This window comes from Electrona antarctica (genome assembly GCF_951216825.1).
Source record: "Electrona antarctica genome assembly, chromosome: 11".
NCBI lineage: Eukaryota > Metazoa > Chordata > Actinopteri > Myctophiformes > Myctophidae > Electrona > Electrona antarctica.
In genome coordinates this window covers 13389263-13533441 of record NC_136792.1, presented here as the reverse complement: position 1 = coordinate 13533441, position 144179 = coordinate 13389263, and the positions used below count along the sequence as shown (strand labels likewise).

Here is a 144179-nt window from a genome sequence, read left to right as displayed (position 1 = left end):
TGATTATTTGTGATGGATATGTCAATATCCTGGTGTCAGTATCCTGGTGTCAGTATCCTGGTGTCAGTATCCTGGTGTCAGTATTCTGGTGTCAGTATCCTGGTGTCAGTATCCTGGTGTCAGTATTCTGGTCGTATCCTACTAAAACAATCATTAAATACATGCATGAAACTCTAATCAACATTTTTATATGTGCTTAACATATTAGTGTTAAGCACTGCTTCTCCCCACGTGATTCTATTACCGGCAGTTGGCCTATCTGGTCCTTTTACCTGAGGACAAAGTACCGCTGGGGCAAGACCATGAAAACATTTAAAACTCAATTTGATGAAGGAGAATTTAATAATTAAAACTGTCAAAACTAAGCATATATTGAATTTTTTTAAGACGTATGCAATGGTGCCATTTCATAGGTGTTTTTGTCCATTATTTTCAGAGCTCGTTTATAAAGTGATGTAATTATTGGTTTGGTGATTGACTGTGAAGCCTGGCTCCTGGATATATGGGAAAATATCATGGCATGCATAAACATTTGGGCTGCGTGCAATGTATTGTCTGGCCAATCTAAAGCGCAGTTCAGGTTGGTTTTTAGAGTCTTGCTCAACTTTTTTATGTGCTTGTCGAATTTTAATTGAGAGTCAAGGATCACACCCAAGAATATGAATTCACTGATTTCGGCAATATCCTCATCATACATAATTTTTCCTCATCATACATAATTTAATTCCAGCCAATCAGATTTTGCGTCCTCACTTTTGTCTTCAATGTTTGTGTTACACAATGTTTGTGTTTACAGTACGAACACTCAAAATTGTCCATTCATTGTCAATGGCATTTAATGTTTGTGTTAGGACAAAGTTTGTGTTAGCACATACACCAAAAGCTGGACATAGGAGGGGCTATCACCCCTCAAGAATTAGAAATCCAACGTTTCAACCTTAGGTCTTCTTGAGGGAATGAGTTCCTGAATCAATTTCAGCGATCTCTATAGTGCCTCCTTCAGATCAAATTGTTGTCTTTCCACATAATATATCTGATCTCATGATCTAATAGGATGATTGCAATAGGATGATTGCACACTATACACTGTCTTTCTTTTATCATTAATTTTTTAAGAGCCTGCCCAGGGACTACAGATGGAAATTAGCTTTGGCTAACTCTGGCCCATTTACATTGAGGTGAAAACTGACATGTTGATTAATGAGCTTTGTCCCTGTCAAATAAATAAATAAATAAATAAATTGCAGGGTGTATTTGGTGACCCCTTTCTGCTAGAGCAGCACAACCTCTAGGCCTGCCAGCAGGGCTTTTAGACTCTTATGATCTTTGCACAATCCGATGCACTTTCTTTATTGGTCAATCAATTTTAGCACAGTTTCAATTGCAAAAACAAATAATGCACCATCGCAGCCACTCACCGGATGTCAATTCCGGAGTATGGCCTGACTCACACCTTTACAACAGATTGATGTATGCTGATGCACTTTGGTTTGTCTTCGGTCAATGTAAATGTGCTATACAAATAAACTTTGATTTGATTTGATTTGATTTGATTTGATTTGATTTGATTTGATTTGATTTGATTTGATTTGATGCATGAGACTTATTGACTGATGCAAGCTCACAATGCATTTCCAATGGGAAATGACTCCCATTGGAAATGCATTGCGAGCTTGCATCAGTAAACAAGTCTCATGCATCAGCTATACATCAATCTGTTGTGCACGTGTGAGTCAGGCCTATGTGTGCATGGGATGTGCTTATTTTAAATGTGTGTTTTTGTTTGTTCGTGCAAGGGCCTCTTTGCTACCAGGGATCAGAAATGATAATTTAGCATCTCATATAGCTGGTTTCCCTAATGGGGAAGACATTTCCCGGACCATTAAAAAAAAGATAATCTATCCATTAGTCTCTGTAATTCACTATAGCCACCACAGCAGGACTGTCCACAACATCAGGCAATGATGATCATCCTACATCATCCTCCGAATATAGCGATTCGTATATCATTTCCCTCAAACCAACTAGATGTGACGGAGGAGGTGGGATCCGGCTGACCACTGAAGGCAGGGACCACGAGGCATTCCGCTGTGCCACCACTGAAGGCAGGGACCACGAGGCATTCCGCTGTGCCACCACTGAAGGCAGGGACCACGAGGCATTCCGCTGTGCCACCACCGAAGGCAGGGACCACGAGGCATTCCGCTGTGCCACCACTGAAGGCAGGGACCCGGGTGCTGAATCACCAGTGTTCCTGCTGCAGAGCCACAGAGGAACTGTTAACACAAACAGGAAGCGTTTCCACGCAGTGCTACAGTACTGCAGGGTCATGTATTTGTGTGGATGACATGTTACTTTGGCCAATTCAGGATCTATTCTGTACATCAGTGGTTTTCGCACTGTATAATAGGCCTGTCGTCGAAACACAAGTGTTGAGTTCTTGTACATGAGTCGCTGGCCTATGAAATATTTTCATAGGGGCTCCACGACCAAATACATCCTTGACATGAGAAAGTTATGAAAGTTTATGTCATGATGGTCTCTCATGTACCAACTGATTGCAGTATCCACCAGCTGGGTCATTTCTCTTAGCAGATGGAGATGGATGATAGCTGTGCCTGTAGCATACCATTGCTACTATGACCACAATGGAAACAAGTTCCCAGGATGGTTTTGTGTAAGCCTTTTCTTGTACCATGTGTTGTTATTTACATTTCTGATTAAAGTATTCAATCAATCAATCAATCAATCATAATGCCAGCCAGTAGCGATAACAACACTCTGCCTTATTATCCTCTTTCAGTCTGCAGGCCGAAACGCGTTGGTCGTGTTTTTAAACCCTTGTTTTTAATATTTAAACTAATCAATGAAATAAAGGATTTTTCTACTTCTACTGGACAGAGCTGCCTTGGACCCTCTTTTAAGTTCGCCACCTTATACTTCCACAGTGACATTGACTCAAGGTATAGAACTTTTTAAGAACTCTTGTGCTTTGCTGAATGAATGAATGAATTGATTCCAAATTATTCCAAACTTACCGAATAATTTATTACGTGTTTCAAGCAAGCTTGTAGACACTTGCGAGCACGCACACACACACACACACACACACACACACACACACACACACACACACACACACACACACACACACACACACACACACACACACACACACACACACACACACACACTTATTTATACATAAATTATTGATGTATATTTCAAAGTCACATTGGTGACTCTGAAATATACCATAATCAACATGAAGTTTGGCTAATGTAAGAAACAGGCTAAAGTTGAAGTCGGGTACAGCAGGCACCAGGCCCAGAGCCAGGGACGTTATTCGTTATATTGAGCACATCTTCGGGATGTTGAAAAGGCACAGTCTGGGAGGTCCAGCAATTTACAATTTAGGCATTTAGCAGATGCTCTTAATCCAGAGCGATTTACAGTAAGCAAGAACAATATAGGTAATACATTAATACAGGCCAGTGACATCCATGCAGGATCGGTGACATGGATCACTGTTTCCCAAACAGTGGGTCGGGACCCATTTGTGGGTCATCGAAAAAAATGATTATTTTACATATTTAAAAATAAATCTATGAAATGTAATGAATATAATAATAATAATAATAATAATAATAATAATAATAATAATAATAATAATAAAGTAGTAGTGAAAATTGCCGATCTACAAGCTCACAATGTGGCATGAAGCAATGCGTTGTGAGCTTGTAGATCTACTATTTTCACTAGTTTGGGTACCGGGCAAACGCCTAATGTCTCTTTAGGGAACCACTGACATAGAGCATGAGACGGACAACACAGAGGTCGTTGGGAGTGACCTGTCAGGGAGCGGTGTCCCAGGAACTACCCCCTTCCCACAGAGGTCGTTGGGAGTGACCTGTCAGGGAGCGGTGTCCCAGGAACAACCCCCTTCCCACAGAGGTCGTTGGGAGTGACCTGTCAGGGAGCGGTGTCCCGGGAACAACCCCCTTCCCACAGAGGTCGTTGGGAGTGACCTGTCAGGGAGTGGTGTCCCAGGAACAACCCCCTTCCCACAGAGGTCGTTGGGAGTGACCTGTCAGGGAGCGGTGTCCCAGGAACTACCCCCTTCCCACAGAGGTCGTTGGTAGTGACCTGTCAGGGAGCGGTGTCCCAGGAACAACCCCCTTCCCACAGAGGTCGTTGGGAGTGACTTGTCAGGGAGCGGTGTCCCAGGAACAACCCCCTTCCCATACAGTTATATGGTGACGGTCCCCCCTGTGGTCGTTGGTAGTGACCTGTCAGGGAGCGGTGTCCCAGGAACAACCCCCTTCCCATACAGTTATATGGTGACGGTCCCCCCTGTGGTCGTTGGTAGTGACCTGTCAGGGAGCGGTGTCCCAGGAACAACCCCCTTCCCATACAGTTATATGGTGACGGTCCCCCCTGTGGTCGTTGGTAGTGACCTGTCAGGGAGCGGTGTCCCAGGAACTACCCCCTTCCCACAGAGGTCGTTGGTAGTGACCTGTCAGGGAGCGGTGTCCCAGGAACAACCCCCTTCCCATACAGTTATATGGTGACGGTCCCCCCTGTGGTCGTTGGGAGTGACCTGTCAGGGAGCGGTGTCCCAGGAACAACCCCCTTCCCATACAGTTATATGGTGACGGTCCCCCCTGTGGTCGTTGGGAGTGACCTGTCAGGGAGCGGTGTCCCAGGAACAACCCCCTTCCCATACAGTTATATGGTGACGGTCCCCCCTGTTTGTTTTTAGTCTCGCCAGTCGCTACGAGAGGGAAAAAACAAACTGTTCCAAGAAGTACTTGAAGAAACGTTTTACAGCACTTTGTTAACCTTGCGTTGTAAAATGTGCTATATAAATAAAGTAGATTGGATTGGATTGGAAACTTGTCAGATTCATTCGCCCCATCAAGGCTTTATTGGGTAGGCCCTAAAACCATGATGCAGGGAAGTCATTCTGATTCCGGTTTGGGGGTTCTGGCCTGATGACTACAAACTAGACCAGGGGTTCCCAAACTATTTAATGTCAAGGATTTTACAGCTCTATAGTGATTCTCAACCTGTTTAATTTCAAGGACCCCCAATTTGACATGCATCAGGCTACAGACCCCCATTTAATGGCATTTCTATCTCTGAGACCCCAATTTCTATTGTAAAATCAATGTTAATTTAACTCTGAGAGTGTACAAATGGACCATTTGTACACTCTCAGAGTTACAGACCCATAAGGGTCCATTTGGTTCCAAACTATCATTTAGCTGGGGACCCCCTGGAACTCCCTCAAGGACCCCTGGGGGTCCCCGGACCCCACTTTAGGAACCACTGAACTAGACTACAACATGACGTAAATTATTATCCGCTCCCGACCGGATTATAAACCCAAAAGGGTATATATGCCTCCCAGGCTAGTTAGCTACTATAAAACACTGCCCTGTACTCCAAACAGCTGATTCAGTGCAATCCAGTGCCAAGTCGTTAACACATCTGGAGAAAAAACATTGCCCTGTATTATTACGATAGCTGCTTCACTGGTACACTAATTTGCATATTGATAAGAAACTCGTACAAAATGTCTTTGGGGATTCCCAATGTATTTATTCATGTCAATGTGTGTTTTTGTTACTAAATCCTGTGGACACTATCTCATTTATTTACATTGCCTGATAAGTGTCTAACAAAGCTCTTTGGGGGGAATGTATGGAAAACAGATTACTCTCAACATTTGCCATTGTTTGTTTCCTGTCACAGGCGAGTTGTTTAGTCAACTATCCTTATCGTAGAATCAAGGTCCTTGGCAACAACGAAATGTACAATGAAATGCTATCCTTGTGCAGATCTGTGACAGACAGAGTGTGTGGAGGGCGGTCTACCAATGATGTTGTCTGTACTGGTGGTGGTGCAGGGACTGGTGGCAGAGCTGGAAGGCTAGTGAGGAACAATATAGGTATAGGCCTATTACAAACGCACGCAGGCACACACGCGCATGCACGCACGCACGCACACACGCACGCGCACACACACACACACACACACACACACACACACACACACACACACACACACACACACACACACACGCGCGCACGCACGCATGGGGGGGGGGGGTTGGTGCTTGGGCACCTGCAAAATAAAAATACTTTTTTATGGCTTGCTCAACATCTGTGGCGCATATAGTTTAATGTTTAAATGTAAAATGGTAAATGGTAAATGGTGCATTTATATAGCGCCTTTATCCAAGGCGCTTTACATAGATTGTGCATTACATTCACCCACACATTCATACACCGATTGCGGCAGAAGCCATGCAAGGTACCAACCAGCACATCGGGAGCAATTTGGGGTTCAGTGTCTTGCCCAAGGACACTTCGACATGTAGACAGGGGGAGCCGGGATTCGAACCGCCGACCCATGGATCATTGGACGACCTGCTCTACCTCTTGAGCCACAGTCACCCCCTAAATGTAATGAGCACCTGCCCCCTCCCTTAGTGCCCTCTGCACGGCACTGCACACACACGCAGGCACAAGCACACAGTCAGTGGTTCTCAACTATTTCCATGTCAATGACCCCAGAATTGATATGAAAAGATTTTGTGCCAGGTACCCCTGGTGAGAGGAAAAATTAGGTGACCCAAAGACATGCCATCTAATTATCTCCTTCAGAGGATAAAGCTCTTTTGAAAAATCCATTAGGCTGCCTTAGAAGAAAAAACAGTGATGTCATTGCAGGTTTTGAGGTGGGTCTTCATGACTCTGTATTAAGTGGTGAAAGTCTGCCCCCTACTGGTAAATGCCTAAAAGAAAATTACCTTTACATGACAGTGATTCATGCGCCACTCTAGGAATTAAAATTAAATTATTAAACAGCTTCAAAGCATGACATTGTTTGGGATGAATACCTTCGGCCTCAGTCTTTTGATACATTCTCTAATTTCCACTTTTCCCGCAGAATCTTGCTTTCAAGTGTTTTCATTTTATTAAGGGACCAAGAAGTCACGAAGTGACTTTGGTCACTTATTGTTTTTGTGGGGTTTTTTCTTCTCCTCCTTCTTCTTCTTCCGCCAAAATAGCAGTTCTGGCTGAACTATTTATATGGGCGAGTGGAAATTTGATGCAAATTAATTAATTATAGGCCCAGCAAGGTCAGGGGACCTTAGTATAATTGCCTTATTTGAATCTGAATCCAACATATAAAAAACATATTTGTGATTTTTGTTCGTTTCATTTGATTCCAGCAAACAGAAATTTGCTAGTTTTTCCTTTTTTTGTTCAGAATTGAAAAATGGGAAAACGTAACCGAAAAATCACAAAAATGGTGGTGCCTTAGTATAATTCTGTTTGAGTCCAGCAAATAGAAATTTTCAAATTTTTCCTTTTTTTATTCAGAATTGAAAAATGTTATCACACACACACACACACGCTGCTCATCCCCTCCCCTCCTCCCGAGGAGAGTTTGGGGGAAAAGGCAACGGGTCCGACACGAAAAACTTGAACTAAATTGTTTAGTTGTTTCTCTATCTATCTATAGAATTTATCAACCGTGTGTGTTTAGTCCACAACCAGCGTCAGCGACGGATAGCGTTCTGATCAGTCCATGCTTAGCTTCGGTGAGAACCGGGGGGGTCCGACTGTAGAGCACTTCACCCCAGCTACTGTGCCATTCCACTGGGAGAGAACTGGGTCGCAAGTGACGGAACACAACCAGTTTTCACCGCTTCGACAACTTGTTGCTCATATAAACTTTTATTTCTTTCCATAAATAGCTATGTTCTTGCCAAATGTTCATTCATATTACATATACAGCCCTTATTTAAAAAGTAAATCATTTAATTAGATCACGGTGCGGTCAGCTTTGGCGGAGGTTTTCTGCTCTTGTCAAATGAGCTAAACTCCGCCTCCTCAAACCACGCTGTGCTCTGATTGGCTAGAAGCAGCTTCTAGAAGCTCGAAGCCAAAACCCAGCTTTTAAAAGCTGCGTCAAAGTTGTATAAATGACCTTGACCAGTATGCCCTCCGAGACCATGGACTATAGCCTGCCGCTTTTCTGCGATTTTCACCTTTTTTTTAAATCCTCCGAAATCGTGAAAAATGGCACCCTATAGCATGCTAGTAAATGACCTTGACCAGTATAAATTACATTGACAAGTATAAATGACCTTGACCAGTAAAAATGACCTTGACCAGTATAAATGACCTTCATAAGACTAGTAAATGACCTTGACCAGTATAAATGACCTTGACCAGTATAAATCCTCCGATTATAGTATGCCCTCCGACACCATCATTTTTAAAAATCCTCAACAATGATGAAGAATCGCGCACTATAGCGCGCCGCTCAATGACCTTGACCAATATCAATGACCTTGAGCAGTATAAACGACCTTCATAAGACTAGTAAATGACCTTGACCAGTATGAATGACCTTGACCAGTATAAATTGCCTTGACCAGTATAAATGACCTTGAGCAGTATAAACGACCTTCATAAGACTATTAAATGACCTTCATAAGACTAGTAAATTACCTTGACCAGTATAAATGACCATGACAAGTATAAATGACCTTGACCAGTATAAATGACCTTGACCAGTATAAATGACCTTCATAAGACTAGTAAATGACCTTGACCAGTATAAATGACTTTGACCAGTATAAATGACCTTGACCAGTATGCGGTCCAAGACCATGGACTATAGCCTTTAGCTTTTCCGCGATTTTCACCTTTTTTTTCAAATCCTCAACATTGATGAAGAATCGCGCGCCGCTCAATGACCTTGACCAATATCAATGACCTTGACCAGTATAAATGACCTTAACAAGTATAAATGACCTTTGACCAGTATAAATTACCTTGACCAGTATAAATGACCTGCATAAGACTAGTAAATGACCTTGACCAGTATAAATGTCCTTGACCAGTATAAATGACCTTGACCAGTATGCGGTCAGTGACCATGGACCATGGACTTTCGCTTTTCCTTGATTTTCACCTTTTTTCAAATCCTCAATGATGAAGAATCGTGCAGAAATGTAAATACAACACATTGAGCAGGGCACTGCAGGGAGTTGAACCATGTAAATACAACACATTGAGCAGGGCACTGCAGGGAGTTGAACCATGTAAATACAACACAATGAGCAGGGCACTGCAGGGAGTTGAACCATGCCAATACAACACATTGAGCAGGGCACTGCAGGGAGTTGAACCCCGGTCCAGTAAACCAGAAGTACCACACCAGTGCCTTAGTTTTTGTGTTGTTGTCATTTACAGGTCCATTCGTTGAAATGTAAAATTTACATTTCAACAGTAAAGTAATATATAAAGAAGAAAAACATAGGACAAAACTAACATTTTCGAATTACCGGTATTTGCTATGATTTTTTTTTTTACTTTCTCTTGCCGACCTCACACATTTCATTCGATGATTAACTGTGAGTGTCCTGAGACATTGAGGTACGCCCTGTGCGATCGTGGTATTGGTACGATAACAAATGTTGTTATAAGAGCGAGGTAAGAATTGTGTTCCTGAAGAGAATATCAATGTTGCATTGAAAAGATAGGACAGGACGGTACTCTGGTATAAAGATAGGAGGACAGGACGGTACTCTGGTATAAAGATAGGACAGGACGGTACTCTGGTATAAAGATAGGACAGGACGGTACTCTGGTATAAAGATAGGAGGACAGGACGGTACTCTGGTATAAAGATAGGAGGACAGGACGGTACTCTGGTATAAAGATAGGACAGGACGGTACTCTGGTATAAAGATAGGAGGACAGGACGGTACTCTGGTATAAAGATAGGACAGGGCGGTACTCTGGTATAAAGATAGGACAGGACGGTACTCTGGTATAAAGATAGGAGGACAGGACGGTACTCTGGTATAAAGATAGGACAGGACGGTACTCTGGTATAAAGATAGGAGGACAGGACGGTACTCTGGTATAAAGATAGGACAGGACGGTACTCTGGTATAAAGATAGGAGGACAGGACGGTACTCTGGTATAAAGATAGGAGGACAGGACGGTACTCTGGTATAAAGATAGGACAGGACGGTACTCTGGTATAAAGATAGGACAGGACGGTACTCTGGTATAAAGATAGGACAGGACGGTACTCTGGTATAAAGATAGGACAGGACGGTACTCTGGTATAAAGATAGGACAGGATGGTACTCTGGTATAAAGATAGGACAGGACGGTACTCTGGTATAAAGATAGGACAGGATGGTACTCTGGTATAAAGATAGGACAGGACGGTACTCTGGTATAAAGATAGGAGGACAGGACGGTACTCTGGTATAAAGATAGGAGGACAGGACGGTACTCTGGTATAAAGATAGGACAGGACGGTACTCTGGTATAAAGATAGGACAGGACGGTACTCTGGTATAAAGATAGGACAGGACGGTACTCTGGTATAAAGATAGGAGGACAGGACGGTACTCTGGTATAAAGATAGGAGGACAGGACGGTACTCTGGTATAAAGATAGGACAGGACGGTACTCTGGTATAAAGATAGGACAGGACGGTACTCTGGTATAAAGATAGGAGGACAGGACGGTACTCTGGTATAAAGATAGGACAGGACGGTACTCTGGTATAAAGATAGGAGGACAGGACGGTACTCTGGTATAAAGATAGGACAGGATGGTACTCTGGTATAAAGATAGGAGGACAGGACGGTACTCTGGTATAAAGATAGGACAGGACGGTACTCTGGTATAAAGATAGGACAGGACGGTACTCTGGTATAAAGTTAGGACAGGACGGTACTCTGGTATAAAGATAGGACAGGACGGTACTCTGGTATAAAGATAGGACAGGACGGTACTCTGGTATAAAGATAGGACAGGACGGTACTCTGGTATAAAGATAGGACAGGACGGTACTCTGGTATAAAGATAGGACAGGACGGTACCCTGGTTTAAAGATAGGAGGACAGGACGGTACTCTGGTATAAAGATAGGAGGACAGGACGGTACTCTGGTATAAAGATAGGAGGACAGGACGGTACTCTGGTATAAAGATAGGAGGACAGGACGGTACTCTGGTATAAAGATAGGACAGGACGGTACTCTGGTATAAAGATATGACAGGACGGTACTCTGGTATAAAGATAGGACAGGACGGTACTCTGGTATAAAGATAGGACAGGACGGTACTCTGGTATAAAGATAGGACAGGACGGTACTCTGGTATAAAGATAGGAGGACAGGACGGTACTCTGGTATAAAGATAGGACAGGACGGTACTCTGGTATAAAGATAGGACAGGACGGTACTCTGGTATAAAGATAGGACAGGACGGTACTCTGGTATAAAGATAGGAGGACAGGACGGTACTCTGGTATAAAGATAGGACAGGACGGTACTCTGGTATAAAGATAGGACAGAGGTACTCTGGTATAAAGATAGGAGGACAGGACGGTACTCTGGTATAAAGATAGGGCAGGACGGTACTCTGGTATAAAGATAGGACAGAGGTACTCTGGTATAAAGATAGGACAGGACGGTACTCTGGTATAAAGATAGGACAGGACGGTACTCTGGTATAAAGATAGGACGGGACATTACTCTGGTATAAAGATAGGACAGGACGGTACTCTGGTATAAAGATAGGACAGGACGGTACTCTGCTATAAAGATAGGACAGGACGGTACTCTGGTATAAAGATAGGACAGGACGGTACTCTGGTATAAAGATAGGACAGGACGGTACTCTGGTATAAAGCTAGGAGGACAGGACGGTACTCTGGTATAAAGATAGGACAGGACGGTACTCTGGTATAAAGATAGGAGGACAGGACGGTACTCTGGTATAAAGATAGGACAGGACGGTACTCTGGTATAAAGATAGGACAGGATGGTACTCTGGTATAAAGATAGGACAGGACGGTACTCTGGTATAAAGATAGGACAGGACGGTACTCTGGTATAAAGATAGGACAGGACGGTACTCTGGTATAAAGATAGGACAGGATGGTACTCTGGTATAAAGATAGGAGGACAGGATGGTACTCTGGTATAAAGATAGGAGGACAGGACGGTACTCTGGTATAAAGATAGGAGGACAGGACGGTACTCTGGTATAAAGATAGGACAGGACGGTACTCTGGTATAAAGATAGGACTGGAGAACACAGGAGATAGACAGTGAAGTTGGGGATGAACGAAGAAAGTCTGGAATGAAATGATAGAGAACACCTCGCACACACATAGTTTCCTTTCGTGGCTGTTTACATTCGAGGGTCGCCGGTCCTCTCGAACGGAACAGTTTAACGTCATGCCCAGGACGAAAGGATATAGAGAACACCAACATGACAAATAACAGCAGGAAGGCATGGGCCACAATCCACCGTCTTGGCAAAGACCACACAACCCATGCCAGCGTTTCATCTACGCCGACGACCTCTGCATTACCACCCAACAAGCAGACTTCCAGAAGATTGAGTCTGTCCTTGAAAGTGCCCTCCAAGAAATGTCAAGCTACTACAATACAACCACCTGAAACCCAACCCATCAAAAACCCAACTATGCAGCTTCCACCTGAGGAACCGAGACACGAAAAAAGAACTGAGCGTCACTTGGGATGGTAACAAACTCTCCAACCATACCCACCCCATATAACTTGGAGTTACACTGGACAGGAAACTCTCCTTCAAAAAACACCTGGAGAACACAAAAGCCAAGGTCAACACCCACACCCGTGAAATACATGTTTACACACCTCATTCAAGTTGCAGGCAGGCAGGCAGGCAGGCAGGCAGGCAGGCAGGACGAGACAGGCAAGCATGCAGGCAAGCAAGCAAGCAGGCCGAGGCAGGCATGCAGGTAGGCCGGCCGAGGCAGCCATGGGTTAGGGTTAGTCAGCTCAGCCAGGCCTCTCTCGAGGCCTGGCTCTCTGTCTGCCTGGCCCGGTCTGCCCCGCCCTGCCTTGCAGCAACATAACCAGCTGGCCTGGCAAGCCAGCCAACTCAGAATGCGAGCTCAGCAAGCCAGCGCAGCGAACATTTTTACAAGCCCAGACTCAGAAAAAAACAGTTTCAGGCCAGGACAGGACAGACAGTTTGTGGCAGACCTTGGCAAGCAGGAAGGGTCGCAGGAAAGCATTGGCAGCTGGCAGGAGGCCCGGGCAGTCAAACCCTACCCTTTGGCTTGGATGACTAATCAAGGGCACTGCACTGGGCCCGGGCAGTCAAACCCTACCCTTTGGCTTGGATGACTAATCAAAGGCACTGCACTGTTAGGGCTGAGAGCCTGGCTTGCTGCAAATGCGGGTCTGGTCTGGCTGACTGTTGGCTGTCAGGTAGGAGACCCTGGCTGTCTGCTGGGCATCCTGAGTCTGGGCTTGTAAAGATTTTCGCTGCGCTGGCTTGCTGAGCTCGCATTCTGAGCTGGCTGGCTTGCCAGGCCGGCTGGTTCTGTTGCTGCAAGGCAGGGCGGGGCAGACCGGGCCAGGCAGACAGAGAGCCAGGCCTCGAGAGAGGCCTGGCTGAGCTGACTAACCCTAACCCTTGGCTGCAATGGCTGAAGTGCGCTGGCTTGGCAGCCTGACTTTCTACACTGGCTGGCTGCGTTGGCTGACTGAGCGGGCTTGCTGGCTAGAGCCTTCCAACTGCGTCTACCTTGATCTCCGTCCTAAGAAAGAAAGACAGAAAAAGAAACACAGAAATTCAGAACGACTTAAACCCTCTATATTTAATAAAACAATTCTGGACAGGAATCCTGTATTGCAGGGGTGCCCAAAAGGTACATCGTGATCTACCAGTAGATCACAAAGGCTGTGCAGGTAGACCACATGGCATGCCCCTGTATATAATCTATCACTTGAATTAAGGTGACTTTATTGATTGACATAAAAAAGGCCTGTCAGCTCAAATGTTGCACACAAACATCAGTAGCATTACAAAGTTATTGTGACAGTAATAATTGCTATAGTGTGTGTTCAGTAACAGTGTTAAATAGATATTGTGACAGTAATCATTGCTATAGAGTGTGTGTTCAGTAACAGTGTTAAATAGCTCTATATTGTGACAGTAATCATTGCTATAGAGTGTGTGTTCAGTAACTGGAATATTCCTGTCTCTCCAGCTCTTTAATAAATAGTAAAGGGTTAAAAAAAAAACAGGTAGGTGACAAAACTTCAGCCAATCAGGAGCAAGTAGCTATTTATGAGCGTAATGTTCCAGTTCTCATTTTGTCTGTTACATTACAATTCCACTTGTTTAATCTGTATCCTGACTGCGTTCCTGATGCAATGATTACGGTCACACTATAGAGCTATTTAACACTGTTACTGAACACACACTATAGCAATGATTACTGTCACAATACAGAGCAATTTAATTTAGGTAATCAAATGAACCCCAATAGTAGATGTTTACACTCTCAATAGTTTAATTGTCGTTAAGCATCTGCATTACTTAATCTCCAAAAAACTACACAATTAGAGAATGTAGAACTGCTACTTCTGGTCGTTTGTTTGTACTATGTTGATAGTATTTATTGTTTATATATCTTACAGTGGCCCAGTGATTAGTGACTTCGTTTTGCAAACATGAGTACCAGTGTTCGATTCCCACCAATTCCAAACATTTTTTCTTTGCTTCCCGCCAATTTCAAGGAATGTTTGTCCTTTTACCAACCACACAACAAACAATACTCTTTTCACATCTAGTCGATTATTTATTCAGCATTTGATCCAAGGACCACCATTTGATGGCATTTAGCCTCTCAGACCCATTTGAGCCACTGACTGACTGACCACAATTGTGAGAGGCTCAAATGCTGAATAAATAATCGACTAGATGTGAAAAGAGTATTGTTTGTTTGGACAAATTGCCGGGATCAAACAAACATTCTTTGGAATTGGCGGGAGGCGATACCGGGTCCTCATGTAAACAGACCGCCCACACTAACAAATCGGCTACAGTTAACATAAATAAACTAATTCGGCAGATTACACGTTCTTCTACATTCTCTAATCGTGATGTTACTTATCTTATTTATACTACTCCCCTGTTAAACTGTGTTCATATGGTCGAATGGTTAGACTCCCCGCCTTGCAAACATAGTGCCTGAGTTCAAGCCCCAGCCGATGCACAAGTCTTTTTCCTTTTTACCAACCAAACAAACAAACATCATACCCATTAGAGCCACTGACCACCATTGTGAGAGTCTATAAATGTATCATCAAATGGGTGGTCCGTGGCTAAAAGGCTGATTAAATTTGACCTTTTGACCAGATGAGAAATGTATTTCGTTTGTTTGGTTGGTAAAAAGGAAAAAGACTAATGTCTCGACCAGGATGAAATCTCGGGCCCTCGTGTTTCAAAGCGGGGACTTTAACCACTCCACTACAGGAACATGGTTTAACAGTGGTGTAGATACATAATATATAAACTACATAACAAGTAACAACAAGAAAAACAGCGTTGAGTGTTAAAGTAACATTATTTACCTGCAGACGACGAGCACGATGTGTGACGTGGCATTCTCAACAAACTGTGATCAAACACGCATCAACGCGCTTGCGCTGTATTTGAGGGGGGCGTCACTTCCTTCCGGTGTGACGTGGCACTCCCAACATGGCACTCCCATCAAATACGGGGGCGTCACTTCTTTCCGGTGTGAAGCTCCGCCCATGAGTTTTTCCCGCGAGTTTTTTGTAGTCACTTGTAGTCCTACGTTACGTCCGGGTCCTAGTAGACACCAGCTCCCGTCCGCTTCTCATTGTAAATAGCAATATATGAATGCGTGAATCTTTTTACAAAAACGTTATTTTTCAGAAAGGAAGCCATTGAGGGTTAAAATGGGTCTTAATGCTTCCAACTCGAGTAGAATTATTAATGTAACTGTAAAGTGTCCACGAGAAAGAAAATATATGACGTGGATGTTTCCTTGAGTAGAACCCAGAATTGGCTGACGTCACGGCTTAAATAGACAATACAGAACGTAATCTCCAACTTGCTAATGTTCCAGTGGTCTAGTGGGCTACTCATCCGTCTTTGAGTCCTGACATCGTAACTTTGCCAGTTCAAGCCCCGTTGGTAATTTTCAAACAACACGGACTACTTTTTTGTCAGGTTATGTTTAGGGCTAGTTTGACATGCATTTAGGCTATCCCCATTTAGTGGCATTTCTATCTCTGGGACCCCCAATGTATATAGTAAAAGCAGGGTTAATTTGTTCTCTGAGAGTGTAGAAATCATGGAACATTCTGTCGGCTATAATAAACAGCCCTAGTGCTGAACCACTACGGACGTAATGACATTTCTGGCCACAACGTGGGTGTCAATGCGCTGGGGTGTTCTGAATTTCAGTCAACTCCCGAGGTGGAAAGCCTGGGGCGGCGAGGTTACTGCCAACTGTTTTCAAATGTGGCAGCGGTGGCCGAACGGTTTGCGGAGCGGTCTTGATACCGGAAGGTCGCCAGTTCGTATCCCTGGACCGGCACGTTATAAATACCACCGCTGAAGTGCCCTTGAGCAAGGCATTGAACCACTACCATGAAATGTTCTATGAGCAGGGCCTGGCTGTAAACAAGCATCTGGTGCTTAGTCCAGTTACCCTGGGTAAATATAGTAACTTTGCTTTGCTTTGTTCTTCTTTGTTTATACTATGCTATAGTGTAGACTATATGGTGCTGAGTTACTACTTGGCGGGCTAAGGCTTTTTAGTCGAGTGGAAACGTACTGTGCCACTGGATCAGGGGGACCCGGTTCGCCTCCCCTCCATGGCTACACTAATATTGATTTTTTTCCTCTGCTGTTCTTCATCACCTTGTTGTTCCTTTTTCACAGCGAACAATCAAATCAAGGTCTGTGAAATACTTTTTAATTAATGACTAGCCTGACTATCGCGATTTCAGGCCTTTGTTTTATTTTATTCATCTTTGTATGTGGGGTGTAATTTGTGTGTGTGTGTGTGTGTTTTGTTGGTTGTTTAAAATAAAGACTTTTACCCTGAGGTTTTGATTGATTGATTGATTGATATGTTTATTGACGATGTTTACATGTACAGAAAAATGCACATAGTTATCATCACTATCAAAAGGATAAATGCAAGAAAGCCAACAGCTTATTTCCTTTGCAGTCCCTTAGTTGAAAATGAAACACAACAATGAATGTGTGTGAGTGTATGAGTGAGCGTGTCCATGTGAGTGTTTTAGGAATGTGTTATATAATAATTATGTTATTATTATTATTATTATTATATATCTGTGTGTGTGTGTGTGTGTGTGTGTGTGTGTGTGTGTGTGTGTGTGTGTGTGTGTGTGTGTGTGTGTGTGTGTGTGTGTGTGTGTGTGTGTGTGTGTGTGTGTGTGTGTGTGTGTTTTTCGTTGGAGTGTGTATGTGTGCGTGTGCCTATATGTATGTGTACACAAGAGACAATGGGTACATAACACACATCAGGGGGATATGCAATAGTAAAAGGATACAGAATTCAATGTACAATAATTTCAAGTAATAGTAGAGATAAAACAAAAAGGTTCTTTATTGCTACATCCTACATACCGGTACAGTCCGGTACTTGTGCACACTGCACAGCGTAAAATGATTGTGTTTTCCGAGCTCTATGTTCAACAGCAGCAGATAGGGAAGATGAAGAGAAGAGTTGTGTAATTTCACAGAGTTCAACAGAAATGTTTAAAAGTATTTTGTTGTGATTTTACATTGAAAGAAAAAGGGATGTAGTGATATGTGCTATAACAGCCACTAGATGGCAATGATGATGACTATATACTACTGCTATATCTAGACCAGTGGTAGTTCCCAAACTTTTTCATGTCAAGGACCCCCAAATTGACACTAATTATCCCGCGGACCCCCATTTGAAAACATATGCCAGTGACTTTTTTTCAGAGATTTTTTGTATGGCTCTAGCAGCCAGTGATTCTCAACCTGTTTAACCACCAGTTTGACATGCATTAGTCTACGGTCCACGGACCCCCATTTAATGGCATTTCTATCTCTGGGTCCCCCAATGTATTAATTTATTTATCTGAGAGTGTACAAATGGAACCAACGGGTCAATTTGGTTCCATTTGTATACTCTCTGAGGTACAGACCCATAAGGGTCCATTTGGTTACAAACTATCATTTAGCTGGGGACCCCCTGGAACTCCCTCAAGGACCCCTGGGGGTCCCCGGACACCACTTGGTCAAGATGGAAAGAATTTATCCAAATCAGAAAATAGCAGGCACAAGCAATAGTGGTTAAAATGATTTACTGCATTAACTACTTTTATTGGGGAACCCCTGGAAATCCCCCAAGGACCCCTGGGGGTCCCCGGATGGTCGGACCCCACTTTGAGGAGCACTGGTGGAAAACAATAATTTCCATGAATAAATCAATGAAAACGTTTAAGGAGTAGTGAAAATAGCGGACGAACAAGCTCACAACACGGCACAAAGCCAATGACATTTTAAACATTATGAAATCAAGTTACACCAGTTTCATGCACGGTGCACGTACCACGAACGGCCGCCATGGTACAGTGGAACACAGTGGAACAGCTATACTGCGATGTCATCAAAGTCTAGCTTCACTAAATCATGTGCTTTCTTTTTGTCATTCATGCTTTTATCTCCACTCGTTTGAACTATTGTAACGCACTGTATGTCGGCTTAAACCAGGCCTCCATGACATGTCTACATCTTAAACCAGGCCTCCATGACACGTCTACAGCTTAAACCAGGCCTCCATGACACGTCTACAGCTTAAACCAGACCTCCATGACACGTCTACAGCTTAAACCAGGCCTCCATGACACGTCTACAGCTTAAACCAGACCTCCATGACACGTCTACATCTTAAACCAGGCCTCCATGACACGTCTACAGCTTAAACCAGACCTCCATGACACGTCTACAGCTTAAACCAGGCCTCCATGACATGTCTACAGCTTAAACCAGACCTCCATGACACGTCTACAGCTTAAACCAGGCCTCCATAGCATGTCTACAGCTTAAACCAGACCTCCATGACACGTCTACACCTTAAACCAGGCCTCCATGACACGTCTACACCTTAAACAAGACCTCCATGACACGTCTACAGCTTAAACCAGGCCTCCATGACACGTCTACAGCTTAAACCAGACCTCCATGACACGTCTACACCTTAAACCAGGCCTCCATGACACGTCTACACCTTAAACAAGACCTCCATGACACGTCTACAGTTTAAACCAGGCCTCCATAGCATGTCTACAGCTTAAACCAGGCCTCCATAGCATGTCTACAGCTTAAACCAGGCCTCCATAGCATGTCTACATCTTAAACCAGACCTCCATAGCATGTCTACATCTTAAACCAGGGGCCTATTTCACGAAACTTGGATTAGCGATTAAACCTGGATTTAACAGATATCCTGGTTTATTATAGCCTGGATCAGCGATTAACCGGTTTCATGAAAACTGGTTAATCTTGCCAGATTAACTTGGCCAGTTAACCTGGATATGTTGAGGCTTGATTCGGTTTCATGAAAGCAATGCCACATTAGTTTCCATGGAAACTAATGCTTTGGACTTAACCTGCTCCGGACCAGGCTAACAGCCAGGTTTAACCTAATCCTGATGTCTTTACTGTTCATTAAGCAGTCAAACTGATCACAAACCAATGATGTTTTCCACACTTATTCAATTATTATGGGTTTATGTTGCCTTATTTTTATCGGTCTGCATTAAAGGACTAATTTAAGCTCTATATAAAATCAAAGAACCAAAATATATAGGCTGCACAACATCATGACAGCTTGTGAGCTTGTAGATCAGCTACTTTTGGTGAATGTTCCCCAGAATAGGTTTGCTGTCGTTCAAGTGGTTAAGAAGAATTATTATATTATATTTTTTTATTTTATTTTTGTAAAAGTGAAAACCACTAAATATTACCATTACGCATTGTTTTACAACATATTACCATTGTAACGTTTCACCCACTATTGAACCCATGACCCACAGTTCACCTGTCTGGACAACAACCCCCTTCCCCAAAGGTAATATGCTTACAATATTAAGAATTCTGTTTTAAGTTAATAGTAGTGGTAAAATGTAAACTATATTTTTGGGGTAGTTAATCATTCAGTCTATCCACTATTGAGAGTATGTTCTCTCTTTAATTACAGCAGCAGTATTTATTTTAGCAGCTTAAATCCTTGTCTAAGTCCTTGTATCAGTAAGTCTTGAATAGATTAGTAAGATACTGAGATATACAGAAGGGGGCAGTAATGCAACTATTAAGGATGCAAACTGCCATAATACCCCATGAAGAAGAAGGATCAGTAAATCTGTGTTCCACCATTCAGCCAGGCTTTATGATCCTGGCTCGCTAAATCCACCCATTCTAAACCTCGCTTGGCTTTAGTGGAACGGAATAAACTAGGCTGTACAGAACAGGATTTAACAAGCCTGGTTTTGGCTTAAATCCTGGATTAGTTAATCCAAGTTTCGTGAAATAGGCCCCAGGTGTGTTCTGGTCCTGTTGATTGAGCTGAGCAGGACCTAGAAACCTGGCTCCTGCTCAGCTCAATCAACAGGACCAGAACACACACTCGTTACTTTTCTTCCAGTTTATTATACTCGTCGTCAGATAGGGCATTCACTTCTAGTCATTTTTACTAGTTGACTAGTTGCCTAGTTTACTACCTATTATGTAAAAAAAAGAAAGAAAAGAAAATAAATATTTATTTCTTTTGGAAATAAATATTTGTACATTTAAAAACTGTGTACATTGGTGACTACCTGATCTTGAGGCCTACACATTTTTTTTCTTATCAACTAGTCAACTAGTACCAACAAGGTTGACTAGTGGATTTACTAGTCGACCAGTTGCTTAATGCCCTACCAACTATAGTGTAATATTTAGAGTTGATGCTTTGGACGGTTCATTATTTATTGCAACACAGGTTACTCCTCCCTATTTTAATATTTTCTGTATTGACATGAAGTACGGATGGTGATGTCAGAAAACAAGCAGTGGTAGTTGGTACATTCTGCATTGCTAGAATCAGGGTTCAAATCCCTGCGCTGCTGTCTGTCTCACCGTTGTCCACCGTTGTATGTTTACAAGGACATGTTATCACTCAATTCATTGTCACACTGTCCAGTAAACAAATTAACAATTTCACTGAAGCTGTTGACACCATGTCTTCACCTCCTCTTAGGACACTCTAGGACTAGACTAGAGGGTGATGTTTAAATGTCAGGAAATTGCAGTGGCTCAAACCCTGTACATACCTAACATGGTTCATATATTTTATATACAAATAATTGATTTGCCTCCTGTGTGAATAGGATGGGATAGGGTATGTGTATGCTACTGTATTTTAGTGTAAGTCATAATGGTGGTAGGCTACTTTAATTTGAATAAGTGATATTTGTTATGACTCAATAACAATTGGCACATTTAATAATGAGCTACAGAATGGCCTACAATACAGCATTTGATTGCCTGTTAAGAGTTTGCATTCATCCAATTACTCTGAAACAGATGCCAGTGACTGCCGTTCACCACTGTCAATGTCTACTGTCATTACCATTAGTTGTGGTATATCTCTGCCATAGAAAAACATATTCTTGGTGTGGAGGTACGGGCTTCTACACTTTACATCAAACTTGTCATTGTGTAAAATGATCGAAAACACAGCATGAGCACCTCTTATGGTCAGGTTACTTTTGGATGAAGCGGGGCTCGAACTGGCGGCCTTGGTCAAAGCGAGGCTTGAACTGGCGACCTTGTGGTCCATACTTCCCCTTCTCAGAAATGACAGTTTTAAACATTTCAGTGCTTTTTGAAACTATTTGGATAAATGATCGCTTCCAGCAGGATTTTACATGAAGCTGAATTAGAATTGCATCCATTCCCTTGATTTTTCTCAAGATTTCTCTCCTTTTCTCTTCCATCTTCTCTTTTTCTTCTTCCCCCTCCATTTTTCTTCTTCACCCCCTCTTACAATCTATTGTTCCCCAGCTTTAGCTCAGTCAGTAGAGCTCTTGCCTTCGGACCACAAGGTTGTGTGTTCAAATCCGGGTACTGTCAACTCAGCTCGTCAGTCGTATTTGTGCATATTGTTCTTATTGCGTATAGTCTTCTTTCTTGGTCCCGCCTTATCGCTGCTTGCAGCTATATTTGTTCTTATTTTTATGTAGTGTCGTAACAGGCCTATCTCACAGCCCGCTTTCCACGCCCACTTCCGGAGCATTTACACGTTTTTTTCTCTGGAGAATCTAAGTACATTTTCTAATGTAAAAATGTGACAGACCAATATTATTATGAAGCAAACAAGATGGTAAATCAGGTCGAACAGATAGAACAAACCTTACCTTGAGAAAACAAAAGTTGTAGACTTCTTAAATTACCTCTGTTAACATGGAGCGTTTATGGAGTGACGTCACGCTATAACCACTAACCCCGAAAGGGGGCGTATTTAGGGGGGCGGGGAAATTCTGTGATAGGCTTACTCGTAATTCAACATGTTGACATGGCACACCATCAAGAAAATATTAACGGCACTTCATGTCAAAAAGGTTGCCGACCCCTGTAGTACCCTCCGATCACACTATAGAAAATTACTTGTATTATCAATTCTAATTTAAAAGCATATTTTAGCACCTTTTTCTTAATAACACCATCAATGCGGATGAGAAATTGGGAAGTATTCCTCCATTTCACTACAGTCAATGTGTCAGCACATTCATGATTATTTAAGCCATTTAAATTTGTTTTGTAATGAAAGCTGAATCCAGATCACTCAACAAGACTACAATGTACAGTACTGTATTTAGGTGTTACTGGTGCAGACTAAACTACTTAAAGGACCACTTCACCACTTTTCAACTTCTCTTCCTATAATTGGTCCTAACTAATGTTCATGATAAAATACCATAATTTTTTTCTACTCAGTCTGTGTCTCATAGGAAGGCTGTGGGCAGTTCAGAAACCCGTCCACCAGTGACATCATCGATGGTGAATCCAAGCTAATAGAAACGGCAGGCTTTCTTTTCCTGAAAAGTTGCAATGCAAAGGTTGAAGCCATCGTTCTCACGATAATAAAAATCTAAATATATTTTAAAACAAATATTGTTTAAAAAAATCTGCCTAATGATGATGTCACAGGTGGACGGGTGTCCGAACTGCCCAAAGCCCTCCTATGAGACACAGACTGAGTAGGAAAAAATGGTGGTGTTTTATCATGAACATTAGTGAGGACCAATTATATGAAGAGATGTTGAAAAGTGGTCCTTTAAGCCTGATTTACATCATCCGTGTCACTTATTTAGGTCTTGTGCCACTTAATTGAAAAACACAAATTAGACTTTAGTTTCACAATACATGCTGGCAGAATGACATCATCGCATCACAGCGCAGACGGTGAAAGCAAAACATGAGAACACACGACTACACAGACGAGATTCGAATTCCCATTTTCCATTCAAGAAATGTATTTTGAACTGTGACGATTTAACTTGACATAATCACACAGACGCAATTTTTTTTAATCCCCGAGCTAGATTTGTTCATTTGTTTTTCACTTTAAATGAATGTCGAAGAGTTCAAGAGTATAAAAAACAGACATGCAAAAAGGTCCTTTTGAAATGTGTCATGGCACCATTTATTTATTTATTTATTAAAGTTTATGCATAGCCTTCCATGTTGATCATTGTACAGTATATGTTTTGACCTCTGTGACATTATTAGAAGATCAGTCAGTTCAGCGTTCCACGGCAGTAGCAGAAAGGGGGGGGGGAATGGGGAGACGATGGTCGCTCCGTCACGACGTGAGAGGGGGACAGCAGGCAACACACCCATGAGCAGTGGTGGAAAGTAACTAAGTACATTTACTTAAGTACAAATGATGAAGTATTTGTACTTTACTTGAATATTTCTAATTTCCAGTACTTCTACTTCTACTCCACTACATTTATTTGAAAGCTTTAGTTAATAGCTACTTCGTAGATTTTTGATTACCATTACAAAACATACACTAAGCACTTCAGCCGATATACATTTGGGCAATTTGAAAATAGCCGATCGAAAAGCTCACAATGCGTCGCAATGCGACCTGCCATTTTCAAAATATTATTAAACATTTGAAAACTTTAAATGGGACATTCTGCATAATGTCTACTTTTGACGACAATACTTTTTCTCAAGTTGGAGTAGTTCTATATTGCAGTATTGATACTTTTACTCAAACAAAACAATTGAGTACTTTTTCCACCACTGCCCATGAGCACATGGGTGGGGGGGGGGGGGGGGGGGGAGCAACACATACGGTGTGTGGACGAAGGGACAAGTAAAGCATTAAAACCACTAAGGGCTTATGGTGAGAATGACACCCATAAAGCCTGATTTACACTCGGTAGAACGACGGCGTCACTTGACGACTACAGCTGATATTCATGCAGCACGGCCTCTCGTCTCAAAGACTTGCGTTTGTCAGAACGACTTGGAGATGTCCGCCTTCGGTCGGATACGTCTCGCCACATCTAAATCCAATGGAGTTGATGGAACGAACAAACCTACGGCGAATCGCTTTGAAAACCAATCCCGATACCATCTCAATAAAGGACCTTAAGTCTTTGCATTGGCTGTTGTCATCGCACAAAGGGGTGGTGCACGGGGGGAAACAGACGATCAACGTACAAGCTCACAACGCACTGTGAGCTTGCATGTCGCCTTAAAATTGCATGCGCAAAATATGGACACCAGCTTGAAAGTTGTTAAATCGCCTAATTGTTTCCACCCAGTTTAAGCCCCTACATTGAATTTAGAGACCTAATTTCAACCAGAGATCTCCGATACAACCGGGTACGCCAGACTAGGAAAACACAAGGAGCAGCTGCTGTTAAAGGAGCAGTTCCACTTTAACATATACTGTCACACGCTGCACTAGAGCTGGTTAACAGATTAACAAATAATCAAAAAACAATGTTTAACTTGAAGATCAGTCGGCAAGCGACGCCCACCGTGTGACGGGAGGATACATTGAAGCTTCAGTGAGTTGAGAAGGAAACCAGATACACACATCGGAGCAAGGAAAGAAGAGCACAGGAGAGGATGACGAGAGCTGAAGAGGAAGCGAGACAAGAGAGGATGGCGCCGGTTTCTGTGAGACGGGCGGCAAAAATTCCCCCGATGCGTTGCCGGCTTGTAGATCTGCTATTTTTGCCACGCACCGCCGCCGTGACGAGGTTGGGGAGACGGCAGGAGAAAGCAGGTGAACGCCAGCAGCTAACGGAAATGCAACAGGACCAGATCAGAGCCTTCAGACTCTTCATTCTAGTTAACACACCATCCCAGAATTTATGTGAAATTCGAGACTTTTTCTTCCTTTTCTTAAAAAAAAACAAAAAAACACGTTTCTAAAGAGTTGTAACACTTCAGGTTCTATCTGTCCACCAGTGCAACTCTGGTCTCTCCCTCTCTCAGTCCGAATAATAGTCCTGCTAATTTGATCAGGGTAAGCTAGGCTAACGTGCTAGTATGCTAAGTGTGCAGTCACACTCACACACGCGCACGCACACACACACGCACACACTACCCCTGTGTGTTGTTTTTTTTATGTTTTGTTTTTTTACATTTTTAAGCAGGATATGCAGCCCGATAGGTCACAAGACCGATGGCCAAAAGCATGCAAGCAACGTGGGAAACACTTTTTTAAAAAAAGAAAAAGAAAACAAAAAGAAAAGAAAGAAAATAAATACATCTTGGGATAAAAAAAAATCTTAATACATTATCTTAAAAATTTTCCTTTTCTTCTTGTTTTGTGTTTCATATATATATATTCTAAACACACATCTTTGTACATTTTGGTATAAGTTCTCTTTCTTGCAGGGAGAAAGGGGACTTGGGGTGGGGGAGCTAGAGATGGAAGAGGGGGGGGGGGGGTTGGGGGCGGGGGGCAATCCCACTTCCCTGATTGCCTTGTGCTGATGGAGGGGGAGGGGCGTCCGGAGGACACCTCCACCCTCCAAAACCGTCTTTTTCATTTCTTTTTTTTTTTTGCTCATGCTCAGTTTCTCTCGTTTCTCTGTGGCGGTAACGACCGTGTGGGCGACGGTTGTGATGGAGGGAGGGGCTCAGCAGTGAGAGGACAAGCTTATCGAGAACGTCCAGGAAGTCCAGGACAACAGGAAGTACAAAAACAGACTGCTCGTCGTTTAACACTTCCTCTTTGGGACCAGAGCCGGAGGAGGAGACTTGGGCGTCGAAGTTCCCACTATCTCTTATCTGGGGAAAAATAATGAAAAAAGGCTCAGGTTAATGTTCCATCTAACGACGTTGACGATGTCGCTTATACTGCACATAACTGATTATCAAGCGTGAAGATCTATTCTTGTGTGAAGAACGTCACTCTTGAAAAGTAGTATAAATATTCCTTAACTACTTCAAAAGGTAACGGCATACTCCACCAGATTCCAGTTCAGGACGGCTTCCCAATCCAGTTTTGATTTTGTCAAAAAGAATGTTCTACCTTTTTTTCACGGAGGGAAAAAAAAAACCCTCACACTCGTTATCTATCATCTCCGATTCGCTGTGTGAAATCTATCACAGGAGGTACTGAGGTAGATTTTGCCATTCCTTGACATAGGATGCGTTTATGGTCTACAACTGCTAAAGTATGCTGTTTCTGTCCATCTCAAGTGGTGTTGAGCATAAACGCCTAGTAGTCCATGCCAACTTCAGAGCTGGCTTAAGGCTTATTCATAGTCCAGTTTTCGGTGAAGAGGTGACCGCCGGTTAGCATAAACAGTGTTGTGTGAGTGGAGACCACCACGGCGTGACATCATGTTGTAGTTTCCGGTGGTCACCTCTTCACCGAAAACTGCCCAATGAATAGGCCTTTACTGTTGGCCGCTGCTCTGTGTCAACCACACAGCTGCAGCCCTTTGCTGCTACTCTTTTTGGCAAAGTACTAAAATACATTGTGAGCTTGTAGATCAGCAATTTCTTTTTTAATAACACATTTGACATACCTTTATTTCCATCTGCATCTGATGGTGACCTCTCTGGCCTTTGGCTTATTATGTTATTATACTTGGCTTCCACCTCCTGCAAGAGTAGAAAATGACCCATTGTTAGATTACAAGAGCTTTTTGTCATGTTTCGCGTCAGTTCAGTTTCAGACTGCTTGTTTGAGTTTAGTTTCTGAAAGTCACCAACATTTAGTTTTAGTTTAGTTTTTATTAGTTGCAGAATTGATTTTAGCTGTTTACGGTGGCCTGTGTGTGTGTGTGTGTGTGTGTGCCCGCGTGCATGTGCATTAGTGTTTTTAATGTGTTACCTTCAGATAGCTGAGGTCGGACTGCAGGTTTCTGAGATGACACAGCACCTGTCTGCTGAACGAGGAGAGGCTGCCGCCCGCCGACACCGACGAGAATCTCAGGTTGATGCCGGAGTCCGCTACGCAGCCCCGCGACGCGCTGCTCAGCTGCTTCCCCGTGCTCGCCATCGCCATGATGTCGTCGTCCGTGGTGCTCTCCCCCGGACCCCCGTAGCCCTCCAGCACCAGGTACCCCGCTGGTGGTAGAATCAGAAACACACAATTTACAATTTAGCAGACGCTCTTAATCCAGAGCAATTCACAGTAAGCAAGAACACCACGTGGTAATAAATAGTCATCAAGAATCATAAGTAAGCTAAGAACCTAACATCTGTCTAACAGTAGAATACATGTACAATGAGACTATGCGTATACACAATGGAATGCTATGTCTACATAAAATGCTATCTACATTTTCAGACTATGGCGGAAGATTGGGAGTGAGTCTGCAGTTCTGATTGCAATGGGAAGTGCATTCCATAGTTTTGGAGCCAGAAGGGAGAAGAGTTTGGGACGTGTGGAGCGTTGTCCTGGCGTTTTTAGTGAATGTTCTGCCAGTGTCCCTGTGTTGTCTGATCTGACACGTGTGACATGTGTGCTGAGGATAAGTAGTACCGGGCTTATAGTTTTTAGTATAGTTTTTGAACAGTACATTTTGATTTGGTTTTTAGTCATAGTCTTTCGAGTAAAATTTCATTTTGTTTTAGTCATGTTTAAATCATCTGAAATACATTAGTGCAGACTTACCATAGTCCTCAGGGGAATCGAAGAAGCCCGTGTCCCCTGAGCCCAGGTCCTGAGCCGGGTCTTCGCCCTGCGTGCGGCTCTTCTCCGAGCCGTTGTGGACCGGCACCCGGGCTCGGCTGTCCACGGGGGTCCGCAGAGAGGTGGTCCTGAGGAGGCGGGCCCCGGAGGAGCGCTGGGCGCGCTCGCTGGCCTCCTGGGACATTAGCTGGGTCACCAACACTTGCTTCAATGACGCCACTGCGGGTATATAGGCAGGGTAGAAAGATTAATTCATCACTTTGACATGGCATTGTGCACTGTAGCATAATACACTCTGGACTGCCAAAGACGTGTAACAGGTCCAAACACGTCCAAACTGATTCCAAACCCGCAGGTTGGGAATCACTGACTACTCTAGTCTAGTCACTGAGCCGGATGTGAAATAGTGTGGACACCATCTCCACTCACATGTCTTCAGTGCCTCGTCTGCCCGCGAGGGGAACAGGTCGAAGGAGTCGCCCTCGCCAGTGTCTTCAGCTGCTCGGTACGGGATCTCCCGGTCCTCGAAGCCTTCCTCGTCCTCTTCCTCCATCTTCACTCCTTCAAAAGGGTTGTTGCCCGGCAGGGAGCTTTGCGCCACGCCACTGGGGGCGACGGGGCTGCTCTCTTTATCTGCGGGGGTAAGGGTTATGACGAGATCAACTTCATTATTAAGCAATTTATCCCTGGTGTCTCCATTTTGGACATTAACATTTATACAGTACATGTTTTATAAAAGCCTCTATGGCCCATGCAACTCCAAACACACCCTTGTGCTGAAGCATAATCCTGGCCTTAAGCTGGGTGCACACGAGAGGATTTGTTTTGTATCGATTTAAAACAATATCACACAACAACGGCGCATTAATGGATAAACGTGGCTCCAGTTACCAGTAGAACGGGTGCTACCAGTGGACGTGCGGTCTGCCTCTTTAGTGAGTCTGGAAACGCCCGTCGTGATGATCTCCACTCCGTCTCTGTCCCCACTGGAGGACGGAAAACAGAAACGGTTCAGTTCAGCACAAAGCTCTGTAAAATGTGGAAATCATTTTTGACTCAGCAGCTGGTTGAGCAGGATAAGGCAGCATACGTACTCTGTCTGAGGTAAGGGTATGACGCTGTGAGGCTTGACTTTCATGGCGTCGGCACTCTGGGTTATTAGGCGTTGCCACCTGGCGGAGCGAGGGAGAGAAGACGGGAATAATTAGACCAGTGGATCTCACAGTGTGGTCCGCAGACCCCCAGGGGTCCTTGCGGGGGTTCCAGGGGGTCAACAGCTAAATGATTGATAGTTAAGAACCAAATGGTCCCTGTTAACCCATTAAAATCAGGAAAGCATCATTTATTTTGCTAGCTTTAGTTATAATAATAATTTCTTCTTCTGTTTTCTACATGAATATAACCACATTATAACCATATAAAATGAAATGGGAGTTAAATGCTGCAATTTGTAAAAAATGGCAAAATATGACTCCTAACGTCGTTGAAGTGAGACTCATAAAATGTCCCTGGGACTCCTCTGAAAGACCATCCCTGCATCCCGGGACTCATTACATTGAAAACCTATTTACATCACTGCATCACTACACTAGATTAGAGCTCGAGGAGGCGGACTCACGTTCTCTGATCGGAGACGGTGGGCGCCATGAGTTCGTAGATCTGGGCTCCGTTCTCCGACATGGACAGGACGAAGAAAGACTTGTTGTCTGGCGGGACAGAGACATGAGCTATGAGTTGTACAGAAAGACTTGTCTGGCGGGACAGAGACATGAGCTATGAGTTGTACAGGCCATTTACAGGATTTGATTACAATGTGGTGTAAGTGATATATTCTCGTTAACAAAAAAGAATAAATGTTGGTTAATATTAAAGCTCTATATTCTAATAGTATTCATTGCTATATAGGCTATTTGTTCAGTAACAGGGTTCTCCCCATCTCTCCAGCTCTTTAGTAAAAAAGAAAATACATTTTGAGGTCATGCCAATTTTATCCAACCAGGAGCGAGAACTCAAAAGATTATTATCAGCTTCAATTTCATAGAGAATTTTGTTTGATCATATTTGTTTTCAGTTTCATCCCTTCTGATATCACTTGTTTAAACATTATGTATCTCCTGATAGGGTGAAATTGGTATGCCAACCCGAAAATGTATACTACTAGAATTCTCACAGCTACGTCCACAAAATGTGTGCTTCCGCCACAGAAGATTGTGGTCGTGGAATTCTCTCAATTGTATGTATAGATAATTATGTTTACTTAACAGCCGGAGGGATGGGGAGGACTGATTACTATATATCGGAATATAGAGCCTATTTAAAGGGCGATAGAACTCATTTTCAACATTAAACTATGTCATTAATATAGAGATGTTGTGTGGAAATAATGAAAAGTAGATGGCAGGAAAAGAATTAAGTCTTACTTTAACCCATTCTGAACGGGAACCCCTTTTGGTGTTTTAAGCATTACGTTATGCTTTAGCTATTGAAAAATAGCAGATCTACTAGCTCATAGCGCGGCACCGAGTGCCGCGCTACGAGCTTGTAGGTCTGCCATTTTTGAAAAATCGTAAAATGTGGCGCAAATCTTTGAATATAGATTCTTTCAGAGCAAATGTTTTTTAACTAAAATCTTTGCTTCTGGAGGGTCCCTGGAACACCATATTTTCAGATGGGGGTCGGCGGCCAAATCCAGATATTTTTGGGGGTCCTTCACATGAAAATGTTGAGCACCGCTGACATAGAAACATAGGTTTTTTCAGAAAACTGTGTAGGATTTAGAAGACATTTGTAGAATTAGGTCAAAATGGGTTAAAATAACTTGAACTATTTCTCAGGTTCAGCCTATGGATGTGTGTACTGCCGTGGGTCAGCCTACTGTCACTGACCTGTTGCGACGGAGCGCACCAGCACCGTGTTGAGCTTGATGATGGGGCTGAAGAGGTGCTTGGTGTCGGCGCTGCCCGCCAGGTTCTTGCTGTGGCACTTGAGGATCAGACGCTCGTCCTGCTTCTGGAGCAGCACCAGGATGTCTTCCAGGAGGAGCGTGTACAACTCTGTACAGTGGTGGTGAGGAAGGACAAAAAGGACTCGCATGTTTCACTTAGGTAAAGTATCAATGCCGCAATGTGGAAATGCGCTGTTACGAGTAAAAGTACGGAATTCAACATGTAAGTACAAAGGTATTGGCATCAAAAAGTACCAAAAGTAAACGTACTCATTATGCAGAACGTCCCATTCAAAAATTTAAAATGTATAATAATATTTTGAAAATAGCCGAAATGTATATGGGGCTGAAGTGGTTAATGTTTGTAAAAAATAACTAGTAACTAAAGTATAGAATAGTAGTGGAGTAGAAGTAGAAGTATTGGAAATACTCAAGTAAAGTACAAATACCTCAAAATTGTACTTAAGTACAGTACTTAGTGACTTTACACCAGTGCAACTCTGTGCGCAGACAGAGGGAGCAGTACTTCGACACCACGGACAAGCAGGTTTACGATAAAACGCTGCTAGATTAGGAATAGGTTGTTTGGGAGAAACACTTGTAAAGAGTGGTTAACGTACCGATATTCTTGTCTCTGTTGACCTTCCATGACAGTGGTCCCTCGTGTACCATCGTCCTCTTAGTGAGGTCCAGGTTCTGGTGGACATTAAAGTCAAGAATTAAGGAACAGAAATAATAACAATAAGATTCTTTAGCAATAAAATGAATGGATGCCGTTTACAAGTAGCATTACTTTCTTCGATAGTGAATGCTCAAAATAGAGAGTGGTGACAGGTGTCCCCACCTGACCACAAAATGGCATTTCGCAGAGAAATACAAAGAAGACTACTAGGGCACATTTTAGGTCAAAACTGGCAATGTTTCCGAAAAGAAAGGGGGGGGGGGGGGGGACTCAAAAAAAAGTCACCTTGAGCTCCAGGATCAGGGGGTTGTCAGTCTGCTTTAGAGTGGAGAGGTCCAACCTTCTCTGGTAGTCCTCCAACCTCTGGTGGGAGAGAGAGAGAGAGAGAAGAGGCGGGGGAGAGGAGAGGAGAGGGATTCAGATATTAATAAGGCTTTGTTCAGAGTTCAGACTGTAACAAATCCAATTTGTTTCTCAAAATATGATTTTTAGGACTGGCTGTCCACGCTGTTATATGCGAGTGATCGGATTTGTGCATTTAGACATCACTGACCCTTTCTGAATTGGTTACGACATAAGAGTGAGTAATGCTTAACCGCTAAAACCCTGTATGGTTGAGCGGAGTCCATCAGGGCTAAATGCTAGTGTATTTTCTGTTATTGTGAACATAGCAGAACGAGAAGCTCACAACACGTAGCGACATGCTGTAAGCTTGTCCGTCGGCCATTTTCTGCCAAAGCCTTCCCCACAGTACGGATGCTGGGGTTGAAGTTAATTTATACTCTGCCGTCACAATGCGTTGCGACGCTATTTTCGATTATTACTATAATGTGTTATAGTACGACGGAGTCACTCATCCACCATTTTGAATGTAAAATGTAAGACTTTTTAAGACCATTTTTAAGACCTTCAGAAATCAGATTTGTAATGCATTTCAAAGCATCGAGGAATATGGCACAAGAATGTGGCACAGGTCTGACTCAATCAATTATGACTGATTATGACTCAAAATAAGACCTGGCCTGCCAGTTTGAACATAGCTATATTCCAGGGGAATTCCTGTGAAAAATATAAGGCATGGTGAAAATGCATGGTGCAACAAGTAAGACAGCAGAGAGGGAGATCTAGTGGTTCTCTTCCTTTTCTGGAACAGGACCCACTAGAAAATCTCAAAAGCGTTCAAGTGAATACAAAAAGACTAGCACACCTGCTTGAAGGACATAAGCTCTACAGTAAGAGCTTTGCCCTGTACACGGCATCGTGAAAGATGTTGCAACAAGAGAGGGAGATCTATACGAACAAGTGAATAAAAAGAGACTTAGCACACCTGCTTGTCCTCTGACTCTTTGACTGCCTGGTTAACGTGATTGAGGATCTTTCTGCAGCATTCACCAGCTTGCTTCACCTTGTCCTTCTCCACTGCATTGTCTGAAAATACATTAGTACGTCACATGATGAATGAAGCCTCATGGCTTGTGCACGGGGGGGCGCTCATCTGGCAGACTTCCTCCATTCATTAACGCACCGTCCTGCTCACAAATTATGATACAGCAGAAGGGAGCATTATGATCTCATAATAACTGGTAATACTTTATTATCAGTGCATTCTCACGGCGTGAACCCAACACCGTGGCCAACATTAACACCCCGAACGCCCGGGGGTATTTAGGACATATAATCAGAACGCCCAGCGATTTATAGCAGCGGAGCACATTTAGCGACGCACCAGGCGCTATCCTGGATGTAGCTGAAGTAGCCAAAACACCCCCGAGGCGATCGACAACAACGGGAGGTATGATTAATTCTAACACGACTAGCGACGGGACCGCGATGGCCCGTCTAAAACATAATCTTTGATTAGAATTGGACGGAATGATTTAGATCAAGAGTTATTCACGTTTTAAGATTTTCGAATGACGTCCCAACCCGGAAATTACATACAATGTTGCCCAACAGACGCTCCCAGCGATGTGATCGGTTTTGATATCAATAAATCTCCGTCCTTTTATGAATCTCCGTTCTGAGCACTGGGCGTTACGATTTGATAGGACGGATAACTCCGTTTATGCTGCTCAGGGTGTTAAAATGATGGACCGTCGTCCACAGAAATAATGATACAGTAGAACAGTAGAAGGGAGCATTAACCCATTTTGACCCGAGATCAGATTCTAAAAATGTCTTCTACATCCTGACAGTTTTCTGAAAAAGCTATGTTTCTATGTCAGTCGTTCTTCGATTTTTCAAAAATAGCAGACCTACAAGCTCGTAGCGCGCCACTCGGTGGCGCGCTATGAGCTTGTAGATCTGCTATTTTTCAATAGCTAAAGCATAACATAATGCTAACACCAAAAGGGGTTCCCGCCCAAAATGGGTTAAGATCCCATAATAGCTGGTTATACTTTGGCATTCTCATGGTGTGAACCCAGAACTGCGAAAAAGGTTAAAATGATGGGAATAAATAAAGGAGAAGACATTTCCCAAAGCGTGCATTACCGCCCCCGGACCATTACAATGATAATCTGTCCATTTGTCTCTGTGATTCACAATGGTTGGCATGTCGCCCACACATATAAGACTTCATTTGGTTCTCCCCCGCCATCTCTCTTCTGTTGTTAGGTCAGAGTTAGATTCCAGTTCCTCAATTCACCCTTTGTCAGCCTTCTGATTGGTCCCTGGCTGACTAACCAGCAGGCTCTTTCTGCCTTGTTCCGCCCTGGTTCCACCTTTTTGTTTATGTTGAATTTGGAAAAACATCATAAAAACAAACTGGATAATGCCCAGTCACCATGGCATGCTGCACCTGTGATGTTCCTTTTTACTGACACCAAATTTAAAATAAGAATTGAGTGCGCAGAATATCAATATGAAGCAACTGAAAAACACGTTATTTCAATGGTAGTGGATGGAGAGAGAGGATTTTTGTCCAACCACGAAACGGCAACCAATGGGTGCGAAGAAGGGCACAGCTATGGGCGGGACTTGACAAAGGGTGAATTGTATCTCTTTGACTCAAATTTCATTCCGTGGCCAATATCACCAGAAGGCGCTCTTCGCCAACGTATGAATGATACTAGGCTGATACAGCGGGAAATAAATTACCAAAATAATTAATTAATTGCAAAATACTCATGTATGGGACCTGCCACCCCTCCTACATCCAGCTTTTAGTTACCGTCCACAAACTTTATCTTAAAGAACACTTTTTGGAAAAAAAAAAACATGTTAATGACGTTTAGAAGATTTAGAACACATTCCTGGGGTCTTTATGTTTGTAATATGTTACTACCTCCCCCTGGCCAGCCGGGGCGCCTGATGGAGGGGATAGGAACTGGTCGGAATAACCTGTTCCCTCCACATGCTACGTCCGGCCGGGGAAACTCTCCCCTGTCAGGTGAAGAGAGGCAGCTTGGACTCCTCATGCATAGAAGGAAGCATGAGGTCAGTCTGCTGCCCCCCACCAGGTTGGCAGAGGAGGTGTAAGTGTAAGCACCCAGGATTACATTAGATAATTGACACTGGGTGAAAAAAATGGGTTGCAAAATTAAAAGGAAAAAAAAAGAAGAAAAAAAGAAAGTTTGTAATATGTGATTTTAGATAATTTAGGTTTTAGCAGTGTCCATGATGTCATGGACACTGGGCTCACTTACTTTCTGGACTACATGTTGTCTTAGTAAGACAGCCCTCCCCCTATCCACAAGGAGGAGCAGTGCACCAAAGCATTATGGGAATTGTAGTCCGTGAGCATCATGGACATCATGGACTTTAGCAGTGTCCATGACACCGCCAAAATGTAAATTATCTAAAACCACATACAGTATAACACACATAAAGACCCCAGGAAAGTGTTCTAAATCTTCTAAACATCATTAACATATATGTTTTTGCAAAAAGGGTGAAGTGATCCTTTAAACAAATTCTCATTCACAATGAATGGAGAATTGCACATTAGTGTCTGAGCAAATAGGCATAGTGTGTCTATTTTACGTCATGATGATGTACGATAAGAGCGCCCCTCACTTCACACAGGTGGGAATTCTTTTAATAATTCATCTACATAAAAATGTGCTCAATATGACCTTTAAGTCACTGAGGCAGGAGCAGACCCTCAGTATAGTGGTACTATAAAGACACTGCCCATCAGTCCTGCTGCTATGAGTACATCAGTGATTGTCTGTGTGATGAGCTGTTCAGCTAGGAGCAGCACACCATCACCATTCATAATATCAATACAGTGGGAGTGGGTTAAGTGAGTTATAGGAGAATGAGGCTATCCTGCCTATTAAATAAATACTGTGATACATAAAATGAATAGAGAGTGGGTTGGATCTTGATCTATTGGTTAGACAGATCCTCTGCCTGGAGGGTAGTAAAAAAAATCTATTTCGATTTCCGCAGCAGCCCACTGTTCACAGTTGAGTTCTCAGTGGAAAAGGGACCGCGGAGATATGCAAGTGTATGTACTTGACATTGCTGTCCAGTAACGGCAGGTATTTGTACCTGTGTACTTGGCAATGCTGTCCAGTAACAGGGTATTTGTACCTGTGTACTTGGCAATGCTGCCTGTCTAGTAACAGAGGGTATTTGTACCGGTGTACTTGGCAATGCTGTCCAGTAGCAGAGGGTATTTGTACCTGTGTACTTGGCAATGCTGCCTGTCTAGTAACAGAGGGTATTTGTACCTGTGTACTTGGCAATGCTGTCCAGTAACAGAGGGTATTTGTACCTGTGTACTTGGCAATGCTGCCTGTCTAGTAACAGAGGGTATTTGTACCTGTGTATTTGGCAATGCTGTCCAGTAACAGAGGGTATTTGGTGAGTCTCTGCATCTCAACAGGAATCATATCCTTCAGCTGCAGCCTGCGACACTGTCGTTTACTCTCCGCCTCCTGTGGACGACACAAATACAGTCAATAGGTAGGTAATGACACAATTAAAACTTGACCTTCCTTTCCACCGACATCCGTACCTCTCCCCGAGTGGAATAGTAAGAGAGTGGCGACACGCTTTGATCTCGCCGCATGGCGGGGTGCCTATGGGCTATAGTTCCAAACATTGGAACTATCCCATTGAGATAGAATGAGCACTTCCGCATTCCATTGTTACAATGGGAGTCAACGCTAGTGTCGCCACTCTCTTACTATTCCACTCGGACGTCTCCCAAGTCCTAATGAGCTCATACCATATTCATTTTACATGTTGTCCTTTTGACGGAATTCTACAAGTTATTCAGTAAAGCTATGTTGACTTATTTTGAAATATGACCTTAAAACATTCTCAACACATTTCTGCCTGCCCCCAGATAGTCGACAACTCTGCTTTATACGATTGTTATCAAGCTACATGTCTATAGTATGTATATATTTTTCTTCTTTTTATTTCTTCTTTAAGTGACCAGTAGAGCTGAATTAATTCCTACCTGCATAAAGGAGGTGAAGCGTGAATCTTTCTTCTGCCGCGTCTTAATGATCTCCAGAGCGAAGGGCTGGTTTGAGCAGAACGTTCCCACAGCCTGCTTGATCTTCTCCTCCTGTCCACCGCCGAACTGGAAGCACACGACAGAGGCAACATGAGAGAGAGGCGGGGATTGCTACAGTCAGTCGATATGTGCGTCGGGTTCTTGTAACCATTAATTGGGGATATAGTGTGTGTGTGTGTGTGTGTGTGTGGGGTGGGGTGTAGCTCACAGAAGTGGGCAGGGCTTAAGTGCTCCAAATGCAGAGAGAGCTTAAGCTTAAATGTAGAGTAAAATCAATGCCTGCAGCCCCAGGGGGTTGTTTACCCTACTTATACCCACACATATAGAGACATGGTTGTCAGGCCCATATGGGGCTGCCCTCTGGTCTGATGTATGCTGCCTGGATGGATACCGAGACGTCAGCACCATCTAGGCTACTTGTGTGAGTGGTCCCATTTACAGTGGAGAGTGGCTGTTAAGGTTCCTGAGCTCAATTCCACTTAGATATGCCTATCACGTCATGCGTTGTTACGGGGAAGGCAACTCGAATGTTTTCTTTTCCAAGCAATGCTTTTATTCTTCGACATGTGAAGTGTTTGAGCTTTAGCCACTAGATGCTTTGTGCTACGACCGAAAATAGCCAATGAAAAGGTTTGCAATTGAAAAATGAATGGCTAGAATAATGGTTAGTTACAGCCCTACTTGTGATGTACAGACAGTCACACCGAAGCTTTTGAAAATGGAGTGAGCCTCCAGAGACTATTATGCACAGCAGACATTTCTCACTTGGAAGCCATTTCAAGTTTCCATTTACTTGTGTACCGTATAGTCTCTTAAATCACATCAGTCATCATCTTAATCGAATTTTTTATAAAAATGGAAAACCCAATTTCAACGTGAGAACTGTACTTACCCAGCAGAGCAAGTCATCTCCTATCTGATCAATTACAGAAGACTCGTTCCTTTTCTGAGTGGCTGCCATCTGATCTTGTATTGAAACTGAAATACAAAGAAAACGTCATGTCAATAAAAGAGATGCTGTGTGTGTGTGTGTGTGTGTGTGTGTGTGTGTGTGTGTGTGTGTGTGTGTGTGTGTGGGGGCGCGTGCACGTGCATGTGTGTGGGCGCGTGCACGTGCATGTGTGTGGGCGCGTGCACGTGCATGCTAACAAGGATTATTAATAAAGATTAAAGTAAAGATTAAACTCTTTACTTTATCCCACATATTCTTTCTTCTAGTGGCGTTTTGATGGAGTGTGTGTGTATGTGTGTGTGTGTGTGTGTGTGTGTGTGTGTGTGTGTGTGTGTGCGCGCGTGCGTGCGTGCATGCTGGCACGCGTATGCGTGCGTGGGTGTGTGCGTGTGTGTCACGTGTGCGTGCGTGTGTGTCTCACCATGGAGCTGCAGAATCTCGTCCAGGTTGGTGAAGATGTTCTTGATGTCAGCAGGAGGAAGGATGGCCTCTTTGGAGAGCTTCTGGAAGAACACCTGGTCTAGAACTCTCAGCATGCGTACGTGAGCACGCTCTGTGTAAAAGAGCTCTGGAGGGAGACACACACACACGTATAATGTCACTTTGCCCGGGTACAGGGACAAACAAGCTATGCCAGAACAGCTGGAAGCAGATGGGTGGAGAATTAAATAGCCTACTGAATAAAACAGTAGCACTAGTTTGTTGTCAGAAAGCATTTGTGTCGAAACTGCCCTCTAGTGGACAGTGGACACATTGCCTAAAAAGGAGGTATGAAATAGCCTGACACCTGCATTTTCATGTTGTTGAATTGCCAGAACATGGTTGGCAGGTTACGCACAGGGCCAGTTCTAATCAAAAGTTATGGGGAATATTCCTAGCCAATATAAAAATAAATCCACAAAGAATCTGTACAGTTTATCATTTCTGATCTTGTCTCAGGCCTTAATGGGAATAGAATAAACCACATCTCCTCACCGTTGATGACCTCCTGCCTCTTGATTTCGTGAGGCCTCAGACCAGCCAGAACGTCGCGGCCCACCAGCTGCTGCCAGTTGGGGGGGTCGAGCTCCGAGTCCGTTCCCTGGTCGTCCTCGCTCTGGACGTCAGTGGCGCCCAGCCCCTCAAGCCTAGCGGATTGCACAGCCAAAAGGTTCATGAGAAACATGTGCAGTCTCACCTCGGCCTCGCCGCTTCTTAGTGGAAGATTATACTGGACAAAAATAAAGCCTGACCCCATGTATCAATATCGGCAGTTAATTAAATGCTTATTTTCTTTAAAAGAATAGCACACCTACAAGCTCGCAACAAAGCTTGTATATCAGGAAACTGTTTGAATAAGGCTTTAGTTTAGGTTATGTGAGCATTTTATATTTACTTATGCTTGTCCAGTGTATAATTAAAGTTAAACATTCTTCATATATTATTCATATATCATTTAAACGATTGCATTCGTTTTTCAAATAGATTTCACAAAATATAGGTGAAAACATCAGTAATTGGGTCGAGGTCTAGACAAACGTTGATTGATGGAGGTAATTCTCACCTTCTAATGGCCTTCGGTGTTCCTTCAGGTATTCTGCAAATGAGGACAAATACTTCTGTTAGAAAAAGTTTGGCAAAGAAATGCCAAATGAGCATGTAGTTAATCAATTAGCCATCCCCCCAGGTGAGGATGATGTCACACCTGTCACTCTCTCTATCCTCCTCCTGCAATTGGTCCAAAGTGTCCGGCGAGCCATCCAGAAGATCTGATTGGATGCCGCCACTCAGCCTGGAGGGGCCAGAGGTTGGAGTCCCACCTGGGTGATGAGTCAAAAGTTTGGGGGAGCAAATGTTAATTGAACTTACAGATCTAATAGATCATTAAACAGATGATTAATAATTGATACAAAATGTCATAGGCAAAAAGCTTAAAACTTTTTTTTAAAACAAAATTCAGAAATAGTTAAAATAGCAGATCTACAAGCTCGAAGATCAGCTATTTGAACTATTTTTCCAACAACAGCGGTGTGATGAAGTAAATAACGCTAAAGTGGTGAATTGCTTCATCAATATATTAACTCATTCACCACAGACACCGACATCTGGTGGCTTAATTAAGGCCACTGTTTACTTCAATCTTAAAGGGATATTTCACTTTCCAAAAACCTTTTTCTATTTTATCGATATTTTCATCCTTGTTATGAGCCGCAAAATAAGCTTTTTTTTTTTTTTTCATTCAAGCTCGTTTTGATCACGGATTCTTTCATCGTACCACCGGAAGCCGGAGTGTTACAGGAACTAGGAGAACAGGGTTATATATATATATATATATATATATATATATATATATATATATATATATATCGATCTCTGCGACGAAAGTAGGTAAAGGCATCAAAAGACGAAGAGTTAAAAAATTATATAAAATATAAACACACACACACCCGCGCGCACGCAAAAGACTGCACTTCGAAAATGCAATCAATAGCCTAATTGCAAAGAAAATAATCAATAGTTGAATTGGTTCATTCCGGCTCCCCCATTCTGTTTTTTGTTTTACTTTGCTCACCTAAGTCGGCGTCTCTGCTGGCATCAGAGCTGTAGGTGGCGCTGATGGGTGAGGAGGTGGCGATGGACGCTGTGAGCTCAGAGCCTTCACTGGACTGGCTGCCTCTCAGACGTCCTCCTCCGTCCAGTTGCTCACTGGCTCCTAACGTAGGGTGAGACAACTGCTTCTGAGGTCTGGGCCGCTCCTGCAGGGCCTTGCCCACTGTTTAGAGACAAGAAACAAGAGTCAAACCCCCCTCCATGCTAGTGATTTATTTTAGCCTTTATTTAACCAGTAAAAACACATTGAGACTGTGTCTCTTTTACAAGTGGGAACTGGCCAAGAGGCAGAAATAAAATGACACTTTAATACTACATCGTAAATGTCACATTTTGGAACAGCAAATAAAACATCCATAATACACCTCAAAGTACCTATGAAATAAATACAACAAATCACCAAAGTCCTAATCTTTTAGTAGCAGGGCAAAATACACAATATACAAAATATAAACTGAAATAATAAATATATAGGCATGAACATAGGCTAGTACATATCCAAACATTTGCAGGTGTTGGACTGTACAATCTATGATACTTTTGAAACTTCTCAAGGGAACTTTCAAAGCCAATTTTAGTCTGGACTGTAGTAGGTCATTCCACAACCATGGGCCAAAGAAGGCCAGACATTTTTTTATGGGAACTATCGTTTCATTTCAGTGAACATGATCATCGTTCGGTCGTTCAGTGAAAAGACCCGTTCATTGTTTTGCATTGCACGTGTTGCAAGTAGTAATTGCAACCAGAGGGCTACAGTCAGTCAGTCATACAATATTAGACTCGGTCAGACCCAAGTCGGACATTCGTTCACAGTTAGTTTGGCTAGCAGACCGGTCGGTCACAGCACTTCGTTCAGTTAGTTTGGCTAGCAGACCGGTCGGTCACAGCACTTCGTTCAGAGTGAACGAAGAACGATATATCCATTTCGGTCTCGGCCATTCAGTCACCACCTTCCTCTCCTCTGCAACTCTAGTCTAGTAGCTGTTCTGCGTGCTATGGGGGCCCCGTCCTAAAGCTCGCGCTGGAGCAGTCGGAACAGTCTCACCAACGTCGCCGTTCATTTATTTGTTCGTTTATGACCGACACAACACACAACACAACTACTCCATGCACGCTAAAGGAATATCCCACTACAAATCGGCAGCTGCGCGGCAGCGCACCGCATACTGTTGGTGCTTATGGGTGGCACTTCACGCACGTCAACGCTATGCTTCGAAGCCTGTTCACAGCATGTGTGTGTTTCCCCTATTCTAAAGCACAAGACTCACCTGACGCGGATTCGACACGGCTGGGCCGCCGCTGAGGTATGATGCTGGGAAACCTGGCTTTCTTCTTCTCTTCTCCTCCCTCCTTCTCAGTTTTGATACTTTTCTGTTGAGCAAAACGAAGAGAGAGAGAGAGAGAGAGAGAGAGAGAGAGAGAGAGAGAGAGAGAGAGAGAGAGTGTGTGTGTTAAGCAGGTGAAGTGGAGTGAACTGGGATAGTTAAATGAAATGACAAACAGGGATATGGGGAGGAGGGAACAGTATAGAGCACCGAAGTCAGACGTCAATATCGGTAGATGTACTTTTTATTTGCATTGTAATCCCCAGGGGGGATTTTAGATGGCCTCATAATATACTTCCGTGAACCAGGGGAATCGAGGGGATGAGCGAGTGACGTCAGGACTTCGGCACTCTATACAACAGTACAAATAGGGATATGGGTGGGGTGTCGAGGTACCTTGATTTTGGGAAGGAAGTTGATGCGGACCCGTTTGGACTCAAGGCTACGTGGTTCTTTGACCCTCACACCAAGGTGCTTCATATATGTAAGGATGACGTACTGCATAGTAGTGCTACAAAACAAATCACACAGTCATGTCAATCATCGCATTAGTATTTATCTTTTTTGTATTAGTTAACACGATAAGAGTGATAAATCGGAAGAGAATGAATACAAGTTTCTACAATGTGACTAATGGGACCATATGCCGTACAAACCCCTTTTAAGGTCTTCTGTGCATGCATAGTTGCATACCATCTGGCAGTGGTGGAAAGTAACAGTACTTAAGTACTGTTCTTAATTATAATTGAGGTATTTGTACTTTACTTGAGTATTTCCACTACATCTCAGAGGCAAATACTGTACTTTTACTCTACTACAATTACTTAGATTTATTATTTTTACAAAACATATATTAACCATTTCGGCCATTTGAAAATAGCCAATCTACAAGCTCACAAGGCGTCACATATGAAACCTGTATTAAAAACTGAAAAACCCAGTACTTTTGTAATTTTTACATTACAGTACATTGAGTTTTTTCTTATAATTATAGTATTTCCAGTGATGTAAATAGGTTTTTAATGTAATGAGTCCCGGGATGCAGGGATGGTCTTTTAGATGAGTTCCAGGGACATTTTATGAGTCCCACTTCAACAACGTTAGGAGTCATATTTTGCAATTATTTACAAATTGCAGCATTTAACTCTCATTTAATTTGATATGGTTATAATGTGGTTATATTCATGTAGAAAAAAGAAGAAGAAATGATTATTATAACTAAAGCTAGCAAAATAAACTAGAATAAAAAAAACAGTACAGTAGTGCGTCCCGTGGATGCAAAGGTCGTTGTTTTATTGCGTCCCTTAGATATAAACTGCGTTTTGGGCTGCAAAATGCACCCTATTTTAATCTCTGTATTTCTATATTCAGTATTGATACTTTTACTTAAAACAATACAACTATTTGAGTACTTCTCCCACCACTGCCATCTGGTATATATGCTGCAACCATATGGCATTCAGTCTTGCATGCATATATATGAACACGGTGCAGACATGCCATCTTTAATTTAACCACATGAACCACAGTATCTGTAGTATCAGGCCATGTCAAAATAGGTGCACTTCCGGCATGAATAGGTGAACGTTTGGCAAAAATGACAGATCTAAAAGCTCTGCTATTTTCTGTACAACAAAGGGGATAGGGTTTAGGTGCTTAACCCATTTTGGGCGGGAACCCCTTTTGGTGTTTTAAACATTATGTTGTAATTTAGCTATTGAAAAATAGCAGATCTACAAGCTCATAGCGCGCCACCGAGTGGCGCGCTACGAGCTTGTAGGTCTGCTATTTTTTAAAAATCGTGAAAATATTTATTTCATAAAACTGGAGGATTTAGAAGATTTTTTTTTAATTTTGAGGTCAGGCCTAAATGGATTAAGAGACTGCCAAAGCACTCTGTAAAGTGATTGTGATGTGAAAAGGGGCTTGGATGACACCCGCGCAAAGTGTGTTTGCTCTCAAGTCATTAGACCCGTTCAAACTTCAAAAAGGGACCTGGAAACTGTAAGCTATAAGAAATACACATGTCACATAAAGATTTAATAGAACTGCATTGGCTTTTGCAATTAAATCAATCGTGCAATAGCTTTTTTTCAAAGAAACAACTCGACATGGCGTGCTAGGACACAAGAGCTTCAGCTCCACTTAGTGTGAGAATACTGTGAAGACAGACGACTTCATGTACACAGCGATGACAGATGGTTGGAGAGGCCATGTGACACCACGTGGTCATGAAGCATCCGTGCCACACAGAGCCCCTGAGCAGTTGTCTTCATCTCAGCCTTTCCAAAGCCTCCACAGCATGCTTACCATTTCTCTTCCTCTGTGGGCTGAGTTGTCAACCTAGAAACAAGACAAACAAACAATGACAATAAGGGGCAGCATTTTTTCACTTCATGGTGTAAGGTTCTGTGTGTGTGTGTGTGTGTGTGTGTGTGTGTACTTGTATTTGTGGTAGTATAATACCGGTATCAGCTATTTTCAGTGTGTGACATCGGCACACAGCTATGTATAACTCAGGCTTTAAAATGGAAAAAACGATGGTAAAATAAAATGCCTTGATAATTGATGTCCTAATATATTTTAAGTATAGTAATACAAACGTGTGTGTGTGTGTGTGTGTGTGTGTGTGTGTGTGTCGGTCTTCAGGCACACATTTGTGTGCATGCGTGTGAGATTGTGTATGTTGTTTAAAATAAAAACGAAAGTCTTCAGGGAGTTCCAGGGGGTCCCCAGCTAAATGATAGTTAGGAATCAAATGGACCCTTACGGGTCCATTTGATTCCATTTGTACAGTCTCAGAGTTAAATTAACTTTGATTTTACAACTGGGGGTCCCAGACCTAGAAATGCCATTAAATAGCCTAATTCAGGTCAAACCGGGGGCCCTAGAGCCCGTAAAAATCTTTCTCTTATGGGGGCCCTTGGCATATATTTTCAAATGGGGGGTCCACAGGCTAATGAGTATCATTTTGGGGGTCCTTGACATGAAAAACTTTGGGCGCTTCCACTCACAGGACGTCCTCTATCTTGGTGACGATGTTCTCGGCGTACGAGCGCTCCCTCTCCAGTGTGCCGCGGTCTCTGACTCCCTCTTGGTCCAGCCTGGCCAGCTCCACTTCAGCCAGCGTCAGGCCCATACTGCGCTTGTGCCTGCAAACAGTGTGCATTTTGACAGCACATTTAGATTTAAGTTTAATAGTTTTAGTCATAGTCTTTGGAATAAAAAATATACAATTAGTTTTAGTCATATTCTACTCGTCTGAGATGTTTTGGCTTTAGTCAACTAAATAAAACGTATGATTTTAGTTGACTAAATCTAGAGTTGATTTTGTTGACAAAAATATATATATATTTTGGCACGTATCCATGGCATTGTAATGCCTGATTTTATACTTGCTTGCATGCTGAAAAAAGCTAATCTACAAAGCTCACAAATCTTGTAGATCTGCTATTTTAGTTTAGTTAACTTACTACTTAAGTAAAACGAATTAATTTCATTAGTTTTAGTTCACTATAATAATGCTGAGAGTCAGCCCAAAGTGCCATTTGAAAACAAATTGACGACACCTTGGGGGAAAAAAACAACCAGCTAAACAGCAGTGGGTGGACGAGGCCCGGCCGGGCCGGCTGGCTGGGCGGGCACGCCTGAGCACGTCTGGGAGAGTTATGCGTGAGCCCTTGAGGAAGAGGCTGCAGGTCAGTGAAATGACAAGGATCACTGTCGCAACTCAAATGAAGAAGTTTACCTGAAGTCCTCCAGGTTCTTCTGGATGTCAACAAGGAGAGAATCCTGCAGCGTCTGAACATGCTGTCTGTTTATTTCCTCTGGGATCAACTCTGTCCGCCGGCGGTCTGTCATGAGGGATACAAAAATAAGAGCACGGCGGATGCAGACATTGCTTTCGCATCCATAATGGCATGCCCAAAACAGGGATGTCAGTTTGAAAGTGGTAGACGAGGCTTAGGGGTTAACCCAAGAGAATTGAAAGTGTGACCAAACATACTCACCAAGATCAGCAGAGATGCATTCGGGAACAGCAACTTTTAAATTCTGTACCACAGAAAGATCATTTAATTGGTTACAAATGTACTCTTTGAATGAACTCATAAAATTGATTAGGTCATGTAAAGAAAAACACAGATCTACAAATGGAAGTGTACTCACCGCTCCCCGGTCAATAAAGAAGGTGTGAAGGTCCATGAACACCCGTCTGGTCTCTTTGGAGTTGGTCTGTTTGTACAGGTCAGCGTAGAGGTAGCACAACTAAGGATGCAAATACTGGTCAGAAACATATAGCAACATTTCTACTTTGTTAAGACCGATAGGGGATGCACCAATTGGCTGATGCCGATACTGACATGAGTGAGTAACATTTTGGAATAAAATAAATCTTCGTGAAATAGCTGTGAAAAGAGGACAGTGCTTTTACCAGTGGAGCAGGGTCAAACTGTGTGATAACATGATGCAGGAAAGCTGCCAGGTGGGCAGGACGAGACTTGAGCAGCTCGATGGTTTGGAAGCTGCTACACTGGCCGTTAGTCTGCTGCAACACATGGAAAATACAACAGTTTACAGAACACTCACTTGCTGCTTGACCTTTCAGTCAATCAGGGCACTTTGCTCAAATCTGGTTTGGACCTCATTCACAAAGCAGAGAGCTCTAGATAAGGACACTGGACTAGAGTGCCTGCTAAATGCGTAAACTGTAAATTATAATTGTGGAGAGTAGAATTACTAATTGAACACTTAACCACTTGAGTCCTAGTGCCCTTATTCTGGGGACGAACGTTCGGCAGAAGTAGCTGATATACAAGCTATAAACGCACCACAACACATTGCGGTGTGAGCTTGGAGACCGGCTATTTTCACAGGCGATATTTGGTGCAGACTGAAAAAAGGAGGAGGCCTAGTATAGATCCCAGGGGGACTCAGCGAAGTATATGCTGTTTACATGGCTTTAAGCCACATATAATTCATCACACAGTGAATAATGAAGAGCTGATCTACAAGCACTCAAATTGAACAATATTGAAATGGTTTGCCTATAATGACATGCACAGAATGGGGATGCCAGCTTTCATGGGGTTAAAGAAATGAACTTTAATTTTGACTGATCTGATAGCAGCTTTAAATGATTGTATGAACATCATCAATTTCCCCGTGTTAAATTACCTGCTCGTGGTCCGAATCAAAATAATCGTCCTCGGCGCCGATTATCTGCGAGACGATTCGAGACGAGGAGGAGGGGCTGCTGACCGTGGTGGGGGACAGAGAGTCCTGGGGAAAAAATGGGCATGGATTAAAGCTAAATAAAATCTCAAATTTTGTTAGTCCTAATCTGTGATTTGTGAAACAGTGTGAAAGGAGCCATACTCCCACTAGTGCCGTCATGTGTAAATGTATACAGGGTATCTGCACATTTCCAAGTAATAATTTAATTACTTTTAAAGCTTTTAATTATTCCAAATTAGCCAAATTGTCAAATATTACGTAAGAAAGAGTGTGAAAATAGCCAATCTACAAGCTTGTAGTTTGGTTATTTTCACAGTATGTAACTACATCAAATGCCGCAGTTCAAATACGATTACTTCAGGGCGATCACGACCGGAAAACTCTGGGAACACTTTAACCCATTTTGACCCATTTTGACCTGAGATCAGATTCTAAAAATGTCTTTTACATCCTGACAGTTTTCTTTCTGTCAGTCGTTCTTCGATTTTTCAAAAATAGCAGACCTACAAGCTCGTAGCGCGCCACTCGGTGGCGCGCTATGAGCTTGTAGATCTGCTATTTTTCAATAGCTAAAGCATAACATGATGCTAACACCAAAAGGGGTTCCCGCCCAGAATGGGTTAATTATGACACGCATACAATAGAGACGCCAGGCTGCCACGTGGTTTCCGTTTACCAGGTCAGTGGCGTCCTCCGCCTCGGGGGAGTGACAGGAGTTGAAGCTGTCCCTGGGCGTGCCCTTTGGGCTGGGGCAGGACGACCCTCTTTGGTAAAGGCCCTCTGGAGACCCCAGGCCAAAACCACGAGAAAGCTGCAGGGGAGGAGGATTGAGACAACAAGAGTTTATGGCGGCAGTCAGCGAAATAATTAAGGAAGGAACTTGCGTGGGACGCGAGCGTCAAAAGGGAAACATCTGGAAGAGAAACCTAAGAATGGAGAGACAGTAATGATAGCTTTCAATGTAGCGACGGTGTTGTCAGGACCTGGTCTGTATTAAGAGCTATGATGACAGTAGATGCCAAGTGATTTAAGTATTCTGTAAATCGAATGATCTCATCTGTTTTTGTTTGCTTGTGTCGTTTTTGGACAAACAAGCAAGCAACTCCATGCCATTCCTTGCATGTGCGAATGTAACTTGGCCAGTATTTCTCATTCCGCTATAATCCAAAGAATCTGTTTCATTTCGTTCCCGGTTTTCCCCCCATACCTTGCTCACCAATCTATGTTTGAAATGGCCGTAGCATCGGCTATTCAGTGGCAACCAGGTGGACGAAGCAGGTCGTTCTCAAAGTCGATTTCATCGAGGCTAATGGTACAATTAACACTTTCCGCTTCAAAAGGATTTTCTTTTTCATCTTTGCACTCCGAATACAAATATTTGTCATACATAGTTCATGTTGGTTCTGGAATCAATGTATAGAAGAACTACAGGTTGACATAGGAAAACATGAAACCACTGAAGGGGGCTTTAAGGGTCAATTCCAATGTACCGTTGGTGAGCAGGGTGTCAGATAACAGAAAGTTAAATTGAGGACTTTAGGACATTAAAATAATTACAGTTATGACCAAACTTGCAATGAAAACATGGAAAGGGAAATGTGCATAAAACTTAACTTAGTGCATATTGCAGCCAAATGTGAATGTATTTCTTCGTCCACTCTCATAAACATTTATAGTCGCATATAAATCTCTTCCTGCATGTTTGTCGCTACTTCCTTATTTACAGAAAAGGGTATTTTGAACCAATAACAGATTGTTTACGTTGCTTGACTGGATCCGACTGAAGCAGAAAGAAACGAGTCATCTTGTCAGAATCTCTCCTACCGACAGTACTACTGTAGAACCTTTGGGTTGCCTTGTAACATAGCGAGTAACACCTGGGAACTCTTGCCGGTGCATATAAAAATACAGAAACTATGTTTCCATCGTTTGGTTTCTTTCTGTTTATCATTTGGCAAAACTCAGTTGTGCCACGTAGTCAAATTGAGAATGCATCGTGTCAAGTAATATTTAAGACCTTTTAAAAACAAATGAAATTGGGCCATTTTTAATATGAATTTAAGGCTATTTAACAGACACCCTGGGTGTGATGTTGGTGGTTTTAACGTACAGGAGAACTGTTCCAGGACGCGTCTGTGCTGTAGTCTCCTTTAGATGAAGGAGTGTGCTCTGTCTCAAACATGCTACCATCATCTCCATCTCCCACTGGAGCGGCATCCTGGGAAATCATACAGACAACCGCACAGTTACCACTTATGAGCAGAAACGTACACCCAGTCAATAATGTCAATGCTTTAGCAAAGACTGAATTGTCAAACAACACTGGCAAGCCAACGATTCTTCGTCCAACGTGTTTGTGTTTAGCTTTGTATGGAGTCGTACGCCGTTTCTAAACGCTGGGTCCAGGGACCACGAGGGATCCGTAATTTGGTTCCATTTGTATATACTTTGGAGGTAAATTAACACTGTGGATTTTATAGAGATATAGTGATATAGATTATTTTTAATCAAATGAGGGTCTGTGGCCTAATGCATATAAATGTGGGGGTGCTCAAAATAAAAAAAGGTTCAGAATCACTGATCACAGCTCGCATCGCAAGCAAAACCAGTGTCTATCTAGTGTGCCTGCCGCGTGCTTCTCTCTCCATCCACGAATCACGTTTTTCTAGCGTTTATGTGTATAAAAGTTACAATATTCTCAACTGTCAACATTGACAAATGCAGTCTGATATTAGTCTCAAGACTAATATCCCATTCCCATTTTGTCCCTCGTGATTCCTAATTTGTTCACTCATAATGCAGGTTCGGTCCACAAGCGCACCATGGCTGTTTATGGCCAGCGCCTTTTTGCGGGGCGTTCATCTGTCTCGGTGTGATCATCACCCGCTAATGGTTATAGATCCTGTGTGCATCTGACGCTTACGAAATAAACCCTCACACATAGGGGGAAAGCCTGATGGGATGGGATTAGGATTAATTTGTGTCAAGAGACACAGTATCAATCATAGCTAAAGACTGTTGCAAAGCCAAGTGGGGGATAGAATTTGTCATTTGGGAGACTAGATCTTTATGGACGTGACTACTGCACCGAACAGGGTCAACTGGTCCTCGGGAGTTACCTGTGCGGTTCCAGTGGCTTTAAAGAGCTGAGCGTGCAGCCCATGGGGAATGTGTTTCTTAGCTTCCTGGATGTCTTTCAGTAGTTTGGGGGAGGGGTTCCTGCTGTACTCTTCCTTCATGGCCTGCACGTCAAGTGAGAGGTTGGAATTGGTGACATGGACAAAAGACAATTTGAGAAAAGTTTTAAGTATTTTTAAGTCGTTTAAAATGTTTTCCAGTGGAAACCTGTAGTGCTATACATCGATCCAGAAACATCTTCAAAAAGGTGCCGTAGGTAACGTTTAGCCTATTTATAAATACTAGAGCGGTGCCCATTGAGCCTCTATAGCGGTGCCTGTTGGGCACTGGCCTACTTGGAACGATGCAAGTTGGAAATGAATGCCCAACCAAGCTATTATGTCCGTGTCCCTTTTATGCCCAAAAAAGGAGTTCTTTGTCAGGCATGTCCAAATATGGAGTCTATGCAGACGTCAGAATGATGTCAGAACAGGCCAGCTCCATATATGGACACTGGGCAGGGGCCCTGTCCAGAGCCCCGGCAGAGGCCTTTTTGTGGCGGTTCTGGACAACCGTGGGTCCGACCGACTCGACACCGGACGAAAAAGACACATCCCTCACATCCCTATTTTGGTTTTGTTCCACTGCTTATGTTGACATTTCCTCAGTTTATGTTGACATTCATCCTTTGCAGTGTTTTTCTGTGAGGCGAGGGGGAGAGCTCAGACAGATCTCTTTTGAACTTCAAAGTGGCTTCAAAGAGTTGATTGCTTGGGTATTAAAAGTGTCAAAACCCATTCTGTGCTCGTTAATGCTCTCTCTAATCAATTAAAGCATCAAAGATAGCTACCTATAGAGCGTCGCAGTCCCGCCCCCTACCATGGACCAGGAAATGAATCTCAATGCATTTTCCCCATAGACATTTCTTAAAGTATTTATTTAAAGACGGTTACGCCGCGGACAAAGCCAACTCGAGTCGTGACAACTCATGACAACACAAACAATATTTTGGACCAAACAAATAATTACAAAGAAGAAAAACAACAAAAAAAGTGTTGTAACCTGCCGTTTTTTTCTTCTTTCTAATTATTTGTTCGGCCCAAAAAATTGTGTTTGTTGTCATGATTTGTCACGACTCGAGTTGGCTTTGTCCGCGGCGTAAACGTCTTTAAATAAATACTTTCTGAAATGTCTATGAGGAAAATGAACGGAGAATCATTTCCTGGTCCAGGGTAGGGGGCGGGACTGCAACGCTCTATTGATGCCTGTCAGAGAAGGGAGGGGGAGTGTGTTTTGTAGACACACAGACTTGCCTAGCGTACCTTTAAGTCATGGTGATTTTACATTGCATGTACCGGACGGTGCAACTCCTCTCCACTCTACGTTTGCTTAGTTTTCCACTGCAGATAGAGGACCCCCTCAATGTAACAATGCTCAAGTTAAAGCTAATGGCAACGCTGTCTAGTGGAAACCATCCATATTTAACCTGTACAGTTCAACAAATGCAATTTGTAACATTTTGGGTGAGAAATAAGCCATGGCAGTTGTTCAATATTGATTCATATGACATTTACAACGGCTAGTTTAAAAGTGTGTTAACAATGTTCAGGAGCTTCCATGTAGTATATAGGAGACCGTCGTGGTGCAATGAAGACAGTGACGAATCAGACAAATCAGTATGAATCGGGTCCAAAAATCTGGCTTTTTGGATCCGAGCCCGAGATCAGAGTTCCTGCTGTACTCTTCCTTCATGGCCTGCACGTCAAGTGAGAGGTTGGAATTGGACCCTAGTTGGACCCTTGATTCCTGGAACAAGCAATGGTCCACTTCAACATCCATATGAAGGAAGTACGTTGACTCTCGGCTCAAGCAATTCTCCTGGATGGAACCTACAGTACACGCCTGGCTCAACCTCTACGGACTTCCCTCTTACGTTGCCAAACTCTACATTATGATATTACTGGAGTGTCTGCCACACTCACCGCATGCAGCCAATCAGCGGCCCCATTGACCTGGATGGCAATACAACTTCCTGGCTGCCTCTGTAGCTCTACACACCAACGAACCAGCTTAAGCTCAAACTATGCTCCATTGCACAACTGTGCCACTTGCTGAACACAATAGCTACGGACGGAGTATAAGATAGACTTTACAATTTACATTGTTAGTAGTAGTAGCCATAGCAGCCTGACATATGTTTTTTCAAACCACAACTCCATGCGGTTTGGTGAGACATTTGGAGGGAAAGAGGAAGCGAAGTTGCCTGGAGAGGCGGGGGGTGTTTAGTATTATGAGTGCCAGTGTATATTAGACAGAAAACCCCAGCTACTGTCTCTTCAGACCCACAGTGTATATTAGACAGAAAACCCCAGCTACTGTCGCTTCAGACCCACAGGAAAGACAGTTGTCTTATCAGTGGAAAACATTACTTGCCTCTCAATGTCAACCTTGTCTATTTAAAGACAAGTCCATTTTTTAACACAGATAACTCAATGTTCTCCAACAGAGAACAAGCAAGCATCGTCTCAGGAAAACCACATTTACAATACACTGATTATTTCCTTACCTGCAACTTCAAGATGTCACCTTTCTGGTTGTGGAAACTACTGAACTCATCCTGTGACGGAAAGAAAATGACCACATTAACCCTGGTGTCTGCATTTTGGGCACATTTTCTAAAATTATATGTTTATTGTATTTTTTTACAATTCCAAAAATATGTCAATTAACTGTTGTCTGTCGCTATTATTTGTCATATAACAAAATATATAGGACTTAAAGCGATATCAGAATGACACAATAATGATAATACTAATAATAATAATAATAAATATTGTCTATGTCCAAAACCGACTTTTCAGGATTAAAAAAGAAATTAGCAAAAGCAGCTCAAAACGCATTGCTTCGATGTGTTTCGCACTTCACGCGTCATACTTGCGGTTCTGCTACTTTTGATGATTTTGTGTGACAATATAGTATGATCCAAATAATAATAATAATAAATGGTCAGTACCCAAGGTGACAGTGAGGAGGAGCGGTCCAGCGGACTGTAGGGCCGCTCTGCTGCTGGCGAGCCGGGAGAGGAGATGCTGACTCCCAGCATCTCAGACTCTGCCTCTGACAGAGGGATCTGGGCCAGGCCGGGGGGGCGCCCCAGCACCGTGAGGGCCACATAAGAGCCCGCTGAATGAAGGAACCACAAAGAGACAGCATGAAGGCGCCTTAGTGCACGCCAAGAGGCAAAAACATGTATAATGTATATTCTCAAGCACGCATAATGGACTCTATGCACACACGCCATTTTGGAAATAACTTGGTCTAGGTGTTACCACTGAACTAATGAAGGCTCTGTTCCAACAACTCAAGTCAGGGTGATGTTATTGTGCAAGTTGGCTCACTGGAAACACTCTGCTACCCCAGTGGGTCTCAATTCAAAGTGTCCTTGTGTTAGGGTTCCAAATGGCCCCATACGGGTGTGTAACAAATGAGAGTGTACAAATGGATTTGGTTCCATTTGTACACTGTTATGGGGATTGTTGAAATGTTAAATGTTAAAACGTTTGAGAACCACTGCACACTAATACAGAGCCTAAATTAGTAGTAGAAGTAGGGAAGCGGCCTGGAAGTAGTAGTTATTCTGTGTGCATATAGCCCAACAGTGGTGGAAAGTAACTAAGTACATTTACTTAAGTACCATTTTGAGGTATTTGTACTTTACTTGAGTATTTCCAATTTCCAATACTTTTACTTCTACTACACAACAACACTCCATTACAACAACTACAACTACAACACTTTAGTTACTAGTTACTTTGTAGATTTCTATTATTATTACAAAACATACATTTAACATTAAACACTTCAGGAAAACTTTTGAAAATAGGAGATCTACAAGCTCACAATGCGTCGCTATGTGAAGCATTGTCAGCTTGTAGGTCGGCTATTTTCAAAAGATTTTTTTATACATTTGAAAACTTAAAATGGGACATTCTGTACAATGAGTACTTTTACTTTTGGTACTTTAGTATATTTTGATTTCAATACTTTTGTACTTTTACTCAAGTACATTTTGAATTCTGGACTTTTACTTGTAATTAGTAAGTAGTTTTATATTGCAGTATTTATACTTTTACTTAAATAAAACATTGGGAGTACTTTTTACACCACTGCGATTATTATTTCATTCAAACATAACAGTCAAGACAGAGTCGGCCTTACATTTGATGAGCTTCACCACTTCAACGTGGTTAGAATGCGTTACTAGGGTCCCGTTAACCTGGAAAGAAGACAACATTTTCACTTGCGGGTCCTCTCAGGTTATATCCGTTGCTTGCTTAGCAACCTAGAACCATTCATACGTGATCTATCATAAACAACTGAAAAGAGCACTCGGCGGAGAGCTCCGTCATCGGCTGTGAAGCGTTGGATTAGACTTGACGGAGATCTCCGCCAACGGCAGGGAATGCGTTTAAAAGGTCCCCAGTGCAGCTATATTCAAATTCTTAAAGATTATGCACATGCACGTTATTTTAGTTGAAGCTATTTTTCATCAATGTTTCATTAAAAACCCTAACCCACTAAATGTATAATCCTAACCCTGACCCCAAACTGAATCTTTTACTAATTGTAACCATAGCTCAAAAAAACTAAATAATCCTTAGCCATGGAAATTAGCATGGTACCCATGGATTAAAGCAGAAAAATAATCTCACGACTGAATTTCTTTTTTGCATGACCAAGTCCTAAATGTGCCAAGTCCCATATATACAGTTAATATGTGCGTGTGTGTTTGTGTGTGTGTTAGGTTGCGCACAGGTGGTGAAAAACAACCATGCTGTTTTCGTGCTCAGACGCACCCACCCAGCCACCCACCCACCCACCCAGCCAGCCAGCCACACACACACACATAGCTCCGTAAGGGAGTGGTTGCACCACTCAATTAAAATTATGTTTTAGTAATATTGTCTCTGCTGTCAACCAGGTGAAAGAAATCACAGATTGAGGTTTTAACCTTTGCTTTCATCTGGGATATCAGACTGAGACTATTACAGATTTTAAGGGAAGATGCTTCAGAACATATTGCTTGACCACATCAATATAATATAATAATAACCAAAAATAGACCTAGATCTACAAGCTCTCAATGCGCGACACATTGATAGCATGTTTCCGCTGTGCAACATGGCTCCAAAGAGAAGACATGATGATGGCTTCTATTGAATCAAAAAGACTGAAAGCAGTCGTGGCGACTGAGAACTTTAATCCATGGGCGACCAGAACAGGTTTGATTTGATTTATTTATAAGATAAATAAAAGGTACATTTTGGTAGGCCTTATGCTGCGTTCACACAGGCAGATGCAAAGTTTACCATTCATTGTCAATGGAAGCCAGTGACATGAAGATGCAAAGCTGCATTCAATGTTTGTAGCTGCTGCAAAAGCTACAACAGCTACAAATACACTGTGTAGCTTTGCATCTTTTACATCTGACCATGTGAACGCAGAGTGATTTTTGGTCCCCACGTACAAGTAACACGTGCGTGCGCACACACATACACACGCACGTTGTGTGTAGAGCTGTGACTAGAGTGTTCTATTGTTTACCACAAGGTGGCAGCATAGATACTAGCTGTCAGCCTTTGGACTAAAAAGCTGTGATGTTTGCACTTTTAGAATATGGAGGCAGATGAACACAGTACCTTGATAATCCTGTCGCCCGTCTGAACTCCTGCCCGCATTGCAGCCCCATCTGGCAAACACACAGAGGACAACATGAGCCAAAACCCAACAGGGAGGTGAAAAGGAGAGACTTTAGGGGAAACAAGTGTATTGGCCGGGGAAAAGGAAGGCTAATATGGTTCATATTATTCCACACCATATCGTCTGACCACATACAGTACGGAGACGCTGCCACGCAACTGTTTGACTACCATTTACGATAGACCATAACAGTGGTTATATTACGAGAAGGACCCATTTCCCAGCTCCACCCCAAACAAAGGGATTTAGGACCGAGACGGGTTATTATGAGATCTAAGAGCGTGGAGGAACTCCAGCGTCAGCACACCTGCGCCTGAACACATGAGGTGTGAACCTGACGCAATGTCACGCAATGTCCTGACCTGCCATCCTCCATACGTTGTCATTTAGGCCTTTATTTGGTTCATCATATGGAGGCAAATTGTGACTTTGTCACTTAACCACTTTTGCAGTGGTGTGCCTATCATGTCATCATAGTCAAGTCTTCAAAGATTTTCAAAAAACGTCAAAACGTTTAAACAAATAGTGAAATAGCTCCAAACGCCTCCAAATGCTCCAAACGCCTCCCACTCACCATTTGTTGTGCGTATATATGGTATATACGGTGTATATATATATATATATAAGTCTATATGGTTTAACCACTTAAACCATATACTTTTGTTGACCGGGGTCCCCCAGGGGTCTATACTTGGCCTCCTGCTTTCTCATCTCAACCAGATCTCTTTGTCGAAAATAGACAATCTAAAAGTTAGATGGGCTATTTCCGCCGCATTATGACATGCCCGCCCAGAACAGGCATGCTAGAGTTCATGTGGTTAAGTTGTTAAAAGACAAAATGACAAGGCAAAAAGCTAAAAGAACAAGTCCAACTGCTGAAGATGAAAAAAATGTAGTTGAGTCAAAGGCTTCAGTGTTGACTCCTTTAAATAAATACGACAAGCGTCTGACACGTGTTGTTTTCCTTCCCCCAACATGCATTGCAGCACAAAGGGCTCTATGCACACAGACTTAACTCTTCCTACTTCCGGGACACTTCCCTACTTTCTCTAGGTGTTACCGATAATACTAATTAAGGCTCTGTTCCATTTAGTGTGCAGTGGTTCTCAAACCTTTTCATTTCAAGGGCCGCCATAACTCGGAGAGTGTACAAATGGATTTGGTTCCATGTGTACACTCTCAGAGTTACACACCCGTACAGGGCCATTTGGAACCCACTCAAGGACACTGAGACCCACTGGGGCAGTAGAGTGTTTCCAGTGAGCCAACATGCACAATAACAGCACCGTGACTCTGTTTGACCAGAATGGAACAACTGAACCTTCATTAGCATCATCCGTAACACCTAGCCGAAATAGGGAAGGAGCCCAAGTTATTTCCAAAATGGCGTGTGTGCATAGAGCCCATTACTGTTACTTACATATGTGTGTGTGAATTCAGTGACACCGGACAGTTAGATATCAGTGTACGCTGCAAAAAGAGGACCCTGCTTCTCTATTATTATGTCTTCTCAGGCCAGAAGCAGTGGTAATGATCCCCTTGTGTGACACTACTGTCCCCTAGCAGCCAGACATGATCTGGATACAACCATCTGGTTATATTTGGAAGAGCAGGCGGGAAGGGGGGAGGGCGGGGGTAACTACATCATCTCCTCCTCCTCGTCATCATCATCATCTCTGGGACAGGATGTGGCTCCATCTTACCTTCTTTGACGAGCTGCACAAACACTGGGTTGTCACCGCTGACAGTGAGCCCAAAGCCATTTACATCTTTCTGGATGATAACACATCGCTGGACCAGACCTGAGAGAGAGGGGGGGGGGGGGGGGGGGGGGCAATGAGAGAGAGAGACATGACAACATCTTTAATGAGACCAAGATGAGCCTTTTAGAAAAACTAAACTCACTGAAGCCGTTTCACCAACTTGTAACTTCTTGGAGAACTAAACAATGACTTACTATTCTAATCTGGAGCACTGACTGGATCGTTGCACCGTTTCTAAATCGATAACAGCAGTGACTGGTGACTTCCAGATGCACACGTAGCACAGCTGTCTTAACTGCTGATTGTGTCATTACCGTTTGCAGCCTTTACTATACTAAACCTTACAGTTCTAAACTTCATATAATTTGCTCTACAGTCAACAGAAAAAAAATATATATATAACAAAGGCTTGCATTATGAAGAGATTTCCGATTAAGGGAAATCAATACCTATCCAGAATGCATAGCCATATTCCACTGAACGAGGGTGTTGCTTTTTGGAAGGAATGCGTTGTTAGCTTGAAAATCTGTTATCTTCAGCAAGCAACACTGTCATACTACAGAGTATAAATTAGGCTTAGGCAGGATCAGGTCTTGTTATTATGAGGCCATGCAGATGACATTTGTATTCATAGAAGAGAGGGATTAATCGATCAGGTCAGTGAGCATGACACAGCTCTCGTTGTCTGATGACAAAGGAATCATGTCTGCCATTATGCGGACTGACATATCTTCCATACGCAGTCTGTCATATTTTCCATTATGCAGACTGGCATATGTCTTCCATATGCAGACTGACCAACATGGAGTACTGGTTATGTTTATCAATGTCGTGTGTCACTGTTTACTTACTGTGCTGGGTAGATACGATAACACTTTTTTAATAGATTTATTTTAATCATCAATCTTCAATCATTTAAATCATTTAATCTATTTAGCCCGTGACCCAAAACAGAAATTACACATTCTTACTTACTTATTAAAGTTATTACACAAATTAGTGAAAATTGCAGATCTACAAGCTCACAGCGCGTTGCTTCACGCCACGTTGTGAGCTTGTAGATCGGATATTTACTTATTCTGATTCATGGAATTTCTTAGATTTGTCTTCATGAAATTACTGAGAAAAAAATCATTGAATTTTGATTGATTTCTTTAAATGTTTTGCTTTTTTGGGGAATGTTTTTTTAAAAGGTTCTGAAATAATATTAAAAACCAAATGTAGGAAACAGAAAGTAAGGGGACCCATGACAATGTGTCCGCGACCGACCCAGTGTTTGGGAAAACGGTGATTTAAATGATATTTGGTCAAGCATACATTTTCTGCCTGAAAATCGACATTGTGAATCTGTGTTCAGTGTGTGTTCAGTGTTCAAATCAGTGTTTTGACAGGGCCTGTGACTGTGACCGGAGGAGGAACGTTACTTTTCTAGTTCTTTGTGTCGTTTCATCATAATGACTAAAGAGATCTGGTTGAGATTAGGGTTTATCTGATGTCTGGTTCGACTAGACCGACAAGAACAGACCAGAGCCTGACCACAGTTATAGAGACAATAACCAAGGCAGAATCAAATAAAGCTTCAGTCAATGAATCACTTAAATAGTATATTTTTTCTTTTTTTTTTTTAATCAGACTCGTAAATACTGACTTATGTACTTCTTTAATTAGTGAGTCTCTGCACAGAGAAGTCCTCGGTGTCAATTTAACTCGGAGAAAGGGAATAATATTGCAACACCTCATCTACACTGCCAGCGATGCGAGCAAGCGAACAATGAAATCTCATTCGAATACATGTTTTTCAGTGACTGTCCTGTAGTGCGACAACGCGCCATGCAGCGACGGCGTCCACCCCTCCTATATTCGCTCGCAGAGTCTCTATTTGAGCTAGATTTCGCTCGCAGCCTCAAACACTTGTATTGGTTGAGATCTACACGCTACTATTTATTGGCTATTTGTTGATGTTGCAACGCAATGACCGACACTCCATATCAGGACAGTTTTTCGCGTGATATCGTGGTCGGAACGCTCGCTCCTTGACTGTGTAGATGAGGTGTAACGCTAAGTGGCTTTTAAACGATCAGCTCACATGATGTAAACAACATTGGGAAGTCATGTGATAAAACAATGGAGGACCAGCATCAGTTGATTATGCATTATTTTCATATTTGCATGGCGATTTCAGCTCCGACTTATATGTGATTGATAGATAAGTATTTAGAGGATTCATTTGCCGAAGGTTTTGTTTTGCTCTCCTGTAAACTGCAAAGTGTGTGGTGATCTGCTATCCGCTGGGAGGGGTCACAAATGAGCAACCTGGGATTTACAGAATATATAAAGTTTACAGTACATACATAGCACAAAAATATATAAAGATGCGTGCGCTCTATTGTGTGCAGAAGGAGGTTTACATCTGAGGATGCTTGACCTGGCATTTTGGTCATGTTCATTGGACGTCCCGGTTGGGAGCAGAATTGTCCCAGTTTCAAGCTGACAAAGATCTCTAAAACACTAAGATGTCCCGGTTTTTAACATGCACTATTAAATTGTCATACGTAGAGTTTTATCATATTCTATTCTGTTCAAAGTATTAAAAAAATGAAATCTGATTTAAATGTTCATCGGTCCCGGTTTGGGTTTTTGAGAATATGGTCTCCTACATATAGTGGTTGACACCTCTATACACGTTTTACATTTGTATACAATCGGGGGGTTAAATGGACACTGGGGACGTGTTGGTGACCCCATGAATCAAGCTGCTTCTAGCTGCATGTCCAAAGGTCTCCCCCGCAAGTGTGATGTCAAACAGAGGTGTTTGCGGGAGAAGCTAAAGCGGATTTGAGTTGTTGTTGGGGTTGGGGGTTGGAGCCTTTACATAACGGAACAGAGGCTAAATCTCTCCTAGGTGGGGTGAGGGGGGACAGGGGGAGGGGAACTGTAACGCTTGGGGCTGGGGGCAGGGCAAATGGAAAATGGAGAGAAAGTGGGAGGGAGGGAGGTCCAGCGGTCAAAGAATCAGTGTAGGCAGCAACTCTGAGACAAAAAATCTGTACCGTCTCAGTTACTGTTACATTATAACACTCAGGATGTTACCGTGGATATATAGGTTAATTTAAAGGTGTCCATTGTTATGGGTCCTTTTCGTTCCCGTGTCTCAGAGGAAAAATTAACATTCAGGACTTTGCAGTGTTATGCTAAACAGGTTGGAGCAGGTCGAGGTCAGCTATCTGTCATCACCATCTCCAGTGGGAGCTGATCGCTGATCAGGCATGTCTTATCTACACCAATGTATTATTTACAGGTTAGAACCGATCCCAGGTCAGCACTTGTGCAATGGAATAGAAGGATATGGACCCAAGGGGAGAAGTTGACCTATAATAAACAACATAGTGTACATAATACACTGTTACACTCTATGTTTATATGCTGTAGTACGACTGTGTTGCTTAAGAAAAAGTATAGTGTAAGGCTTATTGACTTAAAGACTCACCTAGAGGCACATACTGATAACTGGAACGAAAAAACGAAATCATATCACCCCTGCATTGGCAAAACTACACTGGCTACCTGTTAAATTCCGCATTCAATTCAAATCACTCCTCTTTGTATTTAAATCCCTAAACGGCCTTTCCCCTTCCTACATTTCTGAACTAATAACTGCTCCCCCTACCACCAGGACACTCAGATCCTCCACTCTCAAACTCATTGCAGTCCCCCCTTCAAACCTCAAAACCAAAGGTGATCAGGCTTTCTCTGTAGCTGGTCCCACCCTCTGGAATAATCTCCCAATCCACATCAAGGTTAGCCCCACCCTGGAGATTTTTAAATCTAACCTGAAAACACACCTTTTTAGTCTGGCTTTTAGTCTGGCTACAGTGTGAATTTTAGTGTTTATTGTTCATTGTTTTTGTTGTTATTTTGTTTGCTTGTATTACATGTTATTGCACTGTGATAGACGGTCTACCTATTCTGGAAAGCACTTTGGGTCAACTGCTGTTGTTTTTAAATGTGCTATATAAATAAAATTGACTTGACTTGACTTGACTTGACATAATGGAATAATTTGGCTTAGATCTGTGTAATGCAACCTACAGGGTTTAAGATAACCTCTAGAAATAATGTGTCCCTATCATTTAAACCCCAATATAAAGGATTGTTTACTGATCGAGGCCTTTCCATCGTTACTTTCCTGAAATATATTAAGGCTACTATGATCACAAGTAAATGCAAACATAAATACTCCTTAGTCAATTGTGACGAGCGCCGAAAATAGCAGTTGTACCAGCTCACAATACATCACAGCACAATGTGCCGTGAGCTTGTAAATCTACTATTTTCGGCACGCAAATAAGTATGAATCGGGCATAATCGGGCATCATTTTTAGCCTGTGACTCAAAAGAGAAATTAGACGTTTGTCCGGGACCAAAGCTAGTGAAAATAGCAAATCTAAAAGCTCACAACGCATCGCTTCGCGCTGCATTGTGAGCTTGTAGATCAGCCATTTTCACTACTACTTAAAACATTAGTTTTCTAATTTATGTAATGTCTTAGATATTTCTTTGATTTCTTCATGAAATTAATGAAATTTCTTTAAAATAAAAAATAGCTTTTTGAGGATTTTTTTTTAATGTTTTGAAATGATAATTAAAAACAAAATGTAGGAAACAAATTTAAGGAACCTGACCCACTGTTTTGGAAACAGTGCCTCAGGAATGGCTACTTGGAATCTGAAGATTCCTGCATCGATCACCAGCTCCTCCTTAATGTTAAGACTCTTTGAGCAGGGCACTTAACCCCGAACTGCTCCCGACGAGCAGTTTGGTGCCTCGCACGGTTTCCTCCACCGTCCGTCAGTGTGTGTGTGTGTGTGTGTGTGTGTGTGTGTGTGTGTGTGTGTGTGTGTGTGTGTGTGTGTGTGTGTGTGTGTGTGTGTGTGTGTGTGAATGCATGTGAAGAAGGCAATGCACACTTGTAAAGTGCTTTGGATGAAGGCACCACTTACCATTTCAGTTATTTATTAAATACTAAACAAGAACAGCATAAATCAATGGTTCTCAACGCCTGGTTCGGTCACCACCAGGGGGTACAAATGGACCCTTTACAGGTCTGTAACTTCATAGTCATGTACAAATGGAACCAAATGGGAGTTAAGGGTCCATTTGGACCCACCCATGGTGGTGGACCCCGAACTGGACGTTGAGAAACAGTGGGATAAACCACGACAATCCCTCGGGATTCTTGCTGCAAACCCCGAATGGTCTCATTCAGTGGTTCTCAACGAGTGGTCCTTGGGGAGGTTGCAGGTGGTCCCCAGCTAATTAATGAAGTTGGCAACCAAATGAACCCTTACAGATCTTTAACTCTTGCGGGTGTAAAATGAAACCAAATGGACCCATTGAACATCTGCAGTACATCATTTATATGAAGTCTACACATTTAGAGAATGTAGAAGAATTACTATTTTGATCGTTTGCCCGTTATCTCTCCTATGGTAGTTATACCACATCAATACAACATGGAATTCTGGACAAATCCGTATCCAACGATCCGAGAGACTAAATCTCATCATATCCGGTGGTACCGTAGCTCAAATGGCAATAAATAATGGACCTCGACATGAAAAGGGTTGAAAACCACCGTCTTATACGACTGCAGCCGGCACGCCGGGGCGTCGCTGGCCTATCAGGAGCATCTTCTTACCACAGGACTCTTGCTTCCCCTCCGCTAGCACACTGCCGCAGCTGCCACTCTTCTGCACCACCAGAGCTTCTGCACCCACCACAGCACCCAACCACCAGCAGCAGCAGCACAGAGCATGGCACAGAACCAAGCGGGCACACACAGCGACAGCACAGAGCACACACACCGCACCGCCGCCACGGAACAGAACACACCACCAGACCAGAGAGCACAGGAGAAGCACAACACAAACACAAAACAGGAAAAAGAGAAAATCATGAAGGGGGAGGAGGAGGAGAAAAAACTACAATGGGATAAGAGATATTAAAAATGAACAAATAAGGTCAACTAATTAAAATATATAGGCAAAACAGAAAAAGCAATGGGATGGATTGACAGGAGTGCAGCTATGGAAAGAGAACTATTTAGTTTTGTATGAAGACTCAACAGGGCTATGAATGTAAGGTCTTAAAGGGGAAAACCACCCATTTTCAACATTTTACTATGTCATTAATATACCTTAGAGCTGTTGTGTGGAAATAATAAAAAAGTCCCCCCATTTTGTGTTTCCTAGAACTGTAATTATGAAAAAAATCATTAACATGGTGAAACACATATTGATGACATCATCAAGATGTGTTTCACCATGTTAATGATTTTTTTCAGACCTCTAGTTCTAGGAAACACAGAATGGGGGAACTTTTTTATTATTTAACAGCTCTAAGGTACATTAATGACATAGTAAAACGTTGAAAATGAGTGGAATGCCCCTTTAACCACAGAGTCTGCAGTCTAGTCACTGAGGGAAATATAGGTTACATTTGTCAGAACATGTCAGACATCAAAATCAAGTACCATTCATAATATACTCTATGTCGGCTGGTCTCTGTTGCAAGGCTGGAAGCCGACATGACTACATGATTAATGCAAAAACACTACATAATACATACAATTACATATAAATTAATTGAGCAGTTGAGGCATATAACCATACGAATGATCCAGAATGTATAAATCATGGATAAGGGGATAGACCTTTTCCAGGGAGGGATCAGAAGAAATTATGGACTTCTATGGTTATTCGTCTCAACTGCTTGCATAACATAATATACATTTGATAACTGAATAGCTAATATAATGGAACATTGTTGCTCAATTGTGTTACCGTATTATCATCATCAAGTGTTTAGAAATGGCACTCTTCAAAATCATACCAGAATAAGCAGTTCTATAGGAGAGCAATGTGGGGGAAAGGTGGCTTGAAGATCATGCAACTGCTAGCAAGCAGCCGAATATGGACAGATAAAAAGATGTGAACTAATAAAAATGATGGCATGCAAGAGAGAGAGAGAGAGGATGAGATCGGAAGATGAGGCCCGTCTCATTCAATGAGGATGAATGAAGGAGGTCGATTTAAATCAAATAAAGAGTGGGACATGCTTCTTCTCGCTCTGTGGCTGATGCAGACATTACTGATTGACTGAATCTGACCGTAAACCCTTTCGCCTCAAAGCAACGCACTGATAAAAAGGATTGACTTCAGACAGACACAAACAATAATGGAGAGAGAATGTCTCTTGTGCAACTCGCTCAGAGGACAGGACACACATCTTGACCATGCTTTGTTGCATCGTCAAACCAAGATAAGCCCAAAAGGCAGGCAAGAGGACTTTCTGGGTCTCTTGTTTTGAATACAGCAGCCTCTCTTGGGGCATACCTCAAGTCATACCGCCCCGGCTACTGACAAAATACCAACACAAGGAGTGTCGCCGTATCAAGCATTTAAGCTAGTCTGAGCCCTTCCGATTTCACCCTGCGATACACTTCTGGCTTAAAAACGCTGAAGGCCTCTTTCGAGATTTCGAGTGCGCGCAGAGGCCACCTGGCAGCTTTGAATATGAAGTGGGGGGGGGGGCTCTATAACGAACCAATTTATGTGAAACGGCACATGGGGACATTAAAAACATTCACGGTTCCTATGGTCAATCCATCTGTATTTATTAACCGACAAGAGAAACTTAGAGACGTAGGCTTGATGCAAACCAAGTGTGCTGTCGCACTTATGTGCTTTAGACAATGAAGACACATTAGATAGTCCATTAGCAGTGACGTGTGAGGAAATGGAAAAGATGAGTGCTTGTGTGAGCTCCATTCACGCTGACGCTGTCGTCTCCCTGTGACCACCAGGGCAGACCGCAGGCCAAGGAGAAGGGTACGTACGCACGTGTGCAGATTTCAGAGAGAGAGAGAGTGAGTGCACAAAGCATAGAGCATAATACACACGTAACACCTTTCACCACCCCATCGTGCCTTGTTGTACAATCCATCATTATCACCATAATTGTGTGTGTGGTTATGAGAGAGAGAGAGAGAGAGAGAGAGAGAGAGAGAGAAACAGGGCAGTGAGTAGTAGTTTGAGAGTGAGACAGAGAGAGTGAAAGTGAGGCGTTACCTGTAGGGTCAAACTCATTAGAGGGAAGTGAAGATTTGTCACTTTTGGGCTTCTTGTCTGGAGGGTGGTCTTTACTGAGAATGCTGCTGGTTCTGGAGAAGAGGGAAAAACAAGTAGTCTCTCATCACAACTCCGTCCCGATACAAACTCTTGTTAACAGCATGATAACAGAACATTCTTGGATCTTGCCCAATATGCACCTTGAGACCGGTCATTAGCGGCCGGGATAATAGAAGAGAGGCCGGTCATTAGCGGCCGGGGTCATAGAAGAGCAGCACATTTATATTTATTGCATGCAACATGTATATTGCATATTGGGCAAAATCCAAGAATGTTCTGTTATTATGCTGTTATCTATTGAATGTATTATTGGTATTTTTAATGTGTGTACTTTTATGTCCGATTCTTCAAATTAGGGGAAGTTCTCGATAAGCCCCTTGGCTTCTAACTTCTCCTGCACAATATTAATATGTATGTATCTTCTTCTGTTTCTAACTTTGTGCTAACCGTGTGCGGTTGTTTGTTCCTTTTTCATCTTTGGGCACCGTACCCTCTCCTACGCACCTGTCGTCTGTAGGTGTGCAAAAGCCTTGCTTTTTATAACTTTGTACTACTAAATAAAACCTAAAAGAAAAGAAAAGAAAAAAATATATATACATCGCATCAGTGAAATTGGTTAAATTGACTTTCAAAATGATTATTTAATAGGCGTCAAACATGATCAGACATGTTTTGGTTAAATGACAGAGAGACACCCCATGTCCCCATCTCCAACTACCAACCAACCACTCAATGCACTGACTACTGTGTAGTATTGTGGTAATTGCATGTAGCTTTTCTATAGGCAATGTAAATCGCAATGCCAGTAAGCATCTTGCCACACCAACAGCCACCCTGTATGTATGCACGGTATGTACATACGTGCGTATGAATGCATGTATGTATACACATGTGTGTACTTACATAATATGTAAGTACACACACATACGTACTTAGACATATTATGTCTAAGTACGTATGTGTGTGTGTGTGTATCTGTATACCACATGCAGGAGTACATTGAAGGTTCTCTTCTAAAGCGAGGGGAATCACCGCTGACAAACAAACCCTGCAATTGTTCACTCGGAGCATGGAGGATAATGAGGCAAAGGGAAGGGGACCTCCTAGTTCATGAATCATGCCGAGTGTGTGTCTGTACTGTAGTCTGTATAATGTGACAAGTCAGAGGATGTGGAGGGCTGTTCAGCCGAGTGCCCCGAGACGAGAGCATGGCCAGCAAAGAGGAAGAGAAAGAGAAAAAAAAAAAGGGACGCTCCCAAGAGGAGGTGCCCACAAAGCCGGACCCCGGCTTGAACCTCGGCGGGGTAATGTATGGCTCGTCTCTGTCGATACCGTCCGCCACTGTGAAAGGCCTCTGTTCTGTTCACTGTGGAAGGCAGAGATGGCCGTGCATAGAAGAGGGAACCCTTTGTCCCGCACAGAGTGTGTGGGGGTGTGTGTGTGTGTGTGTGTGTCACTGTGTCTGTTATGTGTATGGAAGGTGGGCAGTCCAAACTCTTGAGACCACACCAGTGTTGCATTGCATTGCAGCAGCTGTGTATGCAATGCGTGCGTGCGTGCGTGTGTGTGTGTGTGTGTGTGTGCACACGCAAAACTGTGCATGCGTGCACTCAAACTATAGTAGTAGCCAACTGCTTATGCTTTGGATTAAAAACACAAAAAATATAAAAAAGGTCCATACCTGTTTGCTTTCTTGGGAAACCTGCAAGGAAAGACAGAAGAAATCATTACTGAGTGTCCGTCGCATAATATTACAGTACTGCAATAAGACTAAGTCAAACACAAGTTGGGGTCATCTGTGTCTTTCAACTGTACAGAAATAGTCTAATACCGAGAGTGTACAAATGGAATCAAACCAAACAAACAAATGGTATACACTCAGAGTTAAATGAACACAGTCATCTTACAGTGTAGAGCAGGGTCCCATAAATAGAAACTAAAGTGTATGAATTGAAATAGATGTATGTGGCCTAATGCATATCAAACCGGGCGATCAGTGAAATTAAAAAGCTTGAGGACCACTGTGCTACTCTATAGCAGCTCCTGACACTATAGAGCTGCTGAACATACTGTAGGAGTAATCCTGATCAAACATCAGCCTCCTGCAGCAGAAGATTAAAGGCTTTTCCAGGTCAAATGTCATCCACCCGAGATCCGAGTGTGTACGCGTGCGTGCACGAGTACATGCGTGTCATGTTCTTCACAGAGATCACGGCTTGCCTGTCACAATCATGTCCTAATCTCATCCATGGTCCGTTTCCTACAAGCCGGTCTGATTAGTGCTTGAGTGATGGCAGAGACGAAATGAGCGACAGAACCCCAGCGGTTGGAAGAAGGGAGGTTTTCCAGGACGTCATGGATTAGTGTGTGGTTTGACCGGCTACATGTAGGCACATTTAGAATGCATTCAAATGCAGGCGGTGAGAGCTACGGGTCGAGTATCCCATTACAGGTCAATAGACTATAGCCGAGCTCTACCTTTAAGCACAGAGAGAACGGAAAGGCTTTAGTCGATAAGTTAGATTCCTTTGCGTCTTGTAAAAAGCAGACAAAAGCACAGTAAGGAACGGAGGAACAGCATAAAACTTTCAGATGCACCCCTACTGGGTCACCGTTTCTCAATGTCGGGTCCGGGGCCCACCGCGGGTCCAAATGGACCCTGATGGGTCCGTAACTGAAATCAAACAATGATGCTTTTACAGTGTATAGATTATACATTTTAGTCCGTGCCCCAATGCATATAAACCGGCAGGGTCATTGAAATGAAAAAAGGTTGAGAATCACTGCCCTAGGTATCAAGAGACTCAGAATGATTCCTAAAGAAAGACATTCACTCTCTCACACACACACACACACACACACACACACACACACACACACACACACACACACACACACACACACACACACACACACACACACACACACACACACACACACACACACACACACACACACACACACACACACACACACACACACACACACACACACACACACACACACACACACACACACACACACACACACACACACACACACACGTTAAGAATGAGCGCAGACTTAAGTCCTCCGTAATGGGGAGCTCTCACGGCTAACTAGCCCACATTAACTCCCTTTCTCCTGGCGACAGTGTGCTCATTCAGAGCCGTGCAGCGGCCGGCCTGAATGGCCCGTTCATGAACATGCCCTGCTATAGTACGACACAGTAATAAGTTCCAGAGACGGCAGCAGAAAACCCTGCTAGCTTTAACTAGCTTACTCCCTGAAAAAAAAATGAAATGGAGAGATGGAAAAGTCAGCACATACACACATACTGAGACGACACGCGTATGACGGCCTAAGGGAGGCAAAACCGAGTAGGCAAGATGTTGTTCTTGGTTAATCATACAGGAACAAATGAAAGCATGACCAGCATAGGCAAGGAGACTTTCTGACACTGTGAGGTGTTACAGTGTCAAACTAACGTGACCTGTGTCACTCGTCTATAAATATGGTCGCTGTCGAGCAGAAACGAACGTAAAATATCTCTATATTTCCTCATTTTATGTTTTTCTTTTCATAAATTACTCTCCTATTTTATATTTTGCCGTACGACGGTGTATTCCTTTGCTACATTTGAAAACGTTTGCCTACAATGGCACGCCCGGTTGGAAGTGGTTAACCCATTTTGGGCGGGAACCCCTTTTGGTGTTAGCATTATGTTATGCTTTAGCTATTGAAAAATAGCAGATCTACAAGCTCGTAGCGCGCCGCTCGAGTTTGTAGTTCTGCTATTTTTGAAAAATTGAAGAACGACTGACATAGAAACATAGCTTTTTCAGAAAACTGTCAGGATGTAGAAGACATTTTTAGAATCTGATCTCAGGTCAAAATGGGTTTGGTTAAGGTTGTTTGTGTGTTTTATAAATATTTAATTTAACCAATTAAAAGTATTAAAAAGAGCTTGTGACTAAATAAATCTAACACTAACTACATTGGATCCATTGGAACACAGGTCATTGTCTTCCATTCCCCGCAAAGCAGCAGTTTTAACAAAGTTTCTGCCCAACAGGCTAGCGATGTCATTATGCTAAAATAAGACTTTTTTAAAATTTGAGATAAGGAGAGACGGCCCTAGTGAGCATATGCCTTTCATGCAGAAGGTTGTGGGTTCGAACCCTGCCTGAGGTTGACGTCAGCAAGGGCATGCGGTCGCAACGGGCATGCAGTCCTAACGCCAAATCAAATGGGTTCAGATCTGAGCCAAGTCTCCTGAGGAGGCGCGTCCTGGACGGGGTATCTGGATGTAAAAACAAATCCTTTTATTTGAGATAAGGCCTAAAAGGTCTTTGCAGCTCTCTCAACTCCAAAAACAGTCAACATGTGTTTATATCTCCATTTTAAAATTGAAGCTCAATTATGAAGTCCATTGTGTGATTGTTCCGCTTGCTGAGAAGAACAGATTTGGACAGCAAGCGACACCGTTGTTCGAGGGAGCCTAAGATAAGACTAAGATTAGAGCGTCGCCAACGGACAAGCTACATCCGCAGGCCCTTTGGTTTTTAAATGCTTGGTGACTAAAACAACAGGAGGGCAGAGGTGGCAGGAGATGGAGAGATCATGGGAAGGTGAGCAGTGAAGTAGTCTTTGGAAGAGATGCGTTCCATTCGTTCTCAACAGGCCTGAAAATTAAGGCCTGGCCGTAATTTAACTGGGCCGGCCGAGGCTCGGCCCAGCCTGACTAATTAGCATACTTTTAGGCCCACCGGACGCCGGCCCGAAAACGTCTGGTGCAGTACGACGGGTAGGGTCGGGTTCGGGCAGAATTTGAGAACTCTATTTCAGAGTTACAGACTTCCATTTGGACCACCTGGTGGTCCCCAAACCTGATATTGAGAACCAGTGGGCTACAAACAACATTACTCCTGAACTTGACACTCTCTCTCTCACACACACATACACAGCTTGTGAGAGATTAAAAGCTCCATTCTTAACCTGAAACTTAGTCGATACAAATCAGGGCAGCACTGCCACAGAGAGCATCGGATGTTAGAATCTGTTGCAAGCTTGTTGATCTGCTATTCAATTGCCTATAATGACATGCCCAAACACTATCATCATAGGCAAAAACATAGCATATCTACAAGCTTGCAACGCTTCTTGGTCCAATACGATGCAATACGTTTTGAGCTTGTAGATCGGCTATTTTTGCTATTCGTCATACAACAATAATAGGGCTTAACCCATTTAGGCCTGAGGCCGATTCTAGTTTTTTGAAAAACAAATATTTATATAGCAGCATCAAATTTTTGTAATTTTTGAATACTGTACCGCAAAATGGGTTCCCGGCCCAAATGGGTTTAAGTTAAAAGCCTGAAAGTAATATAGACATGGATTGATGGATGTGTCATCGTCATAACATTGGCATTACATAATGATATGAGTGATAACATAGATCCTTTCTTAATGTTTTATGCAAAGCACTTTGCATTGCCTCGTGGTTGAAATGTAATACAAATAAACAAGTTTGTGGACATTGTTTACCGTGCACGTTGTGCACCATAGCTGTATCTCAGTGTCTGTCTCTGCACTAAAGTGTTGAAAAGACAGCAGCAGGACAACAACTGTCAGTGCACAGTGCAGAGGAAAGGGAGAAGGCATATAAACTCTCTTCACAGCTATGTTAACCCATACTGACCTGAGATCAGATTCTAAAAATGTCTTCTACATCCTGACAGTTTTCTGAAAAAGCTATGTTTCTATGTCAGTCGATCTTTTATTTTTCAAAAATAGCAGACCTACAAGCTGGTAGCGCGCCACTCGGTGGCGCGCTATGAGCTTGTAGATCTGCTATTTTTCAATAGCTAAAGCATAACATAATGGCATACTGTAACTGCAGTACTGTACAAGCTTCATGTAGCCTTGTGTCCGTTAGCCTAGTTGGCTCCCGTTGTTCAACGTAAGCGTGTGTGTGTGTGTGTTATTACACGATCATTTAATTTGTATTTTCCACAACAAAAAATGCTCTCAATCTCAAATATCCATGTTAAGACCATTTCAATTCTCTCTGTGAAAGATGATGTTGTTGCCATCAAGTCATCCAAAAACCACTGTCTGAAGGCCATGTTGGATATGTTAGCTAAAAGTACATTTTTAAAACGTTGTGTTTGTGCAATGTTGTAGTAGAAAGGAAAAACAAAATGTGAAAACTATAAGACCTTAATGAATTTAGAGAGAACTAGAGGAGGATCCTCTCTATGATATTGTTTTCCCCTCCACTACCAGGCCTTTCAGAATCTAGTGTCTACGTCAGGCACACGCATACACAGAAAATGCAGCCAGAAGGCCATAAATCGTTCTCCTAAAAGGGACATAGCTAATCATAGCCGTACAATTTAGGGTAAAGTTATAGGCTGTTTGGGACAGTGGCTGATCACTAAATTGCTAGGAGCAACATTGCAAAACAAAACGTCCACCAGACGTCACCAATGCAGACTATCAAAACCAATGCAAACTGTGTCTTTATGAACATTTTCCTTGAGTCAGGCCTAGCTATAAAAGTCTTCCAGTATGAGCTGGGGCTCCCTTCTGGGCAAGACCATGAAGGGAGGAGGAGGGGGGGGGGGGGAGAGAGAGAGAGAGAGAGAGAGAGAGAGAGAGGCTGAGTCGGAACAGGGTGGGATGGGAGGGGCAGTGCTGAGGCGGGCCCAGGCTTGAATGCTCCATTGAGGTTTGGTGTTTTGATGGAAAACTGTGGCAGAGCTGAGCCAACTGCTGCAGCGAGAGAGAGAGAGAGAGTGAGAGTGAGAGAGAGAGAGAGAGAGAGAGAGAGAGAGAGAGAGCGAGAGCGAGAGCGAGAGAGAGAGAGAGAGCGAGAGAGAGAGAGAGAGAGAGGGGGGAGGCCTGGTCCCAGACCAGACAGAGAGAGCAGCACACCAAGGATGGAGAGAAGGAAGGAGTCACACAAACACCCTGATGGGAACACCCAGCACAGAGCCATGTCTGTGAAAAAGGGACTCTCAAAAACAGCACAGGAGTACGGAAAACGGTCGACTATATGAGGAACAAGACAGGATTCGAGATTCATATTTTTTGTTCCCCTATGATCCCAATAGCAACAACATGAATGAACAACGAAACTGAACATTTAGCATAGATGGTTAATATCACCCAACAAAAAAAGATGAAGGAGTTAAGTTTGAATGCCAGACCCAGAAACCCAGATGTCAAAAACCTATCCTACATAAACTACAGCAGAAGAGTTTTTCCCCCGCTGTGATGTTGCAACTTGCTGAACGAACGGAATATCTGCGACTATCTGAGCCCTTCCACCAACCAGTAACAGAGAACACAGCACCCAGGTGTTGTGGCTGAGGGGGGGGGGAGGAGCCAATCTCCCCGTGGAAGGTGATTGGATGTCCCTTTTTGGCCCTGAGGCCAGAGCTAACAGGCAGGGGTGTGTTACTTCCATGAGGTGAAATATTCACAACACAGTACTGGCACAGACTCCCACAATGCATCTTCTTTATAGGGCTGCAACTATCGTTTATTTTATTAGCAATTATTCTACCTATTGTGAGCTTGTAGATCTGCTATTTTGGCTATGTCCCCAACCCCCCCAAATCAAATATATATTTTTTAAATGTATTAAATCGATTTGTTGCACCATTCCATTGGCTACCTTTGTGAGTTGGGGACCTTGTGCTGAGTCATGGCAGTGGTGGTCTGTGCCAAACGGACCATGGATGGAAGAGGCAAGGTTCCCTATTCAGCAACCACCGGGCCAGCCATTCATAGCATCTTTCCACAAAGGCTGTTGATTCTATCTGAATGGTGTAATGATGCAGGGCTCTTCAACAGGGGCCTGACTCACGCCTGCAGCCTGCCAATGGGAGAGAGAGCACGCACTGTTTGTTATCTAATCTATATACCTGAGTCACTAGCTGCACTGTGTGTGCAGACACATGCTAACGCAGAGACAACATGACATCACTGCTTTCCACTCCCTGTTATTGAGAAAGGGGTAAGCCACACACACAGTGATACTTCTGTTTAGAGCCACCTCCTGGATTAAGAGTCTGCCCTGTCTGACAAACATTGCTTCTCACTAACTGGTGCCTACACTGGTGGTGTCCCAACTCGTGACCTCAGTTGCGTGCGTGCGTGCGCACTTGCACAGAGGAGAGAGAAAAGCTAAACTCACATAAAAGAGCTCAAGTATGCAAGAGAGAGAGAGACGCAGAGAGAGCCAGGGGAGGTGTGGTGTATGGAGATAGCTCCCTAGCTCTCACTACAGCCTCAGGGGGAAAACGGTGCCCTTTCTGCCCCAATAAACCTCATCAGGATTCCTGACATGAGGGCCGGGGGATAGACATTTCTTCACGCTACGCTGTCTGCTGTCTTGCAACAGAGGGAGGGGAAGGTGGAGGAGGTGGTGGCTCGGTCTACGCTGTCCACAGGTCCAGCTCTAAGGCAGGAGGAGACCAGAGTAAATCATTGAAGTCCTCACACATACATTATCCCCACCAACAACAACACTGTGCTGTGGCTGGTGGTGGTCGTGGCTGTGAAGTTGGTTGGGTGACCATGGGTAAAAGCAGTGGTTCTGGTTCCCAAACTTTTTAGCCTGTGACCCAAAACAGAAATTAGACATTCTCCCGGGACCCAACGTTTTGAGCTTGTAGATCTGCTATTTTTTATTTTCACTACTTCTTTTCTTCTGATCTATGGCATTTCCTAATTTTGCCTTTTTTGGGAATGTTTTTATTTTTTTAATGTTTTGAAATAATTAAAACAAATTTAGGAAACAAAAATTAAGGGGACCCATAACAATGTGTCCGCGACCCACAAATGGGTCCTGGCCCAGTGTTTGGGAACCAGTGAGTTAAAGCATTATATGACTTAACATCTGCACCGGCTTGCCAATCAGAAGATGGCACACAGACCACACCACTAATATGTTGAGTGTGGGAACATTCATCATGCGTATCAGTATCACAGCAGGAATCCCCGCTAAGTATTTGGTTTCTTAACCACTTAAGTCAATACTTGGTTGAGGTACGACAAAACAGGAAATAGACGATCATGGCGATCAATATCAAGCTCACAGCATGTCACGAAGCGACACATTGTGGGCTTGTAGATCAATCGGCTGTCATTTTTTGTATGAGTCAGTCAGGGACGCCAGGGTAAATTGACACTGACAGAAGGCAGGCAATGCAGATTACTGGTTATTCATTTTGCAACCTTCGCAAGACTATGTTTCGTAATGTTCCATATTGAGAATGTTCAGTCGGTCAGACCCATGCACGGTTGTCCAGAACCGCCACACAAGGCCTCTGCCCGGGCTCTGGACAGGGCCCCTGCCCAGGGTACATAACTCCATATATGGAGCTGACCTGTTCTGACATCACAACACTCCATATTTGGGCATGCCTGACACAGAACTCCATATATAGGGATAAAGGGACACAGAGTGACAGATCCAAAAATCTCCATATATGTGACCAGATTTGACTGAGAGCCTGCCATCGCGCAAATTCCAGCTTTCCACCAGAGGAGAAAAACTTTTTTTTTTTTTTTTTTTTCAAAAATGAGTTAATAGCACAGGCAGACTCTTCACATGCTAGAGCATGTCTGGAATAAGTGTCAGAGCTGAAATCGACATGTAAATATGAAATAAATGCTTAAACATGTAGCTAGGTGTAATGTTAGAGACCACAGAAGTGAACCTTTCAAGCCTGTTTTCTCAACTCGCTGTTTTCTGCAAGACATTACTCTATAAGCCATATCTCCAAAACTGGTGGGCCAAACTGAACAACCAATATGTCAATTTGAAGCTATGATTCCCTGCTTTCATATGACATGAAAAAACGAAAATTCAAAAAAATCCAATGGCAGTCCCTCAGTCAAATTTAGTCACATTATTGGCATAAAAGGGACACAGACAGATGGATGGATTGGAAAAGGTACTCTGACACAGGTAAAACCATAAGACGGTCGGGTATTGCATAGCCGGGTGGGGCATGGATCTCCAACTTCCATTGTTACCGACTCGGTACTCTACAGCCGGGCACCGGTCTAGTAGTGCATTTGAAATTAACAAAAATGTTTACTTTTCAGGATTCCAATTCAAAAAGAGCAAAAACTGATTCAAGATTGCAATTCAAATATAGCAAGAATAGCATATCTATCTAAGCTCTAAAAGCATCGCACTGCGATGCATTTTGAGCTTGTAGATCGGCTATTTTTGCTGCTTTTGTGTGACATAGAATGATGAAATAGGGCATTAATTTACGAAAATAAGTTAAAATATGGAGACAAGAGTACAAGCTTGAACGTTGAAGGGGTTTTGCCCAACAGTATATGTAATGTGGCCCTCTGGAGTGGGTGTGGAAATATAGTGGCCCTCTCCATCATCAAATGTTCCCACCCCTGGTCTATACAGCAGTGGTTCTCAAAGTGCGGTCCAGGGACTCTCTCAGGGTTCCTTGAGGGGGTTCCAAATGGACCCTGACCACTCCAACTCTGAAAGTGTACCAATGTTCCATGTGTACACTCTCCGAGTCATGGATGTTCTTGAAACAAACAAACAAAAAAGAAAAAAAGGAAACTTTGAGAACCAATGCTCTATGGCTCATTTCTTTTGGTTTGAGATTCTTGCATCATCACTACTCATTGTCGTTTCCCTTCCCTTTCTTCTCACTGACGTGGACATTCCACAGTCTAACATCTGGCAACATTTCTGTTGAAAGCTCAATCCCTCACTTGCAAATATTGCATCGACTAGATTGTTACGATTTTTTTTAAAGGCATTTCAGTTAGTACAGAAGCCAGTCCTTGTTGCATGCGGGAGACAGAGGCCGTTGGCAGAATCTGTATTCCGACACCGGTTCCTGTCTAGAGAGAATAGTGGTGTGTCTGCTTGTGTGCCCAGACACCATTGAATCTGCAGGGAAGATTCATTAGAAGATTAATTAATCTCTGTGCACCAGCAGGTTTCTGGTCCCTTCCCACACACACACACAACTACATTCAATTACTGTAAATTCTGAGATGCAGGGCGAGTGTGTGCGTGTGTGTGTGTGTGTGTGTGTGTGTGTGTGTGTGTGTGTGTGTGTGTGGTGCGTTTTTGACACAAATCTAATTCAGCCACTGCAGAGATGCTGCATCTCAACCTGCCTCCTGCATTTCCAGCTGGCTTGGTCAGAAGCAAACGGACACAACAAACATACGATGTGTGTGTTTACCGTTTACACCTAAAACAACGGCACATTAAACGAGCAGAAAGTGGGAAAAAAAAGTACTCCTTGTCGGTCTGTAGCACAATAAACACAGAGGCAGCTGCGATAAGCTGTCACCAACAAATCAATTAAGGCCACCGTGGTGCAGTGTTGCGGGGGTCTCGTGGCGTCACATGCACATTCAACTTGAAGGACCTAGCCTAGTTCACTGCTAAAAGACCCCTAGCGTAGACATGCGAGGACATGACACTTTGTGGCAAGACAGCAGCGCTCTTCACCCCGGTGCCCTTTCTCTTCCATTGAGGACGTCGCCTTTTGTGAAGTGAGAGTAATGGTTACGCCCTGCAGCTCTCTTGGCGGATGGGGACGGATTGAAGAGGGTGTCCACTAGCATCAGCATCACAAAGACGAGGTTGATAGACCCCTCAGTGTGGCCTGGCACGCCAGCCAGCAGCACCCCCCTGGATCGTACCCAATTCTCCACCAACACAGTACTACAACACAACCAGCCTTGAGGCACTGTCCCGTTTATCACCCCCCCCGCCCAATCCCCTCCCCTCCCCCTCCCCGTTTTCTCTTTCTCAATGCATTTCTCTTGTTCTAGCCAGGCCTAACAAGGCTACAGTACACTTATTGCACACATTTCCTCAAACAACATATGAGACGAGTGTCAAATACAAAAAGGCTGTTAGTGTTTTGATTAACAGCAAAGACCAGATACTACAAATTAAATTACAATGGTCACTCATGATCAAGATAGACCAAGAGTGAGAGACAAAGAGGGAGAGAGATATACCTGAGAGCTAGAAAGAGAGAACAGTAAACACTGTAACTGTTGTTGTGTGCCTGCCAAAGTGACATCCAGGTGCGAGTAGACTCTTCCTAAAGTCTTCATTTACACTGCAGTGACATTCTGATGACTTCTAGTTCAGTCCCGTGGGCCGCCGCCTACACAATTAAAGCCCTGAGGAATCAGACACTGCTTAATACAGACACGGTAGGAGGGCGGCGGAGAGCACGCATTGGGGGGGTTTGAAGGTGAGCTGAAGTGACGCAACAGAATTTATGTTTTCTGTGGCGGGGGAGAGGAAAACACACTCTGAGAAGGAGAAGGGTTAAATCAGAGAGAAAGGGTCCTGTGACCTAAACAGCAGCAGCCTAAACAACTATAATCTCGATGACAGATCACGGGTAGCCCGTGGGAAACAGACTAGGGCGAACCTTTAGGGGTGGGTGATATATGTAGCATACTTTAGGATTTGTTGTCATGACCTAGCCATGCTGTAAAGCGGGCCTGTTTTAATGACAAGCTTGGGTGTTTAGGCTACTATAATTATGTTTTCGAGTATGGTTAGAAATCACTCCAAGGGGTTTTTCTGACTGCAACGCTGCTCGGAATTGTGAGTGAAGGAAGGGAACATGATTTATTTGGGCACATTGTGTCACTGGTCGTGAGGAAAGTCAAAGCCCTCTATTACAATGAGCAAGAGTTAAAATACTGTTAAGAAACTCTAGACATAAAACAAAACCACAACAATATCACAATGCCTGAATGTCACTGCCCTATTTCAATTCCCAACAGGCTACATGGTGTAAGTCTGTTTGTTGCGCCCAATATTTACATATTAGATTGGTAATCAAACGATCCTTTCTTTCTTAAAGCTACAATTCGGGTCTTGTTTTATATTGAATACAATGTTGTTTATTTTAACCTATTTGCATGCCAGAGTATTATGTTCTCTTACAATATAACTAGTAAATCATGATCTGAAGAGGTTGGAGGTGGTCTCCCCCTACTCTTCCATTTGAGAAATGTAGGTACTAGCTAATCAATTCCCAGACATTGTCATTCCAAGAACACCCAAATTCATGTATATTTGGCCACAGCCTCCCATCTGAAAATTATTTTTTTCAGGCCAGCTTAGGTACCCACAGAAGACGTTTCTGTTAAAATATAGATATATGTTATTTAAATTTGTTTTTCAAAGATTTTTTTTAAATAGCGGAAAGCGGATGTACAAGCACGCAGCTTGAGCTTGTAGATATGCTATTTGAAGCTGACGGTGCAGATTGGGCACTAGACGCGCTGCCATCTTTGTTGTAGTTGGTGTGGTGCGTCGTAATTACTTCTGTCTGTCGTTATACTTACTGACCTCTTACTTTGGTTTATTGCTTTCACAAGTCAGTCATCTCTGACTTCTAATTATGTGGGACTGGTCAAACATAGGGGAAATATAACAAGCACATCCAATAATAGTGGTAAATCTGTTCCATTGCATGAAAACCAACCCTGCACCTGCTCTGATCAGAGCTCTCTGTGGTGATTCTGAATGTTGTCAATGTTCAGTCAGTGCACTGCAGCGGTCATCACATCACTCGCTCTTCATCATCAGTAGCACTGCAGCTGACATAACTCTATCGTCACCGTCAGCAGCACTGACTGGCTGGCTGCGGTAGAAGCACTGGATGACAGAAAGAAGCCTAAAGCCTCTAGAGAGACCTAGTTTACTTGTTGGTACATCAAATACACAGACAATCACTGGCAAAAGAATTCTACATGATTCAATAATATCATTTCAGAGCTCTATACTATATCCCCTTCTTTTTCCCACATGGCCACTTATTTTTTCCCTCTACTACGTCCTGATTTTTGTGCCTAGAACAGCTGATTTAAAAACTCACAACGCAACGGGTTGTGGCACATTATGATTTTGTAGATCTTCTATTTTCACAGAATGTTGGCCCTAGGGGACTCCAGCATTCATTAATAGCCAGACATCCTCCCGCCAGTCTATGAGAGAATACCTGGACTAGACTGGCGTGGCAGACCTGAGGGGGGGTGGGGGTGGGGATGGGGGGGGGGGGGGGTTCATACATACAGAGTGAAAGCCACTGAAAGCTATTGTTTACCATTAGTGATGTCACTAGTAGCACTTCCCGGGAGGGCCTCAGGGGGGGTGGGAAAAACGTGGAGATCAGCAGAACTCTATGACAAAGAGCTAGCAGCACACTAAACTGACCCACCGGCTGGATGTTAGTGGTGCATCACACGTCCCTAGCCAAGTCGAACAAAAACAAAATGCACACCACACACACACACACACACCACAGAGGGGTGAGGCGAGAGAGAAATGGAAGAGGGCATGGATCATGACTAATCAATAAGGTTGCACATCTATCATCTTGGATGAGAATCTTTTAAGCCGACCTATAACCTTGATAACAATTCAGACCATTGGCCAGCTTTCACCAAAATTGAGCACTTCTTCCAAGGATGATGTTGTACCATTTGTATTCTTGTTCTTCGGAACCACAATGGCTCCTACATGACTATGTTCATTCTACTGGACTAACAAGCAACAGTGGTGGAAATCAATCAAGTTCACTGCAAAAACTGCATTCAAAAACTGCATACAACTTGCTTTCCAAAACTGTAGTTATAGTTAATGGTGAAAGGAAACGTATTTGGTCTTTGTCTTGTCTCAGTTGTCTTGTCTTTATTTGTCTTGACGTTCCTTGACTTGACAAGTTCAATGTACTAAGAAAGACGTGCATGGTCAGGCATTACACACAAGCTGCAAACAAGACATTTGATTATACATAAATGTCCTAAACTGCACTAAGGGCTACATGTTTGATAGCATAGCAACCTTTTAGGCTTTCTCTGTGGGGTTCAATACCTCATATTCATATGCAACCAGAGAAAACCAGAAAAGAACCATCAATATATTACAAGCTCACGTCAAACGCTTCTAGTGACTTAAGTACAAAAGCTCCAACAACAGTGATATGGGGAACATAAGCAGTAAATGAATTGATTTCAGCTCCACACATGCAGTGTGTTGTGGTAAATAAATAATGCTATGATATACTACAATGGTGGTCCTGTAAAAGTGTGGTTGCCTAGAGTAGACTACGCCAAGGAAGCTTTCATTTATGCCGTCTAATTTATGTCCTGGACATAAGTTAAAATAACAATTCAATTGTCTATTAGAATGGATCGAAACTTTTCTTCTAGCATCTAGGCTACATTCCACTGTATTGGCCTAATCTCTTTGCAGGTATGTGGGATTCAAGAGGGATGGCTTGACACAACATCACAGCTTCGGTTCTCAGTGACAGTTAACATGCCAGACCGCAAGATAATAACCGCCTTTTCACTAAATAAATCTAAAAGGGGGAATTTGTCCTGGTACCTTCGGTGGACAGAGAAACTGACAACTTGAACTGTAATACAATAGTGGAAAAGGAAAAACTGTAATATACACATTGTAACTCTGTGCTCCACAATGAACTGGACACCAGTTAAATCCATTAGTATCAATAGCTCAAATCCAATCTGACCAGTAAGGTGATTAGCTGAGTTATTGGCTTTGGTGAAATCCACAGATACGTTTAATAGGTGCAGCAGCACGTTGGCTTGAAAAGCTTTTGGAAGGTGTACAAGGACCATTCTAGCTAGCTACAGGCCTAGCACAGTGGTTCTCAAAGTGAGGTCCAGGGGCCCTCTGCATTACTTGAGGGTGCTTCAAATCAACTTCACCCGGTCTGTACAGCAGAGTGTACAAATAGAAACCATTTGGTCCCATTTGTACACTCTCAGTTATAAAGGGACCTTGAAATTTAAAGTGTTTGAGAACCACTGTCCTACAACACAAGCAAACAGTGGCAGGTTTTCCCATCCCCTTGTACAAGTAGTACTTTACTGTCTGCAAAGGACTCCATTTATCCATGCTGAGATCAGCACAGTTTCCATCAACGCCCCGATGACCCTTCTTAGTAATTAGATTGTAGTCGCAGAGTTATTACCAGGCGCAGCAGCATCACCATCACCGCATAAAACTGTGACATTCACACAAAATGTTTCCATCAAGCACTGTGCGATCTGTCTTTTAGGCCAATGTCATGGCACAAAATTGATGTAACTATTTTAATTTGGCTTATAATGACATTGACTTTAGTCAGAGGGGCTCCCTAAAACTGTCTGATGAAGGACTTCAAATTCACATCATGGGCAGTGTGCATGCATGCTGATGCTACATTCTTCAATGGGTGTGTGTGTGTGTGTGTGTGTGTGTGTGTGTGTGTGTGTGTGTGTGTGTGTGTGTGTGTGTGTGTGTGTGTGTGGGGCAAGCATGTATTGGAGAAGAAGGTAATGTAATATTATACTGTACCTGTCAGTGAAACTGGACTGTGTGTCACTCATTGGGCTTCCGGTTTTAGATTTGCAGCAGATTATATCCCATTAACATTTTCCACAGCGTGATGGAGTGTCCTCTTGGTTTCTTCAGCAACGCCAGGCGAGTTGTGTGTGTGTGTGTGTGTGTGTAAACAATCAAATATAAGGAGGGTTTTTAGGCTGCTGCTGCTACGTACGTCCAAGCACAAGGGGAAAAATTATCAACAATCTGCTATTTGTCAGATAATGCTCCTCGTCTAAACGTAATAGTAGCAAGATATATTCAGTGCAAACCATTTAAAAGCTAAATCAAGGGCTTACTTGTTGTGCCCGGTTAGTCTATACTGCAAACACAAGATATCCCACACCCGGCTAGGCACAGGGTTTTGGTTTATGAATGAATAATGAAATCTCGACACGTTCCGCTCTGGTGCAAATGTTATCCTTCTTGTAACGATTCCTCTTTGATGTTATCTCACATATGTAACGTGAGCTATAGTATTCCTTTATGTAAACAAAAGCAACACATTGGCCTTGGTGGTGGATCCACCCCCGGTCTTGCTTGAATGGCCTTTGTGGGGGTTTAAATGAAGATCTTTGAAGATGTTGGGAATTCCTTCAGTCTCATTTGGTATTTATTATTCCCTGTCTGGTCTGTCTGGTGACCATGAAGACGAAGAATCTCGACAAACGAGTTAGTGAAAAAACCAAGAGCGGCCGCGGAGGTTTTTTTTCTTTTTTTTCCAAAAACAAACCCGAAAGAGTTGATGTTTTTAATAGCGTCACAATGATGTTAGTTTGTTAGATGGTGGAGTGTCTGGGTGGGTCGATGGTAGAAGAAAACACAGAATCCGTGGCTCTCGTGTTCCAACAAAACAGATGAGAGCTTCTCTTCTCTTCCAGCTACTAAAAAAACTTTGCTTCGCGTTGCTTGCTCCGGCGGTCGGTCCGAGGAGTGCATAAAAAAATCCCAATCAAACTTCACAACGACGATTCGAAGCTCCCACAACAACCACCGAAAAATACACAAATGTACACCAAGCACGACGCGTTAAAAATGTCTTTCTGCATGCGTGTGTGTGGACTCCGGGGTAGTCCTGGTGCCGTGGTAGTCTCCTGCGCTTGTAGATCAGAATGTAGCAACAGAATCATCAGATTGACTCCATGTTAAAACACTATTCACTTGGGCTTGTGTGTGGATGCAAGAAGAGGGCTAGCCGCGTTAGCTACGTGGCTGGCTGAGGCTAGCTAACGGGACACACAACAAAGTCACAAAAACAGCGACTCAAATACCACCCGAGCGCTTCGAAGCTTCAGCCGACGCGGTCCTTCTTCACCCCCGAGTACGCCAGGCGTTCGTCTTCGTGGTGATGTTAATAATGTAATAATGTTGGAGGTGAAGTTGTGGAAAAAAGGTCTCCCAGAAACACTTTTAGTTTGTGTGTGCCGCTAGCAACGCCCTGTAGCAGCTAGCCGTGTTCCCACTAGTCCAAAGCAAAGCAACAGCAGGCAGAGAGCAGAGCGGAGCAGAGCGCTGCACGCACTGACCACTTCCGCCGGGAATGATGGGAAAACCCTGCATTATTATTATTATTATTATTATTATTATTTATTATTATTATTTATGTTTTAAGATTATATTTAAATGGATTAGAAACACGTTTCTGAGAAACAACACATTAAAACTGATAATAACAACAATGATGTTGATAAACATAAGAATAAATAAGAGCAACAGCAACAACAACCATTATGTCTCTGACAACAACAACAACAATGTTATTTTGTTGCTGAAAATGTGGGTCCTGAAAATAAAAGTTTGAAACTCAATGATTTTCAGTATTGAACAAGTCAACAAAGCTGCAAGAGCAACAGTTAGTGCATCTCCTTTCCATCCTTGTGCATCATCAACATCAGAAAACAAGAGATATGTTTCTTTCTTACTTTATATTGCAATATCCTGATACATTTTTTACTTTATCTGTGTACTTTAACTTACATTATGTGTATTGTATTCATGCATTTTTTTTAATCAAAGAAAATAAAGAAATAACATCATAAATGTGCTATTTGTTTTATTTTTATTTATTTTTTCTAAGACTGATTTTACACACAGTAAAATATATTAGTACAGTGGGCCTATTAGCAAATGGAACCAACTCCGAACTGTCCGAAGAGTTGAGGGTTTCACTGAGCATGTTTTCAGGGAGTGCAAGAATCCTTGAATGGAAATAAACATGCAGATGTAAATTTACTAGAGCATTGGGCGTTGGGCACTGGCCTACTTGCAAGCTGGAAATGAATGCCCCAGTGTCCCTTTTATGCCCATATATGGAGTTCTTTGTCAGGCATGCCCAAATATGGAGTCAATGCAGATGTCAAACTTCATTGTGATGTCAGAACAGGCCAGCTCCATATATGGAGCTGATCAGGTGTGATCAATTGGCTAATTTGGGCCCTGGGCAGGGGCCCTATCCAGAGCCTCTAGAACGGTGCCCATTGGGCATTGACCTACTTGGAGAACGATGCAAGTTGGAAATGCATGCCCCACTGTAGTGCTACTTTTAGAAGTGGGGGGACGCCCCAAGACATGAGCATTGAGCACACATGCACGCACATTTGCGTGCACGTGTGCAACACTCGCAGTCGCAGACACGCACTAAAGAACATGCAGACGTGTATAGCCTATTTAGAAATAGGGTTTACAATGCTTAATCGTATCCATAAAAGTAATTTTAGGCGTGAGAGAAGTGGGAGGATGCAGCTCCCCCGCGTCCCCCCCCACTGAACCCCTGATTATGTCTGTGTCCCTTTTATGCCCATATATGGAATTCTTTGTCAGGCATGCCCAAATATGGAGTCTACAGATGCCAGAATGATGTCAGAACAGCACAGCTCCATATGGAGATCAGGTCCAGAGCCCGGGCAGAGGCCTTTTGTGACGGTTCTGGACAACCGTCGGTCCGAGCGACTCGACACCGGGCACTGCACTTCCTGTGGGGGTGTGGAACGCGTTTGTCGAATTTGAAGTCGGTGGGACGAGCGTTTCTCGAGTTACGTGGATTACAGACGTGCGTACTGTACACACACACACACAGAGAGAGACCTTTATAGATAGATGATGTCTCTTTGGAGGGCATACAGTATATGTTTACACCAAACCGCTTATAGGCCTTGATGCTAGTAGGTTAATGGCTTAAAAGCAGGGTAGCCTAAACGTTTTCAGTTTAGGTACACGGTTACTCATGACAATAGGTTGGCTGGCAGGATAATAGTGTTTTTGAAAATGTGGTTCCTTGGGTGAGACCTGAATGGAAAAACAATGATTACATTATTTTCTCTAAAGCAGCATAGGTTTCACAGCAGTGAAACAGTTACACCATATGGGACAAACAACATTGGACTTACAAATGTTTGAATTTAGAAATACCGGTAGGCCTACTTACTAGCACTCAAATACTTATTGATATGAATCTGATTACTATCCATTCCAAACAATCAATTTGTTTGATGCACATATGCATGTGTGATACAAATGTATTTTGGGAAATAGAAATAAATAATCATGGAATTTGCCATCTCAAGATTGCATGCGCATGTGCACATGCATGTGTTTGTGTGAGCATACCTGTGTGTACCTGTCTTTCTCCATGGGTGTGCCCTTTGTGCGTGTGTGTGTGTGTGTGTGTGTGTGTGTGTGTGTGTGCGTGCGTGCGTGCGTGCGTGCGTGCGTGCGTGCGTGCGTGCGTGCGTGCGTGCGTGCGTGCGTGCGTGTGTTTGTTTGTTTAATGTGGCACTGCTAGCACAGTATACTTTCTTCAGTCAGTCAGCCAATAAATACCAAATACATTCGTCAAACCTTTGATCCTCAAGTCAGCTGTGCCAGGCAACGGCCAAGAAGTGAGATCTTGAAGAAGAAGTGCAGGTCACTTGAAATTAACCACTTCTCAGCATCCAAGTGGGAACCTTTGGTAAAGATCTACAAGGACTACAAGCTCACAATGCGCTGTGTTGCGACAGGACGGATTGGACAGGACGGATTGGACAGTGCAGTCCTTGGGCCGGGTGAGATATCGCCGCCACTAAAAGGGACAGGGCATATGTGGTATCATTTTGTTCGTCATTCTGCACAACCAGATCCCATACAGAGTGGATGAACAACTGTTGATGGTGGACAGTTAGCAATTCAGTGGATGCACACAGCCCCTGCATGCACCAGATGTAGTCTTTGAGCTGGCTTTGGCCTGTAGCACGAGTATGCAAGCTTCCTAACTGCAGTTGTCTCAGCAATGGGTTAAGATGTACAGACCTCTACAGACCTCTACAAACAAAAATGTCATTTGGTGTTTTCAGTGGTTACGCTAGAGGGCGGGCACTCTTCCGCAACCTGTGAGTTAATCTATTGGTTCCGGATCAGAGGACAACAAGTGAATATAGTGATCAAAAGAAGTCCAAGACGGTTTAGTGTAGTATTATAGGACGTTTTGGATCCAAAATGACCTTGACATTGACCTTTGAGTGACACATGACACTGCACTTGAATGGTTTCAGTCACCTCATAAATCAACTCAGCGCTGAAAACCTATACTTTGATAGCAGCACTTGACAACCCCTGTGAAGTGTCTGTCCAGCTGTCTCGACATCACAGTGCTCAAGTCTTCGATCCTTAGGTATGCGGTCAAGTGCAAGCCTGGCTCAGGGAGTAGGACGCCCCTGCCTTGCAGAGTCCCTAGGCACTAGGACACCCTGCCTTGCGGAGTCCCTAGGCACTTTGGACTTAACATCATGTCCTGTGTTTTCTAAATCATCCAAGTCGGCCCATTATTTGCTGAGTTATGCCATTCACTATATACCAATTCTTTCATCAGGGCCGAAAACAAGTTAATCATCAGCTGCCATTTTGACATTGCTGTCACATCATTTCATAAACTACAGACATGTAGCAATACAAAAATCACATTGTTCCTTTGTCCCTTTTTATGGCAATGATATCCGATAACGAGGCATCTCAGCATCTGGCAATTCTGGCAAATGCCAGAAGGGCTGCATTGGCAGTCAATAATCATGGGGCCGGGGCTGAGGCTGAGCCAAAACAAAAAGAATAAAAAAGACCGTCTTTGAGCGGTGAAGACCACAAATGCCAGGGCCGATTCTCTGTGCCAGTCCGTGCCTGTGTTGCGAGCTTGTAGATTGGTTCAGGCGAAGAGATTCGGTGCAGGTAAAAAGGGGGTCCGTAAAAACAAAATGTGTTCACAATGTACAAGTAGGCCTAGCTATAGCTAGGGGAGGGGGGGGAGGGGGGGCATATACAGTATGCATATGACATATGCATATGACATCATGGGTTTGGGAATAATTAATCCCAGAGCTTTAATCATTGCTTACAATCATAATTGCTGAAAACTGTTCCACATGCATGGCTTGATCTTCACTCGCAACTATTGTGCATACCAAGACTATATGAAAGCATGCCAATTATGCTTAGATATGCAGTTAAAATGTATATCTGAGATGACAATGTAGATCTACCAAAAGTCCTAATTCTCCCTAATTCTAGGCTCTATTCAAACCAGGACCACTGTAAAGCACAGACCACCACCAGGAGGACTGAAATGGTATAATTTATTTATTATCCCAATCTGTACTGTACTGTACTGTACTGTATATTCATAAAAGTATATCTCTGCTGTCAAGCCTGTCAGGAAGAAACCACCTAACTCCAAAATGTAAATTATCAGGAAATGATGATTATTTTTTTTTTCTTCAGGAAATTAAGAAAACCAAAGCAATACTGCCTCATCAAAGTTGGGTTTGTGAAGAGTTTTTGTCCTTTTTCATTGATTCAATAGTTTCGAAACAACACACAGACGTAAAGGGTGTTCTATACCACTGATTTATGCAAAATAATCAAAAACTGAGTTATGGTGTCCTCCCGACAGCAATGATACAAGATACCGTAATGTCTCTCACCTAGTATGAACGCAAAATTCAAGAGTTGAAACGTGTGTGTGTGTGTGTATATATATATATATATATACACCCCCCCCCCCCCAAGTTATTCAAAGTTGGAAACAAATTCTTCTTAATGCATTCTTTTAGCAGTGTCAGATAACTGCCTGCCTGTTCTCCACTGGGAGAGGTCCAATACAATGCTAATATAATGCCACCATGTGGACAGGTTGGGTAACTTCAATCTCAGTGCCAGTGCACAGCCCATAAACTGTAGCACTCAATTAGCCTGACACTCAGTCTGAATTTTAATTTCGTTTCACCAGAACATATTTTCTTAATGGGTGTGGCTAGCGATTCAGGGCTGGCGCCAGGCTAGCACTCAATATAAAAGCAAGTCTTCCAATTTATCTTGGATGTTTGATTGATTGATTGATTGATTTATTAACAGTTTGCAGAATTACAGTACATTTCAAGTACAACTCAATACAAAAAACTGTCAACTGTGAGTGGACGACACCATAAAGCATTACACTTGTTTACAATAGGGTCCACCATTTTCAATTCATCAAAACATTGAGACGTACGAATATACACAACTATATAGTCAAAACAGGAAATCATCATAGAGGAGGTAAAAAGGGAAAAGAAACATACAGTGAGGGGGAAAAGGGGTGGATGGGGGATTCAGATTCAGATTTTACGGAGGCCAGTTTCGAATTGCAGCCGTCCGTAGGTGCCCTTTGAGAGCAGTTTTGAAGGAGTCAAGGGATTTGCATGTCTTAATGACTGTTGGTAGGGCGTTCCACATTTTGGTGGCATAGGAGCGGAATGAATTTAGACCCTTGTTTGTGCCGAATCTGGGTTGTACATGGTCTGTTGAACTCCCTCTGGTGTTGTGGGTGTGGACTTCGTTGACATTAAGGAAGTATTTAGACAGGTACATGGGTATCTTGGTGGTGTAGCGAATCTTGTGGACCAGACCCATTGCAAGATGCTGTACTCTGTCGTCAACCCTAAGCCATTCCAGCCTGTCAAAGTGGGCAGGGGTGAGGTGGGTTCGGGGAGTGAGGCCAAGTAGTAGCCTGACCAGTTTGTTTTGGGAAGTCTGGAGCCTTGTTTTAAGGGCCTTAGAGGTGCTGTGGTACCAGGAGGTGCATGCATAGTCAAAGAAACCTTGTACGAGGGCTCCTGTTAGGGTCTTCAAGGTGTTTTTGTTGACCAGTGAGGAGATCCTGTATAGGAATCTTGTTATTTGGTTGACTTTTTTGATTACGTTGGTCGCCATTTTATCACCGGAAAGATTTGCCTCCAGGATGGAACCTAGGTAGGTAATTTCATCTTTTTGTGTGATAATAGTCACCCACTCTAACCATGAAGCCATCTGCCTTGCTGAGATTACTATTTGATCCAAATAGAATGGATTCAGTTTTTCCCAGGTGTAAAGATAGTTTGTTATCAGCGAGCCAGGTGCAGATTCTACTGAGTTCAGAGCTGAGGGCCCTTTCAACCTGCAGTTTGTTCCTGTCCGAGACCAGCAGTGCTGAGTCATCTGCGAACATGCTGTATATTAGGAATGTCTGACTGTACATTTCTCACTGCAAGTATTCAATACAATCAATTTAGTTAATAGTTAATACATAAAATAACAAATACAAAATAAATCTACATATACCCTGCTCTGGTTAATTCACAAAGCAAATAAAAAAAAAACTGACTAAATGCATTAAAAATACAGCCTGGCTTGGCCATACTAATATCACACTCGTTTCGGGTTTTTTTGCCACCGCGACAATGCTATTAAAAACTCTCAAGGCACAAGCTACTGTAGTTAGCTTCTCCATAATTTCACAGCATTGATGCAGAATGCAGATTAAATGCTGCACCACACATCACCACAAAAGAAATAGACCTTGTGATTAAATTATTAAATAAAATTGTTTAATACACACTCAATGCTGTCATGGAACAATTTCACAGTAAAAACACTGCACCTTTACAGAGCCACTGTCACTGTAGATCATGTTTCCTTAATCTTGGTCCAGGCACTGTGACACTGCACTGACTGATTAATGATCTGGCAAGAACATTACAATACATTAAATGTGTTACGCAATCACATATCTCCAAACACAAGACGATTAAAATCCAAAGCAAACAATCAATGTGTTACATTAAATCTCAAAACTTTGAAATGCACGCAACATTTCCACAATAAGGAGAGGAGAGGTTTACAATACAAATGGAAAATATTTCTTTAAAAAAAAAGAAAAACAAGATACAAATTATGATACTGCTCTTAATTAATCATTATAAATAGCTCAAAGTTTCCATAGATCTATGATGCCTGCTAATAACACATACTGATCATCATGCTGATGACATCATATTGAGCGGGGACTGTGGATCCGAGATTCTGAATTCACAAAATGTGAAAATTATGAGAAACAAATGATCAATGATTCCGTGGCCTTCTGGCAGCATGCACTTTTTTTTTCTTTTTTTTGGCGCTGATCAATCAGTCCAGTGATTTGTGAGATTAGCCCCTTCTAGGCGGCTTGACCCCTAGGAGCCTCAGTGCTAACAAATGACGGAACATGAAGGTCCCTCTGGCATCCACTATGTGTACTTCATATGCCCTTATATCCCTGAGCATACCTCTAACCACTTACACCCTATATGCTTCATTGACAGGGGCCCCCAGGGGTCACTCCTTGGATTGGCTCCCTCCTTTTCCCCTCTAGACCAAATCACTACTTGTAGATCTTGTAGAAGTATTTTAAAGAATAAAACATACATCACAGGTGTAAATATGTAATTTCACAAAAATAGTGTATTACTGTACGTGTACCAATAAGGTTGTAACGAGGAACAACCTTGTTTGACACACAAATACACCACATACGCTGTGTCGGCAGGCAACTTCCTGGACCTTACTAAAAAAAAGCCTGGAACTGGACTTGAAAGACACACACAACCAGTGTTTTTAATGCCTCCAAGTCCAAGTACAGCTCTACGGTCACATTTACTTCTTTATTGTGAAAACTGAACAGCCAAACCGGATCCCAAATCAGCAGCCAGGGAATTTAGTAAATTCATGCATGTTGAAATTGTTGCACATTTGGGCACTTTTGGCACATGTACATCATACAGATGGTAAGGGTTAGGGTTCTGGCAACAGTGTTAAAATGGTTAACATATTACATGCTAAGTTGAAGTTCTAGGTATGCCCATTAGGCTAGTTTTGTGAAACTAAAGGTGGTGTCTCTCACATGGTCTGAGGGTATTCACTTGGGTAAAGACCAAAGCATATGATTGGGTCATCATTTTTTGCAAGAAAGTCTGTGGAAGAGACACTATCTGTTGATGTGTTGGCAGTATGTTCTTTGGTGTTCAAAGAGAGCAGCTATTGTCTCAATTGTTTTTAAATAACTGTCCATTTAGGACAAGGTTAGTACTGTATTACACCTTTTTCAAGTCTCCAATTTCATTTCCCCACTTGTCACATGTTGATGTCCGGTGCTGACGCAAAGGACGCCATTTCAAGTTCCATGTTGATGACTTCAGAACTATCATAACCTATACCCACCATACTGCAAGTAACTTGGAGTTGAGCATAGTCGAGTGCTTGTGCAGAGTGAAACAATGACAAAATTACCTTGTTCTCATTCAAGTCTGCGTTCCGTCATCAGTCACATGACATGCAGCATGTCTGAAATAGACATTGTGGGAGTTCTAAAGAAGTCTATCCAACTACCATGCATGTTGAAAAATTATGCAAAGGGGTCCTGACCAAGCATCCATCAGTGACAAGTTGGGAGTGAGAAGGTGTTGATGTTACAGACAAATATCAAAAGGTCTTAAACAATAACTTTGACCTCTCCTTTGCTTACAAAATGTATTCCCTTGATACATTTAAGTCTAGAGATGAGGTTAGCAGTTATAATGTGGGTATCTTCAGAAAAGCAAGACACATTTTCTTGTCTTTTCAGTCCATCTTCCCTTCATGACCATTGACCACTGCTGCTGCCTTCTCCTCACACTGGTTTCTCCACCGTTTGCTCTTGCGAACCGCGAAACGACCGATATCCACCACGAATACCCAAGAGAGGACGTACAAGGCCACGCCGCAACACTTCATAAAGAACTTGGGCCTGGGGGAGATCAACTCACAGTACAGCATCGCACCTCCCACAAAGACCCGCATGAACACGAAGAGCAGCACGAATGCAACATCGACTGCATCCCCCAGACGTGTCTCATAACGTCCCGTCTGCCTGAGGAACCAGCGAGTCTGCAGGAGGGGGTTTGTGATTTCAGTGCCAAAAAGGACAGCACAGCCCTCTATACCGGACTCGCCCAACGACAGGGTCAACATGATTCCAAGGATGCTCATGGTGTGGTGTGCCAACATCACGAAGCCCTCTGTGCGGAAGTACATACACCAGACCATGTCAAAGATAAAGTAGCCAAGACTGAGCACCAAGGCACTGATTTGCAGGTTTGAGTTCTTCATACCTGGAATAAAATAAACATGATTTTGTTTATAGTGTTAAAAAGAAATGTGAATGCATTGAAAGAGAACAGGGCTTTAGGTCTAGTAAAGCATAAATACTGAGGAGACACATGGCAAAGACTTTCGCAACTTCTACGACATAGTTTGTTTACACATAGCTGTTTGCTACAGCTATGAGGCAATGATTGTATTAATGATTTTAAAAACTTTGTTTTTCTTCCTTCAGCCGAGCAGTGCTTATTCTGATTCATGACACATCTGAACCAACAACTAATGTAATTACATTGTACATTACACTGAGTTAACTAAATCCTGGATCTGTTTAGCTCTAGGTTGGAAGCAGAGTAGAGGTTTCTATAGCATAACGTCTTCACCTACTTCCATGGGCATGGAGAACAGAAACAAGTCTAAAGTCTAAAGGCCAGTCCAGTCCACATCAATGCAACTCCTTGCAACTGCCGTTCGGAATAATGGTTGCAAATAGTTGCATGTTGCAATGTTACCTCATTGGTGTGGACTGGCCTTAAAAAGCAACCCAGTGTGCAGTAGTATAGTTTGACCATCTCTTTCATAGCCGTTTATCATGTGCTTTTGCATGCCAAATATTTACATAAATGACTTCATGCAAATTCTGAGTTAGGTCGACAGAGGATAAATGCATCCTACCTGGATATGTGAAAGGCCAAGGTCCGTCCACATAGCCGATGTATCCTGTAACGCAGACCACCAGGACACCGTGGAGCAGAGTGACAAGACGGCAGTTCCATTCATACCCCCGGGACCCGTTGAGGGCACAGAAGATAATGTAGATAAGGCTCCAGCCACACAGGCAGAGCAGAGAACCGACAACCAGCAGTGCCATCCCTTAGCTAAAGACACAAGTCACACAACAGAACAAATCAAGAACTGAACAAATCTTGTCTCTCTCAGACCAGACGCATGATTCATGATAACTACTTTTTATATATGTGATGTATGCCATGCTTTTGTTATTGCTTAATGTAAATCGCTCTGGATTAAGAGCGTCTGCTAAATGCCTAAATTGTAGACCAACAAGTTGTTCATCATGGAGCAAAATTAAGTTGACATTTAAAAAAAACAACAACAACTGAAAAATCTAAATATATTTTGTTCTGTGATAGAGCATAGCATTTACTGTAGCACACACAAGATCAAATAAATTACCATCTATAGGCACTCAGTTGAGATCCTTTGTAACCGAACAACAATTAGCCTTTGCTTGAACTATAATAGCACTACAGTTGCATGGCTGGCCTGAAGAATCTGGTGTGGGGTGAGGGGGATGTCTCTGTCCTGTGTGACGTTTGTTCCTAGGAGATGGGACCATAGAGACGGACAAGCATACCACACCCAACACTGCCAGCAGTACCAAGGATCATTCGTGAATCATGCCTACAAACAAACAAACTAATCTCAGGAACTTTGGGTATTCAGAGCAGAGGTTATTGTGTATTTGGCTGCAGACACTCAGTTCCCATGAGAGTAGTCTTGTCTGCACAGTGTGTCTTGTGTGCAACAGGCAGTAAAAAAGGCCCAATCCAGATCTGATCTGAACATAATAATATACATAGCCTACAGTATGTAGGTCTGTGTTACTCGAATGCCGGCAAACAAAACGAACATGAACAACAGCTTCAATTTAAATCTGTGTGTCTGTAATTGGCCTACCTACCACTAGAGCACCTTCTAGAGAATAAAAAGATCCCAAAAGCATTTTTAGATCACTGATTGTAACAATTATAGGAAAATTAAGTATTCAACTGGCAAGGAGGTCTGAATGTGGTTGTCATTGACCTGTCAATGTTGGCCTCCAGTTGGCCTGCACATGTCATACCCCGTACAAAAGGTGTCGCTTTTCGACAAAAACAGAGCTATATGAGCCAACATCTCGTCACATAGATGATAGATCTATTCTTGTCGTCAAGCGAGTAAGCGACAACACCGTACGACGGACTGGCCGGACTGAGTATTATAGGCCTACATGCATACTATACATAAATTAAGCTGTAGGGTGCCCTAGAACCGAACATCACACGTATTTGGTTACCATAGTGATAGTGTGGGACTGGGAACGGTTTAGGTGACATAATCGCAACCTGAACACGTTTCCCCATCGCACAAATACAACATTAAAAATAAAAAATATAAATAAAAAATACCACCTTGACGATGAACATTTGACCAGTTGCAATGTCTTCTCCCCCTCTCTCGTCATCAGCCCCTTCGTGTCCTGTAATACAAGCATGATGTTTGTGGGGTCTCTGCACCGAGCATCATGTTGTTGTCATCTTTATCCAACCACAGGAGTCAGTCAGTCAGCGGCAGCGACATGGATCTTAAAGCCACCAGGGTGGACCGGTCCGGGACGATGCTACTGACGTGTTAACAGTGGACTGATGTGAACTGAATGGAATAGCACACGACAACAGCCAACAATCATTAACAAAAGCCCGTTTGTTTCCATCCATCCCACAGGAAAAGCTTCCGTAGGCTATGGGAGGGTGTTGTGGTATCTTTTTGACAAGTAGCGACACCCCACGGCGAATCACTAAAATTACACCATTTTTTGGTGAGCATTGACTGAGCATTGTCTGTAGGCCTACCCATTAACTGAAATAACATTTCCAATCAATCAAACCAAAATAGACTAGATTTTATACTGTCCCTCATGTTTAATGTTTTTTCTATTATTATTATTTACAGCAAAATCACAATATTTCGATTTGTATTTTTATGTTTGTATGTTTATGTGGCTATGCGCCATACAATATGGTGCAATCTGTTTGAATTTATTGAGCATAGTAGGCCTAGGCCTATAATCCTTTTAATTGTAGGCTACATACATTTGTTTTATTTCACACTCGCTCGGGCCATGAATGTGTTTCCAATGCCAATGAAGCCCCTTTGAATTAAGGCCAAGGGCCATCCACACTGAGCACTATAACTATAACCAGGGCTGGGCAACTGGCGGCCCGGGGGCCACATGCGGCCCCCATCTTCACTTAATGTGGCCCTCAGGTTAATGTCAGAATACTGATATATTATTGGTTTCAGCTGTTTACAACTCTACGACATGCAAAACATGACTCACTGTAATTACTTCAGTCTAAATTAGTAGCTCAATGCTCAACACAAGTATAATTAAAGGCATTTGAAATGACATAAAAAAGTTAATTTTCAGGATTCCAATTCAAAAATAGCAAAAATTCAAGATTTCAATTTGAATATAGCAAAAATCGCCGATCTACAAGCTCAAAACGCGTCGCAGCGCGACGCGTTTTGAGCTTGTAGATCGGCTATTTTTGCTACGACAGTAATATATGGCCCTAGGGAGTGAGTGTGGAGATATAGTGGCCCTCTCCATCGTCAAAGTTGCCCACCCCTGACTATAACTGTATAAAAATAAAAATTCTAAGTCAAGTGGGTGGCAGAGTTCACACCAACTATTGAACAAATAATACAATGGTGAGTTACAAGTAGTGCTCAGTGTGAATGGCCCTTTGAATTGTATTGGCAGAGGGCAGCAGTGCAAAGTCCAACAACCGATAAAAAAAAAGAAATGACATGGAGGTAATCAAATAATATTAATAATTAATCAGGAATTATTGTTCGACAAACAACAAAATGACAGAATTCCAACTAGGCTACATAGCATATAGGCTATATTAAGCATCAAAAGCCAGCCACGACGTGATGCAGTGCAAAAAAGATACTTTATTCCAACAAATTAACAATTCATGTAAAACACAACTCGACCAGTACATACTGTAGGCTAATTGCTTCATTTACTCAAGAGAAGTATTTACAACACATACAAAACTTTTATAGAAAAATATGTCTGACAATGTATTCTAGAATTACATAGCAAAAAAAAGAAAGACAAACAATGGAAATGTTAAGGCACTTGAACACCAGTAAAAGGCCATACATTGAAATGTTTCACTCATTTGGCTTATCAGTTGGGAACACACACACACACACACACACACACACACACACACACACACACACACACACACACACACACACACACACACACACACACACACACACACACACACACACACACACACACACACACACTAAAGTGAACATTGATGTGGCAGTCAAGAGTGAAATTAATTAAATGTAACTATGTAAGACAAGTTAGTCCTGATCTGTGGAAAAAAGGGGGACACAACTCACACCATTGGCCATCGGCAGTGGCTCAGTAGAGGTGGAGCTGCCGCGTGGGAATTGGAAGGTTGCCGGTTCGATCCCCGGCTCATCCTGGCTTAAATGTCAACGTATTGAGCAAGACACTGAACCCCATAACTGCTCCCGGTGAGCAGGTTGGTGCCTTGCATAGTTTCCTCCACTACCGTTGTGTGTGAATGCAATGCACATTGTACAGCACTTCTGTAAATATATATACAAATATTTACTGCTCCTAGTATTGATGATTTCTTGTAGGCCTATAATATTGTATGTCTGTCTTGATGAATTGAATACACAGGACCACAATGGAAACAAGCCCTCATGGCTTTTTTGTGTTATCCTTTTAGCATTATTGTATAACTGTACAGTACCTCTGTACTTTTAGCAAACTGTTAATAACGTAATCAATCAATCATTAAACACAACATTTACCATTGACTCTACTGTCAATCAATATGGAATTTGGTCCCACAGATTCCCAGAGGCGCCCCTTGAATTAGACCATAAAAACACAGATAATTTTTTTCTGGATGCATGTTACACATGACATAACATTCAACTGTTGAAATGAACTGACACAAAACACCAAATTTGAACATATGAAGATAAACTTAACAAAAAAAATGAGAATGTACCGTCCAGAAGATGGCAGTATAGACTTTGAAGTGGACCACACTCTATAGGTATGTATGTACATAATGTTCCAACTTGACACAATCTACTGTAAAACCTTGTTTGAGGGATTGAAACGCTGGGCCAGTGGTTCCCAAACTGTGGTTCAGGACCCCCAGAGGGGTCCCCAATTATTATTATTTCTTCGGCTCTCATTATGAGCCGATTGATAGCGCAGTTATGGTTGCCGCTTGGAGGATTAGTCTATAAGGTATCTGCACATTTCTAAAGTGGAAATTTAAGGACTTTATAAAAAATGGTCAAATATTAATGAAGAAAATATTTTAGAAAACGGATGATCTACAAGCTGCCAACCAAAGTTATTGAGCTTGTAGATCTGCTATTTTCACAATATGCATCTGTGGAACCGAGTCAAACATAACCTAATGCCTCAACTCGTACAATTCCAAGTGCTTGTCTTAGTGGGGGTTAAAATATGATTATTTTGGTATGAGAACCGCTGCACTATAGGCCATTCTGTTGACAGCATTGCCTTTGAGAATACTCACTTTGGTCAACTTGAACCTGTAAAATAAAGACAATGTGAGCCAAGTCACAGGTACTCAACGCATGGTCCTAGGACCCCTGGGGGTCCTTTTTTGTGGATCCCATAACTCTGAGAATGTACAAATGGAACCAAATGGACCCTTTACAACAAACTCAGAAAACTGCAAGCCTGCTACAACTCAGAAGACTTGTTTTTTTATCATTTCTACTGCACTGTATGGTTTAATTGTACTTATGCATGTTACGTATGTTTTGTATGTCATGATGATTAATTGAGTACAATGGACCACAATGGAAACAATCCACACAGGGCTTTTTGAGTTACGCTTGTAAGTTTTAACATGGTTATTTTTTTCCCTTCCTTTTACTGTACTGCCCATACGGTTTTCAAACCTGTTAATGTATTCAATCAAAATTCAACCAAATATTGTTTTTTTATTGCACTCTGTCAATGCTCTGTGTCTTACTGTGTTGATGCTTAGAGCTTTATGTAAAACATTTTTGAATGGCCTCGTTGTTGAAAGGCATTTCTTGTTTGTACACTCTCAAGAGTTCAAGGATTTTACAGCGTAGCTTGGCGTCCATCCTATCAAACCGAGGGCACATCAAACTGAGGGGCCTTGAAATGAAAAGGGTTGAGAATCAGTGAGCTTCGTGCCATGGGAGAGGTGAGGGGGAGCTGAATTGGTCCCACTTCAAAGTGGATCAGACGTTTTAGTAAACCACACCCTCTTTAAAAACATACAACACTTGATAACAAGGTACGTAGCACGACATAGACATACACGGATGGGACTCAACACGACAGCATGGCTAAATCAAACACTCAACACATTTCAACATGTTTTTTGCTACGCAAACACACTTCTTGTTAATCGGGGGGAGCAGGTGGATGATGAGCTTTAAACACTTGAGCTTATAACTAGTGTCGTACGAGAGCCAAAAAAATGAAAATAAACATAAAAAAGGACAAAGAATTACATGAGGTTATAGTTGACAAAATGTACAAAAATAATCATCCATAATTTCAATTTGCAACTATAATAAATAAAGACAGCATCGGGGAATTCTTGTCCACGTTGTCAGCCAACCTGAGTCGTTAATAAACAAGACTTCAGCTGGCTAAAGCTGTGTCACTACTGACCGAGTCGTACTGTTACACGGATGAGACAGATCCTCCAAAACACAGAATGACCCACAATCCCTTCCTCTGCTGACATTAACTGGCCAGAAATGTCGAAAGACAACATTCTGTCCAGCTCTGTGCAAAAAGAAAGAAAGAAAAAAAAAGTTGTAAGAGAGGTTGTTGTTGACATCTTCCATTCACTCTGATGATTCCTGCCCAACACCAATAAAAGGCACAGAAGTGACAGTTTCTTGGCAAAGTCACATTACCCACTTAAATCCCATATACGTCCTTGACTGGGGTGCCCCAGGGGTCTGTACATGGTCCCCTTCCTTTTTACCCCCCTCTACAAAAAAACAATCGCTAGAAATAGCCGATATACAAGTTCACAAGCTTGTATTGTAGATTGGCTATTTTCACCTAATGTCTGCCTATTATGACAGAACAGGGACGCTAGGGTTCATGAAGTTGAAACGGAAATGATGTATTCATCCCCCCCCCACCTCCCCCTATACGGTATATGTTTCAAAGTCTTCGTCTCGACTTAAGAATGTACATGTTCGGTTTGTACAGCTGCTTCCCCAACAAAGTTTTGGTCTCATTTAGAACCTGAACTGATTTCCACTGAAGTACTGTGTATGGATTTCACAGCCGCCCCCATCCACCTGCACCTGAGTCAAGCTTGTGGAGTTTGTTCCGTGTTCCCAGACAAAACGCTAGGTCTCCTCGTCCCACAGACAGAGTTGTTTTTGTGGAACATAGTAGGTGAACTGGTAGCCCTTGCTGCAGCTCTTGATGCCGCACTTGTAGGGAGCGCCCTTCCCCGTGGCGTCGCGGCTGCGGCAGTACTTGAGCAGGCACGGGTACCACTCCAGGCGCAGGCTGTACGTGCACAGGCACGGCGTCCACAGGTCGTTGGTGGCGCGGCAGGCAGGCAGGCCGGGAAGCTCGGCGGTCTGCTGGGGCAGGATCTCGAACATGGAGCCATCCACACCTAGAGAGGGCACGGCAGCACAGAACAGCTAGGTCAACGCCGGAGCTTTGAGGTGTCAAGAGATGGGACTCCCTCTTTCTTTGGTGTTATATGCTTAAACCATAACCTTTAGCAATTATTATCCCCCAAAAAACTATGCCTAAACCTATCCTTAATCCTAACCCCACAAACACTATGCCTAACCATGACCTCACAGAAACAATGCCTAAACCTGACCTCAAAACCATGCCCGCCTGGGCGAAACACAGGGAAAACGGACAGTCTGGTCAAAAGATGTGCAAATTTGGGCTATTTATTTATTTATTTTTAGTGAAATTAGCGATCTAACATAATCAATACAAAAACCCAAAAGTCATCAAAATCGTCCTTGGCAGTAAATGAGAAAGAAAGAAAGAAAGAAAGAAAGACACATAATCCCCCCTCCATTTAATTACAAATTATTCTTTTTCATAATCAACCAAATTGATTAGTTTGATTAACTGTTGCACCCCGGGTGCAAATCAAACAGCAGACTGTTCACTCATTGGATTTCGATCGACAATGACACACTGTAGAAGCGGTAAGAGGGGTCAACCAAACGGCCAGTTGGGGAAGGCGATACGGTTAAAAAGGGGACTTTGTTATGCAAAGGAGATGCAAGTTGTGTGATTCACAGTGAAGATAGCGGAGCAGCGTGCTCGCTGAACCGTGACCATCAACATTGTTTCCCAGATAATAGTGCTGTCACAGTACTATAAAGCTGTCATATAGATTCTCCTCGCACCCCATAATTTGCCAATCTGTTGGTGTAACGATGCAGTGCCTTGTTGCAAATAATAGCAATTTTATCAACAGAAAATGTTTCTATTTTTTTTATTTTTTTTTTATTAAAATTATCAGGCTAAGCAGAACAGGGTCACATCAAGTGCTCGGATCATAAAAGGAATAAGGAGGGGGAAAAAGGGCTTTATCTTTGCTTGAGGATGAAACATGTTTTTCAAAAAGAGAAACGTGGAAACTGTGAGGAAGCCTTTTGTATGTGCACAGATAAGGGGGAGGGGCAGGGATAAGAGAGTCTAATCTTATCCACAAAGAGCCGGAGTGAGTCTACCCGGTCTGCACTTCACAGAGGAACGGAGCAACCGAAGTAAACACTTGAAGTCGTATCATTAAACTACAATGAGAAGATACTGTCTCAAGAGGTGTTGAGGAGATTTGGACAGGAAGGAGACAGAGGGGAGACCACGAAGAGGGATTGCAGCACGCGTGTGCGTGTGTGTGTGTGTGTGTGTGTGTGTGTGTGTGTGTGTGTGCGTGTGTGTGACTGAGGGAAGAGACAGAACTTGCAACAACATCCTGAAACACTTTTACACCCCCAGCACACATTAATATGTCATATATGCCTGATTTATACTTAGTCGTATGTATGATGGTGTCACATGCAGAAAATAGCCGATCTACAAGCTCCCAACTACTTGTAGAGCTGCCACTTCCGTACGACGGAGCATAGTGAAAGTGACACTGATGGCCACTGACCTTTCTCCATCTGTGGTGTAAATTGTCTCATGGGCCTCGCTGGTTCAGACATTATTACACATTTATAAATAACTTCCTACATTACACAATTATGCAGCTTTTGTGTCTTGATCTTTAACCACTTTACATAAAACCATCTACAATCTCACAATGCATTGCCATTTCTCCCCCAAAAAAATCTGAATAAGGCTTAAGGCTTTAAGTGGTAAAATCAAGTTAAAGGAGCATTCAGTGATTTGGGTGATTTGGAAAACCACCCAGTCCGCCCCGGTAACAAAATGTGCACATGCACGCACTACAGTGGGGGGAAGTGCAACAGGCCAACAGCATGTGCACCAAGGCCCACCCCCAGTCGATCATGATTGGAGGAAGGCCCCTCTCATCCTGATTGGATGAAGGCTTTGCCACCCGCCACCAAAACTGAAACTAGGGTTTTTTGACCCCAGGGGCTCACTGGGAACAGGGAGGAACTCCTTATATGGTCAGCACACTCTATAGTAGGGAGGATTATCCAGAAAAAAAGAAAAAACTAGTGATATTTGAATTAAGTCAAACCACTGAATATACCTTTAAGTTCAGTGTCTGGGTTTATTTAGTTTGCTTGCTCCTTGTAATGTTCATGTTCTCAAATAGAAACTTTAATGAACTCTAAGTTTTTCTAATTGATTTAAAGACTTTGCACTATTTTCCTGTTTTATTTTATTTTTATTTTACTAAATATTGGTCAAAACAGTGGTAAATCAGTGGTCTAGGATACTCCAAAACTCGGGTTCAAACCCAACAATCTATCCTCTGACGGGCTTCTACTTGCAACGACATCTGATATGAATCTCCACAAACGGAAGCAGCTTTTACAAGCCCGGCATCCAGCCAGCCAGCACACACTGTTATGTAATAGATGGTTCATAATGAAAAAGTGACACCAAGATGCCCCCCCACTGCTGACCTTTCTCCAGCCAGTGCTTGACGTCCGTCTCGCGGGTGTACACGGCCTCGCGGGCCTCGCTGCACATGTTGTGGAGGTGGGAGCTGAGCTGCGAAGCCCGGCTCAGGTTGACGGCCACGCTCATGGTCAGCTGCTCCAGTCCTCTCCGCTCCTCTGCCAAGCGGATGGCTTGAGGGTTTTTCTGCCAGAGCACAATAATAAAATAAAAACAATCCATCCACCCAAGGTTAATCAATAATTATCGTCGCTGTCGAGGCAGAAACCTCTTATCTCCATAATTAAACAGTTTTTTCGTAGTAAATGAACGCCTTACTTGATTTCATTATACACTACGGCGTCACACAAAAGCATCAAAAGTATCATATCGACAAGCTCGAAGCGCGGTGGGAAGCGACAACGTTTGAGTTTGTAGATCTCCTGCTTTTGCAATTTATTTAATTTGAATCCTGAAAAGTAACAGTTTTGGACATATGAGGTTTCCACCCGACAGAGACGTAACTTTCCCCATTGTGGCGACTTTTAGCTAAAATGTCTCATCTCTCCAATCCCAATAATAATTAGGGGTGCACGATTATGAAATTATGACCGATATCCGATCTCCGATTATTTGCAGGGTCATATCTGCCGATACCGATTCTGACCGATTCCGATATTATACAGAGAACCACAATGGAAACAAGCCTAGGCCCTATAGGGGCTTGGCCCAAAGCCTATTAATAAAGTATTCAATCAATCAATCAATAAATATACTGTTTTTCCAAGTGTCTGTTTTCAGTACTGAACGAGATGAGTACACAAATTAAATGTAGAATTTAGCCATTGACGGTCACATTATTATTGCGTCATCGATATCGGTGAAAATAATCTGGATTACTTTGAGACCGATCCGATACCGATATGGTATTTGTATGGCCAATATGGCCGATTCCGATAGGCTACCGATTATATCGTGCATCTCTAATAATAATGTTCTCTATTGGGGGCTTGCAACTAAACTACATCTTCTATCGTTCTACTCGCTCATACACGCGTGTTTGATACCTGCTGCTAAATGATGTCTCACTTGCACAAAAGACTATACACTCAAAGGACTGTTTGAGTGTATGCACTTTATTTAACATTGCTCATGTTATATCGGGATATTTGTCATCTCGAATCTGTTTTTCATTGTTTCTTTCATTCGCTATTCTTTCTCCATTCTTTACAACACCTTCTTGAAACTGGAAATGCTTGCATAAGAATTTCACCCACGTTGTTAAACCTGGGATGTGACAAGAAATTGGAATCTGACTTGGTAAATAAATTCTGGTGTCGAGCCAGGCTACACACCAGAGATGTAGCCACTTGTAGCCACCGAAGCAGAGACAATCTATTCTATTAATAGAGTATACCCAGCCAGCTGTCTGCGATCCCATTTAGCGTTCTTCAAATGCACAGATTCAAGAGTGTTCATTTGTCTCTCATACAGGTACAAGCAGTGATCTGTCTGTGTTGAATACTCGCAATGTCGGCCTTAACAATACAATGTCGGCATCGAACAAATATCAAAATGACATATCGGTTTAGACAATATATTATTTATGTTTGAATGTGAATCTGAAAAAGCCTTTTTGAGATGAAGGCTGCAGATTTAATCAAGTGTTTTCTGGGGAAGCTTTCCAACAAGCTGGAAAAATGTAGCATAAATACCACATTTAAGTGCATCGGTAGGCCTGATGAGGTTTTTAGAGGTCTGGACCCAGACATAAATGATGTTGCTCTGGTCACTCTGGATTAAGAGCGTCTGCTAAATGCCTAAATTGTAAATTGTAAAGTAAACCCTACTACTGGAAACATGTATTGCAGCCAACATCGGTATCGGCCGATTTGACCACGCTATTAATCAGTAATTGGATATCGGCCAAAGTTCAATATTGCATATCCCTAATGAATATGCATTTCAACAGATCCTGCTTTCCTTGGCCTACTAGAAAGAGACTAATTGAAGCACTTTTCATCTCCGCTTTGGACTACGGGGACATTATATACAGAAACGCATCAGCTACCACACTTAAAATCTTGGACCCAGTTTATCATTCTGCCCTCAGATTTATAACAGGCGACAGCTATAACACCCATCATTGCATACTGTACAATAAGGTTGGTTGGCCCTCCCTTGTGACAAGAAGAGACCAACACTGTTTTTTATTTGTCTATAAATCTCTAATTGGGAACTCACCTTCTTATTTAAACTCTCTTTTACAATGGAAAACTATTTCTTATCATACACACTCAAGACTATTTGATGCTTGAGACCATACACACCTCCACTACATCTGGAAAATCTGCTTTCAAGTGCGCTTCCCCACACACTTGGAACACCTTACAGACTTCACTAAAGTACAGCTCTCTTCCTTCTCTATATCGCTTTCAACTTGATATATCAACGTTGGTAAATATCAACTGTACCTGTTTTAATTGAGTTGATCACTATGTAATGTTCCTTTATTATTACCAGTAATTTACTTTATTCATCTATGTTTTGTTTTCTTTGTCCCCCCTCCCCCCCATTGTACATTGTTGATGTGTTGTAATCTCGGCACCACTGAAAAAGAGGGTCTCAGCCCTCAGTGTGTTCCCCGAGAACTAAATAAAGGTTGAAATGAAATGAACAAATATGTGGTATAACTAACTGAAATTATCTTTGCCAGAATATTAAACAGTTCAAGCACTGCAATAAGCACTCATTCACAATTATGTACAGATGGACAGTTGACTATGGTGCTTTATTTTATAGGATGTACATTTTAAATATCACCTTTATTATGATTATGATTTATGCGTACCTGTCTGAGGCGAGCCATGGACTCACTGGGGATGATCTCGTTGTGGTTGAGACGTGAGATGAAGCAGAGGGCCTGGTACTGGTTCTGCCCTCTCTCCAGCTCCCCCAGGATCAGCGCGCGGAATATCTTCACATCCTGAAGACAAGACAGGAGGAGGAGGATGAGTGCATAAATAAAATTACTTTCAACAAGGCAGCAATGGAGCCGTGATTAATCGTGGTTTGTGCTAGGCAGCAATTTATGTGGATATGCCCCCTGACTGATTATAGCGGCTACGCTTTCCATTTGTATACTTAAATGTCTCACTTTTCCAGACGTGCAAAGTAATTCAATATGTGGAGTTTATATGGATGTTCAAACAACTGTCTACTAAAAGGCAGAGAGTACTTTATGTTCGCTCTTAATAACAGTGCTTCATTCGACAGTTTGAGGATGGGTTTTTATTCATCTGCAGGCCTGCTCTGACAGCATTGTTCCATTCTGGCTCTTCTCATTTGTGCTGTCAATGTAGTGCTTTAAAGCTGCAATCTGGAACTTGTTCCAATGACTGAAACATAGTGCGTTAATACAATATAAGTGGTTGGAGAGTTGGTCTCCTCACTCTTCCATTGAGACATTTAGACCCTGGTGTCAGGTAGGCCACCCACCTACTGGCTGTTGCTAATGTAGTACGGCCTGAAGCTCATAAGAACTATTTGTCTCCGTGGCAGAAATTTGGTCCGTTTGAATCCCACGGTACGTAAGACATAAGAGTTACGGATTGCAGCTTTAAGACAGGGCCGTTTTGAGGACAATGACATCATCGTCACAACATCATCTCTAGGGTGTCCCCAGTCAGTGTCTGAATCGTTTGAGACGCTGGTTCAAAAGCGGTTTGTGGAACAAACACAGAACGCAAAAGGCAATAAATGAAAATGATTTTGAGAATTCCCCAGAAAATGTTGGAAGGAGTTAGCATGAGAAGAGTCTGCTGACGGCCTCTGGGAAATTAACCGCTTGAACCTCAGCCCCCCCCCCCTTTTGTTTAGTGGGGGGGCTTTGACGACACGCAACACAACGTGTCATGTTCACGAGTACCAGGTACCAAGGAGTAGGACAAGTACAGTTGTAACTCAGATCCGTTTCACTAACAAGTTAACAACAGAGGCTTTAGGACTCGTTAGGAGTTCTGAGAGGACATGCAAAGCATCATGGGAAGGCTCTGACAGTGCAGAGAGGACGACCACACACACACACACACACACACACACACACACACACACACACACACACACACACACACACACACACACACACACACACACACACACACACACACACACACACACACACACACACACACACACACACACACACACACACACACACACACACACACACACACACGGCTGTATGAAGCAGACAGAGTAGGAGAGGCTTCAAGTCTTCCACTCACCGCCTCTGCCCGGAGCTACACACACACACACACAACTCAGATAAAGAAAAGGCCAAAGAGAAACTCTTTTGTTTTCCGCTACCACTCTACGTTCTTCTTACTTCCTCTACGCGCATCTGTAAACACTGGCGAGGAAGCGAACACAACGTGAATACAACGTGCCCCGGAGCATCTGTAAACACTGGTGAGGAAGCGAACACAACGTGAAGCGAACACAACGTGCCCCGGAGCTCCTTTACATTCATTTCCTTTGTTGTCGTTTCTAGTGTACCTGGCACGAACCCTCCGTTTTCTGAACAACTGCTTTTAATTCTGCCAACAAACAGCGCTAACTAGTTATGATGAGGAACACGCCATGCCGTGTATTCCAAAAACACAATTCGCTCAAAACCACTCGACCTTTGGAAAAAGCTAACCGGAGCAAATATTGACATAGTTGTCGGAGGCAACGTTAGCTTCAAAGGATTCCTTCACACCTCCTCGTCAACAGGCTCAGCAGACACAGGCTGAGAGACAGACGGAAATAAAGGGAAAAATAGACGGATCAAAGTGCATCGCCTTGGGCCTCAAAAACAACCGATGTACAAGATCACGACACGTTGCAACGCGCCGTATCGCAAGCTTGTATATTGGCTATTTTTGCAGCGCAACAGAGTATTAAGTGTTGTCAGACGTAACTGAATAGTCTACTCCACTGATCTTCATACAACTGAAACACTACACAGTGATGATTAAAGAGTGGCATGCCACGAGTGAGAAGACGCGGACGCGTCACAGTGAAGACCGACAGACCTCCAGAGAGGAGAGACACACACGGGGAGGCCATGGCGTCACAGTGAAGACCGACAGACCTCCAGAGAGGAGAGACACACACGGGGAGGCCATGGCCTGTGGACCTCCCAGACAGAACACACACACATGGCATTCTGCTGCGGCACTGTGTGTGTGCGTGCGCATGTGTGTAAGAGCGCAGGGGCAGAGGCAAAACAGGAGGGGGAGGGCATTCCTGACACACACACACACACACACACACACACACACACACACACACACACACACACACACACACACACACACACACACACACACACACACACACACACACACACACACACACACACACACACACACACACACACACACACACACACACACACACACACACACACACACACACACACACACACACACACACACACACACACACACACACACACCTTGCCCCAGGGCTTTCTGGGTAATTACAGAGGAGGCGAGCAGTGTTCCAATGCGGTAGCACACGCTGAAGACACCAATAACTCTTCCAACACTCAACCACCGCCAACCACCACCACTGTATTGTGATGTGATATGTGATATGTGTGCGCGTGCGTGCGTGCGTGCGTGCGTGCGTGCGTGCGTGCGTGCGTGCGTTTCCGTGCGACTTCTGATCACCTGGTGTCTTATGAGCACACTAGACTTCAGTTGTGTAAAGTAACTAAGTGCATTTACTTAAGTGCTGCATGTACTTAAGTCCAATTTTGAGGTATTTGTACTTTACTTGAGTATTTCCAATTGCCAGTACTTTTACTTCTACTCCACTACATTGCAGAGGCAGATGTGGTACTTTTACTCCACTACATTTATTTGAAAACCTTAGTTACTAGTTACTTTGTAGACTTTGATTATAAATACAAAACATACATTAACGCAGTGGTTCCAAAAGTGGGGTCCGGGGACCCCTAGGGGTCCTTGAGGGAGTTCCAGGCGGTCCCCAGCTAAATGATAGTTAGGAACCAAATGGACCCTTATATGGGTCTGTAACTCAGACCCAAATGGACACGTTAGGGTCAGTTGGTTCCATTTGTACACTCGCGTACAAGTTAAATTAACTTTGATTTTACAATATAAATTGGGGTCCCAGAGATAGAAATGCCATTAAATGGGGGTCCGTAGCCTAATTCATGTCAAACCGGGGGCCCTTGAAATGAAAATGGCTGAAAATCACTGCTAGAGGCGTAAAAATCTTCTCTTATGGGGGGTCCTATTTTCAAATGGGGGGTCCGCGGGCTAACGAGTATCATTTTGGGGGTCCTTGACATGAAAAGGTCTGGGAACCCCTGCATTAACCACTTCAGCCGAGCCCTATACATGTTGACCATTTGAAAATAGCCGATCTACAAGCTTGTAGATTGGCTATTTTCAAAAGATTTTTATACATTTGAAAACTTGAAATGAGACATTTCTGTATAAGGTCGGAGTACTTTCACTTTTGGTACTTTAAGTAAATTTTTATGCCAATACATTAGTACCACAGACGAAAAACAGTCTAAGTCCAAATTTCAGACTGACCCCTCCACGAAAAGGCCTCGTTGTCCTGAACCCTCATCTATCATTTATACATTATGGATCAATAGTGTGGAGTTAGACTGTTATTCGTCTGTGGTACTTTTAACTTCTACTCAAGTACATTTTGAATTCCGGACCTTTACTTGTGACAGAGTATTTCTATATTGCAGTATTGATACATTTACTTAAGTAAAAGTACTTTTTCTACCACTGCTAGACTAGGTGGTATCTATTTTTTACATACTTCCCCGGGGTAGATAATGGTATATATACACGTATACTGTATATGACACCGGTATGGTTAAAAATCACACCTGTGTGAAGTGAGGGGCGCATCATCATCATCATACATCTCATTCCAGCCAATCACAATTTGCGTCCTCACTTTTGTCTTCAATGTTTGTGTTAGGACAATGTTAGTGTTTGCACAAACCCACAATGCTGGACATAGGAGGGTCATGTTTAGAGTCGTTTTTACGGTCGCTACAAGCCCCAATAGTGATTGTAAGCCAGATTAGCACCTGGCAAAAAAACAAAAGTTGAGCTGCTGGTGACAGAGGATAGATACTGTGGCATGTCTAGCATACAGAGTGTGTGTCTAAAACAATATTGTTCTCAAACCATTACATTTCAAAGTCTTCCCTTAACTCTGACAGTATACAAATGGAACTAACTAACAAACTATTTAGTTGTATACTGTCAGAGTTACAGACATGGTTTTAAATGGATATAGTGAAGGAAATAAGAGCCCTTCTTCCATAGGTTCAGCAGCATACCATGTCCTTGCTGGAGGATACAAAGACACTGCCATGGTGATACATCAGTGGGCTGAACAGAGATGGTGTGTGGGTGGTGGTGACAGACTGGTAATAAACTGCTTTTGTAGTTGGAAGAAGAATTCGTCTTAAAGTTCTATGTGGCTCAAGGTTTCCATTCCATAGCTAGGAGTCTGTATTTAGTTTAAAGTTACGGAAAATCATACCGTGTCTGTCAGGTGGAAAGCTCATATGTCCAAAATTGTTAATTTTCAAATTCAAAAATATCAAAAGTAGCAGAGTGATTTTTATTTTTATCCCACGATTTTTCTCCCCAGTGTTTTCTACCGGTGCCAATTGCGTAAACTGTAATCCTGGGCACTACTCTCCCTCTGCCAACCTGGGGAGATCCCCAAACTGAGCTCATGCTTCCTTCAATGCATGAGGGATGAGCAGGCCACTACTTTTCACACTTCTCTTGGCAGTATAGAGACCATGATTACTGCAGCTGTGAGGCAACAGCGCTACCGACTGTGCCCCCAGAGCGACACACTTTGACCTTGTAGACCTTCTACGTTTAATGCTTTTGTGTGACACTGTGGTGGTGGCTCAGGGGTAGAGTGGCTGGATGGTAACCGCAAGGTTGCCTGTTCGAACCCCGGCTCCCCCAGAGTTACTGTCGAAGTGTCCTTGAGCAAGACACTGAACCCCTAATTGCTCCCGATGTGCTGGCTAGTGCCTTGCATGGTTTCTGCCGCCATCGGTGTATGTGTGAATGGGTGAATTGATGCACAATCTATGTAAAGCGCCTTGGATAAAGGCGCTATATAAATGCACCAATAAACCATTAAACATTAAACACTGTAGTGTAGTCAAGTAGGGCATGACTTAATTCATGAAAAAAACGCAAAAAGTTAAAATATGGAGATAAGAGGTTTCTGCCCGACAGCAACGACACATTCAGGATTTGGCGTATACCGAGCCCCACATGGGGATGGCTTCACAAGACATGGGATCTGTGGCCAGCCTGTGTGACGGCACGTCAGGCAAAGTTTCATTCCAATCCGAGCCCCGTTGACTTCCATTCTGAAATGGAAAGCTAAATACAATTTCACAAAAATATATGAAGACATGCTTCTGTGGCCTACTGGCAATGTGCACATGAAATATGGCACAGATCGGTCTAGTGGTTTGTGAGATTCACAGACAAACACACACGATGGGTAAACATAAACACAAAGTCAGATGTCGGTGGTGCTCCTTGTTGAAAGGGGATTCACGCTCACGGTCATATCATTAAACAAACACTGCTGCGTGCTACCACACATTCAGGTCACGCACCTGCATTGATTTCCTCTTGACCTTTGTGACACATGAACATTGCACACTTCAGTCAGCAACACTCATGTCATGTATATTAGATTTAACCAGTTATCGCAACGTAGTAAATACGAGAGCTGGCCTGAAGCAAGACGGTGAATTCAGTTTAACTTGAGCTATGCAAACAGGCCTGTTCAATATCACCGTTGAGCCATGAGCCATACTCTATTCAAACCGAGAAAGCATCTTTGTCATTTTTTATTTCTTTGGCAATTCAATAATAGTGAAAATATGTACAAATCATATTTTCAGATGGGGGTCAGTACGTGCCTCTGTTGCATTGTAGCCTCCAATAAAAGGTCCTAGAGACCTATTTTCTATACACATTAAAACTCCCGACTGATTCGACTAGAGTCTGGGACAGCCCTAAGCACCACTGAATTAGACAAATACGTTTTTTCGAAAACTGTTATGATTTAGAACATACATGGGAAACTGGCGGACCGGCGGCCACATACGGCCCTCACCTTCACTTAATGTGGCCCTCAGGTTAATATCAGAATACTGATATATTATTGATTTGCAAACATGACCCGCTTTAATTACTTAAATGAATAGCTTAATGAGTAGTTATTGTCTTTTTTTATGTCCAATGTATTTGTAACATGGCATTTGAAAGGCATTTGTAATTAAATATTTTTTTTAACTTTTCAGGAGAAAAATAGCTCAAAACGTGTCGCAGTGCGACGCATTTTGAGATTGTAGATCGGCAATTCTTTGCCTCGACAGTAATATGCAATGTGGCCCTGGATTGAGTGTGGAAATATAGTGGCCCTCTCCATCGTCAAAGTTGCCCACCCCTGATTTAGAAGACATTGTAGAATTCGGCCTCTTAATGAGTTCAGTAGAATGGTTGAGGCTGGGGTGGTCAAGGCAAAGCTTTGTAGTAGCAGTGTGTGCAGACAGAATGACCATACGTGTTGGTTTTGGCCGGGATTGTCCACAGTTTCAAGCTGGGTGTCCCGAGATCCGACAAATATCGCCCAACACACTAAAATGTCCACCATTCAGTGCAAAATTATCTTTTACAACAAATTAAAATAACTGTTCTGTTGAAAGGTGCAGTCACTAAGTGTGCTAAGTGCAAAAAATAATTGCCCTCCCTGGTGAAAACACCACGCTAAAATAAAAGTAAAGCATTAAAAAGAAGATCTCAAAGAGGTTGTCAAAATTAGCGATATTAACTGCGACCAAGGGTCCCGGTTTGGGGTTTTGAAAATAAAGCATTGAGAAGCAGTTGGATGATTAGAAACACTTATTCAGTCAGCAGACTAATAGGACAGCTGATTACAGCTAGGAGGAAAGCATATGACTCCTCCTGCGTCCTGCATGAGCCAACTAAATGCTTCATTTATAATGTACCTGAAATCAGACTACAGTATACCAGTGTCAACGTGGCTGAATTGAAAGAGGATCAGTCTCACACATTGTGAGTCTTGTGACATCATGACACTTTTCAGGAGGTGGATTACTGCCCTGCATGTGAGCAGCCATGAGTTCCCATGGCTCCTTCAAAAGGACAGTGGGAGGAAGGCGTCCAAGTCGGCTTCATAAATCAACACTGTGTACACAATGCGGCAACGCACTGACTGCATGTACTCTACACACATACGCAACACTGCAGTGCATACACGACTATACAAAACGCTGCAGTGCACAGACATTCTAGTTACGTACAGTCGTACACATTATTGCATTAAACATCCATCAGTGGTTCTCAGCAGAATCCTCGTATCGCCATATTCAACGTTTTTTGTGATTTTTCGTAAAATTAACGCCCTAATTTGATCATACTACAGCATCATACAAAAGCATCAAAAGTTGTAGATCCACAACTTCGAAACAACACCTTTTGAGCTTGTAGATCTGCAAATTTTGCTTACAAAATAAATAAAAATGAATCCTGAAAAGTTTTACTTTTGGACATGTGAGGTTTCCACCCACCAACGATATGCATTAGGTAGGATCTCTGACTCGGACCACAATTTACACTGTAAAATCCTCAGTGTTATCTCGACTCTGAGAGAGAGAGAGAGAGAGAGAGAGAGAGAGAGAGAGAGAGAGAGAGAGAAAGAGAGAGAGAGAGAGAGAGAGACCCCCTTATGGGTTAATTCTGTTCCTCATTCTATTCTTTTACCTGGGGACGCACAGGAACCCCCTCAAGGAACCCTGTGGGGTGCCCCGGAAAGCTATGGAGAACCACCGACGTCCATACATGCATAACTGTGAGCTAAACGAACAGTTCCCAGGCTCCAGCCGTCGATGGAATGGGAGAGGTAAGTGGCTAAAAACAATAAAAATGACGATTATGATAATAACGTGAATATCCGGAGGGTTTGAGAGCTGTTCAAATAATGAGCGTGAGCTCTTCAAAAACAAACAGAGCAATAACAATGACATCATCTGCACTAAAAGCAGTCACATCCAGCTCTGTTTGTTTGGACAAGACCAGACACCCATCTGTCTGCCTGTCACCTCTAGTGTGCCAACTTACACTTCAATTCAATGGAGCTTTATTGGCATGAGAAAACATACGTTTACATTGCCAAAGCAAGTGTAATTAAAAATATAATAAAAACTGTTCGGGAAAGTATATAGTTGGAGGGATTTGGAGCATTTTGTAAACACAAATGTTGTGGTATAAAGCTTTTTTGGAACAAATAGCAATGTTTTGCAGTCACTTTGGGACTAATAGCGGCACATCACTGGCTGGCTGTCGCACGCGCACGCGCACACACACACTGTGTACACACACACACACACACACACACACACACACACACACACACACACACACACACACACACACACACACACACACACACACACACACACACACACACACACACACACACACACACACACACACACACACACACACACACACACACACACACACACACACACACACACACACACACACACCTTTCTAACATGCGTCAGGCTCAGACACATAGGGCTGATCAATGCACAGCCTCAATTTGCCCAGTGTGATCGTCTCACTTGCGGGTCGAAGTTGTCATTGTGGGGTGTTAGGGTATCACCCCTGGTGTTAGGTGATCATTTTATGGATCTTAATATCTTAGCAACAGCAGGATGCATCAGGATGCATCTACCACATTGTTCCATCCACCGTCCATCCACGGTTTCATGTACAGTATTAATTTGCGACAGTTTCCTTACATATATTAACTTTTGGCTGATGAAATTTTTATGTGGAAAAGGGAGGGGTATATCTCCTTGTGCTGCAGGGAGCGCTGAGCCTCTGTGAATGGTCCGTCTCCGTCTGTTTTTCTCTCGTTTAATTTGATCTATTTATTGTTTTATAAAATCTTTCTCCTCTTCAAACGCAGCATTTTTCTGACTGCTACATGAGGGTACAGACTGCGGCGCCTGTTTTGCGGGTTTCTCTCTGCAGTAACAGTTTGTGGCTGATGTGTTGCCGGTGCCGCTGCAACATTTATGCGGTACTGCTAGTCTCATGCTGCCCGTAGGTGCGCACGATATGCACACTTTCAGTGCAAAAACTCCTCTAGTCCCGAAACCGTCCCGGCTGAGATCAATTTAAGTCACAAATAGATCTTTTATAGTCCCTAGGACGTAGGGACCCCCTTAGTCTGGAGTCCTGACCGTCACACACACACATTCTTCAGCTCTAAAATAAGTCAGATCACTGAATAACTATTTGCTCTTTTTATAGGACAGTAATTTTATGAATGCAAATGTACCTGTCAATTTCTTACAGAAAATAGCCGATCTACAACGCATTGTACCGTGATGTGTTGTGGCCTTGTAGATCTGCCATTTTCGGTGAGTGACACCAGCCTGTAACCAAGTAAAATAACCAAGAATAACTCGTAACACTAACGCAAACCTCTAAGTCTAAAGGTCCTTTCAAATTGGCAGCAATTAACGCGCCTAGTAATTCATTTTCAATGAGACCTGGATTTTGTTTAGCTTTTTTGGAGACCTAGCCGTCATTGATTAACGTCTGCGTTAATCGATGCCCGTCTGAAAGGACCTTTAGGCCTACTCAAAAAAAGAAATCGTATTTCTAAACCATTTATCTTGTTAAGAACCACAAACAATCCTGAAATTGTATATTTCTCAAATTCTACTAAACTTCCTGGATCTTTGGTGCTCCCAAGTACAACTCTCTCTCACACACACACAACTCTCTCTCTCACACTCACACACACACACACACACACACACACACACACACACACACACACACACACACACACACACACACACACACACACACACACACACACACACACACACACACAGTGTGGAGAAAGCCACCCGGGTGAATTAAATGCTTGCTATGCACTGGGCGTGTTGTCCTCAACTGATGATGAAACATGAATAATCAAAGGAAGGCATCCGTTCACCTGCTGCAGTAATATCCAGACAGCGAGAGAAAGTGCTGAACTTCACTGATCAAACAGAACACATTCTCTTTTGAAATGAGCTGCCAAGGCAGGTTGGTAATGTTTTGATGGGGGAGAGATACCAGGTGAATGCCTCCCGACAGCCCATGAGAAGTGCAATCCTGCTGGGCGGTAACTCAGAGAGACCCTACCATAGAGTTATAAATAATAGAGACGGCACCGGTTCCCATCCCATTGCATGGAGTTGCTCACCCAGCGCATGAGGCGTTTTCACCACTTCTTCCGGGTTGGGAAAGTGGTTGGCTACGCCAGGGGTTCTCAACGTTTTTGGCTGGGGACCCCCCCCGGAAATGCTTTTGGCCAGGTCTCGCATGTCTGCATTCAAATCAACGGAGCTTTCATGAACGCGCTGGCTGGGCCATAAACATGAACGAGCACCGCGAGTCATTCGTGCGCCACATTCGCATTGGCCCAATGCCGCTCAAGCTGCAGTACCTACTTTCGGCCTCCATGTCCATTTCGCGTCAGTGTTTCCTCTCGGTGGTCGGTCCGTTTGTAACCAACCACTTTTACTTTACTATACTTGATATATGTGAGAATACCCGATTCACAAGCTCATCACTTCTTGCAATGCATTTTGAGCTTGTATATTGTTGCTTTTTTGGGGGGGGGGCTTTTTTATGGATGGGACATAGTGAAGATAGACAGGAAACGGAGAGAGAGAGAGACTGGGAATGACACGTAGCAAAGGTCATCAGGATCGGGACTCGAACCCGCAACACACTGTCAGGCATGCGGCTATATGTGGTATGGACCTGGACCGCTAGGCCTGCGGGCGCCTCTTGTATATTGCTGTGGGGCAGAAACCTCAGACTGGGAACAGTGGAACAGCTTGCCGAACTGCTATATATTTTTTTATTTGAATCCTGAAAAGTAACTAAATAAATATGCCTTTTTTTTTAAGTTGAGAGAATTTGAGATTTTTGGAAAATGTATTACATGCCTAAAATAGTTGACTGTGTTATGCCAAGTGGATACCTTAACTAATGCCCATGCCAGGACTGTGTGTGTGTGTGTGTGTGTGTGTGTGTGTGTGTGTGTGTGTGTGTGTGTGTGTGTGTGTGTGTGTGTGTGTGTGTGTGTGTGTGCGGCATGCAAGTGGTGTGCTTGCAAACCATCTCCTGCTGGCAGTCCTCGTTGCCCCTGTCCGGTGGGGACAAAACACAGATTCTGTCAAGAGCGGACAGCGGAGCTCCCAAACGACCCGCATTATAAATCACAAGACAAAGAGAACACACGCCGACAACTCTGAATATAAAACACATGACAGCGTCCTGATACTGCAATTTTAATGCTGTATGCAAGTTTAGTTCACCTCACATGCACCCCAAGTAACCACCGTTAAAAAATGATGACTACTTCACCGAGAAGTTGAAAGTGATTTATTTTCGCCCCCAGGGTCATTTTCAGTCACGTTTATTTCCTCAAGTAGTAATATAAGGCCTATATCAGCAAAGTGAGTCACCCCCAGTAAAAGACCTTTCCACATAATTACATGAAATTAAGGCTTTGAACAGGCCAACATTCAAGAGGAAATCGGCATGTAGCAGCGGACATTCAAAATTAAAAAAGGGAGGATATTTTTTTCCTTCTCAAAAAAGGTTAGATGATTTCATGCAGAGAAAGAAACGGTGGGTCCTTGAGTCTGCCACCGGGGATTGTGTAAATGTCAGCTCAGCAAGGAATACAAGCGCCGGAGCAGAGATTCCTCAGCGCTGCTCCTTGACACCAGGGAGTAAGACTTGGTAGACAAACCACTGCTGCTTAGTGCTGGCCAACAGCCAGACACAGTGTGCTCTGTATTCATGCGACCTGAGTAATGGGTCAAACCCAGAGTTACCCGGGTTGGATTCTCACTATTTGTTGCACAACTTATTATACACGGCTATTAAAAGCCTGATTTATACTCAAGTTACACAACGCGTTGGCAGCTTGTAGATCTTGTTATCAACACTGGCACGCAACCAAGTATAACTGAGGCTTTAAGTCACTGGGGTCTCAACGTCGTTTCCGGGGCCCACCAGGGTCCGAGATCCGAATGGCCCCTTACGGGTCTGTAACTCTGACAGTACGTTTTAACAGCGGGCGAGCATCGGCCGACACATCGCCCAATTGCCCGAAAAGATGAATTATTTGTATATTTTCGGGTGACGATGCTCCGCCCACTTTCCGACCATCGCCTGTTCGCCTATTCGCCGGTAGTCACCGGGTCCCATAGACAAATAATTCATTCCGGAAAATTCGTCTGGCTGTCGCCCGCTGTTAAAACGTACTGTGAGAGAGTACGTGTGGAACCAAACGGACCCGTTAATTTACCACTGAGAATATTACATTGAAATTAAAGAGATTAAAAACATGGTATCAGATGGGGGTCCGTGGTCTAATCAATGCATGTCAAATTTGGAGTACTAAAAATTCAAAGGATTCAGAGCCACTGGCTTTAGTTTGCACGTGCGTGCATGCGTGCGTGTCTGTGTGTTGTTTTGTTTTACAAATTGAACCCTGCCCACTACACAGGCCTAGGACTAGCGGACCATTTCATGGGTGGTTACCTTTGGTGGGAGAGATTATTTAAAGAGGTGCACAAAAGCCTATTCAGATGGTCAAAAGGTGCCATTTACAGTGAGCATTCTCCGTCCTGGTAGCTGTAACCAGGCTAGCCAAACACCCTGTGTGTAGAGAGAATATACTTGTTGGTTTATTGGCTGTGAAAATAAGAGCTGCGTGTGTGCGTGCGTGCGTGCGTGCGGAGCCAAAACATTGGGCTCTCATTGAAAAGAGAGCAGGTTGTTTTCGCCGAAGGTTCAGCAGCTACTCCACTGAAGTGAATGTTCCCAGACACTAAAGTCTCACTTTGGACACCATGTTAACCATGCCAACTCACGCTTGCTTGCTCTCGCACGCACGCACGCACGCACGCACGCACACACGCACGCACGCACGCACACGCACGCACACACACACACACACACACACACAAACACAGCCAGAGGCGGTCCCCGGGGTAAGAGGCCCTTCCTGTTTTCCAATCCCCTCTAAGACCCTGTCTGTTGATAAGGCTGACGGACTGACTGCGGAGGCCTGTTGGTCATCCACGCTCTGATGACTAATTAAAAAGGATTACAGCGTGCCTATAAATCTATGTGACAGACTTTGTGTGGCTAATTAAACTGTACAAGGTGCATATACAATCTTTTCAAGGATTGATATGTGATCTATGTGGGTGGGGGCTGGGGGGAGAGACGGCCTCATTTGTGAAGCCATGTGTTATTCAGACAGATGGCACACTGGTGTACAGGTTCTGAAAGTGTGTGTGGGAGGGAAGGGCGAATGGAAAGGAAATTCTCTATTAAATTTAATTAAAACTCAGATTTTAATAGAAGATTATTGAGCCTCTCCACCTGGTGTCCCTATTTTAGGGCATGACATCATTGTCTAAATCCTTCTAGAATTGGCAAAACCGTTCAAAAGTAGCATATCAAAAAGCACATTTCACAATAGAGGGCCAGAAACTATGGCTATTTGGGGGGTCTTTGGCATGGAAAACCTTTTTTGGAACCCCTGGCCCTGCTTTAGTGGAGCACAATCGAACAACCTTCCACTCCAGTCCTTCAACCATTTATTTGTTCAACGAAACAGGAACAAAATTGTCCATTCTCGGCATCCCTCCTCCACACACATTCCTAATGTCTCAGATTCCCCCTTAAAAACAACACAAGGGGGGAGGGATTACCATGCGTTTGGTGATGGTGAGAGTGTGTGTGTGTGTGTGTGTGTGTGTGTGTGTGTGTGTGTGTGTGTGTGTGTGTGTGTGTGTGTGTGTGTGTGTGTGTGTGTGTGTGTGTGTGTGTGTGTGTGTGTGTGTGTGTGTGTTCGCGTGTGGGGGGGTATTTACCTTGGTGCATGAGGGGGGACCCCAGTGAAAAGGCACAGGTGTAGCTTGGGATTAAAGATCAGGTTGGGAGGAGACTGAGGGAGAAAAGGGTGAAACCGGGGGGAGCAGACAAAAGGAGTGAGAGAAAAGCTCCTCCTGTCCTGTGGCTGAGAAGAAATGCTTGAGTTGAGGCTAATTACAGAGGCTCCGACGCCAGGAATGTGGAGTCAGCTTTGAGGGACTGGTCACACCTGGCCTTCCCGAGGAGCCGGCAAACGAGTAAACAGTGGGAGTGGACAGACGATAACATGGCTCTGAATGGAAGACATTCCCTTCCGCTGCTCTCCTCACCACAATGGAAGCTCTGATGTCACACAGCAGGTGACACTTCCAACCTGGCGGCAACATTTTAGAAATGTTGTTTGTTATGGATGGAAAGTGTCCAGAAGATTGTCCCAAAAGAGATGTCAATCGTCTTTGTTTAACCCACCTCTAACCAGTACCACTGCAGATCCACAAAAAGGTTTGGAAACTTAACTAATAATACCAAATGGTATTGTATATTATATTGTATATACATATTATATATTTTATTTCTATCTATGATTAGTCACGTTTAAAACGAGGCACAGCTTCGGGTGTTTGTGGAATGAGCAACACAGCTAAAAGTGTGGGTAGCGCTTTGCAAAACCTTTTTTTTTGTCAGAATCCCCTGAAATATTTTTCCGTTGGTATTCACCCTTGTTTTCAGTTGCTTGGTGGATTGGAGGATTGTACTCTCTCACAGTAATAAGGAAAAAACAGTGCATATATAGTGTCAGGGGCATCAGTAGTGTGTGGAAGAGCTGTGTTGCTCATTCCACAAATGCCCAATCCTTACAACCGTCCTGTACATCGTTGTAAAGGTGACTAACAACAACATGTATCTAAAATATGATACCAATTGGTATTATTAAATGGGAGAAATAATCGACCGAAGTTACGTTTCCGAACTTTTTTGTGCAACGCAGATTGGTGAAAATAGCATTTTATTCACAAAAACAATTTCCGGATTGCAGCTGTAAAGTAACCAATGCTCAGGATTTTATGGTGCATTTCTTATGCCCTTAGGAGTTGGCTGCCTTGCTACATAGCCGGCATACAAGGTGGAAACCTTGACTCCAGACCTTTAAGTACTTATTGTGTGTTTGTGGGAGTTATGGGCAAGCCAGTGTGAGGGATCCATTCACTTGCACAGAATGTGTAAGCAATTATCAAGACAGCCCAAACTGTTTTGGGACACTTTGTATGCAGGAAATGAGGGGGAGAAAGACAAACCGGTGTGTGCTAACCGGCAAGGAAATGAGGCTTGATAGATGAGGCATAAACAGTAATGATAGTAAGGGCATTTTATCAGGTATTTGACCAATCTGGGAACTAAATCGTTACCAAGACATTTCTTCACCAATGTGTTTCTAAAGGTGTCTAATAACATGTACTAAAAGTTTGAAATTCAACTCCTGTGGGAAATTGAGTTATTAGCATAATATGCGACCATACCCTTAACATCCTATATAAGGCAAAAAAGTCCAAATTTCATCATTCTTTAAGTAGCATGTGACATATGAAACTAGGGGGTTTTCATGATTCTGAATCCATTCCAAGCATTAGTTTTGCACAAAAAACACTCCTTGGGCTAAATTAGGCCATATCCACTTGACCAAATGTGCTGACCTCATCACGTTTGAGAGGCCGTTTTCCTCCCAAGGAATGTTTTTTGTGCAAAACTAATGCTTGGAATGGATTCAGAATCATGAAAACCCTATAGTTTCATGTCACATGCTACTTAAAGAATGATGAAATTTTGACTTTTTTGCATTATATAGGATGTTAAGGGTATGGTCACATATTATGCTAATAACTCAATTTCCCACGGGAGTTGAATTTCAAACTTTTAGTACATGTTATTAGACACCTTTAGAAACACATTGGTGAAGAAATTTCTTGGTAACGATTTAGTTCCCAGATTTTCAGAGATTTCTCTTACTATGATGACTACTAACAGTCCAGTGGTGGACAAAGTACTATACACCATCTCTATAGTCATTTGATCAACATGGATCTCTCGGATTGTCCGGATCCTATCCCGCCCGATTGGCTATAAGATCGCCGTCCAAAGTTTGCAGGATTGGTCCGTTTGGAACAAAATGCCTCAAATCATGAACACAGCGTTCGATTTCCGTGGACAAATACTCACATTCCTAGTAGGCAGAGGCCATTAATGCCAGGCCATAAGGCTGATTTGGAAAAAAAAAGTGGCGCTATAACAGATTTGTGTTTTTGAGGGGCGCTAGCCCCTCCTATATAAAGCTTTTGTCTCCACAAAATGTCCGCAACAAACATTAAATGACAATGAAGGGAACATGTACGCCATCTTGTCACCACACGTCTCATATTTGCCATCGACAATGAACGGAGAAATTAGGTCAAATGTCCCCCAAATATGACGTCAATTTGTGGCAACAGGCATTCTGATTGGCCAGTATGAGATGATGCATGATGATGTACGATGATATAAGAGCGCCCCTCACTTCACGCGGGTGGTTTTACCTATAACTGCACCGATCTGTGTAAAACGTTGTATGCACGGCACACTCCACATTTTTGATATTATTTACTCCTTCGGATTCTATTAACACTTACGATGCTGCCAGAGTTCTTCAGAATAAAAGGCGCTAGAGTGCCAAGCAGATGGGCGGGTTTTACTCTGAAAAGCCCCACCTTCCATTTCCCCCCAAAACCGGGAGATATAATGTTCCATTACTAGCTCACACTGTCAAGTCTGATCTCTCTTTAGAAGAGTTAACCCATTTTGGGCGGGAACCCTTTTTGGTGTTTTAAGCATTATGTTATACTTTAGCTATAGAGGGTATGCGCGTGACATCATCGTACCTGGAAGTAATGCGGGAACGCCCACTGAGTGGCAAAAAACTACTTTCTGGCCTTGACAGCCCATTCATCCAAACAGAAAAGTCCTGTCTGATTGCATTAAACAATGTTAAAATCACCAACATTGCAGCTGTACGAAAAACATGAATTATCCTCTATCTGCAAAGTTTTTGTTTCATAAAAATCCACCATAGAAACGTTATGAGCTACTTTCTGTCAAGAAATGCCCTGCATTTGATTATTTTTCTAAGTGTCTGCCTGCTGCATTATGTGACATTTAGAAACAGGGGGTACGCAGGACGCTTGAGTGATTTCCAACGAGCGCTTCCAAACTCCAACCCTCCATGCTGCTCAATGTTTTGCCACTCAGTCTAGGTGAGGGGGGCGTGTCCTGATGGGAAAATCATGCATGTGCATACTCTCTATAGAAAAATAGCAGATCTACAAGCTTGTAGGTCTGCTATTTTTGAAAATAGCTATGTTAGGTATAGAGTAGGCCTACTAAAGTAAATGTACTTTATTACTGTCCACCACTGGTTACTGTCCACCACTCATATCCTGCTATGAATATGACTGTAGTAGCGTATGGCCAAGCTATTGAACACGGTGATAAATCTCATTCAAAGACTGGAATTAAAGAAGTTCTTATCAAAGCCTTGGAAACAAAATACCACAATTAAATCTAGCTTTGATTAAAAAGCTTTGGTATGATGAAATGGCACTTATTAGGCATCTCTTTTCTCCCGAGATTCAACTTGTTTATGTGTCAAATTCTTTTTCAAGTCTGTTTTGACATGTGAATGTTGTTTCTGGACGAAAACAGACATGAATAATAATTACACAGAGACAGATTACAATCAGAGTCAAATACATTTGGTGGGTTTTTACAGAGTATTCCTGCTCTTTTATTGCCAAGCATATGCTTTTTATCAGCTAAAGTTTATGTTCTCAACAGATAAATCACATAGCCTTGTGCGTGCTTCCACAATATCCTTGAGAACTTAAGATAATGAGCTCCCCAGGTCTCTTCCTTCCCCCTTTCCAGGGATTTAGCAATGGAGGTGATGTTGTACTACGTTAAAAAGATTGCCAGGTTTGTGGTTCAATAACCAGTGAGAAGGCCTGTTATTTAGAATCAATAAGCTCAGGACTGTCACTGGAGGATTAATCTCTTATTGAACAGTTTCAACCCAAATCTTTTTTGCCACCAAGTGCATTAAAAGCTATCTATTTTCTGCATAGAGGACAAAAAGTTCCCCTCGCTTGTTCTACTACTGTATTTAACAAAAAGTTTCAGTAAGGGATTTGAAAGGATTCCTGATGTATGTGCGAATATAAATCTATACCATTTTCTTTTCTTTTTTACAAACCCCTTAAGGTCCTTAGACACAATGGGCCCGATTCATCAAGCAAAATAACACAGATTTTTATCAGACCCTTATGATATCATCGTACATCATCACGACGTAACATGTCTATATGCTCAGACACTATGACGTAAAATTGTCCAGTTATTGTCAATGGGAATTTAATCTTAGACAAACATAGACAATAGGTTATGATGTAAAAGTCTCCACTCATTGTCAATGGGAATTTTGTGTATTCACCTACCTTATATGGAGCTAAAATGGGCGTGGATGTTCTATTACACCAGGCGACACCGGGTGAAACGCTTGGGAAAGAGGTGAAATGAGCTACAGCCGCGATACGCACAGAATTATGAATTCAGTTCACAACACGTTTGGTGAATGGTACGTGAGATTGGGCGTACCGAACATACATCCTCTTTTAGTCACTATTCACACTTGGGTGTAAATTGGTGAATCGGGCCCACGGGACTTTTATTTTGTGTGAGTAATTCACCCGGAAATATATTTTTTCTAACTTGTTTTTTCTAACTAAGTTGTTTTTGGCATGACACGAGTACACAGAACGCAATATAATGTATGGCGATAAAGCCACTTATTTGGATTTTGGAACAACGCTGATTTTTCAATAATTAAAGCCAGCATTAAGCTAGGAATGAGGCATCATCAACTAGATGATATAGTTTTTATATAGATCTTTTATTTTGTAAACACCTTAAAGGTCATAAGTGAAATGAAATGTGTAACACAACAGCTGCACCTCAGTTATGCACTTTTCTAAGTTTAGCGCCAGAAGAAGCAACTAAACTATCATTATAAAAGCCACAACAACAGGTCAAATCACATCTGACTTCCACGTAACCAACAGGAGATAGCCAACGAGATGACACACTCTGTTCTCATGACAAAGGAGAGACAGGATATTTAAGGACAAGATGAGCCTTCTTAAGCCCTGAGGCCGATTCTACAAATGTCTTCTAAGTCCTAACATCAGCGATTCTCAAACCTTTTCTTGTAAAGGACCCCACAAATTATATGTATTTGGCTGCCGACCCCCATCTCAAAATATTTAGTTCCTGGGACCCCCAAAGCAAAGATTTAAGAGTAAAAAAATAAAGTTCACTTTTAAAACTATATATATCAGGGATTTTCAACGTATGAACCAGGGACAACCACCCTGACTGAGAATCAACCTGGGGACCACTGTTGTGTTGGGAGGGCGGATATGGATATGGTCTTGGTGTGGGGGGAAATTAACCTTCCAGATTAAACTCATGATGCTGTTCATTGCAACATTGAATCATTATGGTGACTCAACCAGGCAATCCGGTACAGTTTCTCTTGAGATTCTGTGGAAGTTCTTCACGTCCGACTTCCCAGTAACCGACAACATTGATGCGTCATCATCATACGCCTACATAATGCTTCCCTATGTACTAAATGCATGGTCAGGGACCACATGCAACGGATCACCAGTGGTCCACAGACCACCAGTTGAAAACCCATGTATATATATATATATATATATATATATATATATATATATATATATATATTCAAAGATTTGCAAAATGTTCACGAATTTTGAAAAATAGCAGACCTACAAGCTCATAGATCACAAAAAGTGACATGCTATGAGACTGATCTGACTTCATAGAAACAAGCCACTTTAACTGCTTTAACCAACATGCATAATTTTTGGTTTGCAATTCAAATAAACTAACTAATCACCAATCAACTAACAGAGCTTAAGTGATTAACTTTCTCCATTGGCTGCTTATCTGTAACTGTAAGCCCTTGTTTGTAGTTACCAGTGGTGAGTGGTCATGCTATGAGACTGATCTGACTTCATAGAAACAAGCCACTTTAACCAACATGCGTCATTTTTGGTTTGCAATTCAAATAAACTAACTAATCACCAATCAACTAACAGAGCTTAAGTGATTAACTTTCTCCATTGGCTGCTTATCTGTAACTGTTTGTAGTTACCAGTGGTGAAGTGGTCCCAGTATAAGGTACAGCAGAAGCTACAGCCACTCTGCACTACTGTGAAGGACGGTGTCCCAAATCCTTTGACAGGGACGATTTTTTTTGGGGGGGTGGGGGTGGGGGGGGGGGGGGGGGGGGGGTAGCTGGGGCTAGGACTAAGACTAGGAGGGAGGCTCAGAAATAAGTCCTTCCAGTGTCTTTCCCCGGAGTGTCCTGGCCTCTCTCACCTCCCGCCTGGGACAGATTGTGGGAATGGGTCAATAGGAAGCCTTTTCATTATCAGCAGCAGAGAGGCCAACATCTGGCCTGCTGGTGGGATCAGGGATAAAGGATAAAGACATCAACCAGAGGGGCCACGGGAGGCCTGGGGGGGGGGGCCTCCAAGGGGCCACAGCGAACCCATAGAAGCCGACCGGCCCTCTGTGATACAGAGTCAGCAGAGAACAAAAGGTAGGAGAAAGGGCTCTTGTAGTAACTGTTCGGAAACCGTCTTTCGACAATGAACGATGTGGAAAAGACAGAAACAGATTAAGTGAATAACAAACCCACCCAGCGGTCTTCATCCTAAACAAATAGGCTATCATCATCCTATGTGCTATTTCAGGTATAATGTGTGTACATTGCACGCTGCCAAAAGCCAGTGATTATTATTCATACACTCACATTCTTTTAAATGAATACAAACTGGCCAAAAAAAAACAGGATATCTCACAGACCCTTATTGTTTCTAACAAAACAAAAACAACCTGTTTAACTCCATAGACCCCCAATGGTCTATAGTAGGCCCCTTCCTTTTTTTTGTATTCCACACCATTTCGCTGAAAACAGCCGATCTAGAAGCTCGACCACACAAAGTGCCAAATAGTTAAAGCTAATTTGGTCTCTCCATCACACAGGTGTCACGTACCAAAAATAACATAGAAATCACACCCGTGTGAAGTGAGGGGCACTCTTATCATCGTACATCATGTAATTCCGGCCAATCAGAATTTGCGTCCTCACCTTCGTCTCCAATGTTTGTGTTACGCAATTTTTTACACAAACACTCAACATTGTCGATTCATTGTCAATGCGCGCGCGCACGCACGCACGCACGCACGCACGCACGCACGCACGCACGCACACGCACACGCACACGCACACGCACACGCACACGCACACGCACACGCACACGCACACGCACACGCACACACACACACACACACACACACACACACACACACACACACACACCTTACCAAAAAAATCACACCCGTGTGAACTGAGTGGTGCAGTGACGTCACACACTAACCATAGCAACCATGCTCACCCCTACGTGGCCCCACGTACAGGTACACTGGTACATACAGACAAAGCTGGTTATTGGAGTGGTTTGCACCACTCAAAAATAACAGATTTACACGCTAAGAGGGTTCGTTTTGCCATGCCCCTTTCCCAACAGACAGTAGAAAAGGGAGAGTCGGTTCCCTCAACAGATTCCCATGAATTGCTTTCTGTGCTTCATTATGCAATAAGCTCAGTATCTGTGCAGCGCCCGCCTGCCTGCCTCTCTCCCCCACATGCAGCTGAGCCATAGCCAACACAAACCTGCGTAGGAGTCCAACTCTTTCAAGGACCATTGCCACTTAAAGGCCTAATAACAGAATGTCTTAAGGATCATGATGCTTGTTCAAATAAGAATGTTTTGAGGTTCACTTTTTATTCAATCACGCAGAGGAATGTGAAAATTATAACCGAGATAAGCTTTACTTATCAAGGGTTCAATGACTTTTAGTCACTCGAGGATGAGTCACGGCAGCAGGGGGTGGTAGGAAGATGTTTGTGCCTCTGCATTCTAATGTTTCCTCAATGGCATCTGAAACCACAGACATTTCTGGGAAAACGATGACACTTGCCCTTAAAAAAAAAGGACTTAACAAGTGTGTGCAAAAGGCAGTGGGGTGGGAGGGAGGGTTGGGAGGGAGGGAGTTGTGTCAAGGATGGAAGGCAAGGTGTGGCTGTGAAGAACAGCAGAAAACAAAGCATGCACGACATGGTGACTGCACTGATTTGAAACAGATTCACCCACGAGCAAGAAAACTCCACGCCGAGGGCTAGTTCCCACAAATTAAAAAAGGATATCATGAATTGCAAATAAGTCACCTACACAAAAGCACTACAGTATCACAGTCTATGGTGTGGTTCAAGTTTTCAGCCACTTAATTGTCCAGTTTTGTCGGGTGACACGCAAACGGCTTTGAAAGAACTAGGGATGGGCACCTGCCAAAGTGGGTCATGGATATATCCCAAAGGGAGGGCACACAGAAAGACCAACCAACCTAACCTCCCAACCCCACCCCTGACTCTGCTGCCTTTTTTCTTCTTTTACACAGACGCTCACACAATTGGTTGTGTAAAGAATCACCAATTCATTTTCAGGCTTAGCTTATACTGTATTCATAAAAAGCATCCAGCTCAGGATATGCAGTTATAGGATGAGCTGGCCTCGGGGGTTGAAACACTATCTGGTTTGTAAGGCAAAGATAAAAACAGGATTATTATTAAAAGAGCTGATGTGCTCATTCACGGCTCTGCGCCATTGTTTACAGTAAAAGCCCCAGACGTTCAACATGATAGTGTGAGATTGAGTGTCAAGTGGATTGAAAACATCTGTTGCTCACCTGACCCAACCAGCATCATTATAGGGTGGTGGCAGTGGTTTGTCAGTTTACTTTGTCTCATCTGCTTTTAACAACAACAAAAAAAAGGAGGAATATTTGGAGGGGAAAGAGATACATGAAAGGAACCACATAAAACTAAGATTTACTGTAACATGCCTCAGACATGGAAAATGTTTGAAGTTTCTTTTGTTGGTGAAGTCACCAACATTCCTGCATTGATCAAACACAGTATTTTGGGGTCTGAGTGACACAGCGTTATGACACGGCCAGCGCACCAACGCTCTGATGAATGATTAGAGCTCTCCGACTAAAGGTTGCTGCATCTGGAGAGGTATAGAGACCCAATAGCCATTTGTTAAACCTCTCAAATATGCGAGACATTTTCATTTGATTATCCTCCAAGAGAGACGTTTATGTTCTATTCAAGGTCTGAGAGCCGTGTGCGTTACCAATTCCTCCCACAGTGCCCAGTGAGGGAGAAAAAAAACAATCTCTACTTCAAATGGAAGGGAAGCACATTTTCGGATTTGTCTGCTGCCGTTACACATTTGCTCACGGACAATGAGCCGGCCGTACGGGAAGCCACAGAGCATTGAGCAACTCAGCAAACCTTGGATGATTCACACTCACTATATACACTGTGTACTAACTACCGTGAGCAACTCCATGCCAATCACATTATTTTCTTTACCATCAAGTACTTTTCAGGGTCAGGGATACATCCTGCTGTTAAGTGCTTTGAATGTGGCACAAAACAATCAAACACATGCACAAAGATTCCTGGAAAAACCAAATCTCACATTCAGCAGAAGTATTATTCTTGGGGAGGGCCATGTAATGCAACACACTGCTTTAACAACTCCAGCTCTAGTCGAATGTTTTCTAAAATAGCCAACCTACGAGCTCTCAGGTCTCAACATGTGAGCTTGTAGATCGGTTATTTTGTAAAGAAAACAAAATGGTTTTGAGTCATTTTGTGAGCTTTTATTTGATATAGTAGAAACACAGGAAAAACACAGAGAGAGAGAGAGAGTGAGTGACATGCAGCAAATGATCCACCCGGCCAGGAATCGAACTGGGGACTCACTGCCAGGCATTAGAGTTAGAGCCCATCACGTCGTACACTCGCTAACCATCGGATCGCCCCAGGGTGAAAGTGGTTTTAACCAATGCAGCTACAGTCAGACAGCGACTGATTTAGGGGGACGAAACACACATCGCACCTCAACAAGAACCTCGACCTGTGCAATAAGAGCACCTACCTACCCACCCCACCATCTGCCCTCCTCTGGCTGCTAACCCCCCCCCCCCCCCCCCCCCCCCCCCCCCCCATTGTTTGACGTCCCTGTTTAAACACTTTTCTTCCCACATGTGGCTCCTCTGGACCGTAAATTTCACATGGCAGCTGGAAGTCACAGTTCATCCAACTTTCCATAAATCTTGGAGATACTGTTGCGAGAGTCAGGATGAAAACCACATGGAGGAATGGAAAGAGAGCGAGAGAGAAAGAGAGAGAGACGCCTGCGAGTGGAACTGATAGGCTAAATCAGGAAGCAGAAAACCAAAGTGATCTAAGACGACTTGATTCAAATAACCCGAACCATCTGTATGAGCGTTTTTACACATGCGAGACGGTAAGCCGGACGCCCCTACGAGGCCTACTTCCCTAAAACCTTTGGGTCTTCAGAACCCCGTGGCTCCCTGCTGCTCCGGCGTGTCTTTGTCTTGGCGTGTCAACAATGATTGGCCCTGGCGGCCTCTTCTCTTTCAAGTCTAAATTAGCTGTTTTGGTTAGTGAAGCAGACGTCCAGATCAAAAAGGTCAGACATGCCCACTTAATCCTGGTAAATCTCCCCCCTTTACATCTCGCCAGCCTGTCAGCCCGCAGTGTGACGGTAACCATCACAGACACATGCCTTCAGCACCGTCAGTCGCAGAGTGCCACGACTACCACGGTGTGTGATTGGGTTATTGCATCCACCCAGGGAATGACATTTTCAAGTCCCGATTTATACTTTGTCGTATGACAGTGGTGGGGACCGGAAATAGCCGATCTATAAGCTCATAATGTATGGTGCGTAGTGAGCTTATTATAGATCTGCTATTTTCTGTTCTGCGACACTGACACAGGAGCATAACTTAGGCATGTAGGTGTCTCAGACGTGTGGTAGTGATTGTTGAAGACAGAAAACCCTCTCAGGTTTCAGACCATCACGAAGGAGATAGTAAAATGTTCCCCTAGTGAGTGATACTTGATCCACACACTACCACTTTTAGAAGAATGCTAAAGGTGGCCCACTCACGTCTCTGGGAGTACTTGGGTTGTGAGTTGTGACTGAGGCTACGGAGTCAGTGGTGGGGTGCATATCTGTGGGGGAGACGGTGACCATGTATGCACTCTGGACACTCACACTTATCACCTTTGGAGATGTAATAGTTACTACAGGACCCGATCTTGCGTGCCGGGTAGGGCAGCACGCAAGATCGGATCCTGTAGTAACTACAACTCACAACCCGGGGGCATGCGTTTAGTTAGACATACTAACAGTCAGACACACCTCACAGGAAGCCACGGGTGGATTTTAACCTGCAGCATGTGTGATTTTTAACCTGCAGCACGGGTGATTTCTAACCTGCAGCACGGGTTTGTCTGACTAATGACTGTAGGACTGTTGGTATGTCTAGGGCAGCAGTGCATGGCCAAACCTATTTGGCCATGCACCCCCTGTTATGTCCCGACCCAGCTGACGCACCCCCCTCATGGAAATATAAGCTATGTAGAGACATATATTTCTTATTTATCCACATATATGCACATATATGAACCTGAATATGGCATATATAAGAAGCATAGGCTGTATTCTGCATATACTTGGCAGAATATGTTAATATATTTAAAACTAGAAATGCACTCTGTCGAGCTGCAGGCCATGTATGTAGTAGGCCTATGTATGGCCTATATTGTGCGCAACCAGAGCGTGCAAGTACTGCTACTAACTAATGTCTACTCACTGTTCTAAATCCTTTAGACCCGTTATTGACCTTATACCAACCCTGAAACGTACCTTGCACGTAACTTTGGGAATGTGTCATAGTAGCTTGTTTACAACTGAAACGGACTTCCTGTGCATAACTTCCTCTTCAAAATAAGAGCCACATGTAATGATCAGTCAACACTAGATTTATTTCTAAGTCTACTTACAGGACATCAACATCACATTTGAGTTCCTTTTGAATGCCTGTCAGATTTCTCTACATAACTGTCTCAGCTGTTGGTGCGCAAATGCGCCTTGCATGCCTTTGATCTACGCGCAGAAAACATTTTGACAATGTATGCGCACTGGCGCATAGGTTGTGTGGTGTGCCCCCCTGATTATTAATAACATCTAAACATGTAACATGTAAATAACATGAACATAGTACTCTTATTATGCATATCGCATTCTCGCCAAGAAATATTTTCGAGTTAAAGGGAGAAAAAAAACGGGGAAAAAAACCGAATGGTTCAAGCCCATTAATTAAGATTCGAGTGCCAACCCTAACGAGCGAAGGTTCGAACCCCGAATGTTCGGGGACAGCCTTAACACACACACACGTCGGCCAACGCAGCCGATTACAGTACTTGCGCGCTCTGCTTGTGCAAGTAATAAAACTATAGCACCACCATTAGCCTTTTCATGTCGTGCACGCCCTAGAGGGCGCTCGCACGCACCACAGTTTGGGAACCACTGGTCTAGGGTAAGGCACGCAAGATAGGGTCCCGTGTGTGAGCTGCTATACTTGTTCATGTGGGAGTTACTGGTTCTGAGCTGCCCACAAACCTAACACATACGCTGAGTATGTGTCCTATAGGTTTGTGGGCAGCTTCTCTTTAGGCTTCAGGTCCGGAGGGGCTGTGTTGTGTGTGTGTGTGTGTGTGTGTGTGTGTGTGTGTGTGTGTGTGTGTGTGTGTGTGTGTGTGTGTGTGTGTGTGTGTGTGTGTGTGTGTGTGTGTGTGTCTTACATGTATTTTCAAATGTACTTGAATGCACCGTATGCTGTTAAAAACAAAGGCATGTTTAATACTGCACTATTAATTGTATGTATTTCCATGTGGCAGGGCCAGGCAGGGCCAGGCAGGCAGCTTGTGTGTGTCCAAGACACATATGGGACAAATGAGGTGTACCTTGAAGTTGAACCATACCATGCCCCCGCAGGTAACAATTATCCTTAACCCAAAAGGCTATCAAGCCTCATTGCCTCACAGACTTTAGAATTTGCTAAAGAAATGTAAGTCACAATATTAGTGCCAAGTCAGAGTCAGACTAATAAAAGAGAAAGCATTTACTCTTTTCATCCTGTAGTGTAGTGCCAACATGGCAACATTTCCTAGATTTGTTGAGGAAAGCTTATTGATATCCTGGTGCAGGCCAAATGGGCATGCAAAATACAGAGTGACGTCATTGCTGTAAGACAGTGGCTGTCAAATTTCAACCTTCTTTTTGAGGGGCGCAGGTTAATGTCCGTCTTTAGTTCAATGTTTGTTTTGTAAACGCCATTGACAATGAAGGGACAATTTACATCATAAAGTAACTCGTTACATCATATTGTCTCTTTATTGTTAAAGGTGTTTACATCACCATTACATCACCTAATCAACATGAGTTAGACTTTAATATATTAGCGCCCCTCACTTCACACAGGTGTGATTTTTGAGGGGCGCTAGCCCCTCCTATATATGGCTTTAATGTTTGTTTTTTAACAATGTTTGTTTAAGAAAACGCCATACACAATAAGAAAACGCCATAGACAATAAGAAAACACCACAGACAATAAAGAGAAATCTAATGTTTGTTTTGAGGACAAACATTATGTTGTAATTTATGTTGTAAGATGATGAGAGCGCCCCTCACTTCACACGGGTGTGATTTTTAATCTTAAGGGACCTAATTTAATACGATTATTTATATGACTTTTTACTCTGGGACCCAATTGAAGGACATTGTTATCGTGACTGAGACATGATTTGGTATGATCTGATGTAGTCTGTCCACAATCCCTTACTACTATCTAGTCTATTTAGGCCTATGTATGCCATTATTGTACTATCTTTAGTTGTACTTAATTGCACAGTAGCCTAATACTGGTTACGTTAAACTATTATTAACTAAAGCAGATTAACTATCAGTCAATTAAAGGAGGCACCCCTGGAACCGACTCAAGGACCCGCTGGGGGGGCACTGCAGTAAAAGCAGCTATATTGACTCCACTTTATTAGATAATAATGTAATTTACGTAAATATAGGTGGCAAAAACAACAGCCAAGGGTCATTACATTCTGATGTCATTTAAAAACAGGACCCCCCCCCCCCCCCCCCACAAACACACACACACACTCACCTGTTTGAAGTCTGCTATAAAAGTGATCAGTGTCCCATCTCCCTGTTTGAACTCTACTGATATGATGTCTTTGTCGCTGTCCGCTTCCAGCACCTCTTCTGTGATCAGACCGTCGGTGAGTCGAACCCGAACCCTGAGTTCAGAACCCCTGAGTCCCGTAGCGAGCAGCAGAGCGCACAGCACTAGTATACCGAATGAAACCGGAGGGACGCAACTCGCAAACATTCCAAAAGACGGCTTAAAAAAAAGCAAAACTGAACCGAAGAACAATGCAGGAAAAGAAGAATCTAAATAAGAGAGACAACGAGTTCAGTTCATAGTAATATCAATAACGTCCTCTTTATTATTTTCGCTGGATTTCGATGAGCCATTTGCGACCGTTCAGTTTGTGAATGTGAATAAAACCCGTGCGTTCGTCTCCCATACTTTGTTACGGTCCTTTTTAAAGTGGCTCTCTGTCCGCTTTCTTGGGCCACTTCGCAGATTCGCGAGGAAAAGCTCATCGAAATGACACCGAACCGAGTCGTTCATGCCTCCTTAAAAAAAATCTCTGCTTTTCACCAGCGCTGCCAACCAAAGTTCCCTTCCATTGAGAAATGTTAAAGCCTCTCTCTCAGAGTCAAGCTGCACTTAGTGCAGGCTCATGCGCAACTCCGGTCCTCGAGTCGCTACTACAAGCAAAACTCTCTCTGTCTGTTGATCATGGCACGTTGCTGCTTCGCATTCTGTTGATATCCCCGTGTTCTCTCCCTCTCTCTCTCTCTCCCTCTCTCTCTCTCTCTCGCTCTCTTCTATTCATCCAGTCCATCGGTCGGTGTCCCACCACTTCTCGCTTGTGGCCTCCCAAAGTTACCAAACTTTCAGTTGTGTGAGTGAATGTGGTGGTGGTGGTAGTAAACTCTTAAAGACACACATACACACTGCACACACACCACCCTCACAAACTCTGTGCCCATCCCCCTTAGGGCTCATGTGACCCGTCACTCCAACAAGTAGGCTGAACTAATACCCCCCAACAACCGTTGTAGGTGTTATTAGCTTATTTAATCATAGCTGTGTGGCTGTTGTTGGATATACCCTTGCATGTTTATGAAGAGGGCACCTGTTCTGAAGAGTATTGCTTATGTTTAGAATAGATGAATCAAACACCTTGGTTTATTATCAACTTGTTGTTGTGCGCCAGGGCTGGCCCTAGGATTAAGCATTAAAGCATTAAATTAATATTTTATATTAATATTTTAAGGGGCGATAGCCCCTCCTATGTCCAGCTTTTTGGTGTGTGTATTAAAAACAAAATTTGTCCTAACACAAACATTAAATCCCATTGACAATGAATGGACAATTTTGAGTGTTTGTGTAAACACAAACATTGCGTAACACAAACATTGAAGACAAAGGTGAGGATGCAAATTCTGATTGGCCGGAATGAGATGATGCATGATGATGTACGATGATTTTAATATAGGCCCATAATAATACAATAACAGGGTTGAAAATAAACAGGGTTACATTCACATATTTAACATTCACATAATCACACTAATACATAGCCTATGGGGCCTGCCCAAATTCAAACAAAACAGGTGCACAAATGTCACTCATGAATTATTTTAGTTCATCATCAATAAGTTGCTTATTAAAAGCCTATAGCACCATTTGCACAATGGTGCTATATAGCCCCTGTCGTTAAAGGTGCTATACAGCACCCTTTGACAAAGGTATGAATAGTTTATTTCGATCTTTTTTCAGAGAGACATTACAATGAAACATTTTCTTTTAAAGCATTCGAAAAGGTAGGCCTATAGGCAGAAGCTTATAGCTTAATGGTACATGACCTTTAAAGAGCGGTGTTATATAGCACCATTTGATGATTGGTACTAGTATGTAGCACCAAAATGGTTCCCCTAATATGACTACGAGCAAAGAACCACTGAAGAACATCTGAAGCACTGATTTCTTTTTAGAGTGTATCACACTTTCTGATTGCCTGCGAGCTTGTAGAAGAGTCAAGCAGACCACATCATCACAGCCCAAATTACTATGAGTCTTCCCATCAACCCTGCTTCTGCTAGTTCCATCTGTCTAGTGCCAGGCAGGTGTTCGAGGTGTAAGAGCAGACTTCTTCATTGGAAAATGAATAAAGCTAATCTCACTAGACGTGACTGCAGGAGCAGACGTCACAGTAAGACAGAATTTAAAGGCACAGCTTTCTCAAGAAGTGTGATCTTCTGAGGTGGGAATGTTCAAAGGATTCTCAATTAGTCTGAACAATTTCTATGACAGGCTCCAGAGGTGACTTCACCTAGGACACAATTTTTGTTTTTGATTACAGTGTGTGCATTATTATGTGCGCATGTGCCCTGCCCCAGTGTTGGTTGTGGACCTGAGCAACCGCATAGACTGCTTATTGTTGTGCTTTTGAAGTACTGCTTTAAGAGCTAGTAGCTACAGTATAATCAATAAAAGATAACAAACACAACATAACACGTGTTTTTATGAGTGTTCCTATTGTAGCCTGTTTTAAATAACAATTTGATTGATTGATTTATTGAATACTTTATTAGTTGGATGGATGTGATCCTTGATGGATCCTTGGATTGATGTTTGTCCTAAATTCGGAATCGTGGTCGCTCCGTCTAGTGTTGTGGCTGTGGGTGTCACACACTTTGTAATTAGTAATTAGACAGGTATGAGGCATAATAATAAGTATATATAAGAAATATATTTAGAAATGTAAATGCAGGGTGCCTAACAGTATATTATTTTCTTTGTAGGCGTATTCCTTTGAGCATAATGCGCATTCAATCTGAATTCTTAATAATAGATGGCCCTACATTAAAATCTTCAATAAACCAGTAATTTGGCATTTCACTGCATGTACCTGCATGACATAAACCCTCTTGATTTTTTTAATTCTTGAATTCTACTGACCTGTGATGCACCCAAAATATCTGAATGGCATATATCTGGATATCTTATGAGGGATCTCAGTGCCACAATAAATGGTGCGTAATGCTTATATGTCTGTCTGTCTGACTGCGTGCATGCTTGCGTCCGTGCGTGCGTCCGTGCATGTGTGCATGTGTGTGTGTGTGTGTGAGCCTGCCTGTGTGCGTGCATGCGTGCACACTAAACCACCCGAGTAGATCTCTTATCTCCCTTGGCTGACGCATTGCATTCTGGGTGGGCCTAACCCCAGGTTGGTGACCCCAACCATGGCAGCACTTGAGTGCTGCACAGACCAAGTGGCGCAGCGCTCCAGTGGAGCTGAAAACAAACAGAAAGGCCATAAAGCAGAGCAAACACTGTCATCTGGGCTCCGAACAAACTGGGCCCTGGTCTCTGATAGATTGGAGGAGTGGAGGCAGGGTCAGGCAAACACGTCTCCTTTGTGATGAGGTTTCAGTCCTCAAACATTCTCAGACTACGTCTTAGTTATGCCTAATCTTATGTTCCATCCTCCAGCTATACAAGCTCACACTGCATTGAATGTGCGAGGCATTGTGAGCTTGTATAGCGGCTATTGCTGCTGTGTGATACAATTGCGCGTCAAAGTATTAATCAGACTTAATTAATCAGAGACTATAGCTGGCCTCATGGAGGCACACGGACGAGAGATTTCCAACCGCCAGAGAACGGTTGGAGAATGTTTGCAGATCACCAATATCTTTGGATAAAGGCACATTGTCAAGTTTTTGCGCAAGCTCCTGGGGATTTCCGAACATGTTGTGTTCACTCTCCTTTCACATGCACCCACGGGCCACAGCGGTTCTATGCTGCCATGTCATCATTCATTATTACACTGACATGTCTTATATCTGCTGCTAGAGGATGTCTCACATGCACTTGAGACTATAAGCACAAAGGGATCATGTGTTGCTAATTATTTCTATTGTTCTTTTGACTATGCACTTTATACAGTATCAAGTACTATTATCTTCTGCTATTTTAACGGCCTGTTCTCATTGCCATTTCTTTTTCTTTAACCATGCACCTTGCTTTATGTATATTCACTGTACTCATATTTGACCTGTTATTTGACCTGTTTTCATTCGTTCTTTCTCTATTCTTGTCCCCTTCACTGACAACTGCCAACTATGCAAAGAAGTTCACCAATTCTTTACACCGTAGACCTGTGACAATGATGAAGATGGAGTTGCAGTTAATTATATACCTGTCCTTTACTTGTTTTTTAGTTGCTGCTCTTTCCTAATTTCCTGACTGTAAACAGAGCGGTCCGAAGTGCACGGTTTCGTGAAGCTGTTTGCCTGGCTTTAATACAGGTTGATAGTCCAGCTACAGTGTACAGAGGGTGTTTATGATTAACCAACATTTACTTCCCCTTCAGTAATTAGGGAAGGAAAAGACCAGTCTATTGGTGATCACGTCACCAGCAGGCTTCAGGGTATTTCATAACACAATTGCCCCAGTAAACCAATGGAATTCATTTACAACCCTATAAGTTATGGTTATAAATATGTCAGGGAGGCACACAATATCTTCACCAGAGTCAGCATACAGCTATAGCTGTGTGTCTTTAAATTCTAAAATCTTGTTGGAAAGGGGATCTTTTAATTAGTTACACGGATGTGTAACTAATTAACGTACAGCTTGGATACAGAATTTGAGAACATTTAACAACATCTTATTTAAAACTAGAGTTCTCAACAGGCCCGGAAATTAAGGCCCGGCCCTAGTGGGCCCTCAACCCTGTACACTCAAGACACTGCCCCCACTGCCACCCTTAGATCTCCATATATGGAGCTGACCTGTTCTGACATTCCATACATGTTGATCTGACCCTGTACACTCAAAACACGCTCCATATATGCAGTACAGAATTCATTCCATATGTTGATCTGACCCCCTCATGCGAGACCTTGCCCTTTAGGGCGAGGTCGCTTCTCACCCTCAGGGCATCTTACTGGTTTTAATTGATTTAATCCTGTTGTGTATTGTCATGTATTTGTATCATTCTTTTACAACATGACAATGTTTGAGGACTGTACAGGAAAAACTTCATTTCAAAAGAAGTAGCAATAAAGCCATTTTATATATTATTAAAGACTTTTTTCTTTCCTTATTCAGTATTCCCCTTTTAATAGGCTAGAATAAGTCTTCCTACTTCCGGGCCTCTTCCCTATACTTCCTTCACAGGTATTACCAATGATACTAATTAAGGCTCTTTTCCGTCAGGGTGCTGCTATTCTGCATGTTAGCACCAAGGGGCCAGTGAGGCACTCCAACGTTGAAGCACTGGGCCCTAGTGTTAAGAGGAGGGACTACAGGCGGACCCGTGGATTCATGACCGGGATTGGACCACCAAAATTTGATGGTCCAATGCGGAAGTAGACGTTTTGAGACGGTCCTTCCGGGTGCTTCAAAACGCCACTGAGCAACTTCCACTGACATGAATAGCGGAGGGGGCGGAGCTTCGCGCCAGATCAGTCTCTATCCTTTTATATACTCTGGTTAGCACTCACTAACTCCTTGAGTGGGTTCCAAATGGCCCCATACGGGTGTGTAACTCTAAGAGTGTACATTTGTATACTCTCAGAGTTATGGGGGTTCTTGAAATTAAAACGTTTGAGAACCACTGTACAGTAAATGAACTAGAGCCTTATAGGGCATTCACTTCTAGTCATTTTTACTAGTTGACTAGTTGCCTAGTTTACTAGTCGACTAGTCGAGTAGTTGTTTAACTACCTATTATGTAAAAAATAAAATAAATTAAGAAAATAAACATATATATATTTATTTTTTTAAATAAATATTTGTACATTGAAAAACTGTGTACATGGTGAATATAACTATAATCTACCTGATCTTGAGGCCTACACAAAAAAAAATCTTATCAACTAGTCAACTAGTACCAACAAGGTCGACTAGTGGATTTACTAGTCGACTAGTAAACTAGTCGAATGCCCTAGAGCCTTATAGTGGTAACACCTGTGAAGGAAGTAGGGAAGGGGCCCGGAAGTAAGAAGACGGAAGAGTTCTTTCCAAAATGGCTACTGTTCAATGTGTTCATATACCGTATTCAGTATTCCTCTCTATTTTAATTTAGCTAACATCAGTGGAGTCCTGCCATTGGATATGCCAGGGGAGTGGGAGCAAAGGTGTCTGCATTCCATACGCAGACCTGGTGAAACAGACACCACTGTCTTGTGTGCTTCACCTCTCCTGTAGATTGTGAAAGCCTTTTGCTTTTTCTTCATAGCTGACACAGCTGCAGAGGTGCCCTTATCTTCCCTCAACATCTGGAATATTTACGTTGCTATTGCCCTTCTTCAGCTGTACTACAATAATTCATGTTGCTTCACATTATTTCCCCTTATGTTGCAATATCCTCTCTCTTCTCTCTCTTAAGCACGCACACTCGCACATGTGCTAATTGTAATACTACTGTAACTCTAGAAATCCTTTTCAATCTTAAAAGAGCAATTTATCTCTCTTCTGAGGAGGACCAGGAAATTCATGGTCTATTTCCAGAATTCCACATTTCCTTTCAGGACATTTTGTTCCCTCACAACTTCACAAGTAATAGTATTACAATCGTACTTATTTGTGTGGTATTTGGGTCCCACTATATTACAGCTAGGGTGCTAATACTGCATTCCTGTGTGTGTGCGTGTGCGTGTGCGTGCGTGCGTGCGTGCCGGATGGGGCCGACGACGTTCATGCATGTTGGCATAAAACATTTGATTTTGCCTGGGGACTTGTACCACCCAGTTGGAGTATTTTCCCAAAATAGTATTCTTATGACTGAATGAAACAATAGACCGGAGCTAGTCTTATTTGCAGAGTAAACCGTGACGTGTAACATTATGTCAGTCATACACATACAGTATGCGCATTGCAACATGTTATGACAGGGATTCAGAACTTTACAAGCAGCTTTGCTTTGCATGGGGTTTAAAAACTTAAGATAGACCAAGACAATATTTGCATTGTGGGTCGGTTGATCGCTATCACATGCAGAGATTGCAGACTAGTGAGGCTACTAATGCCCTGCCTTGTAAAAACCCCTTTATTGCTCTAATAGTTCCCTCTGCGATTACTGGCCTGAATGAAGTGTGTTCAGGATTAATCAGACTAATCAACCCAAAACGTCCAAAACCTACGTGCTCCGGACATTGTCCATGGTTCAGTTCACAGTACAGTACAGTAGAGTACAGTACAGTACAGTACAGTACAGTACAGTACAGTACAGTACAGTACAGTACAGTACAGTACAGTACAGTACAGTACAGTACAGTACAGTACAGTACAACTTTCTTATCATGTGTATTATATACAATCTGGCCCTCTCTTCCATTAACCACTTAAGCTATGTTTACTTTGTCGTATGTCAAGCGGAAAATGTAGCAGACATATAAGCTAACAATATGTCAGATTGTGACATGTTGGGAGATTGTAGATATGTTACTTTTGCTCTTTCACTATTATTGAAAATGTTTGAAAAACGTTGCCTATAATGGCATGCCCAAAATAGAGACGCCAGATTGAAAGTCGTTAACTGCTGTAAATGTTTGACTGTTAACAGATGGTACATTGCTCATTAACAGATGGTACACTGATCATTATGCACGCATATATTATGTATATATACACAGTACATAATATCTATATAGACACTGTGTAGGCTGGGTGTGGTTGATACTGTACACATACCAGCCTAGTATCCATACTGTCAATCTGGAAAGATAAAAGGCATGGCCATGGGGAGAGTATGTTTTGCACTCCGTCCGTGTGTCCGTCCGTCTGTGTACAGCTAATCTCCGGCACCGTTGGACCGGTCGATGCCAAACTGTGCACACACACTCCCTGGATGCCAACCACTAACTTCTGCCCCTGTTATAGTGTCACCATGAGGCCAATTTTTGCATTTATCCATACATCACGCAAATCGGTATACATTATCATGTGATCAACACGGACCTGTCCTCTCTCTATAGGTCGTCCTCAGACGAGCCCTCCATCATTGCTTCCAGTCATCCCGGTTCTCCATACATCTGGCCAGCTCATTGGTGCTTTGCGCTCCTGTGTCGTTCTTGAGTACATCCACATATGTTAATGTGGGACGTCCTCGTGACCGGTGCCCGTGTGTTCGTTCCCACAGCACTAGTTTGCTGGTTGGCAGCTCTTGGTGTCTTTGGCAGTGTCCTGCTAGTCTCATTCTCCTGGCTGCTATTTCCTGGCTCACCCTTGGCATTCCATCATACAGATTTCTGTTGGTAACATGTGTGCTCTTACTGATGTTGAGTGCTGCACGCAGCATTCTGGTGTAGCACCCATCTAGAGACTTCTGCAGGGTTGGCTTCAGGGTCCAGTTTGGTTTGACGTGGGAGTTCCATACACTGGCCATGCTGTTCAGGGCCCTCCATGCAAGTGCCTCCTACTTGGCCTCACCCCCCGAACCCACCTCACCCCTGCCCACTTTGACAGGCTGGAATGGCTTAGGGTCGACGACAGAGTACAGCATCTTGCACAAGATCCACAAGATTCGATACACCACCAAGATACCCATGTACCTGTCTAGATACTTCCTTAATGTTAACGAAGTCCACACCCACAACACCAGAGGGAGTGCAACAAAACATGTACAACCCAGATTCGGCACAAACAAGGGACTAAATTATTTTCGCTCCTATGCCACCAAAATGTGGAACGCCCTACCAACAGTCATTAAGACATGCGAATCCCTTGACTCCTTCAAAACCGCCCTCAAAGGGCACCTACGGATGGCTGCAATTCGAAACTGGCCCCCGTAAAATCTGAATCCCCCCCACCACCCCCCCCCCCTTTTCCCCTCACTGTATATGTTTTTTCCCCTTTTTACCTCCTTTATGATGAAAGCAATAAGGTACACCCGCACACTGTGTATCTGCTCGGCACAAGAGTATTGTCTTACCGTATTTAATGAAGCAACGTTTCGATCCCTCCGGACCTTCCTCAGGCATACCTCCTTTATGATGAATTCCTGTTCTGTTCTTTGACTATATAGAAGTGTCTATTTGTACGTCTCTAAATGTTTTGATGAATTGAACATGGTGGACCCTCTTGTAAACAAGTGTAATGCTTAATTGGGTCGTCCACTCACAGTTAACAGTCTTTGTATTGAGTTTGTGCTTGAAATGTACTGTTCTGCAAACTGTTAATAAATATTTCAATCAATCAATCAGCCTTCCTCACTTTTAGGTATTGCTCGGTTGAGTTGACCCATGAGCTTAAAGCTTGATGAACTTGAAGTCCTTGACTTCCTTCAAAGCAGTGCCTCCTGTTGTTGTCAGAGGTGGATGCTCTGATGGGATGTTATAGGTGATAACTTCAGTTTTCTTGGCATTCAGCCGGAGGCCAACCTTGGCACACTCTGATTCCACTCTGGTCAGGATGGAGCTCCTGAGCTTGTTCCACGTGGTCAGAGAGCTGGCTGATGTCGTCCGTGTAGTCCAGGTTTGTCAGGACTACTGTTGTGTGTCGTCTCGACCTCCTTGGTTTTATGGTGAGGCGAAGATCCTGCTCTCGTCCATTGATGGCCTTCCTTAACGTGTAGTCCAGGACTATGACAAAGAGGAAGGGTACCTTGCAGTACCCCAGCCAAGAGTCCAAACTCCTCACTGTTGCCATCTGGGGTCACCACCTTGGCCCTTGTTCCTGCATACACGGTCTCTATTGCCCGGAGTAAGTTGGGAGGGACATCGGACAATCGAGTCAAATGTCTTTTTGAAGTCGATAAAGCACAACACGGCAGTCAGGTTGTTCCATTTAACCTCCTCAATGATTCTCCTTAGGGCCAAGATCTGGGCCATGGTAGTTC

The 144179-nt window shown here is 43.0% G+C and overlaps 3 protein-coding genes across 12 annotated transcripts; all 3 read right to left on the bottom strand.

Moving 5' to 3' along the window:
- Positions 1 to 23600: 23600 nt before the first annotated feature.
- On the bottom strand, positions 23601 to 84091 carry arhgef12a (Rho guanine nucleotide exchange factor (GEF) 12a). 8 transcript variants are annotated; one of them, XM_079513448.1, is made up of 41 exons: positions 82535 to 84091; positions 67817 to 67837; positions 66076 to 66167; positions 63645 to 63713; positions 57887 to 57985; positions 56123 to 56172; positions 54642 to 54699; positions 53437 to 53606; positions 52990 to 53040; positions 50426 to 50548; positions 49417 to 49524; positions 47983 to 48117; positions 47247 to 47351; positions 46504 to 46617; positions 46239 to 46337; positions 46082 to 46124; positions 45820 to 45925; positions 45086 to 45223; positions 44382 to 44414; positions 42468 to 42582; positions 42015 to 42117; positions 40709 to 40909; positions 39842 to 39956; positions 39701 to 39733; positions 39133 to 39284; positions 38579 to 38725; positions 38098 to 38183; positions 37146 to 37271; positions 36501 to 36615; positions 33057 to 33157; positions 32015 to 32092; positions 31668 to 31743; positions 30989 to 31156; positions 29722 to 29809; positions 29198 to 29275; positions 28995 to 29089; positions 28533 to 28736; positions 28086 to 28322; positions 27300 to 27535; positions 26992 to 27067; positions 23601 to 26245 (listed from the first exon to the last, which is right to left on the bottom strand). In XM_079513448.1, exons 1-41 carry the CDS (start codon positions 82564 to 82566, stop codon positions 26235 to 26237), a joined length of 4287 nt encoding a protein of 1428 aa, XP_079369574.1. In that variant the 5' UTR covers positions 82567 to 84091; the 3' UTR covers positions 23601 to 26234. The 8 variants fall into 8 exon arrangements, with proteins under 8 accessions (XP_079369574.1, XP_079369575.1, XP_079369577.1 ...); XM_079513449.1 differs by having other exon boundaries at positions 46504 to 46614; XM_079513451.1 differs by lacking the exon at positions 49417 to 49524.
- A 6321-nt stretch (positions 84092 to 90412) lies between these two features.
- tlcd5a (TLC domain containing 5a) lies at positions 90413 to 95528 on the bottom strand. Of its 3 annotated transcripts, none has more exons than XM_079514072.1 (3): positions 95188 to 95528; positions 93671 to 93873; positions 90413 to 93006 (listed from the first exon to the last, which is right to left on the bottom strand). In XM_079514072.1, exons 2-3 carry the CDS (start codon positions 93864 to 93866, stop codon positions 92477 to 92479), a joined length of 726 nt encoding a protein of 241 aa, XP_079370198.1. In that variant the 5' UTR covers positions 93867 to 93873; positions 95188 to 95528; the 3' UTR covers positions 90413 to 92476. The 3 variants fall into 3 exon arrangements, with proteins under 3 accessions (XP_079370198.1, XP_079370200.1, XP_079370199.1); XM_079514074.1 differs by having other exon boundaries at positions 90413 to 92913; XM_079514073.1 differs by lacking the exon at positions 95188 to 95528 and adding an exon at positions 94190 to 94605.
- Positions 95529 to 96719: 1191 nt separating this feature from the next.
- On the bottom strand, positions 96720 to 135294 carry oafa (OAF homolog a). The gene is made up of 4 exons (XM_079515017.1): positions 134360 to 135294; positions 105808 to 105942; positions 102983 to 103163; positions 96720 to 100521 (listed from the first exon to the last, which is right to left on the bottom strand). The coding sequence occupies exons 1-4, from the start codon at positions 134582 to 134584 to the stop codon at positions 100244 to 100246; spliced, it is 819 nt and encodes a 272-aa protein (XP_079371143.1). The 5' UTR covers positions 134585 to 135294; the 3' UTR covers positions 96720 to 100243.
- Between the last annotated feature and the right edge of the window lie 8885 nt (positions 135295 to 144179).

Bases quoted from the DNA above. Each gene is read 5' to 3' on its own strand.
- oafa (XM_079515017.1), bottom strand. From the start codon at position 134,584: ATGTTTGCGAGTTGCGTCCCTCCGGTTTCATTCGGTATACTAGTGCTG. The intron at 103,164-105,807 runs GTACGCATAAAT...GTGCTCTGGCAG, and splicing joins CCATGGCTCGCCTCAGACAG to AAAAACCCTCAAGCCATCCG. The intron at 100,522-102,982 runs GTCAGCAGTGGG...TGCCCTCTCTAG, and splicing joins CAAGCACTGGCTGGAGAAAG to GTGTGGATGGCTCCATGTTC.
- arhgef12a (XM_079513448.1), bottom strand. From the start codon at position 82,566: ATGAGTGACACACAGTCCAGTTTCACTGACAG. The intron at 53,041-53,436 runs GTACTGACCATT...TTTCCGTCACAG, and splicing joins CCTCCTCACTGTCACCTTGG to GATGAGTTCAGTAGTTTCCA. The intron at 28,737-28,994 runs GTAACTGGAGCC...TTACCCCCGCAG, and splicing joins TGGTAGCACCCGTTCTACTG to ATAAAGAGAGCAGCCCCGTC.
- tlcd5a (XM_079514072.1), bottom strand. From the start codon at position 93,866: ATGGCACTGCTGGTTGTCGGTTCTCTGCTCTGCCTGTGTGGCTGGAGC. The intron at 93,007-93,670 runs GTAGGATGCATT...ATTTTATTCCAG, and splicing joins TTGGCCTTTCACATATCCAG to GTATGAAGAACTCAAACCTG.